Genomic DNA, 121,896 nt, shown 5'->3' on the forward strand with positions numbered 1-121,896 from the left:
GGCAACATGAATCAGCAAATGAAGAAAAAGGCAAAGACTTGTGGACAGAAAGGCATGGGTGGAAGAGCCCTAAAAGAAGTTGAACCAAAGGTAGCCAAGCCAAGCCAGACCCAGGAGGCAGAAATGGGAGTTCCCAGCAGGACATAGGTGGCTTATGATGAACACACAAGCTATGAGACCAGCCCTCTGGCTGTTGGAGAGGATGATTTCCCTGACTGTTACATAGAATGCATAGTCAGTTAGATTTTATTGAATCTATCCTGGGAGAAGATTCACTTTTTAAGTCCTTTGACTGCCTGGAGGAAGGATTTTATTTGATATGTCAACCTACTGGAGATCTTCACATGTTTTAGAGATCACAGTGGCTATATCATGAAGAATGGATTATAAAGAAGAGAGATGGTTACTCCATCCAGTTAAGAGATGGCAGTTCAGGGGGTAGAGCGGCAATCAGGAAGGTGGGGAGATGGGCAGGGATCCTGGATCTGTTGGAGGGCATGTGGTCAGGCAGGCTGGATGTTGGATATGGGGGTCATAGGTGGTGCAGAATTGAAGATGATTTTTGGATTTAGGGCTTGAGTAGTTTTGTGGACAGTGGTGCTATCCATAAAGATGGGAAAGGCTAGGGGAGGGCGATGTGCTTCATTTCTTAAATTTCTCCAGTGGAAGAGTACTTCCTAACACCCAGGACCTTCTAAGGTTTTGAGCAGTGAATCGAGGTGGTGAATCCTCACCAGGTCGAGCACAGATGACCGAGAAGGCTGCGGGAAGAACATTTAAAACTTGTATTTAAGCCACATGATGGCAGCCTAGGTGCCCATCAACAGATGAATGAAGTACAAATATGTGGCATATAAACACAGCCATAAAGAAGAACAGAATTATGTCAGGAAAGGAGCTGGGGTTGTAGCCTCAGTGTTAGAGTGTTTGCCTAGCACACGTGAGGCACTGGGTTCAATCCTCAGCACCACATAAAAATAAAATAAAGGTAGTGTGTCCACCTACAAAGCGCGTGCGCGTGCACACACACACACACACACACACACACACAGAATTATGTCAGGGAAATGAATAGAACTGGAGAACATCATGTTAAGTGAAATATGCCAGACTCAGAAATTCAAGGGCCCTATGCTTTCTCTCATATGTGGAAAGAAGAGAGAAAAAAGGAAAAAAGGTGGATTCTCATGAAATAGAAAGGGGAGCAGTAGAATAGAAGAAGGGGACCAGAGGAAGGGAGGAGGAGAGGGGAAGGGAGGTAATGAGGAATGAAATTGGCCAAATTTTGTTATGTGCACATGTAAACATGTCACAATGAATTCCATTATTATGTATAATTATAATGTACCAATAAAATTAGTTAAAAATACAAGTCTAATAAAATAAAACTTCTATTTAAACTTGTTTTATTCCTCATCCTTTTAAACGTACATTGTTTTGTACATGCCTTGCCACATGCATGTCAGTACAGTGGTTTTTTTCTTTATACATACACTTCCATATGCCATTTATAAATAAATGATGATTGAATAGAGAAACAAATGAACTGAGAGTTGGGGCAGACAGCTAGCTAGATATCAAAAGTGCTTTTCATTTCAGAATATATGGTGTCAGCTGGTAATCACTGCCCAACAGGAAGCAGCTTTGCCCAGTTTCCTTGCAGTGGGTATAACCAGTTTTCCTCATCTGTGGAAGTGACATCTGTCAGTCTGGACCAAGACTTTGGAGGAGCAGGCACGACTTCTTGTGGACTTGCACGCAGACAATGGCCAGGTCCTGTGTTGAAGGCCTGAGATGGAGGGAACCTTCAATCCTGGTACATTGCTGAGAGGGGGCTGCCCACCTCGAGCTACTTTATGAGTAAGAATGTTTCAACCCTTTATATGTTCGGGAGTCTTTGTTAGCACATCCTAGCTTACAGGAAACATGCTTAACATTTTTTCTGTTGGCTGGATGCCACGGGAAAATTATTTGGAGGTTACTGGTCTGAGCACTTGCCAGAAGTAAATGAAGGGTCAGGGTTGTTTTGTCTTATCAGACCCAGGGGAGAGCAGCTCATCATTTCTCCCTCCATGTAATTGAAAACGTCACTGTCATGGAATGGTGTTTAAGCTGGCTGAGTTCTGTTTTGGTAGAACTGAAATTAGTAAAATATTCAGGAAGATTCACAAATTTGGATTATCATTAATTATAAAAAGCAACTAGCCTTAATTCAAGGGTCGTCTTGGAAGACATGGGAATATTCGATAAACATTATTGGAAAACATTAGTGGAATTCAGCGAGAGGGAACATTTGTTTGGCACAGATTTTGCTTACATTTCCACATACTTTTACATCCTTGGGTTTCAGTTTAAATTGTTTACTTCCAAGGCCCATGGACTCTTAAGATTCAAGTGTTTTCAGTTACCTTTGCCAATGAAATGAGAGTTCATGGTCTTTCCCCTTCCCTGGCCCCTGGGTTTAGATGGGGAGGCTTCGAGAATTCCTTAGAGAATTCAGCTTAGGGGAGGCACAGAAGGCTGCATCAAGGCAACGTTCTCAAAAGCAGAGACCAACAGACCATGATTAAAGTCAGCTTGCAGGTATACTGGCTGGAACTGTCATGCCAGCTGCTTGTAAGCCTCACAAGATGATGGATGTCTTCCCGTTATTCCTACTGCTCTCCAGAATTTATTAGCAGAAAAGAAAAATGGGGAAAGGCTGTAACTCCCAGAGGTTCCAAAATTGTCTTTGCAACAGCGAGCAGTGAAGGCCTGGGTGTCAGTCATGAGTGAATCACTGGGCATTCGTGTGGTTCCGAGGGAAGTGTCAGAACCTTGGAGCTGTTGCCAAGAGCAGTGGGGGCATCTGGACAGAAGGGCTGAGTGCAGTTTAAGGGGACTGGAGCTGCAGATCCATTTGTCAATCTGACCTGAGAACTGTAGCCGGAGGCTGTTGAGGGAAAACACACTGTTATGGCTCTCAGTGGCCTTGGAGGAATGAATGGTTACAGCACAGGGAAGCCCGCTGGGGCTCAGAAGTGTAATGCAGAAACTCTGTCACCGAGGAACTGGTGAAGGGCGGTAGGGGTTGGTGGGGGCGGGGCCAGCGGCTAAGGGAGGCAGAAACACGGATTTGAATCTGTCATCTTGGGTCTGGAAGCTAATTCCCCTCCTTCCCCCTTCCTTCTCTTTTCTCCTGGTAAGTAAGCTAAGAATAAAAATCCTGGCACCTGCTGCTTTATTTTTCACTCAAGAAACTGATTAATGAGGGCTGCTGGGTTTAATCAATGGTTGTCTATTTCAGCTTAGAAAACACTATTTTGGGGAGTGGAAGAAATATTGGCAATCATTCACCTTGCGGAGGGCCTGTATTATTTTATAAGTGGTTGAAAGAACAGACTTCGGCATTCAAGAATCTAGTGCTGGGATATGTGCTTCTCCACCTAGAGCAGGCTATTAATAGCTGTGTGACTTGAGTGGTTCTGGCCCCCTCACCAGGGAAATGTGGTGATGATAATAATAATAATAATAATGATAATAATAATAAATATAGCCTCTTAAGTTTGTTGTGAAAGTTAAGCAAGAGCCCTGTAGGAAGTAAATGTTGGAAAAATGTTAACTCTCTCCATTATCCGAATTTCTTTTTCCCTTTCCTCTTTTCAGAAGTAAGATAGAGAAGATATATGCCTATGGGCACTTGGGATTCAAGCCTCTGCTTTTGGTTAAATTTCCTGCTGTTTTTGGAACTCCTACTCATCCTTATTGAATCCAGAGAGTTAACATCACATCCATTCATTCTGTCTGAAGCATTCCCCTCTCTGTTTTGCCTTAATAAGTTAAAATGAACTGATAATAAAGAGAAGTTTGCTTTCATTTCCTGAGGAGAAGCTGTGGAAAAATAATTTGAGTACTTTTTATTTGTCAGGCCTGGTCAGTGTTGGGGACTGTAGGTTGTGCAGAGGTGACATCTCTGTCTCAGAACTGTGGAATTAAAGAGGAAGATTATTCTAGATGCACAAAGTTAGCTTTGTGTTCGTGGGTGAGGTATGCCTGCCAACATCTCAGCTCTTGTGGGTTTTTTTGGGTTTGTTTTGGTACCGGGGATTGAACACCGGGGAGCTTTACCACTGAGCTACATTCTCAGTCCTTTCTTTTTTTTTTTTTTTTTTTTTTGGATTTGAGACAGGCTCTTGCTAAGTTGCTGAGACTGAACTAGAACTTGTGATCCTTCTTGGGTTCTTGGATTAAAGGTGTGTGCCACCGTGCCCAGCTCAGTTATCATGTGAGATCTTCACCTAAGTATAACAAATCTTCGACTTCTTGTAGCCTGACTGCTCTCCATATCTAGAAAACAGGGTTAAAGTCAGTGTTTGAGTAGTCCAGGAAGCAGAAACTATTCCTGGTATTTAAGAAAATAAATGTAGGAGATTAGATGCTGAGAAATTTTTTGGAAGGATTAAGGATGTGTAGGCTCAAGGCTGGGCCTCTAAGGATGACCCCTAGAATATTGAGAAATGATATGACTGCAAGAGCTGTGACTCCAGGTGCCTTGAATAGGAAGGCCAGTTGAGGGTTCTGCTGGCACCAGTGATTGTAGTGACACATGGCATAACAATGATGTACAGACAAGAAGACAGATAGCTCAGGAAGTGGCTGCTGCTGCTCTTCTTCAAATTGTTGGAATAGTGGAGTGTGAGCCTGGATGTCTCCATTGCCCACCTGCCCCTCGACACCTCTGAAGGCAGACTGGAGACTGACAGCACTAAGTCTTTCCTGCTCGGAGAACATAGAGAAAGCAGCAGGAAGACAGCTTCTGTCTCTTTTCCACTTTCCCAATCTCTGAGGAGTGCATCTAATTGTCAGGACCCAGGTCATTCATATCTAGTGCCCTAACTGGAGTCTGGAAGATGTGGTTTGCTGTTTCCAGGTTTTGTGGCACCTGGGAATAGGTGAGAGGGGACGCTGAGCCACAATCTATGGAGTCCTGCACACTGTCCCTACTCGAGTCCCATCATGAACATTTGACAGTCTCTAATTCAACTATGAGTATTCAGCAAAACCAAACCAATTCATTGAGCAAAGCGGGGCGGGGAGGGAGAAAGAGAGGGAGAGAGAGAGGCAGAGATTTGCACATGGGGCAGTTCTGTTGGTGTACCACTGAAGGAGCTGGGCATCAGGACCTAAGTGCATGTGGGAGGAGAGATACCAACCTGCTTCCTCCTCAGCTATCTCAGTCCCTGGGTCTGCCTCATAATATGAGGGTCCTGCCTCTCTTATTCTGTAATCTGATAACTGAATAGAGTGATTAAAAAGCTGTATCTATCTGGCCAGTGTGGTGACGCACGCCTGTAATTCCAGTGGCTTGGGAGGCTGAGACAGGAGGATTGCAAGTTCAAAGCCAGCCTCAGCAAAAAAAGCGAAGCTCTAAGCAACTCAGTGAGACCCTGTCTTTAAATAAAATACAAAAAAGGGCTGAGGATGTGGCTCAGTGGTTGAGTGCCCCTGAGTTCAATCCCTAGTACCCCACCAAAAAAAAGCTGTATCTGACCAACACAATACCATACCCCTTCATGTTTATAAGATGACACAGTAGGCCAAAAGATACTTAGAAGGCAAATTGAAAAAAAAAAGCTGTTTATGAATTTTTAGCTTGCTGGCTGAAATTCTAGACCCTTCCTCCACACCCTCCCATTATATCTAACTTCACTGTAATTCACTGAGAATCATTAAGAATCAAAGCAAAGGAGCAGTCATGTGAAAGGATGTTATAAAGACCTACATAACTCAGGTAATATTATTATACACAGTGCCTTACATGGAATGGATGCTTTTAACCTTTGCTAAATTTGCTTTATCATTCTCTCTCTCTCTCTCTACACACACACACACACACACACACACACACACACACACACAGAGTTAGCTTCTGTGTCTGGAGTTCTGCATTCTTGTCTTCAACCAACGTCTGATTGAAAATATTTTTTTAAAAATTTGCACCTGTGCTGAACATGTACTTATCATTTTCTAAATAATACATATAACAACCATTTATATCTCATTTTTATTGTAGTAAGTATTATAAGTAATCTAGAAAGGACTAAAGGTATGTGAGAATATGTGTACCTTATATGTGAATGCTATGCCACTTTCTAAAAGGGACTTGAGCACCCTCAGAATTTGGAATTCATGGGAGCGGGTGGGGGATGCCCTGGAACCAACCCCACATGAATACTTAGGGATGACGGTATATTTTTTTTCCTGAACCATTTGACAACAAATTTTATAAATCATGCCCCTTTGTCTCTGGATACTTGAGTGTATATTTTCTAAGAAGAGTATTCACCCAGGATATTTAATATTAATAAACTATTATCTAATTTACAGACACTACCCATATTTTGCTAATTGTCCCCATACTTTTTTTCCAGCGATGATTTTTTTCCATGCAGAATCCAATTCAGAATCATATACCTGGAATGGTTTTGTGGCCTTTCTTTGATTTTCATGACCTTGACATTTTAAAAGAATTTAGGCCAGTTATTTTTTATAATGTCAGTCAAATTGGGTTTTGTCCAATGTTCCCTCATGATTAGAGTCAGATTATGTAATTTTGGTAGAAATATTAAATCTGCAGTTAATATTTCTTGAACTAAATAAAAAAACATAACCCCAGGTAGGTTCACGAAGTCGTAGTTTGAAGATCACTTGGATGGGGAGTCAGCCCCTTGTGGAAGCCAACCAAGTTCTGTCATCAGCTATTTGGTATTAAGATGCAATAATAAAACGATGGTGATGATAATAATAACTTTAGCAATATGCAAAGTGCTTTTATATGCATTCTTTCATAAAATCCTTCAATTATCTCAAGAGATAAAATGAGACTTTATGGATCAGGAGGGAGCTCAAGGCCTGTGCCCAAGGTCACACAGGTGGGAAGTGGCAGAGCCAGAGTTCAAACCTAGGTTTTAAACCAGACTCTGAATCTTTGGCTGCTAAACCAACATGCTGGAGTGGAAGTCATGTGCCTTGAGATATTCATCTCTCAAAAAGGGAGGAGTGTCTAAGTTAGAACTTCCGGCATTTGGGATTTCACAGAGCAATGAAAATAATTTAAAAAAACTGGATTCCAGAGATGAAACTATAAGCCTTTATATGACCAAGTAAGGATATTAAAATATAAAAACAAATGTTATCTAACATCAATACTGTTTCATAAAAGAAATGACATTTTAATAGACAAGGGGAAAGTCATAATCTCAGAAAAAGAACATTCTTTGGAATTGAATGTGCTAGGTTTGTAGTGTACTCTGTTCCTTGCCATTAATTCCCTCAGTTCACAGGGTCCTGTTAAAGATCTGCCCATAACAGTCCCCATCTGTGGCTTGTTACAGTGCCATGTGCTCTATCGTCCAGTGGCTTTGCTTTAAGTGACAAAACCGTGTGAGCAGGGAAAGCATTGGTACAAATGGAGCAGGGTTGGGGTAGGAAGGGGTGGGGGCCCATTTATTTTGTTTCCTTTTGCAATTTTTTAGGCACCTTTGATTCCTCTTCTTCTGGACTCCATATTTCCGTATGCAATACTTCTGCCTCCTCCTCCTCCTCCTCCTTCCTCTCCTTCTTCCATCTTTCCAGTGTCTCATCTCTTGTTCCTCTGCTCCTAGTTTTCATTTTAAGGAATAGGAGGCAAGAGATCAAATCCAACATTCTCATTTGGGCATGATAGAAACGAGACATCACTTGTTTTATGATTGTGGGCTCAGGGTAGAAGTTTCCGGAAGCTTCTGTCAGTGAAGTTGGGCATTCATCCTGGCACAGTTTTTTTTTTTTTAACAATTGTATCTTTTTTTTTAAAATCTTATTAATACAGGGCTTATTTGTCTTCCCTCTGTCAAACTCTCAGCCAACCACTTTCCCCAGACTGCCTGGGGAGGTATAGGAAAAGGGACGTACAAGGCAGACAAGATCTGGGAGAAAGAATGCCAGGGGGAGACTGCTCCTTCACATGGCTGGTGAAGAGGAGGAGAAATGCCAAGGCCAACGTCAGGCAAAAGAGCCCCACAACTTCTGAGAGGGCAAAGCCTAGAATGGCGTAGGAGAAGAGCTGTTGCTTCCGAGAAGGGTCCCTGGCATAACCAATGATAAGGCTTCCAAATACAATCCCAATCCCAGTCCCAAAGACAGCCACCCCTATTGTGGCAGCCCCAGCCCCAATGAACTTGGCTGCTGTGTTATCACCCTTGAGATGGTGCTGGTTTGGAAGCTGCAGCTAGAGATAAGTGAGCTCAGGGGGCGTGGGACTGTCAAGCTGCTGAAACTCTCATATGTCAGTGTCTCTGGTCAGTTCAGCATCGCTGCAGCTGAGAGGTGCTCCTGACCAAGGAGTGGGTGGAGAGGAACTTGGAGCAGGCAGACATTTTCAGTGGGTGAGGGGCTGTGGCAAGAGAGCTGCTCCCAGTGCAGAGAAGACAGAGGAAATTGTATCTTTTTTAAAAAAAAAATTTAAATATTTTTTTAGTTGTAGTTGGACACAATACCTTTATTTTATTGATTTATTTTTTTTTATGTGGTGCTGAGGATTGAACCCAGCGCTAATGAGCCCTTTACTGCTGAGCCACAACCCCAGCCCCACAGTTGTATCTTTTATTAATGTATTAAATAACTAGATCTCCAAGTGGGCCTAATAACTCCTCTAATTTCAGAATAGGGATGATTGTAAATAGTATTTTGCAACATTACATCAACATACTGGGATTTTAAAACAGCTGTGATTATTCCAGGCATCACAGGTTACTACTGCTGAAGTGGAAGGCTACAGCCATATTGAAGGAAAGGCACAATTTTGGTTAGAGGTGGGTGGAAATCGAGACGTAATCCACCCCTCTTCTAGTGCGTAGATTCTCTGACTTTTATCTATAGATCCCTCGGTGGTTTGTGTGGGGGCAGAAATCTGAGGATCTTAGATTAAAGCCCTTGTTTTAAAATCTCTATTCCCAGCCCACTTCCTTATTTTTCATCTGTGTCTCAATTTTATGAGCCCTCAAGCATTGGTGTTTAAGGGAAAGAAATCTTTGTAATATGGTTTCATAATTCTCGTTGAAATCACCAATGTTCTCCCAACACTGAAGGATCTTGTCCCACCTCCGTATTTCTCCATCTCTGTTGAAGCCCCCAAAGCCAAACATTCTCTCCTCGGAACTTTCTTCTTCCCAGGCTTCTTCAATATCTGTCTCCATACAGTGATTTCAAGCCTTCATAATGTTCGACTCACACTTGGAGCTTTTTGAGAACACAGGAGCTTTTTAAAAACACTCATTATTATGATATCTATTTTATTTATTTTAAGAGAAATCAAAATCAGAACATTTCTGTGGGCCCTTAAAAGATTCCTGGGTCTGTGCCTAATGGAGAAGGCAGTCCAGCAGAGGGGACCCATGAGCATCTGGAGCAGCCGAACATTTCCATTGAAAGTGACTTCTAATTGATGGAAAGTCCTTTCTTATCTTAAGCTGGTTTGCTTTACTATTTTTTTAAATTTCTATTCTTTTTCCCCTAGTTCTTTTCCCTAGAGTTGGTCTGTTCCTTCTTTCTCATGTCAAAGTGTGGGCCAAGGACCAGAGACATGGGCATCGCACGGAGGCTACAGAGACAGGAAGAAACTCAGGTCTCACCCTGTTCCCAAATGAATCGAAGTCTGCATTTTAGCAGATTCCGCAGGAATTCCTATTCACAGCAAAGTTGGAAAGCACTGTACCCGAGAAAATAACAGTAGCAAACATTTATTGAGTGCCTCTCTGTCCTGATATCATTTTAAGTTTTTTGTTTGTTTGTTTGTATCATCATTCAAGAAGTCTTCATCATTGTTTTTTATTTTTAAATGTTTTTGTTAGTGCATTATAATGACACATAATAGTTGGATTCATTTTGACATAATCAAACATGCATGGACTATAATTTGCTCTGTTTCAGTTCTGAATATTTCTTCTTTATCATTTTAAGTTTTTTTTAGTTGTAGACAGACACAATATCTTTATTTATTTATTTATTTTTATGTGATGCTGAGGATAGAACCCAGTGCCTCATGCATTCGAGACAAGTGCTCTACCACTGAGCTACAGCCCCAGTCCCTTATTTTAAGTTTTATGTGGATTATCTAATTAATCCTTTTGGTGCCTTATAGATGAGTAAATTGAAGCAAGAGACATGCTCAAAGTTTATGCCAAGAGAGGTGCTGTGCAGGAATTCAAGCCAGGCAGTGTAGACCCAGGATAGAGGCTGGATATTTATGGGTCAGTTTGCACATCCTCCTGTGCTCATCTCCTTTGAGGAGAAGTTGCTGCTGCCTTGTCCAGCCTTGATTGCTACGGTGGGTGCAGTTTTTTTTACACCTCTTAGCCCCAGGACTGGAGGATCCCTAATGGACAGCACTCTGTAAAGTTATTTTGCAGCTTATCACTCAGGCGGTCTGCTAAAAAAAAAAAAAAAAAAAAAAAAAAAAAAAAAAAAAAAAAAAGAAAAGAAAAGAAAGAGAGAGAGAGAGAGAAATAGTAAGCCTAGCCACCTGGACTCTCACTGGATGGTATTTAAATGAAGCAACTTGGAAAGAATTTGCTCTTTGTTAAGGGATCAGGAAGAAGTGGAGGGGTGGCCTGCAGGTGAGTCATGTTCAAGTGACTTATCTACACAAAAGATTAAGCTTCTGCTACTTCAGTGTCTAGAGTTCTTTTCATCCAAATCTTCTCTCCCACTCATTTCTCCAGGATTCCCAAGCCTATTATGGCTCTGTCTTTTGAATTTCCCCAGGAGTCCTTATTGAACCATGAGCAGCCCTACAACAACCTCACTTTACTAGAGTGAGCTCAAGTGGGTTTCTGTTTGTTACCATAAAAGCCAGACTATAGGAACACAAATCCACGTATTTCAAAGCACCTGTGCATCTCCCGAACTCCTCCTTTTCTTAAGGGAGCAGCCCTGTTCTTTCAGCTACTCACACCAGTGAGTTTACTCCCTCTCTTGGTTCTTACTCTCAGGACTATGCAGTCATAGCCTTCAGAAATGGACTAGTATGGGACTGGCTGGTATTGGAAGCTACTTTTATGGAACAATTTGATGGGTACAGAGTAGGCCTGCCAGCTTCAAAATTTCTTCCTTTGCACCTGGCAAGACTCTTCCCAGAAGTCTTAAAACTGGTTCTGTTTACAAGAGGGTTATGACTAACGGCTGAGAGCAAGACTGTGCAAATAGGCAGGAGAAGGCCCCTTGATGCAAAGCAGTAGAAATCAGGATTGGAGAGGAGGGATTTCTCCCAAGCCTGACCTGGCTTGATGGCATTTCAAAGGAGACACCCTGGAGCAAGACTGTGTCTCCCGAAGTCTCGGGAAGTAACAGTATGCAAACATATAGGTGACTAGTTTGCAGCCACCAACAGGAACTCTGGCACATCCCCCTGTGTGGTTGTTGTGGTCAGGTCAGTACTAACTTTAGCCCTGCCGTCCTCGAATGGGGACAGTCCACTAGTGGATTAAATCCTCCTTAAATGACTAAGAATCTTTTAGCCACAGATCAAAGAAAGGAAAGGAAATTATTTCATCTATTCTCTGCCTGGTGCGTGATGACTTCTGGGGGAGCCATTCTCCAGTGTTTTGCAGGGTAATGACACTTTCTATTCATATAGCACTGATGTCCCAGGAGCTCAAAGTTCTCTAGAAGCTGGGAGGGAGGAAGTCAGGACAATATTTGCATTATTTCCTTTTTGGTGCTTGCTCTTTTAGCCGAGACCTCTGCCCCTTTGAAGGAGACAGTGGGTGGAAGCAAAACCAAGGACTTTCTTTTGGTCAAAGTGACTCACAGAATTGTCTCTCTACCGGCTTCATGCTGGGTGTCCAACTACCCGCCACTAGGCAATTATCCTCTTTCCATCATTCATTTGCCTCATTCCAAGCTGGAGTAAATTCCCTCATTTTGAGTGGGGAAACTGAGGCCCAGAGAAGATGTGCATGTGGGATAAAGTTATCATGCGAAGCTACTGGTCAGCCTGAAGCAAGTGTTCCCAAACATCCAGAAAGATGTTTGTCTCTTCCTTTCTTCCCATTTGCCATGAGCAGGGATGGTTCTAGAGCTGACGATGGCTGTGCGGAAATCTGAGGAAATTTGTCCCGAGCCCCAGTTTGAGGATAAAAGGGCTGAACGCTGAGCTGGAAGGCATGACCCCAAGTTGACTGGCCATCTTTCAGGCACGGCTTTCCTCAGACCCACCATTCTGTGCAGTTCCTATCAGTTTGGGCTGCCTCTTTGGGACTTGAATATTTCATACAGGATCTCCAGGGCCTTTCAAAGGGTGCTGGGACATAAATAGCTTTCACAGAAGAATGTCGCCTCAGTGATGTGATGACTGAATCAACCACACCGAATTAGCAGCAATCTGGTGCTCAGGATAATGGAGTGATGGCCAACGAATATTACTGCCTTTTTACCCAGTGAATGAGTCCTCAGTAAAAAGGACAAGTGCCTTCCAGGTGTCTTGCCACAAGATTTCAACCACTGAGTCACCCAGCTGGATGGAAGAACATGAGAGGCAGCTCAGCATCTCCTCATGATTCAGCGGCCGCCAACTTGGATTGTCCCCAGTTCCAACTTTAGCATCTTTCTTTAGTCACTCGACTGCACAGTCAGTTCCCTTCTGTAGATACACAATGGGAGGAAATTCTACTGAAGGGACAAAGCTGCCACTGTCCCATCTGACCAGACATCCCCAGAGAGAACAGGCTGCCCGCTCCAGGAAAAGCTGTTCCTGAGAGGAACCACCTGGGAACAGTCTGCATCAGGGTTGCAAGGTAATCCTTCTGGAATGTTCCATCAGGTGGCTCAGCCCAGCCTCTGCTGTCATGGCAGCCGGTGGGATGGAGTGGAGGGGTTTGGGCTTGGAAGTCTTGTCCCTGTCCTTAACAGCTGTGGCATTAGATGGGTTAGAAGCTCTGTGGATCTGAGCTTTCTGTAGGTTAATGACCCAGTGAGGAGAGGGGCAAGAATTGGAGAGGTGAAATAACTAAATGGGTGGCCTGGATGTAAGACAATAGGCGGGGCGGGGCCTATGGGAAACTGGAGAATCAATGCCTTCCCTAAAGGTGTTCAAACAAACAAACAAAAACACCCAGGAACCCACAAGGTGGGTGAATACCATGCCAAGGGGGAATTTTCTAATCTGTTCTCAAAGATTGTGAAACTGAGGGAAACCTGAGTAAATTCTCTAGCTTCACTTGGTTTTAGTTACTTGCTTTCAGCTGACCTTAAAAATCACTAATATTGGAGGTCCCGCAGTTAAGACATAATATTAGTTTTTTAGTAGCTCCCCTGTCCACAGCACTTCTGACGTGTGGGTTGTGATGTTGATGGTTGCATATGTCATTTTTCAGTGATTTGAAAGGCGCTTATGTTGAAACCACAGACCCTTGGGCCTGCACAAGTGTCTAATGGGTAATTTTGTGAACATCAGAAGACTGAAAGTGTAACCCTCAGATCATTCCAACACCACCATTTTTTGGACATGAATCTCATGAAAATTGAGATAATGCACAGACCACTGATGATGTCACCTCCCTCACCTTTCACCCTTCTTCTTCTTCTTCTTTTGTTAGAGAGAGAGAGAGAGAGAGAGAGAGAGAGAGAGAGAGAGAGAATGAATTTTAATATTTATTTATTTTTTAGTTTTTGGCAGACACAACATCTTTGTTTGTATGGTGCTGAGGATCAAACCCGGGCCGCACGCATGCCAGGTGAGTGCGCTACCGCTTGAGCCACATCCCCAGCCCCTCACCCTTCTTCTTGATCCCATAAGTGTCCCCAAACCCTATCATGGAAGAGGTGGGCTTGGGTCTTCCACCTCCATGCTAGTTACCTTGAGAATAAACTCTTTTTCTTTGGCAAAACTTACTGTTTCAGTGGTTGACATACTGGGTGGCACAGAAAATGGGTGTAGTTTGGTGACAGGTGCTCCTAGTTTTAATAATCTAGCCTGTTTCTGGAAGCATGTATTCTTACAGGATTATTATATTCTTATATATATATAATTCCTAATTCAATTATATATTTTTTTGTATGTGAGAAAGTATAGGTATCTAATGCTGGGAACAAAATTCATAGGAAATGTAGACCAATATAGTCTTTCAAGGCCAAATCATAGGGAAAATGGTTGATTCAAAGTTATGTTAGAAAAATATTTTACCTGTAGTATCTATGTGGTGGTAGGATGTTACTCTGAAGTCATTTGAGTTCCTTTGGGCCACAACTCTAGGAAGACAGGGAAGACCAGCATTTAATCACAACTTCTCTGATGATCCTGATTGTCCCCCACCCAATGGCACAGAGGCACAAGTGCAGGGTCTGTGTCTGTCTTGTTAAACACTGGATTTGATCCTGGTGCCTGACACATAATAGGAACTCAATAAATATATGATGAATGAGTGAATAAAAATGGTAGTAGGCCTTAAGGGTTCAATCTCTTCTTTTTTTAAAAAAAAAAATCATCCAATAAGTTGGTAGTTGTGTAATTTATTTTAAAAGTATAAATGTAATCATGCCAACTCTTTGCTCAAGATCTTTCACAGACTCCACATTGCCTACTCAAATTTCAAGCTTCTTGGCATGATCTTCATTTCTCTCCATGTTCTGAATTCTCCTTTCTGTTTAGTTATTCCCTCAAATGACACTGCTCTCTACCCCACCCCCACCCCCACCCCCATCCCCAATATTCTAGCTCAGCTTGACCATTGGTTGTTCTCCAAACAGCTCTATCAGTTTCATGGCATTTCCCTCTGAAATGCCCCCCCTTCTTTCCCTCCATCAAAATTTCATTCATCTTTCAAGATGTGAACGTCCTCTTTCCAGGAAACTTCTCTGTCTATTGGAACCAAATCAGGAAAAAATTTCTTCTTTCCTGTGCTCTTTCTGCATATCTCAGTTACAGTATTACATCCTGCCTTGAGTTGTAGCTATTTATGCATGTGCCCGTTTCCTCTAGCTGGTAAACTTCTTAAAAGCACGGACTATTCATCATTCTTCGCCTCTTTCATAAACATAAGGCATTCAATGCATTTATTTTGAATGATAACACTGAAAAGTGGCACTTGTTAGTTAATTGCTTACCGATGGAGGAACTTGGGGAGCTATAGATCCACAGTCAAAGGAGCCACCAAGCAGATAAGTTTAGTGTGACAGCAAGATACTCCAAGGAAAAAGTGTCACCTTTTATGACTGAATTTTGAAAAAAGAAGAAGAAAAAGAAAAAAAAAAAAACCACAGCAAATCGTCAGAAGCAATTCAGCCTAAGATATGCGGAACAGTTTGCCAGTGGGCTTATCCTCCCCTTCAGGAATAAAACTCATCTATAAAGTCAAGGATCAGAACTTTCCTTGGTGTTAAGATGGATAGGGTTACAATGACAAGTGACAGGGAAGGATATTGGTCCCCGTGGAGCCTGGAATTAGGAAAATGGAACTGTCACCATATCTTTACTGTTGTCCAGGAAAGGGGACAGGCCACTCTCACTGGTCCCCATTCTGTAGATAGAGAGTAGAAAGAGGCAAAATATAGCTAGAGAGAGAGAGAGACAGAGAGACAGAGAGAGAGAGAGAGACAGAGAGAGAGAGAGAGAGACAGAGAGAGACAGAGAGCACACGCACACAAGCGAGCCCTTGAACACATCCCTCACTCTGCTCTAATCCTGTGTATTCACCAGTTTTCTGAGCTATCATTTGTTTGTTAATTGCTATTAACAAACACCTATTTGTCCGGTCCTGTTTAGAACATTTTATGTGTATTTTCTTTCCTAACTCCTCACAGCAACCTTCTGAGGTAGGTATTAAAAGCCCCGTTTTTAGATGAAAAAGCAGACAAGGGGGCTGGGGATGTGGCTCAAGCGGTAGCGCACTCGCCTGGCATGCGTGCGGCCCGGGTTCGATCCTCAGCACCACATACCAACAAAGATGTTGTGTCCACCGAGAACTAAAAAATAAATATTAAAAATTCTCTCTCTCTCTCTCTGTCTTAAAAAAAAAAAGAAAAAGAAAAAGAGAAAGCAGGCAAGGGTGGTTACATAATTCTCCCAAAGTCACTGAGTGTGGATCTGGAATGCGTTGAAAGCTTGTGTGTTAAAGTTTTGGTCCTTAGATGGTGACACTATCCTGAGATGATGGAAACTTCAGGAGGCCTAGTTAGAAGAGGAGCATTGCTGAGAGTATGTGTTTGAAGGGTATATTTTGTCCCTGGACACTCTCTCTTTCTCTCTGCTTTCTGGTTGCCATGAGGTGAGCAGCTTTGCTATTCCAAACCTTCCGCCATGATGTACCATTTCACTATAGGCTCAGAAACAGTGGAGCCAGATAAACATGGACTAAAACCTCTGAAATGGTAATACAAATAAATGTTTCCTCCTTAAGTTGATTTTCTCAGGTATTTTGTCATAGTGGCAGAAAGCTGACTAACATCAGAAAATAGTAGGACTATAAATGTAGACCCTCTGTGGACTACCTTTTAATGCTTGCTTGCTTTTCTGCTTGAGGTTGCTTGTTGGAAAGGAATGATTTCTGCTCTTGTCTTACTCTTGGATCAGAGATGTCTCTTAGGCTAGACATCAAGTAGTTGCCACAGTTGGTGAGACCCAAGCCCCCAAAGCCACAGAGGCTTTGACAAAAACACACTGTCAATCCTACCCCTTATAGTATAGAGCTGATTAACCACCAGAAGGACTTGAGAAGACACAAAACATTCTCTGTGTGGAATCTTTAAATGGAAAGCATACTGAAATTTACTTTTTCTTTTGGAGAAAGCTCCAAATTGAATGACAGTAGCTTGGTATTGTTGCTTTTGTTTTCACAGCTGTTGAAATTGTTCTGGCTCTCCTGGTTCAATTTATGATAACCTCAGTTAAAATTACATGTATCTAAAGATAGGAGATGCAGGTCAGAGCTCCTGAATGGATATTGCCCTTCATTTCAATGGGATCTGTTCATTTAAGCTCAAAGCAGCCTTTCACCACAAATGAATGTGAAAAGCCCACAGACAATGCTAGCCAGGGAAGTTTTCATTTATATCCTCTCAACAACATCATATTTTGGTAATTAACAAAAAGCATGGACCGTCCTGTTTTCATTAAAACACACTGGGTGAAGGTTCACAGTTAAATGACCACTTTGCAGGTTTGTACTGAGGAACAGCAGATTATCTCAAAGGTGGAAGTGGAATGGCAATAGTGTGAAAGTACAGAAAAGAGAGGCTATAAGATGACTTTGTGTTGTTTAGCCCCAAATAGGGGCACTTTGTGTAGAGACAGGGAAACTGACCCTGTTTAGAACATTTTAGGTGTATTGGAGGGGCTTGCTTGCCCTGAATAGGAAGAAATAATCTTCCTCCCTTTCACCCTATAGGTTAGAACTTGGACTATAAGAAGGTCAGTGCGGGAGACAGACATATGTATGTGGGAAAAATCTTTAGGATCCGTGGGGAGTTTATTATCAGGACCATATTTGGACGTGGATGCTGTTTGGAATGATGCAGGGGCTGCTTGATGTTCTCCACTGGGGTGTGTCCCAGCCAGGGAAGCTGTGGCAGGGATTCCAGCCCAGGCTGAGAAGTTAGACCAATGGCCTCAAGTTCCATTCCAATTCTAAGAACTTAGCTCATGGTTTAACTTATACACTGCTATCAGTTGCTCTTATGTGAATTAAATATGACAAGTAGCTTAGTGGTGTTTATTGGGAAACAGCATATCCCTGCACTTAAAACCTCATTAGTTTAAAATAACCGAAGGTGAAGCCAGTTTGGTTGGTGGAGTTGATTATGAAATGCTTGAAAATAATATCATTTTATTACTTTCAAGACCATAGGTTCATGGACTTATGTCTACCCAAGTTGCCTGCTCAAAGTTTATCTTTAATGAATAGAGAGTGATTTGTAATCAGCACACCAGAGCACCAGGCTTGTTGGTCCTCTGCTTAGATTAGAATTAAATCATTTCTAATTCAGAGTGTCTGAAAACAGTTGATTCTCTTAAGTAAATAAATAGGCCCTTCAGAATTTCATTTTAAGTATTTATTTGTTCTATCAACTCTTCCTTTTTTCTGATGATAGGGCAAAAGGAAGCTTCTATTCATCTCCTGTCAAAATGTCACAATTAACAAATAACAAAATGCATCATGAATAAATGTGATTTTTGCTGTTTTTGTGAGACTGATTTTTCTGTCTCCTAGATTAAATATTAGGATGCTCAAGACCCATGACATGAAACTCTCTGAATTTCATTTACATTCAGAGGATGTGGCAAGGGATTGGATCTATTTTAATTATTTATTTATTTTTTAAACGTTTTTATGCACCTTTATTTATTTATTTATATGTGGTGCTGAGAATCAAACCCAGTGCCTAACACATGCCAGGCAAGTGCTCTACCGCTGAGCCCCAGCCCCAGTCCAAGGTACTGGATTTTAATTTATTTTTTACTTATAGATGGACATAATACCTTTATTTTATTTTTATGTAATGCTGAGAATCTAACCCAGTGCTGCAAGCATGCTAAATGAGCACTCTACCACTGAGCCACAACCCCAGCCCCAAGGGATTTGATTTAACCATTTGTTCATTCGTTAACTTTGATATTCAAGAGATCACACATTGAACAATTAATTCTATTTATAGGAAATGTCCAGAATGGGAACATCTACATGGATAGAAAGTAGATAAGTGGTTGCCTAAATCTCGGGCAGGGAGAGGGAGGGCGATTTAAGGGGGAGCAAGCAGGGACGGCTAGAGTGGCTTTGTTCTTGGGATGATGAAAACATTCTAAAGTTGATCATGGGGATGATTGCCCAACCCTGTGAATATGCAAGAAATCATTGAATTGTGCACTTTAAATAGCTGAATTATATGGTATGTGAATTTTATCTCATCAATTATCAAGAATGTGTCAAGAGTCAGGAACTGAGCTGGGTGCTGTGGTACATGCCTGTAATCCTGGTGGCTTGAGAGCCTGAGGCAGGAGGATTACGAGTTCAAAGCCAGCCTCAGCAAAAGCAAGGCACTAAGCAACTCAGTGAGACCCTGTCTCTAAATAAAATACAAAATAGGGCTGGGGATGTGGCTCAGTGGTCGAGTGCCCTTGAGTTCAATCCCCAGTACCACCACCAACAACAATAACAAAAAGTCAGGAACTGTTGTGGGCATTGGGAGAATAATGTTGAATGGAATAAAGATCTCTATCTCTCTTGGATCATCATGTGAGCTGCTTCTCTCCACTACATAATGGGTCCTTCTGTCTATGGATTGAGACCTCTGAAACTGTGAGCCCCCAATTATACTTCTCCCCTAAAATTGTTCTGATCACATCTTTAGTTACAGCAGCAAAAGAATCTGACTAAAACACCCTCACAGAGCCTACAGGCCAGTGGGGAAGTCATGTGACAGGCATCTGAGCCAGCAGATAAAACAGTTTCAGGAAGAGGTAGTGTTCTGAAAAATGCAAAGCAGGATAAGGAAATTGAGAATGATGTGTGTTTATATATGTGAGTGTGTGTTTGTGCATATGGCTATGTGTGTATAGCATGTTTATATGTACACATGTATATTATGCACATATATGTGCACATTGTGTACGTGTGTGCATATATGTGTTTTCTCTGTTAGTGTGAGAAGAGAGATCTTCTGTGGGGAGTATAACTTTTTTCATTTTTAAATGTATTTTGATTATAATCTACACACAATAATTGTACATACTTATGGGTATTTTGTGATTTTTTGGGGGGGAGGTACTGGGGATTGAACTCAGGTGTACTTGACCACTGAGCTACATCTCCAGCCTATCTTTTATTTTATTTAGAGACAGGGTCCCACTGAGTTGCTTAGTGCCTCACTGTTGTTGAGGCTGGCTTTGAACTTTCGATCCTCCTGTCTCAGCCTCTGGAGCTGTTGGGATTACAGGCATGTGCGACCATGCCTGTCACATTGTGAGATATATATATATATATTATATATATATATTTAATATCTATTTTTTAGTTGTAGTTGGATACAATACCTTTGTTTTATTTATTTATTTTTATGTGGTGCTGAGCATTGAACCCAGGGCCTCACATGTGCAAGGTGAGTGCTCTACCGCTGAGCCACAACCTCAGCCCACATCTGATATTTTAATACATGTATACAATGTGGAATAATCAGGAAACTGGCATATCTATATCTCAAACATTTATTTTTTAACTTTTTACAACTTTTTGAAATTTAAGGGAAACAAAAAAATTAGCCATGCAGATACTGGGTGAGTTCACAGGAAGCAGTGCCAAGACTGAGGCAAGAATACATATGGCCTTGTTCAACCAAGAGGAGGGGCAGGAAGGCAGTGGGAACAAAGCTGGCTAATAATTCCTACTACTTGGCATTATTTTTTATGCTGCCCATGAGTCACTTCACAATTGCCATCTTGTTGATGCTCACAGCAACCCTAAGGAGTTGCCATTAGTTTTCTAGATAAGGAAAACATAGGAAATGGTCTACAATTTTCCTTGCTCCAGGAGCCTATGACCCATTTCAGGCCTTCCCCCCCCCCCCCCCCCCCCCAGTCTGGCTGGGCACAATTCAGGAGCCACTTGTCAAAAGAAACTAACTTTATTTTTAGAACCACACACGCCAAACAAAACAGCTCCTCAGGAAAAACCCTCAGAGCCCAACTGCCACCACCGGCTTCCCACAAGCCTCTCCCCCTCCCCCCTCCTCCTGCTCTTGAGGCCTATTGGCTGGGTCACCTGGGCGGAGCCAAAAATAGTCCCCCAATGAGCACCTCCGCAGAGGAGCCAATCAGCTAGAAGTTGCTGGGGCAGCTGTGAGCCAATCATCAGCTGGCAGCTGGAAGTTTGCTGGGGCCCCTTCGGCTGTGGCTCTCAACAAGGCCTAAATTCAGGCCTAATCTTATTTCTCCAAATTCTAAGCTTTTTTTTTTTTTTTTTTTTTTTGTGTGTGTGTGTGTGCAAGACACAGGATCATGTGTCATCCCATTAACCTCTTTGAGGCCACAGAGTGAGCAGATGGCTAAGCCTGGACTTGTTTCTGGTCATCTTACTCCACATCTCATGCTGATGGCCATGTGACTTTCCCCTTCCACTTAGGATGTCAAGTCCTCAGGAGTCACCTTCCCTTTAGGTTATACTAACATCCTCCAGGGCTTGTGGTGTTTTCAAGGACCCTACTGAAGGGGATCAATCAGCATTTATCATACAATCCCATTTACCCGAGGAGTAAGTGTTTTTTTCTTTCTTTCTTTTTTCTTTTCCTTTTTTTAGCACATTCCATTTGGTGATGTGATGTGAATGTAATTAATTTGTATCTTCTGATCCTTACATTTAGGTGATTTTCATCTCTTCCTTACCATCCACATTCTCTCTTAGCTAATCCTAACATCTCTCATTTTTAACTACATAAAAAAGGGGTTAAGAGCATGAGTTCAAATCTTGCTTTGATCTTAATAGATAAATGACCTTTGATAATTAGTCACCTTGAGCCTTAGGTTTCCTCATCTGAACAATGGATATAATAATCTTATTAAGTTTATAGGAAGTTTTGAAAATTGGATATGTCTGAACAGAGCCCTGTGCAGAGCCCAGAAGAGAGCAAGCATCCGTATGCCCTGTTACTGAAGCTGGTATGATTAGATACTGTGAATAGAGAAGTCCTCTGTGGGGAGTCACCAGCTGGTGTGATTATGCTCCCCTGTTGGTAGCACTTGCTGTAGAAATTGTGGCTTGGAGAGGCAAGAAGCAAGGTAACTGCTTGTCAGTGCTTTTCTGTACCCAGCATCTAGGACTCTATCATGGCAGGACAGTTGGGTAGTCACCCGTGGAGTGGACCACCACATGTGCACAGGTGGAGACTAGGGTTGATTAGGTTCTACACTAGGCTGAGGGAAGGGTGATTGCTGAGGCTATCCAAGTGTATGATTCCATATGCATCTCTGGGATGGTTATTAAACTCTGCAGTTGGAAGCTATTTTTACCCCATGATGATAGATATTGGAGATTGGGTTGGAGCAGGGAACGTGTGATTCAGGAGAATACAATGGGTGGGAACGAAAAGCCATTTATAAAGAGCCATCTGTCCCCCTTTCCTTCCTGTCTTAGCTTTGAAAGAGGCAGCTCTCTGGTCTCCACTGCTGTCTTGTCCCTGTTAGAATGATTGTTACTGTTGCCAGGTAACTGCTGGTGCAAGGGCTTCTGGGTCAGCTGTCCACTGGCTCAGTGAGCGGGAAGGAGGTATGGGGAAGCAGAGGTCAAGGTCAAAAGACATGGAAACAGCAATGATTATACACATAACTTAGGGCCATTGAGATCTCCTCTAGGCTGTGGAAGAGAGGAAGTTAAGAAAACATGCAGCTAACAAGGAAATCCTCAAGCAAAAAGCCAGCAAGTGTATAATACCTTGGAAAGGAATGAGGAATTAATTTTTTAATATATTCTAATTAGTTATATTTGACAGCAGAATGCAACTCAATTCATATTACACAAATAGAGCACAATTTTTTATGTCTCTGGTGTATACAAAGTAGAGTCACACCATTCGTGTCTTCATGCACATACTTAGGGTAATGATGGACATCTCATTCCACCGTCTTTGCCCCCTCCCTTTCCCTTTCTCCCTTTTGCCTTATCTAGTGTTTATCTAATCCTCCCCATGAGCCACGCCCCCAACCCAATATGAATCAGTATCCTTATATCAGAGAAAACATTTGGCATTTGATTTTTTGGGATTGGCTTACTTCACTTAGCATTATATTCTCCACCTCCATCCATTTACCAGCAAATGCCATGATTTTATTCAGGAATGAGGAATTTGATTTTTCTCTTATTCCTTTAAAAAGAAACCTTAGGGGCTGGGGTTGTGGCTCAGAGGAAGCCTTAGGGGCTTGCCTGGCATGAGTGAGGCACTGGGTTCAATCCTCAGCACCACATAAAAATAAAATAAAAAATAAAATAAAGCATACAACTAAAAAATAAATATTAAAAAAGGAAGCCTTAATTCCTTATACATCTCAGAAAATGCTTGTGTATGTATGTGATTGCTGCTGCTGTGCCTTTAAATCCCCCATCCAAAGAACCTCAGTTCCTCCATCTAGTGCTCAAGGTCAGGTGTCCCAATGACACCTACTGTCAGCATTAGAGAGAAATTAAGTTGTCTTAGCAGACTGTGCAGAGCCCCCAGAAAAAGCATCTTTTATGTTCTTTTCCTCTCATACACGAAGCACTGATTCTCTTCCTCAGTGAGGAGTAGCTTGCTGATGAAAGAGCAGAATGTGAAGCCCAACAGCAGCTGACTGGAACCAGTATGTTTCATTGTCCACCTGAAAGTTGAGCATCAGAACACTTGGGAGTGAATAATCTATTTTTCAATGGACAGAAGCCATGAATGTCAGCTGGAAGAGACCTGAGAGATGACTCAGTAGGATTCCCCTCACAGTACTGGGGATTGAACCCAGGGCCTCGCACGCACTAGGCAAGTGCTCCACCACCGAGCTACATCTGAGCTATGTTCACAGCCCTTTTTAATTTTTTGAAGCACAGTCTTGCTAAGTTGTCCAGGCTGGCCTTGAACTTGTGATCCTCCTGCTTCAGCTTCCCAAGTAGCTGGGGTACAGAAGCGCACCACCTCACCTGGCAACTTTCTTTACTTCAGGGATGAGGAGAGAGCACAAGTGCTTTTCAAATGCAGGGATGAGACTCAGTTCAAATGTTCCACAAGAGAGAGAATGACCCTGTACCTCTCTAGCTTCTACGTCTTTCAATATCCTCAATATTGCCCTTCAGCATCAGGCCCCACAAAGTGTTTCTGAGATGGTCTCCACAGCCCACCACATGATGGGGCCTTTGCCCTCTGCCCAGAGATAAATGGACCCGCCATTAATCTCTGAATTGTTTCTCAGACTCACACAGGTCTTAAGGTCCTTTTCTGGATTTCTCTTGTTAAGTGATTACATCATTTTTTCTTCATCAATAACTGTTTCACGGATTCTAGCTAAAATAATTTGGTTTTGATTTCTTTATTTTCTGACTTCATACCTTACAGTTTCAGCCATAAAAAGGGTACCCACCATGCAGCTGGCATAGCCCACGGAGATAATGTCTATTGTAAGAAGTTAGATTCTCTTAATTTTTTGAAATAACACCACATAATGGGCCTTAGGGATATTAAAATTTCACTGAAAATGTTAACCTGATAAGTCTATATTTAATGCTATTTTATTTTAATGTATTTTCTCAAGCTACATAATAATAGAGCTTACTCTTTGTAGAACACACACTATATAGCAGATTTTGAACTAGGCACTTTATGTATGTCATTTTATTAAATATTATAAACAATACAATTGGGCAAGTATTGTCTCCATCTAGCACAATAAGAAACCATGATCTCAGGGAAGTTGAATAACTTGCTCAAGTTCACCCAACAAGTGAGCTTTTTCAAACTCTACAGGTTTATACTCTTGTCAAAGTATCTGACTGCTTTTATCAATAAAATAATTTTGGCTGGATTGTTATCTTAAATCATGAGGAATACAGTATAATAAATTATCATTTTATGAGCCTTGAGTAAAGCATCTGATAGTTACCTGTTGCCATGTAACAAATTTCCCCACAACTTAGTTGCTTAAAATATCATTTATTTTTTCACAGTTTCTGTGGGTCAAGAATCTGGTTATTGCTTAGCTGAGTCTCTTGGAAACCTGCAATCAAGCCTTCAGCTGGGCTGTGGTCATCTCAAGGCTGGGCTTGGGAGGGATCTGCTTCCAAGCTCACTCACGTGGTTGTTGGTGGGCCTCAGTTCCTCAAGTGCTATTGAATGGACAGTTTTAGTTCCTCTCTGGTTGTTGGTCAAGAGCCACAGGAGGCTGAATGATGACACCCAAAGACATTAGGTCTGAATCTCTGGAATATGAGGGTGTTATCTTAAATGGTACATTTTAAGAAGAGATTGTTTAAAAATCATGGTAAAGTACACAAAACATAAATTTTACCATATTTTAAGACTTGCATTTTCACAAGGAGATTAAGGTAAAGTTTTTGAAGTGAGGAGATTATACTGGACTATCTGGGAGGGTCCCCTAATGCCATCAGAAATGTCTTCATAAAAGAGAGGCAGAGGAGGATTAGACACAGAAGAGGAGGCAGCAACTTGACCGTAGAGGCAGATTCTGGAGGGACACAGCCATGAGTCAAGGGAGGCCAACGACCCTGGAAACGGGAAGAAGCAAGATATCCAAAGGAAACATGGCCTTGCCAGCACCTTGATTTTGACCCAGGGAAATGAATTTCTGACTTTTGGCCTCCAGAACTGAAAGTATACATTTCCATTTTTTGAAATGGATTCAATTGTTCTACCAAGTTTGCAGTAATGTTTATAGCAGATTCAGAAAATAACATGCCACCCTAATCCCTCGCCACATGGGCCTCTTCAGAGGGCATCTCATAACATGGTGGCTGGCTTTATCCAGTGAGCAAGCAGAGCCAGAGAGAGCGTGAGCAAGGTAGAAGTTAGTTTCAGAACTTGAGCTCAGATGCAACGCCCCATCACCTTTGCTGTGTTCTGTAAGCTGGAAGCATATCTCTAGGCTCAGCCCATGCAAGAGGACACTGCTATAGGTGTTATCTTCAGTGTCCTCCAAAGCTTCATATGTTGAACCCCAGTGGGACATTATTGGGAAGAGGTGGAGTCTTTAGGAGGTGGAGTCTACCGGGAGGTCTTCAGGTCATTGAGGATGTGCCCTGAAGAGCACTGTGGGCCTTTTCATTATTTTCTGTTTTGCTTTCCAGACACGAGATGAGCAGTTTTGCTCCACTATGTGTTCTTGCCATGATGCACCATCATAGATCCAAAGCAATGGGGTCAGTCAGTTGTGGACTGGAACTTCCAAAACTGTGAGTCAAAATAAATCTTTTCTCTTTGTAACTTGATCATCTCAGGTTTTTGTTATAGTAACAGAAAGCTGACTCACACACATAGGCAAGGATCATTGAAGGCCATCTTAGAAGCTGTCTACACAGCAATCTACAATACCTGGTATGAGGTAAGGGAAACCAGAAAGCATCCTAAATTGTGAACAGGCGTCTAATAAGGGTTTTCTGCCCCTGGCTTTTTCCATGGACAGAGGAGTATTTACCTGGAGGACTTTGGTTAGGAATGAACTTATTTTCCTGTAGGATCCATTCTGTTTGACTCCATCCTGCCGAAAGGAGTCCAATTGCATACTGCTCCCTCTCTTTTTTATACTAATATGAAATTAGTATATTTTACATAGACTGTCAGGATTAAGTGGATTTTAGATAAATTTCCAGTACCGTAAACATAAAAAAACACACATGATCTTTGTCTTCTCTGAAAGAGGAGGAAATAAAAAATGATTCCCATGGAAATATTATATCTAGGTCTGACATATGTGGTTCATTTATGATTATCCACAGAGAAGTGGTTTTGTTTCTGGGTTTATGTGAAGTAAGTTGATTACTGCATCAAGCCTTGTTCTGCACAGGAACAGTCCACAGAACAGGGTGGAGTTGATGGGGTTGCTCTTCAGATCCTTGCTCTCTTCTCCTCCCTCTTCTTCCAGTCCTGTTGCTATCCCAGGACTATAATCCAGGACATAACTTCCCAGGGTTTCTCAAAGTGGGCTTTACTGACCCTCTAATCCTAATCACTGGAAGAGTTTGATGACCCTGCAGATATTCAACCCCAATCCCATTCTACAAATCTGGTGTGGAACCCAGAAACCTATATTTTAGATAAGCTTCCCAGGTAATTTTTATGAACAATAAAGGTCAGAACTCTGACCCAAACTCTATTCCCTGCTTGAACAATTTTTATAGCTACATATTTCTGAATGCTACAAAACTGCTCTCTGACATTCACATTTTAGCTGTTACTTTTTTGAAGGGAGATAGTATCCCAATTCAGCATTTGTTGCAAGATTAATCAGTATTGATTAATTAACTGTCATACTGAATATTGATTAAATTAATTATTAAAGATTAATAAGTGTTTATTAATAAACCACTGGAGGTAGGTAAAATGAATTCATGTGTTACATGAGTTTAAAATTCTAACGATGTTGTCTTTAGGGTACCTTTCTATTTGTGGTAAATTGCACGGTTTTATTCTTTACTAGTGATATAAAGTTTCCTTTATAGGTGTTTTTGTAAAAAAGGGGGAGTTCAATTAAAGAAAATATATGATCAGTAGTATTAATGGTATACAGTACAGACATGGCAAAAGCAATGACAGATATGATCAGATGGTTGAAGTTGGAAAATTACTGTCCTAACCCAAAGGAAGGCATCACTGCAGACCCTAAAGAAGGCGTTTGGGGCAGGAAGGCCTGCCATGGATTAGGGAGGTTATTGCCTGTGCCTCTGTGTGGGGAGGACCCGGGGGCTAGTGTCAGTCATGATGATGGTCAGATAAGTAGTTGAGCTATGCCTTTCTGTATTTCTCTTGTCATAAATAGCTAATGGATATCTCTAACCTCTCCCCTCATTTTTTTCGAGTCTAAAATCAAATTTCTTTAGAAAGAAATGTAGGAGTGACTTTTCTGTAGTTATATATGATTGCAATACTCTCTAAATAATTCAATGAGACATACGTTAAAACATTTTGATGTTTTTCAAAATTTGATTTGTCATAAAATATATTCAGTGAAGACTTTTATCTATTTGAGGTTCACTGCCCATTTGAGATTTTAGGACTGAGCTGTCCAGTGTGGTAGCCACTAGTCTCCTGGGACTGTTGAGCACAGGAGATGGAGCTAGTCTGAAATGAGATGTGTTGGAAGTGAACGTACACACTAAATCTCAGTGTAAAATAAAGAGAATGTAAATGTATTATTGATAATTTTATATGTCGATTGTATGTTGAAGTGATACAGTTTTGGCTGCATTGTGTTAAAATATACCATAAAATGAATTTCACTGGTTTCTTTTCACCTGTCTCGATGATGTGGCCACTAGAAAAGTTAGAATTACATGTGCGGCTCACATACTTTTCTAAGGACAGTGTCGCCTTAGAAAATACTCAAGTTCAGCTTGGAGTAAATGATGAGCTTTTATTGACTAGACACTAAGAGATCACAGGCTTGGAACCTCCCAATGTCTTCCCAGTGCTGACAACACAAAGTTACAACGCCTTGGTTCCTAACTTGGGTATTTAGGTCAATTCCCTCAACTCCTTGGTTAATATTAGTAGCTTCTATTACAGGAAGGTTGTCTTGGTCAAGTCTTATTCTTACACAACCATGCAACACAATAACACACAGCTGCAAAGTCAAAGAAGGACATGGGAGAATCAGACTTGAAAATATATTTGTAGCAATTCCAAAACATTTCCAATTATTTTTCCTAGAGTTTATTGATGAGAATCTTTTATTTATTTATTTTTTTGGTACCAGGGTTTGAACCCAGGGGCACTTAACCACTAAGCCACATCCCTAGCCCTTTTTATTTAGAGACAGGGCCTCACTGAATTGTTTAGGGCTTTGCTAAGTTGCTGAGGCTGGCTTTGAACTCACGATCCTCCTGCCTCAGCTTCCCAATCACTGGGATTACAGGTGTGCACCACTGCGCCTGGCTCTTTTAATCTTTTTACCTGGACAAATATTACCATCTCTTCAGGTGGTATGTCTTCTCATAACACTGTTTCTGCTGCTACTACCATACACTATGCACTCAAAATAATAACCATCATCACAGGGTTGAGTTTTTTAGCTTCTGATTAATCAATAATCCAACTGAGAACATAGAGGGTCAGATCATATCATGACTGATTTGCTCTTTGTTTACCTAAATCTTCAGTCAAAATAAATAATTTGACATTGAGGGCTGCCTCTTTTCTTTTGGCTATTAAACAGGACACTGATGACTTCAAGGGTCTTGGTTAGCTGGTCAGTGTGGTGCCTGCCTGTCTTCCTAATTCTACTGGACAGTGTAGATACTGTGGGTGGATCTGTCTGTGTCTCTCTTCATTACTGTCCTCCTTTCCCTGACTCTGGCTGGTCCTCCAGTGTAGCATCAGATTTGAGATGTGTGAGAGACACTTCAAGGCATTGTTCCAGTCCGGTCCTGACCCAAGCTTGTGCCTGGGCCAGATTTCCAGTCCTGGCATAATTCCTACCTGCAGGCTGTGTTTGTCCTACCCTGTCTGATTCCTTAGTCATTTGATATCTGATGCCTCTTGATGGCTAACAAGTCCTAGCAGTCGACAAAACCTTTGAACAAATAGCAAATGGATATTGAAATGCAGAATCACAGTCTCTGCAATCCTTCAGGAACTCTCCTGTATTAATTTCCTGGAATATTGAGCATGGCATATGATTTCTCATTCAACACTCCTGGGAAAAGCTGAAACACAAGACCAAGAATCTTTCCTCAAAATTGTGTTGAGATTTAATTAACAGAAAAAAATGTACAGTTGTTCCTCAATATCTGCATGGGATTTATTCCAAGACCTCCCACAGATACCCAAATCCTCAGATGCTCAGTTTCCTTAGTATTTGCATATAATCTATGCAAATTTTCCCATGTACTTTCAATCATCCCCAAATCACATACCCTGAACACAATGTAATGCTATATAAACAGCTATTATACTGTAATGTTTAGGGAATAATGACAAGAAAAAATGTCTGTACCTGCTCAGGACAGATAATTAAAATGTTTTCAGTCTTTGGTTGATTAGTTTCATAGATACACAAGCCACAGATATGGAAGGCTGACTATAGAACACGGTGTAAGACACCATGTGGAGTCACTGCCTTAAGCACAGTGTTTGGATACCTGAGACCTCTGTTGTGAAGTCCAGTCACCTCACTCATGGTCTTTGACATCTAAATCCCTTTTCACAGCAGACCATGAAACCATAAGGTGCACTTGCTCTGTGTTCAGTGTCCCTATGTGTCCCATGCATTGCATGTGAAGTTCCTGGAGTGATTGTTCAACTGTGATGGCTTTACTTTGAGATCTTTGGAAGCCATAATGGAATCTGGCTGTCTAGCCAGGAGATCTACCTGAGGCATGTGCCATAGGAAATCATCTTCAAAGTTGCCCGGATTCTTGATCCTTTTCCATGTGGCTGCCATCTTGCTTTTGATTCAAAGAATCCTCAAGGAGCTTCTACTCAATTGCTTTCTTACCATAGTACATCCTTATTTATCAGTCATTACCAACATCACACATAGCATTCAGTTTCTAATCTAAAATTATGTCTAGTCCAGATGCTTCACAATGACCAGCATCACTCTTAAGTTCTCTTGCCACCTTGTCAGTCGCCAAAGGATTTAAATTCTACTGAAGTTTTAACATTAGCCAGCAGGAGAAAGAATTTGGAGTGAATGGTATGAGTCTATCCTAGGTTTTAAAAATCCTACCATATAGTTGTTTCCTTCTTTGCTCACTGCTCATTTATTCATTTAACAAATATTTATTTAGTGCTTACTGCTGGACAGATGTGTGTGTGAGAGAGACACGGAAATGCACAGAGAGTTTGCTCTGCTCAAATTATAGCAAAATTCCCCGAATTTATTTGAAGATGGGAACCATCATTTCTGCAGAACACTGGTTAACACCCTGGGGGTATAGTCTGGGAAAGTACCCAGTCAATCACCAATGCTGTATGAATGACCTCTCATTGGCAAGGATCCCGACACAATCCCAGGATGTGTGCTGTGCTCACTGTTAAGTTGATGCCAAGTAAGATACATTAGTTGTGATGGGCTTTTGAGAAAAAAGTAGATTGAGGGACTAGGGGTGTAGCTTAGTGGTAGAGTGCTTGCCTAACACGAGTGAGGTTATGGTATCCATCCCCAGAAACACACACACACACACACACACACACACACACACACAGAGAGAGAGAGAGAGAGAGAGAGAGAGAGAGAGAGAGAGAGAGAAGCAGGTTGAGGATTTATTTCAATAATCCAGATCTAGAAGAAGTCTTCCCCATCTTTTCTGGCTCCAAGGAAATGTTTTGACTGTAATTGAGTTCACTCTATTTCCTTGGCAGGAGGATGGGCACAGATGAGTGGTACAAAGTTTGGAAAACAGGTGAAGGGGAATTATTCTACTATATCAGGTCAATAAAAAAATAGATGGAATCCAGCTGCCAACTGCAGTCAACCAACAAACAACAAACTGGAAAATCAGAAATTGAAGACCAGAGCCCAGGCACTTGGCACAGCTCAGTTTGCTGGGGCGGGAGCAATTAGGGTTTTGGGCTAATTTCCATCTAAGTTCTCCAGAAACTGTAGGTGCTTTTCTGAGTGAGTGTTAGGAGGAGTTACTGGGGAAGGGTTGACTAGTGCCCATACTTGGGAATGAAAAGACCAAGGCCTTTGAGGTACAAGTCATGGGTAAGAACAGGAGGGCAGAATGCAGGTTAGATGAACTCTTTTCTTCATAAAGCTGTGGGTTTCCCTATAGCACATAGAAGGGAAGTCTACTAATTCTTTTGCCTCCTAAGGCAATGCAGTGATTTCTTTTCCCCCAAAGTTCAACAACATTTTATTGATAAGAAGCAGAGATTAAAAGTTAAAAAGAAATATTCACTATATAACAGACATAAAAAGATTGTTTTATGTTGAATTTTGCTATATTATCATCAAAGTAGGTTTGAAGAAACAGTATTATCAGTTAGAAATAAGGCTCAATAAAATTTTAAAAATTTAAGAATTACATTAGTAATCAATAACAGTAAGATATGTAGAAAATCCCTCCAAACACTTGGAAATTAAACAATGTGTATCTAAACAACTCAGTAGGTAAAATATAAGAAAATGTATCAACCAAAGGCATAGATTTGAATCCGTTCTTCACCACTTACTATCATTGGTTTTCACAAGTGATTTTTCTTTGCCTCCATTTTCTTATATTTAAATCCAAGTTAATTGCTTTAAATCATTCCTGAATCTCAAAGGATATCAGGTTTATATTTTATTTCAATTCCTTCACTAGTAACTGATACAGATTGATTTAGCAAAAAGCTAACCAAACACTCAATAAAGTAGACATCTATAAAATATAGATTCTGGTATATCATTTTCCACAATTTTGAGGATGATCAAAATGTTCAGAAATGACATTAACTCATAGCAATAAGATACTCATGAGTTTTGAATGAATTGGTTAATAGTAGTACTATTAGAACTTTCACAAATTTCTTGCAGATCTCAAGAAATGAGACACTTTAAGTACAATGTCCTTTTCTTTTTTAAAAAAAATAATTAATTTTTTTAGGTGTAGATGGACACAACACAATGCCTTTATTTTTATGTGGTGCTGAGGATTGAACCCGGGTCCTGCCTATGTGAGGCGAGTGCTCTACCGCTGAGCCACAATCCCAGCCCTAATGTTCTTTTTTTTTATCCTGAGAGTTTTAAAATTGATGGTGAAATTCAGCAGGTCAATTGAATTAGATAAAACAATTTTCACAATTTCAGGTAAACCTAAATAAAATCCTGGATAAGAATTAAAGGAGGCGGGTGGGAAATGGAAGAAAAGAAATCCTATTTCTTCTTAGTTGTTTCCTTCTTTGATGCTTAGATTACCAATTATTCCTTTCAATCAAATGAAATACAAATAGTCTAGGCATGTTTGTGTGCCTGTGTATACACGTATTTATGTTTGTATGGACTTGCAAATATAGAGAAAATGAAAGCAAATTGTAGCGTTGTCATTTTTAAAATACCTGTTTAGAATTTTTGCTAGTTAGATGCTTTTCTTCTTCAAAGAGTCAGACACATTAAAATGTTGTATAGATCACTAATACCTCTATGTCTCTTGTTATTATAGACCAATGAAAATAAATCCACCTATAAAAATGATGCTTCTACTAAAGATCATATTAAACACACCAAGTTCTCCTTTATCTATCTATCTATCTATCTATCTATTTATTTATTATTTTAAAGTTTAAATAAAACCCTTTAGGGAAGGAGTTTAGCACAATGCTGGATTATTGAGGTCAATAAATGTTATCTACTAGGACTTTTGGTTGCATGTGAATCTGTGATAGTAAAGCCAAAAGTAACCAAGTTCTCCTTTAAAAGGAATATAAAATATGACAATTCTGTGGAAGGGCAAAGATTATGCTGACTGCACCATACTGCTTGGAACAATCGCAATGTCTTTTTTTTTTTTAAAGGGAAATTGCATGGAAATGGAGAGAGAGAATTTTAATATTTATTTTTTCTTAGTTCTCGGCGGACACAACATCTTCGTTTGTATGTGGTGCTGAGGATCGAACCCGGGCCGCACGCATGCCAGGCGAGCGCGCTACCGCTTGAGCCACATCCCCAGCCCCGCAATGTCTTTTTTTTTTTTAATTATTTATTCTAATTTGTTATATAGGACCACAGGATGCAATTCATTTCATGCTACACATCTAGAGCACAATTTTTCAAGTCACTGGTTGTACACAAAGTATCTTCACACCATTCTTGTCTTCATACATGTACTTAGGGTAATGATGCCCGTCTCATTCCACCATCTTTCCTACCCCCAGCCCCCTCCCTTTTACTCCCTCCCCTTTGCCCTATCTAGAGTTCCTCCATTCCTCCCATGCTCCCTCCCCATCACCATTATGAGTCAGCATCCTCATATCAAAGACAATATTCGGCCTTTGGTTTTTTAGGATTGGCTAACTTCACTTAGCATTATCTTCTCTGACTCTATCCATTTACGTGCAAATGCCATGATTTTATTCTCTTTTAAAGCTGAGTAATTATTCCACTGTGTATCTATACCAAAGTTTCCTTATCCATTCATCTACTGAAGGGCATCTGGGTTGGTTCCACAATTCAGCTATTATGAATTGTGCTAATGCAGTGATTTTTAAATGTGGGTCAAGGGATGGGTCATGTCAGAGTTACTTATAGTGCTGGTTAAAAATGCAGCTTTCTGGAGCTGAATCAAAATTTTAGAATTTCTGGGAATGGAACTGGTCAGGTGCAGTATTGCAGGAAATTCTTGGCCATGTTAAAATTTGAGATCTAATGGCCTTGAAACTTCCTCTGCAAGGTGGGGTGGGGAGAGGGGCAAGTTGCTAGAAAGATGTTAGTATTATCCTTTTAAAATCTGGCCAAATCATCTGTCAGAAAAGGTGATTACCCCTTGGTGTGAAGGGTGTGCGTATTTTAAAATTTACTGTTGCATTGCATGGGTTAAGCATTACTTTCTTCAACTCTTCTTTTGTAATATAACTCCCCATCCCCACCTTGCTGAGGGATAATAACCCATTAATTCCCTACAATTGGATGAATTCCTTCTGGAAAGTGGAAGGAACCTGGGTTCCTTGTGAGTCAGGTTGAAGGTCCTGAAAGACAGCTCAAATAATAAGAAGACATTAAAAGAAAGGGTAAGGGCACAAATCCAAACTTTTTGGACTTGACCAGTTGCTCCTGCTTCTGATACCCTTTGCCCATCATCCCTTATCATCTTTTCTAAACCTGCCCATAGATTGCCGTTTGCCCTTTGCTTTCTAATTAGGGCAACTTTTTTTTTTTTTTCTTCCCCAGCCCTTTTAGGATGTGTTTGGCATTTTGCTGAAGCAAGGTCTGCCAAACCTGGCCTGTGTTATTTTTAGGATCTCCTTTGCATATGTGCCCTGAGGAAGTGGGATCCTCCTGGCGTTCTTTCTTCTGATGAATATTTGATTGGCAACCTTAAAATTTTCTTTGTGTTTAAATTATAAACTCACTGCAAGCACAAGGCACCTTTCATAGTCTTTTAAACTACATGTCAATATGTGTTCTGGTAGAGCTATAATTACCTATTATTTCGTAGCTTTCTGAATTAAATATTCATTAAACAAAAGCTGAAAATCGTATTAAATCTATAGAAAAAAATTTAATGTGCAAAAATTACTAGTCAGTATGTTAATATACCTTCATCAGGGTTTACTTAGGTGGCAAGGAAGGACAGTATACTTTTGAAATTAAGCTTTGTTTTTAAAGCCATTCACATTTACAGAACAATGCACAATTTCATAAAATAATGACTTAAGTGACTGAGGGAATTACTAAATGTAAATGAGAAGCAATTTTGCTGTACTGTCTTTGGGGGAAGGATATAATTTTTAAATAAAAATAGAAGTTTCCCACTTTTGCCAATACAGAGTTAACACCACTGTGGAAGGGAGTGTGTTGGGTAGATGCAGGCAGAAGAGATGCCCTTGGATACCAGAAGCATGGTCGAGACCTGCCAGGATTCACCAGTCCAGACCGACATGAACACCCTAAGAAAGAAGGTCCGTAATACAATCAGCTATTTCATTTTGAAAATTTTGTTAGTTACTTTCTATTTCTAAATAATATACTTGTCTTGCTAATTTTTGATTAGTTTTAGGATGTTACCTATTGATGCCCCTTATCAAATATGAGTATTATGCTATTCCTCTTCCCCTTCTAAATTTTATTTTTTTTGTGGTGCTGGGGATTGAACCCAGGGCTTTGTGTATGTGAGGCAAACACTCTACCAACTGAGCTATATCCCCAGCCCCCAGCCCCTTCTAAATTTTAATGCAGTTATTGAAAGGAAAGTGACCACAACACTCGGAGTGACCAAAAGATCTTTATTGCAGCAGTGCAACAAAGAGAAAAGAAGGAAGGAAAGAGAGAGAGAGAGAGAAAGAAGAGAAGAGATGAACAGGGAGAGAGCAAGAGCAAGAGAGACAGAGAGCGCGTGCAAAAAAGATAAAGAGCAAGAGAGAGAGAGCAAGAGAGAAAGAGCAAGAGAGAGAGGGGCCTGGCAGGAGGGAGTTTTTATAGCCCAAATCTAATGGGGCCTCTGGGTCTGCATGCTGCCTTGTTGGCCCAAGTGGGGTTGAGTGCTCAGCCTTGAGCGGGACTTGACACAAACAGGTGATAAAGGACCAGATAGAGGGGGGTTTGAGTGTGTGGGCTATCTTGCAGCCAACATCTGTTCAGCCTGCCCTGCAGACAACACAGTTCAGCCTGCTCTGCACCCAACAGTTACCATTAGTTCTGCTGATTTACTTGGTCAAATTTTTAAGGAATACGACCTTTTGGGTCCTATTGACTTAAGGCCTTGCATTTCCCTCCTTATCTGGATACTTAGCTCTTCTTCTAGCCTTCTTTCCTCCCTTTTAAGTTTCTGCTCTTGGATTTTATTGACATTATTGTCCAGTGTTTGCCCTTAAGCTTAACTTCCTTAACCTGAGTTAGTTATGGTGGGTTGCATTCTTCAGAATCCAAGAGTTCGAAGAGTTCGTAGGGAAACGGTTTGGATGACATTGTTCATGTAATTATCTTGTTTTCAGAGGGATTCTGATGCTATCATGGCCATTTCCCTATATCATTCATTTCTAGACTGCCATTTTTCATGTCTGCTTACTGTCCTGTAATATCAGAGATGCACTGAAACTTGGCTTTGACTTCGGCATTTTGCCCAATTATTCGATTCAGTCTTGGTTCAGCCTGAGTCTTTGGAAGCCCAGAGAGATGAGTGTCTACTTGGAAATCAATTCTGACATTCTCAACTTGAGTGTGAGCAGTGGTTAGGTAATCATGTAGTTTACCACCATAGACCATCATAACAAACACATTAGGCTATCTGGACTCGTCATTAATGTGCTACCAGAATATTAGAATATTCAAGTACAGGGAAGTTTTATTCTATATGTAATTTGGAAAAAAATAAAACTCCTTATAGGCTTTGTTTTGTTAAATCTCCCAGTCAAATAAACATATATTTCTTAAAGAACAAAATTCTGCAAGTTAACATAATAGTGAAACAATGAATTATATATAAAAATTACTAAGAACTTTCAAATAAATAAATAAGGAAAGGATGCAGATTAATATGCACAAGAGAATACATTATTAGCTAGATTACTTCAGAGAAAAGCATATATATATATATATATATATATATATATATATATATATATAAAAGTAAATATTTTTGAACCCAAAATATTTATAACATTAAATTAGTTATAATACCAAATAGAGAAATATAGATGATGTCATAATTCTCATCTGTATAGGATTATTTGGTGTTCTAAAATTCATAACCAACAAAATAACCTGTAAGAACTATATTTAGCTTTTAGTTATCTAATTCCATTTAGGTCATGAGTCTTCCACGAAAAGGTTCTATTTGGAAATTCTTCACATTTTATGAGAATGAATAAAGAGCAGAATGTCAGTTTTACTTCCTTGAAATGTCACGAAGAGAAAAAATCTCCGAATCATAATAAAAAAGACAAATTCACCATAAACTACCTTCAATCCAGATAGGCAATTAGCCAATGCTTAAATTGTTCTTATGTGCCAGGCACATGTTGTCTCTTATATTTAACTTATTTAATTGCTCCCAATGTCCCATAAATCTTATTATTAGTTGAAGATTAAGGCACAGAGAGATCAAGTTATTTATCCAAGGTCACGTAGCTAGGAAGTGGTGGAACAGGATTTGATGCCAGCCATTTTGACTCATGTCACGCCATGCCTCAACCATGGTGTAATCTCTTAAGTGAGATAGACCTAAAAATGCTTAAAAGGAGTTTTTGACATGTGTTAAACATTCATTAAACGCGCTTATCATTTGTTGCTGGGTTGGTGAGGAAGGTTGGAATGAGAGAGGGAGGAGCTGATGACTTATTCCACCTTCTGGAAGGTCTACAAGGTCCCGGGAGGCCAACAAGCCAGCTGTGGCCAGAGGGTCCAAGATAACAAAAATCCTTATCAAAGTTTCTCCCTGTCATGGCTCAGGGCTCCTGGAGGACAAGGACCTGCTGCAGGGGCCATGTTCCGTCAGGGCTTCTCCTTCTCATATGAAGACAGCTGCCACATTCAGTTTCATTGATGTTGGGTGCATTGTCCTCTAATGCTGCTTGGGAGGACAGTGGTGGAATGCAAATGACAGTGGAGTGGCATCTCCCCAGAACGTGGAGACTGGGGACGGCATGCTGCATTGCACTAAGAACTGCGAACTGCAAGCTGCAGAACTGTGAGGTGCTCAGAGGCCACTGATCAGCGGAGCAGATGCTGAAGGTGCAGGGGCTAGTGCAGCTGAGCCGAGCAGCTACGGAAACCGGGCAGCTGCTGCACTTGAGCCTGACTGTTCAGAATTTATTAACCTGCCTCCCTCCTCTGCACCCTTTAAAATGTGCACCAATGGTGTCACTCATGAATTAAAGTTTTATTACTTTAATAGGACTTTATTATTTATTTATTCATTTTTTTGGGTACTGGGGATTGAACTCAGGGGCACCCAACCACTGAGCCACATCCCAGCCCAATTTTGTATTTTATTTAGAGACAGGGTCTCACTGAGTTGCCTAGAGCTCTGCTACATTGCCGAGGCTGGCTTTGGACTGATGATCCTTCTGCCTCCTCCTCCCAAGCAGCTGGGATTATTAAGCATGTACCACTGTGCCCGGCTATTTATTCTTTTCAAAAATTTTTTTTTAGTTATCCATGGACCTTTAGTTTCCTTATTTATAGGAGGTGCTTAGAATGGAACCCAGTGTCTCACACATGCTAGGGGAGCACTCTTACACTGAACTACAACCCCAGTCCATACTTCATTTATTTCTAGAGTTCATTTAGTGCATCTTTCCTTTGCCTCTGCTGGAGAACCCTGGCTGATTGAGTCACATCGCATCATTGTGTGGCTGAGCCTACCAGAGTTCCAGACAAAGAGTTTAATAGAAAACATGCCATCTCTATAATACCAAGAATACCAAATGCACAAACTCAAACCAGTGCAGTAGTGGCTGACTAAGAGCACCAACTTCTGTTTTAAGGTCCTTCTCCCCATTTCTAGGGCTCAGGGAGTCTCAGTGTATCACACATCCTCATATGAAACGACTCTAGGGTTTCTGTCCCATCACTTGCCCTAATTCTTGTCCCCATGTCCCCCTCTTGTATGCTCTTTCTCTGGGTATGGCTGGATGACAAGCTGGCTTTGCTACTTTAGAAGCCGTGGGAACAGTTCAGATTCCCTTCTTGGTCTAAGTGCATGAAGAAGCCCGAGGACACATCCAGTCTTGGCCGCAGGAAGTTAGCATTCTTGCTGGGAATACTCTGAGCAAATGCTGTGTTTTTCATTCTGTTTCAGTAGTTAATTTTATGTCACGCTTTTATAATGCTTAAAAAATTTAGAATCGTCAATGATTCTGAGTAAAATGCAATTTAACCTGCAATTGAGGCATACAAAGGAACAATGTGGGTATCTTTAAAAATTGCTGTCTTGAAGTGTTGAGCTGCATTATTACTGCAGCAGGCAGCCTCCAGGAGGGCCCCAAGCACCTCCATTGTTTTAAGGTGTTAACTCTGGGGGTTATATAATTGATTGAATGGTGTCCCCTCCAAATTTATACACATCCAGAACCTTAGAATGGGACCTTATTTAGAAATAGGAACTTTGAAGGTATAATCAGTTGGAATGAGGTGCTGCTAGAGTAGGATGAGTCCTTCATCCGTAACTGGTTCCCTTCTAAGAAGAGGAGAGGACATATAGAGACACATAGATGCAGGTGAACATTGGCCAAATTTAATATTGTGTGCATGTCTGAATAGGTAACAACAAATCCCACCATGGTGTACTACTGTAATGCACCAACTGAAAAATATGGGGAAAGAAAAAGAGACACAGGGGGTCATGAGACAACTGAGGCAGCCATTGGGACAATGCTGCAGCAAGCCCAGACACCAGGGGCTGTCCTGAGCTTACAGAAACTAGGAAGAGGGAACCAGAGAATCTTCCCTGGAGCCCTCAAGAGTGTTCCAGTTGACACCTCGATGTTAGACTTCTGGTGTCCAGAACTGCAAGAGAACTAAGTTTCTGTTGCTCTAAGCCCCGCTCTTTGCTATCACTTGTTATGCCAGCTGTGGGAAACTAATGCAGGGTCATCTGAGAGGTGGCATTGGGTAACCAAATCACTCTTTAAAATATTCATCAACTTTTCAATTATTGAGAGTATGTGAAAAAATGTTGTTTCTCTAGGACATTTTCTTTCCTTTTTATTTTTTTTTGGTAATTTTGCAACTATTTTTTTTACTATCTTTTTCATCAAGATGAGAGGAATCCAATATGCTAAGGTGTGATACATTGGGATGCATAAAACATGCAACTTCATCCACAGATCTCTAGGATGCTCCAGATAGGCGCTCTGAAACATGACAATTCTCATCCATTTGATGGATCTGTCGTTATTGAGGGAAAAAAAGTGTAGTGATGCTTTTATAATTGTATGCATGTTAAAACTAATAAACATGCACACAGTTATGTGCATTGTTATATGAATATGTGTTAGATGCATGATTGGCATTGGCGAAGCCAAATTCTGTGCTTGGAATTTTATATATATATGACTTCAAGAATTCCCTGTAGAGTGGCTTCTGATTCTGTGTCAAACCTCATCTCTGTGCTACCTGCACACTTCCTGTACTTCCCATACTGCTCATTTTCATGTAATGAAGTGAACTCTGGCCCTACACATCTTTGCATGAGCTGATTGACTCAGCAGAGTGGGTGACAGGAATTTTTCTGGAAGCCATTCTTGCACAAGGATGACTGGAAATGACTTAATATACATGAAAGTGACTGAGAGACACTCAGAAAAGCTCAAATTAAACATCTCTGGCTCCATATACCCTCAGCAGATTCCTAAAACAGCCTTGCCCTGGGAAAGAAGCACCCTTATCTTTTTTTTTAAATTTATTTTTTTATTGGTTGTTCACAACATTACAAAGCTCTTGACATATCATATTTCATACATTAGATTGAAGTGGGTTATGAACCCCCAATTTTACCCCATATACAGATTGCAGAATCACGTTGGTTACACATCCACATTTTTACATAATGCCCTATTAGTAACTGTTGTATTCTGCTACCTTTCCTATCCCCTACTATCCCCCCTCCCCTCCCCTCCCATCTTCTCTCTCTGCCCCATCTACTGTAATTCATTTCTCTCCTTGTTTATTTTCCCATTCCCCTCACAACCTCTTATATGTAATTTTGTATAGCAATGAGGGTCTCCCTTCATTTCCATGCAATTTCCCTTTTCTCTCCCTTTCCCTCCCATCTCATGTCTCTGTTTAATGTTACTCTTTTCTTCCTACTCTTCCTCCCTGCTCTGTTCATAGTTGCTCTCATTATATCAAAGAAGACATTTGGTATTTGGTTTTTAGGGATTGGCTAGCTTCACTAAGCATAATCTGCTCTAGTGCCATCCATTTCCCTGCAAATTCCATGATTTTGTCATTTTTATTGCTGCATAGTACTCCATTGTGTATAGATGCCACATTTTTTTTATCCATTCATCTATTGAAGGGCATCTGGGTTGGTTCCACAGTCTAGCTATTGTGAATTGTGCTGCTATGAACATCGATGTGGCAGTATCCCTGTAGCATGCTCTTTTAAGGTCTTCAGGGAATAGTCCGAGAAGGGCAATAGCAGGGTCAAATGGTGGTTCCATTCCCATCTTTCCCAGGAATCTCCAAACTGCTTTCCAAATTGGCCGCACCAATTTGCAGTCCCACCAGCAATGTACAAGTGTACCCTTTTCTCCACATCCTCGCCAGCACTTGTTGTTGTTTGACTTCATAGTGGCTGCCAATCTTACTGGAGTGAGATGGTATCTTAGGGTGGTTTTGATTTGCATTTCTCTGACTGCTAGAGATGGTGAGCATTTTTTCATGTACTTGTTGATTGATTGTATGTCCTCCTCTGAGAAGTGTCTGTTCAGGTCCTTGGCCCATTTGTTGATTGGGTTATTTGTTATCTTATTGTCTAATTTTTTGAGTTCTTTGTATACTCTGGATATTAGGGCTCTATCTGAAGTGTGAGGAGTAAACATTTGTTCCCAGGATGTAGGCTCCCTATTTACCTCTCTTATTGTTTCTCTTGCTGAGAAAAAACTTTTTAGTTTAAGTAAGTCCTATTTGTTGATTCTTGTTATTAACTCTTGTGCTATGGGGCACCCTTCTCTTTGACATTATTGGCTGCAGGATGATTGAAGCAAAATGTTGACAGTGGCCAGTCCTTTATCACTCTGTGAAGGAATCCTGTCAGAGACTAAAGCATACCCGACAAAAGCAGAATTAAGATACGTTTTCCGGGGGAGAAGTGGGAGAGAAAGAGTAATTAATTTCTGATGACATCCTTAGATCCAGTTGTAGCTGAAACCAAATTTAGCTTCTCAGTTACATGAGCCAATACATTCTCTCTCCCCTGCTTTTTCTGAATTGAGGTTGAATTGTCTTTTTTTCCTCTGTGGAAACCCAACTCTTCAAACCTGAAACACGATAGGCGTGAAATAAATATTTGCGGGATGAATGAATAACTAAATTAGGGCTCTGTTACTCCAAAGTAGAGATCTTACTAAATCAGGGAGATTAAAATTTTAAATATAAGGGCTGGGGATATAGCTCAGGTGGTAGAGTGCTTGCCTCACATGCACAAGGCCCTAAATTCAATCCCTAGCACCACCAAAAACAAAAACAAAAAAATTTTAAATATGTGTGTGTGTGTGGGTGGTGGTGGTGGTGGTGGGTGTGTATGTGTAGATGTGTATACACACATAAACACATCCATAAAATAAAAACTAATTATGAAATCAAGGTAGAATTGAAGTGCTACAGGCCAAGTGCTAGAGTATGCCAGGATACATGGTTGAGCAGATTGGAGGGCATCTAGGGGAAGGAATGTACTGGGCATGCTCAGAACATGGAAGTGCAGTGGTCCCCTCAATGGTGGCAGTGAGTTTCTGAAGGAAACTCAGAGGGTGATGCTTAGTAGGCAGAGGTGGCACATCTCAGAGAGCTTTCACTGGCCAGTTGAAGAAGTTAGAATTTATTTCATAGCCAGTGGGGAACCAATGGATCATTTTGAGCAAAGACATGAAATATTATCCTTTCCAGGGTTTGTTTTCTTTCAACAAAAACTTCTCTTTCAAAAGGACGCAGAGTAGTAATTTGAGGCTGTAAAGCAGGTCAGAGGAGATGTTTGTGAAAGAACTTTCCAATCACACCAGGTAGGCTGCTGTTCTGACAAGTCATTTTCCTATGATAATCTGCAGTTAGACCCAGTCATCTTCAAAAAGTATATTTGTAATTTTTGATACTCTAAAGTAGAAATATGAAGGCCTGAGGGGAGACAAAGGAGAACAAAACCAAAAAAAAAAAAAAAGAAAAAGAAAAACCCAAGAAAAGTACTTTTTTTTTTTTTGTCTTTGAGTCCATTTTATCTTTTAGAAAAATTTAAAATGATGAATAAAAATTTTAAGATGAGTTTTCAGCAAGGACAAAATAATCCCCTGATTTAAAAGAGAGACAGCTCATAAACATCTTTCTGAAGAAGTAAACATTGTGCAAATAGCTCGGAAACTGATTGTAAACTGGTTGGAGCCTAAGGTAAGTCAACTGGGTTAGATGCAAAAAAATAGAGTGTGGTCAATTATATAAAGAACTTGGAGAAAAAAATTGACAATTTCCTAAGGAATCCAAGTTACAATGTGGGATCTTTTTTTTAAAAAAAATATTTTTTAGTTGTCAATGGACCTTATTTTATTTATTTATATGTTTTGCTGAGAATTGAACCCAGTGCCTCACACATGCTAGGCAAGTGCTCTACCACTGAGCCACAACCCCAGCCCAGCCTATATATATATATATATATATATATATATATATATATATATATATATATATATATAATGTATTATTTTAGTTGTAGGTGGAAACAATACCTTTATTTATTTATTTTTTTTTATGTGGTGCTGAGGATCAAGCCCAGTGCCTTACGTGTGCCAGGTGAGCACTGTACCACTGAGCCCCAACCCCATGGAACTTATTTTATACCATTGACCCTGAGTGGTATAACCACATCACATTTATTTTTATTCTCCTCAACATATTATTTTTTCCTCTTTTCCCAATGCATATAAGTGAAAAACCAGGTTTTCCTTTGATGTGAAAAATTTCCAGACATTTTACTTCTAGTCTTAAGGGGCCCTGATATCTATTCTGCATTGACCTCAATTTTCTTTTCTTTTGGGTGATACTTTTTGTAAGAATGCATTTTTAAAATCTGTTCTTTTTAGATGTACATGAGAGTACAGTGTATTTTGACATGTCATACATACCTGGAGTACACCTTCCATTCTTGTGTTGTACATGATGTGGACTTACACTGGTTGGTGGTGTATTCATACACGAGCATAGGAAAGTTGTACCTGATTCATTTCCATCTCCCCCTCCCTTCCCTTCATTCCCCTTTGTCTAATCCAAAGAATTTCTATTCTGTAAGAATGCATTTATTGCTTAGATTTTTAGAGTCTAATTATTTATTCTCTTTCCACTTAAAATCGTTTTTTTTTTTCTTTCTAGTTTTGATTTGGTGTTGGAGTAATTTTCTAATTTTAAACAAATTATACCTAGGGAGGGAGAGACGGGTCACAGCACTCTGGTCCACCGTCCACCTCTGGCAGTAGAGCTGCCCGTGTTTGACAGGGTCTCAGGCATTTCCCACTTTCAGATGCAGATATTGGTTGTCCACGGGTCCAGCTCTTGAATCCGCTGTGTCTTTTTGGGGTTTGCCTTGGTGCCTTCTTTCTAGGACTCAGATGTTGAGTCCATGGTTGTAGGACATCCTGGGGGGCTGTGGCAGGGGAAAGCCTGGCGAGGTCAGAAGTACTCCTTACTGCTGGTTTGTCCTGGGGCCTTTCTTACATCTCAGCTCTTCCTTACCTTAGTACTTCTATCCCAGGAGGGGCTTTGGCTCCTTTCGTGAGGCTTGTCACGTCCTTGGACATGTTTAGACATGTCTAATTCTCAGCATGCAGTTTAGGTCAAGGTGAGGCCCCCCAGTTTCATGGTAACACATTTCAGTGGAAACTTGCATTTTTATTCTTTCCTTTCATGAAATATGAATGAGTATATCATTAGGGTAATTGGGTTACTGTCTCACCCAATAAAAATTCCAGTTTAGAAAAGAGATGAGCTTGTCTCTGTTATTTAAATTGACTCATTCGTTGATTTCTTCATCCAACAAGTATTTAATTAGTAACTACTACACACTAGGGACGGTGTAGGGATTGAGGACATACCAGTAATAAAGACAGACAAGATTTCTCCCTTCTTGGATTACCTTTTAATAGAAGAGACAAACAATTGACAAGTAAACCAACATTGTAATTTTAGACGGTGGTAGGTCCTCTGCAGAAAATACACCAGGGGAAGAAATCAAGAGTGACCATGGATACAGGTTGGGAGGCCCTCTTGGGGACAGGGAAATCCGATGGGACAGGCCTCTGTGAGACCCTGAAGCACCCGACTTTTAGTTCTTTTAATTGTAGGAGAGTCCTTTCCGGGTGTCATTGATGAGATGGGCTGCAGAGCTTCTTCATCTGTATGCTGAGATCAGACGAGTCATCTCACTTCAACAGTTTCAGTTCACGGTCATCGGCATGTAAAGGGAAGGAGACACTCTGTTGGTTAGAGGAAGAAAAATGAGCTGTACTCTTTTCCATAGGAAAATGATGGATGTTTCCAGTAACCTCTCCTACCCGCCCCATCATTCTCCCAACCTCAGCCTGTTTTCCCCTGTTGAGGCTGGAGATGAGAATGAGTTTTACTTCCTTCTAATAGGACAGGGTGCAGCTTTCATTTAACCATTTACAGCTGTAGTGCAGAAGGTTATTCAAATAAAAGGAGATGTACCAGGCATTTTCTCAGAGCTCATTTAGTCCTTCTAGGTATTCTGTAAGGTCCTCATATTGTAGATGAGTGTCCTAGGTCACAGAACTAGGAAACGGTAATGAGATCCACTCATTTGTCCCCTGCCAGGGTAAAGTGCTCACCACATGTTCGCTCCAAATTTCCTGGGAGAGAGTAGTATAGTACAATATGCTGCTCATTACGCTTCCGAAGAAGTTGAGGTTGGACAGATTAAAAGACTATCCAAGTCACACAAGCACTAAGCATTTTTAATTTTTTTTCTGCTTGGCTCCAAAGTGCGTCACTTTCCACTACACTGTGATCATTGCCGAGGTGAAACCAGGCAGTGGCATTTATATGTGGCCCTGGATGATGATCTGAGGCACAAGAGAGCCGTTGGGTCATAGTACAAACTCACGTCCCCAAACAGCACTGCAGCCAACAGTATGGGTTGTGAGAGTTGCGTAGATACAGGTTTAAACACAGGCAACTGAGCTTGCTGGCTGTATGAATGTTAGCGATTTCTAGAGATTTTCTCATTTCCAAATTTTTGATCTGTACAAGGGGATAATATAAATACCCACTTCAAAGGATTATTTGGGGGAGTTAAAATAATTCTGTTTTTACAGCATTTTTGCTTCCTCTGAAGCTCTCAGTACATCCTAGCTAATATGGTACTTCACTGTGGCAGGCCTCAATTTTAACAGCCTATAGCCCAGTACCCTGCTGTTCCCTGCTGAGGGATCATGGTCCTGTATAGTTCTTAGGCCACCAAGATACCCGACAGGCTTGGCCCTCTCCCTATCCCTGGTAGGCAGATCACAATTTGTCTAAATCAGAGGTTCTCAAAATGTGGTTCCAGGATGAGCAGGACCAATATCCCCTTCCACTTAGAAATGCAAATTTTCCCTTTCCATCTCAAATCTACTGAATCAAATTTCTGGGGGTAGAACCCGCTCAGCAAGTTGTGAGACTCTGGGTGAATCTGATATGGGCTAAAGCTTGAAAATCACAATCTAAATCAGTCACGCTAATCTTATTCCCCTTCCCAGTACCTGGAGTCAGTAAGGACATGTGGCCCAACTTTGGGGTACAGGGCCCAAGAAGACAGTTGAGGAGAAGGGCGGAGTTGAGGCTTTCCTTGCTGATTGAAAGAGGTACATGAGAGTAACTGCCTTCTTTCAGGATGCTATTTGTTGTATAGGTGTCATTTGGAACAATTTGTGTCACTTTGAAACTATGAGGAAGATGTGTTCCAAGAAAGGCCCAGCAGAAAGTTAGAAAACACCAGGGCCTTTATAGATGCTGCTGACCTACTGATAAGTCAATCTCCAAACTTCCCCTGCTGTGCTAGCGTAAATACCGGTGATGGTTAAGTCACTTGCAGTGGGTTATTTGCAGCGGGTTATTTGCAGCTTATTTTTACTTGCAGCTAAAAACCAAACCTGCTAATAAAACAGTTATCTCTTATGTAAACCAGTGCTTTTTGGAATGTCCAAGGATCATGGTGCACTGGAAATGGGACTTTAATCTCATGATTTTCCTTTTCTCTCCATTGGTAGTAGAGGGGCAAAGCATCCATTTCTTTCAGACTTCTTAGAGTCTGAATGAGCCACGAAGATGCCAAAAACTTGGGTGCACAGACACTTGGTTGTTCATATGTGTCCAATTATAAATTCAGAAAATGTTAGGAAAGAAAAAAATGGTATGCCATCAGAGGGAGTAGCTGGGTGATGTAATTTACTATGAGGGGTCAGGAAAGGACCTTCTGAAGATGTGACATTTAAGCTGCAAACCTGCAGGGAGAGTGGGAGTAGTGAGATTAAGTATGGGGGAGTGAGGAGGAGGAAAGGTAAGAAGAGTCTTCTTCCAGGAAGTGGCATTTGAGCTGACGCTCAGAAGTCAAATTGGTGTAGAAAATGTCTATATCTGCCCATGGAAAGAAGATTGTTAAGAAAACATGAAAATGCGAACAGGATTTTATCTCTGAGTAATGGGATTATATGCACTTGTTTATCTCTATTCTTTTTTTTCTGTGTATTTCTTTGATTATAAAAAAGTTACTTTAAAAAGTAATCATAGGGGCTGGGGCTGTAGCTCAGTGGCAGAGTGCTCGCCTAGCACATGTGGGGCACTGGGTTTGATCCTCAGCACCACATAAAAAAAATAAAATAAAGGTATTGTGTACACCGACAACAAAATATATTTAAAAAAGTAATCATAAAAGGAGAGATGAGTGGTTTTTTGTTGTTGTTGTTGTTACTGGGGATTGAATTTCGGGGCACTCAACCACTGAGCCACATCCCCAGCCCTATTTTTTATTTTATTTAGAGATAGGGTCTCACTGAGTTGGTCAGCACCTCACTTTTGCTGAGGCCGGCTTTGAACTGGAGATTCTCCTGCCTCAGCCTCCTGAGCCTCTGGGATTATAGGCGTGGGCCACCATGCCCAGCAGATGAGTGTTTTTAAACAAGACATGTGGAGTCAGGTGTGTGTGTGTGTGTGTGTGTGTGTGTGTGTGTGTGTGTAGGGGAGAGGTGGTATTTTCAGGAGGAGGAAATGGCTTAGGCAACAGCTTGAGAGTTTAAATAGCTGCTAGTTGCTTGTTATAACTGCAGCATGGCAGTCAGGGTCCGGGGAGAGATGAGAAAGGGAAATTGGCAGGTCCTGGAGGCCTGGTGTTACCGGGAAGCTTCAAGCTCATCCTGCAGTGAGTGTTGAGTACATTGGTCAGGTGTGTATTGTAGAGACATCCTCATGGTGACAGTGAAGGGGACAGTGGTAGTCATCAAAGAGGGCAACATTAGGCAGATAGGGAAATGTTTTTGATTTTTAGAGTGGTATATTCAAAGCAGTGATGGAAATTTATTCTTAGATGCTCTTTGGCTGATTTAAATATTAAATTCAAATAATTCATATGACCAGTCTTATGAATGGGAGAAATCTTTTATGTTTCAGTGGACCGCTGCCCCAGGTTCCCTTCTTGATCTTTTCCAGGGGTCCTGTGTGCATCCTAAGAGGAAGAGAGCACCTGTCTGCTTCCTACCTCAGTGAGAGATGGGCATGAGGTAATGTCTGTAGAGAGAGTGATTTCCTCAGACACAAACAGCACTGAATTTGACACTGTCATTATTTGCTCCGATACCAACTTTTTGTGAGGGTTTTAATTTTGTCTGCTCATTTCAACCAAATCTGAGGTCTCCATGACTACAATAGAAGAACAGAAGGAAAAGAATACTTCTGTGCTGGAACATCCTAAATGGTATTGTTTATTATAAAATGTGGATATTTTAAAGGATGCCCACATTCCTAAAAGGTGTAAATGCTGTTCAGATGGCGTTCTAAGTCAGAGACATTTTTATGTTCTAGTCGTGGGTGATATGTGAACACGTTGAGAAGATACATCAATAAAAACTCTAGAAAGAGACCAAAGAGATAGCTGGATCTTGGGGTCAAATTCAGATGGAACAGGCTGTGTCGATGTTTTTACCCTCTAGGGCAGAGTCTGGGCTCTCTGATATGAGTCGTGAAGCAAGTGTGGTCATAGATTGAGTGCAAGTAGTTTTATGTATTTACATTCTGAACACCTGAGTAAAACTTCAGACAAAACATCACATTTTCATGGTTCTTCGTGGGAATATGGCTGGCCTGCCCACATGACCAGACATGAGATGTCTGGCGCCCTTTTCCAAAAGGATGTATTTAAAGTTTAGAAGTCAGGTCTGAATTCCAGCTCTGCCACTTACTATCTGTGTGATTTAGATTCCTCACCTGTTAAACAGGAGCAATAGAGTCCACTTTGCAGGGTTATTGTAGGGTAATAAATAAGGAAATATTTATCAAGGTCCTGATGCTTAATACACTTTCAAAAACTATTACTTTTATAGTTTTTCTTTTTGTACTAAGGATCGAACTCAGGGGTATTCTACCACTGAGCCACATCCCCAGCCCTTTTATGTTTTTTAAAAATTTTTAATTTTTATAATTGTAGACAAACAGAATGCCTTTATTTTATTTGTATATGGTGTCAAGGATTGAACCCAGTGCCTTTCACATGCTAGGCAAATGCTCTGCCACTGAGCTACAGTCCCAGCCCCCTTTTCATGTTTTATTTTGAGACAGGGACTTACTAAATTGTTTAGGGTCTTGCTAAGTTGCTGAGGCTGGCTTTGAAGGTGTGATCCTCCTGCCTCAGCCTCCTGAGCCACTGGGATTATAGGCATGTGCCACTGTACCTGGCTTACAGTTGTTTTTGTTCAGACTCTGAAACTACAGAAAGCTATGCATGCAACTCCCCAAGAATTTTGATTTCTAAGCAACACTAATTAGAATCGCTGGGGCGGTGGATAGCAAAGGCAAAAAATAGGGATTAACATGGTGGGAAGAGCAGATCAGGGTTTTTTGGTGTTTGCAGAGCTGAGATCCCAGGCCTGTGCAGCAATGGAGGCTTCCTGGAACTCAGCCAGAATCGGGGGCCAACATATTCCTGGCTGTCAATGCAGATGCCAAGTTCTCAGGCTCTCGGCTGACAGAGGATAGGGTGATGCCAGGCTGCAGCCACCTGGCTTAGCTGGATGGTTCCATGGCACACAGTGGGGACAATGCTGGCTGATCCTGGTCCATTGACTAGTTGTCTCAGTATTTGTCACTGGTGTGTGTCCCCAGCCACTTCTCAGTCCTCCTTTCCTGCCTCCTGGGTCTTGTCCTAGTCAGGTGCTCCGCTTCTAGTCAGGTACGAGCCTGTGTCCTATTTTGGTTCTTAGCTTAAGGAGAGCACCCGTCGGCAAAGGTTCACTGACAACGGGGGACCTGTGTCATTTTGACAAGGACTCTTGGAAATGAAGGGATGACATTTGAATAGAAGAATGATAGACAACAGGTTGACAGTTGGGGCCAGAGGGCTCTGTCTGGCCCTTGTGGTTGGGATACATCATGGTGCAGTGGCTGCTCTGCCTGTGAAGAAGGCCATCCTGGTCAGACACAGGGGCTCAGCCTCCTTGGAGGAGGAAATGACAGGGAGTGGGTCAGTACAGGGGGTACCAACTCATCACCTGTGCACTGCCAGCCTAGTGCTTTTGGGGGCTGAAAGTGACTTTATTGGCAGAGTGAGGTGCTCAGTGTGATGTGCTCAGGAATCCCGGCAAGCTGTCCCTGCCAGTGGCCCTACCCTCCCTGCATTGCACTCCACACCTGCAGTTGCTTTAAAGATGCCCCTGGCTCCTGGCACCGGGTGCTCTGCACTGCCAGAGAGATGCCGGGCAGAGGCTGCAGGGGAGGAGACGAAACATACTCCATACACGTGGAAATCGCTACAATGGGAGGAATCTTCTGAGAGACAGTTGATTTCCATGATGATGTGGAAAGAACTTGAACAGTTTTGGACAGAGCACTTTCTATTTCTCGGTGCTGTGTTAAACACTTTGCACGAGGTTATTTCTCCTCATCTTCTGACAACTACACCTTGATCTTTCCTCTTGGTGCCCACCCAATCACCTGAAGCAAGTAATCCTTGAGGGCCTTTTGTTTTATTTCCTTCCTCTTCACACTGTTGGTGAGGGGAGGGATTCCTGCTCTAGGGTTATGGGGTTAACTGGACTCTAGACCCCTGACATGGGATAGATGAGATTGCCAGTATCTTATTAGTCACACACATATATATTCACAGACAGGGGGAGGAGGACACTGCTGGCCACAGTGGATCACGTCAGAGTTGCCCTGGGGGGAAAGAGTGTGAACAAACAGGCGGTGGGAGGCAGACTTTGTAGTATCCAAAGGAAGAGATGCTTCTGTGATATATGAAGATGCTATTGGGCTAGCTGAATAGTTGCACCGGCCAGCAAGGAGCTGAAACTATTACTGAGGGGTAAGTAGAGTTTGTACTCTGCTCATTTGATGAGAAGTATAGTTTGGCAGGTGGGCCTTATTTGCAGGAGCACAGAATAAGAGGAATTTGAGGTTAAGCCATAATCTTGGGCCTCGCTGGACATGGTGGCACATGCCTGTAATCCCAGTGGCTCAGGAGGCTGAGGCAGGAGGATCTAGAATTCAAAGCCAGCCTCAACAATTTAGAGAGGGCCTGAGCAACTTAGTAAAATCCTGTCTTAAAATAAAAAAAAATAAAATAAAAAGGTCTGGGGATGTGGCTCAGTGGTACAGCACCTCTGGGTTCAATCCCTGGTTAGAAAATAAAATGAAAAAATAAAGTAAATTGGGCTTTATTTTAGTCCTTATACCAAACCTGTGAGTCAAAGCTCTGTGCTCTCCCCTGGTAAAGAGGATGGTTCATAACCTGTATTGGACCAACCAACTTGAAATAAGAAACTTGAGTGAATCAAGGATGGAAAATGATTAGGTCCGTTAACCCTGACAGGGCTGCCGGAAGGTACTGTGCCTGTGACTCAGAATCATGCTGCTTCTCAGGTTTTAGCCTTCCTGGGGTCTGGGCATTCACTTTTTTTTCTTGGGTTGGGGAACTGTGTCACTAGTTTAGCTGCCCAGCATTTGATTCTATGCTTTGCAGTTGAAAACTATAGCTGTTGAACATTTATTTGATGAAATGACTCTCAGGGATTGCAATTTTTATTATTCCCCTTTTACAGATGAGAAAATTGAGATGGAGAAATGCCATCTCAGTTTCCCAGGGCAACGGGAAAAGTTGACAATTAGAATTAGCTTCACAAGAGTTCACAGTGCTGCCTCTTTTTCATTTCTCTCTCTCTCTCTCTCTCTTTGGTACAATGTGTCGAACTCGGAGGTGCTCTATCACTGAGCTGCATCCTCAGTCCTTGTTATTTTTTATTTTGAGACAGGGCCTTGCTAAGTTGTTGAGGCTGGCCTTGAACTTGTGATTCTCCTGCCTCAGCCTCTCGTGTGGCTGGGATATAGGCATGGGTCATCACACCTGGCACCTTTTTCTTCAAGAACTCTAGATGCCAGCTAGATAGTGTCAGTGAAGATAAACTGACATCCAGTGACAATGCCTGGCATCCCCCTGGGTCATCTTTGGTCCTCTGTGTTCATTTTCAGTTCACCAAGAGCCATGGAACTGAGTTCTGAAGGCTATTAGATGTGAGGTAGAGGTTGTAATTAGGTAGAGAAAGCTCAGTGCTCTAGCTAGAAGTGTTCTGGCCTCAGTGGGAAGGGCATGTGCACGAGTGTACGTTATAGCTCATATTCTTGAGTATTTTCCATCAATAGTCACTTATGTCTGGACTTTGGCGAGCAGTCAGCAGGGTTGGGGAGAACAAAACTGGTTAGATCCTGGATTTCCCCACTGATGACTGGAACCATGAAATTGGGACTCTTGAGAGAAAAGTGAACAATGTCTTAGAAAGGATTAAAAAAAAAAAACAACCAAAATGCTACATATACATAATAGCACATCTACAGAAGGAGGAAGAAGGGGTGGGAAGAGCCACTAAGACCAAAGAGAGAAACAGCTCTTTGCTGAGGCCGTGCTTTCCAGGTCAGAGGTTGTCACTATCTTGACACCCTGCACAGGTCTTCCACCTGCTCAGCCATGCATCAGGGAGCAGATGCTGGGAGCAGCAGTGTCTCGTTGGGTGTTCAGAGGTCACCACCTCATGCCTGTGGTCAAAGAGGAATGGCTTCCTGCTGACACAATGGCTCTGGAACAAGGGGCAGGAGCTGGTGGTATCCCTGAGCCCTGTTCCCCGTGAGGACCAAACTTACTGTCCAGACTTTGAAGGCTGGTTCTTGGCGAGGTCTGAGGGCCTTGGTGCAGAAGGACATCCTCAGCCTCTGTCTGGGAGGCAGCCTTGTGGCAGGAGAGATGGAGCTAAAATTATCCTGGCCTGATTTCCGCGGCTGAAAGACATACTGTGAAAGTCATGGGTATTATGCTGTCAGTCCACTGACGGCCTCCAACCCTCCAGCTCCTTGTCTGAACCAGCATGTCATCTCAGGAGTGCAGGGAAGCCCAGTCATGCCTCTGTGGAGAGGGCTGCTTTCTGGTACAGGGGCTGATGGCAGCTCTGGGTCAGATCTGCCCCTCCTCCTGCATTTCCTTCAGTGACACCATAGGGACCAGGCCAGGATTTCCTTTTAATTGATACCTGTGAAGGAATATGGAAGAAAGTCCTTTTGTTGGGTCGTATTGTGAAGAGGTGAGACCTGAATGGAAGACCCAAGGAGGGAAGCAGATGTTTTCCTGTTGATTCTTGGACTTACCAGCATTTCTTCCCAAGGGCTGCTGCTACTTAACCATTTAGAATCAGATTGTCTGGGTTGAATTTCAGCTGCTCTACTTGCAAGTCCTGTGACCATGGCCTAGTACTTCTCTAAACCTTAATTTTATCATCTGTATGTGGACCAACTTAGTTCATGGCTTTTTGTGATAACTGAAGAAAATAATTAACATAAAAGACAAAGCACCATATTATTATACAGAAAGTACCTCATAAATGTTATTTATTGATTCTGATGTCCTTGGTGGCTCTGCCCTTGAACTTTTCTTGGTCACACCAAGGAGATCATCTGGCTCCAAGTTAGGGGGTTCCTGGAATAGATCTCCTAATGCTGGGGATAGGGAGCAAAAAGGAGTAAGGATGGTTTGACAAATGTTGGCATAAAATCTTGACTCCTTGGGTACATCCTACCCTGTTTTGTACTTGGATTAGGACTTCTAGATTCAAAGCCAAGTTCAAAAGGCCAATGTTCTTAGAAAGCTGGCTCAAACCACAGTTGGCTCCAGCTTTCTTGGTGGGCAAGAGGCCATATTCCTCTGCTGGACCAGCTCTGAGCAAAGCCGAGCAGGCAAGATTGCCTTAGCCTCTTCAGCACCCTTCCTTGAGGCCCCTTGTATAAGGGTGGTATCCTCTCAGGCACCATCTTTCTTATTCCAGTCCATACTTCATTTTAGAAAAGGGTCTGAAATAAGTTCATACCGAGGTGTAAACCACTGAGAGTATAAAGTGTTACTCTTCAGAATTTGGGTTTTGATGTAAATTAGTATACTCCCACATTAACTGTAAGAGTTAGATCATGGCATTCTGGGAACATCCTACCTAGTTGGCTAATTACCTACCATATCCTGATCTTTAGATCTCTCCGTTGTAGCTCACCCCTACAGTTGCATGGTTAGCAAGTGGCACCAGTTGAATAGGAGAGCCAAATCATTGCCCTGATTTACAAAGTGTATCTCCAAAGAGTTTCTTAGGGATGCTGGGGACTGAATCTGGTCCCAAGGAGAGGGCCTATTGCTTCAATGTCCATTCACTTGGAGGAACAGTTGTGGAAGTGGGTAGCAGCTGAATCCCTTATTGAGCTGGAAGTATTAAAAGCATTCTGGCCTTGTGAAACCCACCAAAAGATATCGAAGGGACTGAGACACCTCTCCTGTCCACAACCTTCATTCCAAAGGAACTCCACTCCTTGTAGTTTTGTTTACTTTGTCATTTGCTTGTACCTACTGCAAATATTTACTTCTATCTTAGTATTGATTCAGTGAGTATTATAGGATTGTTCCTGAGACCTTCTGCTTCACGCTTGACCACATCAATGCTGGGGTTTTTTTTTGGTACTGGGGATTGAACCCAGAGGTGCTCTACCATGGAGCTAAATTCCTAGTCTTTTTTTTTTTTTGAGACAGGGTCTTGTTAAATTGCGTAGATTGACCTTGGTCTTGTGAGTCTCCTGCCTTCGCCTCCTGAGTTACTGGGATTATAGGAGTGGGTCACTACATTCAGCCTTTGCTGTATTTTAGATAAAATAGCTTTTTATTTTTTCTTTTTGAAACACTGTTATGATGGTTAATTTTTTTGTGTCAACTTCACTGAGGTAAGGAGTGCCCAGAGAATTTGTAAAACACTATTTCTGGATGTGAGTGTGAGGATGCTCTGGGTGAGAGAGGCATTTGGCTTGGTAGACTGAGTGAAGGAGAGAGTCTCCACCAGTGCAGGTGGACATCAGCCAATCTGTTGAGGGCCTGAGTCAAAATGTGGAGTAAGGGAGAGTTTGCTCTCCGAGCTTGAGCTGAGGCATCCATCTTCTGCCTTCTGCTCTTGTTGGACTTTGGACTTAGATCAGGATTTAAAATATCATCCCTGGTTCTCAGACTTTCAGGTTAGGACTGGAACTACACCATTGGCTTTCCTGGGCCTCCAGCTTATAGACAGTAGATTCTGGGCTTCTCATCCTCCATAAGATGGTTCAGTCCTTCACAATAAATTTCTTTTTATATATTACGAATCCTGTTGGTCCTGTTTCTCTGGTTGAGCCCTAATGCCACCATGATTAAGATTAAGAATATATATAATGTTGGGCTGGGGTTGTGGCTCAGAGGTAAAGCGCTTGCCTCACATGTGTGAGGCACTGGGTTTGATCCTCAGCACCACATTAAAAAAAAAAAAAACATATTGTGTCCATCTACAACTAAAAAAAATATACATAATGTATATGTTGCTTTATATAACAATGCTCACTCTTTTTATATGGTAAAAAACATTGTTTGGCCTCTGAACCTGATTTCATAGGTCTCCATCTGCAGTTAAGTGGCTGGGACTCAAGTTTTGCACCTGTCCAGATCTGGAGGTGTGGTATGAGTCCCACCTGATGGTGCTGATGTGGATGATGCTGGTCCTGGGTAAGCCTGGCTGGAGGTGTCTTTTGTGAATTCTTGGCTCATCCCTAGTATTCCACACTCACTGCTATCAATATATCAAGTATGTCTTGGTTCTGATGGAGTGGAGGCCATGAGGGTGGGTCTTGGGACTCACATCCAGCAAGTAATACACACACACAATGCAAAAGGCCAATTCCACAATGGAAGTGGCAAAGAGAAGTTGGAAGAGGGGAGAGTCTGGGCAAAGGGTCAGCACTGAAGAGTCACACTTTTGTCCCACTCTGCATAATGGCCCAAGATGGCCCCACTCCCTTACTTGCTTTTTTCAACTCAGCACATTTTTCTTCTGTGGAAGACTGCATTGGGAGGGTCCTGCCCCCTGTGGGGTAGTACAGTGCGAACCAAAAGGAAGGCCTATGGTGGGTCTTGTCTGGGAGTGGTTTAATCAAGGACATTATGAGAAAAGGGTATTTGCTTTCTTAGTGATCACCTCCTCAGCACATTCAGACGTGCAGTTTCAAGGTGGAAAATTTCCAACCCATTATCATGAACTCTCCTGTACCCTGGGAAGTGATTCCTCTGCCATTTTCTACAAGCTGAGAAACTCATATTTTACACAAGCAGAGAAACACAGAAAATTGTAGTTATGGTTATTGGAGGAATCACCATTTATATGAGTCCCATGAGATCAAAAGCCACTTTGGACCTGTGAATATTTGAGCTAAAAACTACTATTTGTTTTTATAGTTGAAGTTACAGTGGAATCTCAAATGTATAAAGGTAAAGTCTTTATGCACTATCTTCCTAAGAAGATGGCAAGCCTCCTAAGGGCAGAGACAATCTAAATCCTACTTACATCTCTCATGAAACCAAGTACCATTTGTTGATGTTCAATAAATATTTGTTAAAGAATGATACAGTTTGTGGCTTAACTCCTACCAATTTTTATTTCAAACAAGGTTTTCTTAACACTCAGCCCACTCCAAATTACCCCTCCCTGACTTCCCAGTCAATGTGTGCTGAGGGAGTGTAAACAAAATGTTAATTAGGAAGGTGAATCTACTTTGAAATACACTCCTATAAACAAATGTAGGCCAAAGGCAAATTTAAATGATTTTCAGAATTGTCTGCGGTTATTATCCATGACCCTGTGCTGGCCCAATTTTTACAGATAATCAGGTTATAGTTGATATTGGTTCTGTATTTCCACTTCAGAACAGAGAAGAAAGTGGGAGGATATTGTGAGCATGGATTGGGAGAAAATAAATCACAAAAGCCTACGGTTGTGGTGAGTTGGAGACACAGAAACAAAGAAATTTTTTTTTCTTAGCTCAAATCTTTGCAAAGTTACCTTTAGATCATTCTCTTTCCCTTTGCAAACTCCATTTCTCTTTGCTATCTTATCAGGTGAGTTCAGGTTTGGGGCGGGATATGGGTGGCAGGAGAAATTTATTATTAAGATTAGTGGAATCTCTTGAGATGACCAGATTTCCTAGTGTTCCCCCTTCCCCCACCAAGATTCTAGTTTACAGCCTTTGCTGCCCTTGCAGGCATCTCTTCCTTGCCCTTGCAAGCACCTTCTTCTTTGGATTGCAGGAGAAAATGCTTCTTTCCTTTCCGAGAAAATTTGTAGGAGATAAGGGATCTGCACACTATAGGTCAGGACACAGACTTGGAATTGTATACTAAGACAGGGTCATTAAAAATGTCCCTGTGTTGTGGGTACTCAAAAAGGGAGACTTGCTGGAGGAATGATGAGTAGGCAAGGGTACAAATGAACTTATTGGAGACCAAGTGCCTCTGCCTTTTTGCCATCTGCCTACACAATACAATGACTCATTGCACTCCAATTTAGGGGAGGTGAATCACTGGGCCATATATGTGCAGTAAGGTGGACTATGACTTAAGTACAGTAGGTGGACGGTTATTGGATCTAAATCAAATGGCTAAAATTATTATCTCCCTCAACATGTTGACTCATCTCCCAGTGACCTATGCCATTGGCCTGGCCTGAAATTCCCATCATTGTTATCATTTAGGACTTAAATAACAAAGTGGAAGATAGAATTTTTTTTACGAAGTCATTGGACAAATGCATTTTTTAAGGAACTCATAAATAATGTAATTTTTTTTTTTAGGATCGAATCCTCAACCATCTCCCATTAGTTTGTCAGGTGAGCTGGTTGGTCCCTTTACCAACAGGTGTATGAAATATGAGACAAGCATTTTTAAAGAAGAGTCCTCCACAGTGGAAGAGGGAAGATCTGAGGATGATGACAGCTCAATGAGTGACTGGGCTCCTAGGATTGAGACCTACTCCTTCATTTGTCCAGCAAGTTGTCTTTCTAGAGTGCCTATTGCGCATTCTGCAATGTTGGAGAAGACAAGAGTGTTCTGAATGGCTCTGAGTTCCAAGCTTGTGCCCTGACCTGAATTTTGCAAAGACCTCTTTGCTTCCCTCTATTTAGACAGAGATCCTGCTTTCCAATTTCACCCAGACTTGGCTCCATCCCCAGCTGCAAGTCAACTTCCTTTGTGAGTGGCATTCAGTTTTCCAGGCCGCTGGACATGAAGCTGCATGTAAAGAATAACCTTGACTTTAACCCTGTAATTTTAGCTCCTCCTAGTAGCAGCTACCTTGTAGGAATCTCCTTTATGATATACTTTGAGGGACAAAAAATTGCATTTGTTCCCAAAGGAAAACTGGACATAGATATGGCCCAAGAGGCTGATAACTAGGATCTGCCTTCTCCTCTGAGTCTTGCTGCCTAATGAAGATTCTTAAAATGCTGCTGTTACAATATCACTTCTGCTCCAAGCCATGCAGTGCTTGCCTATTGTCCATCAGTTCCCAGCCCTATTATTCCACCCCTGGGCCACCCATTTCACTTATTTGCCTTATTTGGGACAGAGCTGCAGATAGGTCAAGAAGAAGGCCTAAATATCACGTTTGAAAGATTAAACATATTCCCAAGAAAACATGACAGACACATTGGGTAACTGTATACCACGGATTTGTTACAATGATTTGTAATACATGTAATTCATTCACTAAAATTGAGAAGCTTGGAAAAAATATTAGTCTGGGATTTGGAAAACTCGAATCCCTTGTCTCCATTACTCATTATGAATCTTTAGATAATTAGTTTTTTTTTTTCTGGTGTCTCAATTTTCTCTAAAGTAAGTAGTCTACTGGGTTGTTGTGATGACTGACTTAGATGAGTATGAAAGAGTCCTTTTGAGTACACACTTTAAAACCCAAGTCACTTTCAAATCCAACACTTCATTGGTGAATAAAAATTAGAGATGGCATTAATTTTTAAATAAAGGGTTGTCTCAGTTTTGTGTGTTAAATCAAGGAAATAGAACAGAAAATGTTGGGTCTTCCTGAGACACCCATGAATTCCAGAAACTCTGGTATTCCATGAGGTTCTAGAGATAAGGTGGAAGATTCATCCTGCACCTTCTGTGGCCAGGATCAGCTGGACCTGGGGTCTTATCTAGAATTCTACCCTGGACGGGCATTTCCTCTTCCCCAAAGAAAAGTCAAGAAGAGAGATACTTGCTGCTCTTGGTGCCTTTAGAGGGAATGCTGAGCTCTGGGATGGGCATGCACACTCAACTACCCAGGGACAAAGTGACCCACTTGATTGAGGAATGTGCAAGGGGGTGTTGGGGGTGAGGTTGGGGTGAATGCTCACACCTGCTTCCTACCAGTTTCCAGGGCAAATGGCTCCATTTGCTGCTCAGCAACAGCAGTTTCATAAAAGCCTTTGAGAGGAGCTTTGAAAATGTATCAGCCAATAGCTGAGCAGGACCCGGCCAGGCAACTGAGGGGGTCCCCTCCCCCTCACGGGAGCAGAGAATTGGGAAGGAGCAGATGGAGGCCTTTCTCCCTGTGGCCAGCTCTCCTGCACATTGTGTGCCCTCTGGACCCAGGAGAGGAGATCAAGGCAGACCCTTCCCGGTTTTGTCCTTGTCCCAAAGCTCCTGGTGGAATCTTCCAAGCCTCTCTGCAGCCTCCTCTGTGGGGTGTGAGGTGGCTGAGCTAATCCAGGGCAGGCCGTCTGCGAGGGGGTGCTCTCCTGTTAAATTCGCCTAGAGTCCTCTCACGTGTCATTAATCAAGCCACTGAACCGAGCTGGCTCTGCTGGAGCGTGGCATTCGTTATAGTCCCCAAGGGATCCCTTTCTTTAGCTCTCACAAGTTTTGACTCCAGGAATAGAGACATCCGTCCTGCCAGGAAGGCCCCAGGCCTGCAGTGTGATGCAGGCCACTCAAGGGCTTTCCCTGCACCCCTCCCGGGACTCACATGCCCCGTTGCAATCCCCAGGGCTCTGTGAATCCCCTTGGATTCCTGAGGACCCTGCAGCAATCACACTGACTTCAGGGAGCCACAGCACAGAGAGAAGAGGCCTCGACAGGAATCCGCAAGGAAGTTTCTGGGGACACAGACATACGGTATGTGTCTAGCCTGTTTCGTTAAATGTTTCCACTTTCCCTGTGGCAAGTACCAATCCCTGGGGCTAAGACTTGGGAAAATCCTCAGGCCTGCTTCTCTTGGCTCCCTGCCACTGAAGCCTGGCTTCCCAAGCTTGTCTTTGCTTCCAGGAAGTAGGGAGGAGCTATGTGTCTGCAGAAGCCCATCCTTTGCCTCCCTCCACTCCAGCCCCTTCCATACATACCACGAATGGGCCTTCTCGATTTGTAAATACAGGGCCTTGCCGAGAAAAATCCATGCAGCCATGGCTCTGCTTTTGGGGTTATTAATCCCACATGGAATAAATAAAGTGAAAGAAGGTCTGTCCTGTGTGAGGTGAACACCTCCCTTTCCCAGGGATGGAGGTGGACAGGGTGACACAAGCAGGGCAGGAGAGGTGGCATTTAACCAGAAAAGATGATTGAAACGCACAAGTCATAACTTCCTCTCTGCAGTAACCTATCTTCTGCCTTAACCTTTTCAGAATCATGAAAAACAGTTTGATTTATGTCTTTTCTGGTCTCTCTCTCTCTCTCTGCACACATACAGTAAGTCTCTAAGCAATTCCTAGACATTTTGAATGTATGTTAACTACACATCATTATGGAGACAGTACAAGTTACACGCACACTGTTCTAATTCATGCAGCAAACACTACACTAATGAAGTACGAAAATTATTTCAAGGTTAAACAAAATAATCATTAGCACCTCACTTGAGCCAGGGTGACTCTACTCTGTTCTTATTCATGATAGGTGAAATTTTGAACACTAAAATAAGAGAATGCTCAGGAGCAAACTCATCCTCACCCCAAAATATTGCTGATTTTTAATTTTATCCTACACCAAAAATACATCTTAGCGAAAGAGACATGTGCCTTTAATCTCAAGGGGAAAATAATCTTTAGTCTTAAGGGTCTCTAGGTTACTTCTGAGACATGATGGACTTATTTTTTTTTCTTCTTTAGAGAAAGGAATTATTCTTTTTCAAGGGACTTTCAAGTGGAAAGCAATATTAATAAATTACTTTCAAGTGGAAAGCAATATTAATAAATTATTAATATTAATAAAGTATTTCCATGTGGCAAACATTCTAAGTTACAATGATCAATTCATTTATAGCCCTGTTTCATGGATACAAAACTGAGACACAGCAGGGTTAAATCACTTGCCTAAAATCACACAGCTTTTAGTTGGTGGAGGTGGGATTTGAACCACGGCAACCTGTCTCTGGAGTCTGCCATCTTGACTCCTATGAAGAACATGGCAAAACAAACCAACCAGCCAAAGAAATCAACCAAAAATGCCAGATGATATCAGCTCCTTATTCAAAGGCTGTCAACCAGTTTGTAGATTTCACATGGCTCTGCCTTCTCTCTTTCCCTGGATTTTCCATTTTTCTCCCTTTTATTCACTAGTAGCCTTCATCCTAGAGGATAGCCGGGGAAGGGAGAGACAGGAGATCTCTTATCTATTCATTTTCGTGATCACCAGCATTCTAGTACATGTTGAGTGAGCAAAACGCTTGGTCCTCTGTGTCATCCTTCCTGGGATTGCCAGTTACCTCTCATTCCCTGAACTGGAAAGGTCATCCCACAGAAGCTCTCGGAGCACTACCAGTTCTTGTGGCCTTGCTTTCCCCTACTTCAGTCTGAATCATTCTAATAAGCACTCATTTGGAATATGGCAGAGGGGGACGGCAGCCTACTGCAGTTATATGGCCCCATCAAGGAAAAATGAAATATGTTTTCAATCCAGCTTTAGTTTCTGAGGATGACTGGTGGGGGTGAGGCTCGGTCACCAACCTTATCACAGTATAGGCACACACTGGTAGTAAGACATCGAAATGTTAAATGTGGGAACAAAAAGTGTTTTGGAATTGGGAGGATATAGTATTTTACTTCTGTCTTTCCACAGGATTGAGCCTTTTATAAGGGTTCTTCTTATGTGGTCTGCCCTCTCTGGGTATCAGATGTTTGATTACAGTTGTCAGCTGGAGTTCAGCCTGGTTCAGATATCTATTTTTAATAATAGCTGAAGGGGTTCTTTTTTCAAGACAGGAGAAAAATTACTTAATAATAAGGGAACTGGCTCATGAATGGGGTCTAAATTTCCTTCTTGAAAGGAAGGCTGATTTCAGGATTTACCCCCTAATGGGCTGGAAATTGAGTAGAGATTCTGATGGAAAGTCAGAGAATGGAGCCAGGTTGGACATCACCAGGGAAAGCTGGGAGACTTGGACTCTGGAAATAAGTTTAAGCTCCAAGATTATGGTAAAGTCAACTTAAAAACTGTCCCAATTTTCTTCCTCTCTTTATCTCTGGGCCTTCAGAATATGACTCTCCTTATATTCATGTCTTCAGAATGTCGCTTTGCAGATTTTATCATCAAGATCTGGAGTTTGTTTCCCTGTCTCTCGAATTTGGCTGATTTTATAGCTTGATTTGCCCGGTAAAATGTAGCAGAGCGAGGCTGTGCGAGTTTCAGACCTGGGTTTCAAGAGGTATTTGCACTTCTGCTCTTTCTCTTGGGACTCCTATCTCTTGTCATCAAGACAAAACAAAATAAAACTTACCTAGCCAGATGGATGATTGGGAGATGAGAAACATGTGGTTCAACCACCTCATCACACCGACCAACAGTCAGTCAAATGCTGGGCATGCAAGTGAGATCCTTTTAGACCAGTTGGCCCCAGCTGATCCGCCAACTGACCAAGTTCATGAGCTGGCCCAGGCAATATTAGCCAAGCCTGGCCCTGGTCAGCAGAATCAGCTAAAATAACTCAGAAGTACACCATCGATAACAGTGATTATTTCACTAAGTTGCTAAGTTTTGGAGTGTTGTTACATAACAACAGCTAACTAGCACAAAGACAGGATTGAGATTAGGGCGTTAGACCCAAGGGTTTAGAATCAGAGACTAGGTTTGGAGCAATAGCGGTTCAGAAACAAAAGAGCAGCTTGTGGGGTCATTGTTGAGAATGGGCTGGAGATGCCTATGAGTTGAGTGGATTTTTAAATTGGGTGGGTTCTGACAGAGGCAGGGCAGGGAGAATGAAATCTAGAGAGACCAAGGTTGTATCATTCGCGGGAGAAGCCCTGGAAAAGGTACCTTCAGCACAATCTCTAGCCCACAGGAGGCCCAAAGTAAATATAAGTTGATTGAATTAATAAATCCTCTCCCTGGCAGAAGGTTCATTCGTTCATTCATTCATTCGTTCATTCATTATTTTAACAAATTTTATATTAAGCACTATAATAGGTACAGATGCTCATAAATGGATGATGTCGGTGCAGAACTCTGGGGAAGTTTTGAAATCCCAAATCTACCAGACACAGATTATATATAACTACACATTTATCTTAAGCATATACATGTCTATATCAAACAGTTATGTGTTCAGATATTTACCTCTGGTCTTTCCTATCTAGACTGGCTGAACAACCCAGTTGGTGTGGACTAGGAATGTCTCTTCTGTTCCTGAAGCAATTCTTTTACTCCTCCCCTTGCTTTTGCATTTTCTAGCGATCTCTTCTACACCCCAACCCATGCAATATCAGAAATTAGTCTGGGTTGGTGGGAATAATGCTTTAAATGCTATTTGAGAGTGATCATAGGTAGTTTTGCCATTGCTCAAGTTAGACTGGCCTGTGGAGTCCCTCTCAATACATTTTTGCACTCTAATAGCTGCACAGTTCTGAGCATGCTAAAGTGGAGGATGGTTTGCTTTTCTTCAGAGTGCTCTGCAAAATGTAAGTTGTAGCTATTTATTACATGTTCATTTTTGTGGTGCTGAAAACTCGTCTCACTTAGATCTGCTACAGTGGAGGGAGACATCAAAACCTGCTCCAATGTAGGTTTTCAGAATCAATATGAAAAAAAATATTAACCTAGGAGATTCAAGCTGGTGGATTAGAGGAAGACTATGTTTCTAGTTGCTCCAGTGGGAGTACTGCTCATTCATCAAGGTGTACAAGAATTCACTGAATTCTTAGTCTCTTAGAGAGTCAAAAATTTGGGGGTATCAAGCGAAGAACAAGAAAGAGCACATTGGAGCCAAGCTGGTTGCAGCATTGGTAGCCATGCTGGTTCACTGCAGAGGGGAGGGATAACACAGCAGAGAGAAACACAATGAACACATTTGGCAGAGAAGAACATGTAGATCAGAAAAACAGCCAGAATGTAGTGATCCACAGGCTGCACAGTGAACTGGTGTTGAACAGTGCTCTGTTTCTCAACTGGCTGCAGAGAACTGAGGCAGGCGCCATCTTGAGGAGGCCATGCTGTTATATGCTGCTGTAGAGCATATAACAAAGATTGCCATACTGACCTGGAAAACACCTACTGTGTGGCCTAGGGTGTACCCAGCAGAATGTGAATGAAATAGGCACAGAGAAGATTGTACCCAGTGGGATTCAAGTTAGAAATATGTAGGGGAGTGCAACTTATTTTGCCTTTGAGTCTGACAGCTCATATGACTAGATGAACAGGGTTAGGAAACTGAACAGGTAGGTGTAAATACACTCATGGACTAGGCCTGGGAAATGCAGTATTCTTGGGCAGCAGAATTTGTGAGGCCTCTGGAGGTAGGTTCCCCTGTCCTGAAAGTAGAATTCATGGCAGGCTCCTGATATCTAGACTCCCAGCAGAGATTAGCATCTGCTTGACCCTGAGGAGTGTGTTGATCTAATCTCTCCAGAGCAGAAACCACCCAACAGAGTCCTTAAGGCCTGATTAGTCCTAAGCCCCAGCTTTTAGAACTTCACTCAGAACTCTGCAGTAGCACCACCTTGGGAGTGCATTGATCTGGTCTATCTTGACAAAAATTCAGATTGACAATGCCTCCCATTCTGTCCTACCTTGTACTGGTGAGAAGGGAAATAGAGAGCTATTTTGACCAGCTTCAGTTTTAGGCCAGTCCAGCTGGCAGCTTGGTAAGTAAAACAAAATGAGGAAGGACTTAACACGCCACAGCCCTTGCGTTCTCTCCCCGACCCTTCTCCTAGTACGTAAGGACACTCAGGGAGAGCAGTGACCCTATACCCTTGTTGACAGTTTTGACCACCTCACTGCAGATAATTATTTCATTTTTCATTAAGAATTTTTTTTTTGCCTTTTGTGTGTATATATGTTCTTGCTGTGCTAATTGGTTGGTGGATATATATATACACAATACACATTTGTTTTCCTTTTTCTCATTATTAGCATTTTAAATGATATTTTTCCTTATCTTTTGAGACTTAGAGGTTTTTTGTTTATCTTGTTTTTGTTTTGTTTCTGTTTGCTCTTTTCTCTTTCTCTCCTTTCTTCTCCTGTCACAAACGAATTCTCTTGATTTCTCTTTAAATCTCCCTTTAGTTTTTCTTCCCAATTTTTTCCTCCTTCTTTATAGTTAGCACTTGCTACATTTCTTCTGCATTTTCAGAGAATGCAAAATGTTTACATTTTGAACATTATAAACTTTCTGATTACATTTTTTTGTCTTAATGAACTGTATTTTTAACCATCTTTTAGAACTATTTGGTTTATATAATTACTACCCCCCACCATGCATATTGTTGCAGTTACTAGTACTGTGGGTGGCATAGTTGTCACCTTCTGTTTACTTTAATGACAGATCTATTTCACAGCTATTTATTATTTTGGCTATTGGCAATTGCTGACCCCATCATTCCTGTTTTTGTGGCAATTAATGTTGCAGATGTCATAGTAGGTACTGAATAGTTATTTTAATGCTTTATATTGTTTGCTTAAGTTTTTGTTTTGTTTGTTTCTCTATCTCTCTCTCTTTCTTTTTTTAAGGTGCTGAGAACCTACAGGAACACTACAGGTTTGCAGGGTAGATACTCTGCTGCTACACTAAACCCACCTAAGAGATAGCTCACCTTTCTCCAGACACAAATTAACCACATGCAAACTCAGCAATGCTTTGATACAAAGCATATAAGTGAAAAAAACAAACAAGAAACCAAAAACCAAAACCAAAACCAAACCAAACCAAAACAAAACTAGTGACCAAGCCCCAACTAGGAACAGCTGTTAAGTGGGGTTTTTCAGGCCCCATGCATAGGCATTTACTTCTACAGCAAAAACAAAATTAACAGAAAGCTGTGGATAATATACCTACAAGGGGCTTTAATCTAGATCACTCTAGGACACTTTGGCAAGAGAAGGTTGGCCCTAAAATGCTCAAATATAGGAGTGGAGGAGAAATCTATCCTATAAATGCATAAAACCCAACAGAGGAATATAAGAAATATGAAAAACAAAAACAAACAAACAAAAACAAAACAAAACAAAAACAAGGTAACATGAGATCTCCTAACATAATTCACCAGCAACTGACTCCAAAGATATTGAAGTGGGTGAAATATCAGATTAAGAATTCAAACGAATGATTATAAAAATGATCAATGAATTCCAAGAGAATACAGAGAAACAAAAAGAAAGGCAGTATAGGATATAGATAATAGATTCAATAAAGAGATAGAGATACTGAAAAAGAACCAAACAGAAATCTTGAAAATAAGACAATAAATAAAATAAAATGTTCATCTGAAGTATGTCTAATAGAGTAGATCATGCAGAACTCAAAGACAAAGTGACTGGCCTTAAACATTCAGACAATATTAAATAAAATAAATAATCATGATCAGAATATACAATAACTCTGGTCAACAATAAGAGACCAAATTTATGAATCATTGGAATTGAAGAGGGTTTTGAATTGCAGGCTAATGGAATGGATAGCTTCTTTAGGGAAATAATAACAGCAAAATATTCAAACTTTGAGAATGAAATTGACATTAAAATACAGGATTTATTTGGAATCTCAAATAGACAAGATTTAAAAAAAAAAAAGAAAAAAGAAACTCTCCACTACACATTGCAACTAAATGCCTTAACATACAGAACAAGGATAGAATTTTAAAAGCCTCAAGAGAAAAATGTCAGGTCACATTTAGAGGCAAGCCAATCAGAATCACTCACAATTTCTCAGCACAAACTCTAAAAGCCAGGGGGGCTTGGAATGATGTGTTCCAAGCCCTGAAAAAAAACCCAACTGTCAACCAAGATTGCTATATATAGAAAAGCTATCATTCTGAATTGAAGAAGAAATAAAAACTTTCCAAGATAAGCAAAAACTAAAAGAATTCATGACTACTAAACTGGCACTACAGAGAAGACTTAAAGAAGTATCTCATACAGAAGAAATAAAACAAACAAACAAAAACAAAACAAAACAAAACAAAAAAACCCAAAAAAACCCCAGAGCTCACAAATGGACAAATGTTATCTGAAGAGTAACTGAGCAAAGGAGGAACAGGACTAAATTAAACATTAGAAGTAAATCAAAATGGCAGGAATTAATAAACATCTCTCTATAATATCATTGAATGTAAATGACTTCAACTCTTCAATTAAACAATATAAGCTGGCAGAATGGATTTAAAAAAAAGACCAATCATCTGTTGTTTATAAGAGTCTCAGTTTATAGGCAAAGACAGTCATAGAAAAGTGAAAGGATGAAAATTGATATACCATGTGAATAGAGCATGAAATCAAGTAGAGATAGTTACTTTTGTATTTGACAAAGCATAGTTTAAGCCATAATTAATCATCAGAGACAAAGAAGGACACTTCATAGTAATAAAGGGAACAATCTGACGAGAAGGTGTAACAATAGTAAGTATTTATGCTCCAAATGTTGGTGCACTAATTACATAAAACAGGCACTACTAAAATGAAAGCCTCAGATAGATCCTAGTATCATAATACAAATAGGTCCTCCAGACATAAACTCAGTAAAGACTCTTCAGACCTAAAAAATATTACAAATCAAATGGGCTTATCAGACGTCTATAGAATATTTTATCCAATAATATCTGCATACACTTTCTTCTTAGCTGCCCATGGACCCTTATCCAAATTGACTATATTTTAGGCCATAAAGCAACTCTTAGCCCAAAAAATTAATATAATTTCTTGCATCTTATTTGATCATATGAAATGAAATTAGAAACCACCACCACCACCAACAACAACAACAAAAACCCCTACAGAAATTATATAAACACATAGAGACTGAATAATACACTTTTGAAAGATAAATGGGCAATAGAAGAAATTGGGGGAGAAATTTAAAAATTCTTATAATCAAAAAAGCTTTGTGATACGACATACCAGAACCTCTGTGACCCTATGAAAGCAGTCCTAGGAGGAAAGCTTATAGCTCTGAGTACCTATATAAACAGATCAGAAAGACCCCAAATAAATAAACTAATGAGACATTTTAAGGCCTTTGAGAAACAAGAACCAACCAATTCCAAAACCAGTAGAAGAAAGAAAATTCCTAAGATCAGGGCTGAAATTAATGAAATTGAGTATAAAAAATACAAAGGATTAATGAAACAAAGAGCTGATTTTTGGCAAAGATAAACAAGATTCATAAACTCTTATTCAAACTAACCAAAAGAAAAAGAAAACAGAAAAATTAATAAAATAAGAAATCAAAAAGGAGAAATAACTGCAGACATCACAGAAATCCAGAGGATCATTAGGGAATATTTTGAAAACTTAAACTCCAAAAATTGAAAAACCTTTAAGAAATGGATACCTTTATAGACACATATGACCTGCCAAATCAAATCAAGAGGACATGGGAACATAAATAGATATAACTAGCAATGAGATAGAAGCAGTAATAAAAAGTCTTCCAACAAAGAAAAGGCTATGAACAGACAAATCTCAGCTGAATTCTATCAGATCTTTAAAAAGAACTAATGTCAGTGCTCTTCAAATTATTTCATGAAAAAGAAAGGAATGGAACACTTCCAAATTTATTCCGTGAAGCCAGTCTCACACTCATACTAAAATCAGATGAGGATACATCAAGGAAAGAAATTATAGATCAATATCTCTGATGAACTTAGATAAAAAGATTGTTAATAAAATATTAACAAAATATTTTCAACAGTGTATGGGAGGATTATACATTATGGCCAAGTTGCTTTTATCCCAGGGATGCAAGGATGGTTTAATATAGGCAAATAAATAAATGTAATTCAACACATAAGTAGAATTAAAGACAAAAATCATGTTTATTTCAATAGATGCAAAGAAAGCCTTTGATTAAATTCAGCACCCATTTATGATAAAAATTCTGAAAAAAATACAGATAGAAGGAACCTACTTCAACACCATAAAGGCTGTATATGACAGACTCAAGTCCAACATCATAGTGAATGGGGAAAAACTGAAAGCAGCTCCTTTAAATTTAGAACAAGACAAGGATGTCCAGTGTCATCACTCCTATTCAATGTAGTACTAGAAATCCTAGCCAGAGCCATTAGGCAAGGGAAGGAAATAAAAGGGATAACAATAGGAAAGGAAGAAGTCAGGTTATCACTATTAGCAGATGACATAATCCTATACTTACAAGATCCAAAAAGCTCCACCAAAAGACTCCTAGAGATAATAAACAAATTCACAGAGTAGCAGGTTATAAAATCAACAAAAATTAATGTTTTCTATACACCATACATAAATAAAGAAATAAAAAACCTAATCATATTCACAATAGCCTCAAAGAAACAAATGAATAAATCTAACCAAGAAAGTGAAAGACTTCTAAAATTAAAAATTTTAGAACATTGAAGAAAGAAATTGAAGAAGACACAGACAATGGAAAGACCTTCCATGTTCATGGATAAGCAGAATTAATATTGTTAAAAATGAACATAGTACCAAAAGCAGTATACATACATATTCAATGCAATCCCCTTAAAATACCAATGACATTCTTCACATAACTAGGAAAAAATAATCCTAAAATTCATCTGAAAGAATGAAAGAACCAGAATAGCTAAAGCAATTTTAAGCCAAAAAAAAAAAACAATGCTGAAGCCATCATAATCCATCATAATACCTGACTTGAAATTATAGTACATAACTATAGAAACAAAAACTGCATGGTACTGTCATGAAAGCATATATGTAGACCAATGGTGCAGAGTAGAAGACCAGAGACAAACACACACAGATGCAGTCATCTGAAACTTGAAAAAGGTTCCCAAAACATACCCTGGAGAAAAAAATATCCTTTTAAATATATTGTGTTAGGAAAATTGGTTATCCATATGTAGAAGAAGAAGATTAAACCCTTATCTCTAACCCTGCACAAAAGTCAATTCAAAATGGATCAAAGACCTAGGAATTAGACCCAAAACCATGGAACTCTTAGAAGAAATGTATGATCAATATTCTAACATATAGACATAGGCAATTACTTTCTCATTAGGACCATTAAGGTTTAGGAAATAATGCCAAGAGTTAATAAGTGGGATCGCATCATATTAAATAGCTTCTTCACAGCAAAGGGAAAAATTAGGAATGTGAAAACAGAAACTATAGAACGGGAGAAAATTTTTACTAGTTAATCCTTTTTTTTTAAATTTTAATATTTATTTTTTAGTTCTCGGCGGACACAACATCTTTGTTTGTATGTGGTGCTCAGGATCGAACCCGGGCCACATGCATGCCAGGCGGGCGCGCTACCGCTTGAGCCACATCCCCAGCCCCAGCTAGTTAATCCTTATCTGACAGAGGATTAATATCCAGAATATACAAAGAACTCAAAAAACTTAACACCAAAAAAAAAAAACCCACAATAAATAAAAGAAAAAATGAACTAGACAGACACTAGAAATGCAAATGATCAACAAATACATGAAAAAATGTTCAACACTGTTAACAATTAGGAAAATGCAAATCAATACTACACTGAGATTTTATCTCATTTCAGTTAGAATAGCAGCCATCAAGAATACAAACAATAATAAGTGTTGGTGAGGACATAGAGAAAAAGGCACACTTATACATTGCTGGTGGGACTGGAAACTGGTGTAGCCAATACGGAAAGCAGTATTGATATAGTACCAAAAGCAGTATACATATTCATGCAATACCCACAAAATATCAATGACATTGGTATTTCCCTTAGAAAACTGGGAATGGAACCACCATTTGACCCAGCTATCCCACTCCTTGGTTTGTACCCAAAGGACTTAAAATCAGCATACTATAGTGATGCATCCACATCAATGTTTATAGCAGCTCAATTCACAATAGCTAGACTATGGAACCAACATAGGTACCCTTCAATAGATGACTGGATAGATAAAATGTGGTATATATACTCAATGAAACATTACTCCGCTTTAAAGAAGAGTGAAATTACGGCATTTGCCAGTGAATGGTTGGAGTTGTAGAATATAATGCTAAATGAAATAAGCCAATGCCCAAACACCAAATTCCGAATGTTTTCTCTGATTTAAGGATGTTGATTCATAATGTGGTTGGGGGGGGCATGGGAGGATTTGATGAACTCTAGATAGGGCAAAGGAGAGGAAGGGGAAGGGAGGGGGAAATGAGGATAGGAAAGACAGTGGAAAGAGATGGACATCATTACCCTAAGTACATGTAAGAAGACACAAATGGTGTGACTCTACTTTGTGTACAACCAGAGACATGAAAAATTGTGCTCTATATGTGTACTATGAATTGAAATGCATTCTGCTGTCATATATAACAAATTAAAATAAAAAAAGAATACAAACAATAATAAATGCTGGAGAGGATGTGGAAGAAAAGGAACACTCTTACACTGTTGATGAGATTGTAAATTAGCACAACCACATATAAAAATCATTATGGAGGTGGCTCAAAAGACTAGGAATGCAGCCACCCTATGACCCAGCTCTACCACTCTTTGGTATTTATTCTAAAGGATTAAAATCAGCATACTACAGTGATATGTGTGCACCCATGTTGATAGCAGCACAATTACAATAGCCAAACTATGGAACCAGCCTAGGTGTCCATCAATAGATGAATGGATAAAGAAAATGTGGAATATGTACACAATGGGGTTTTATTCAGCCATAGAGAAGAATGAAGTTAAGAACATTAGATGAGTGAAATAAACCAAACTAAGAAAGTCAAGAGTTTTATATTTTCTCTAATATGTGGGAGACAAAGAGGAAAAAGGAAAAGAAAGGTGTGTGTGTGTGTGTGTGTGTGTGTGTGTGTGTGTCTCATTAAAATCGAAGGGAGAACAGTAGAATAGAGGAAAGGGACCAGAAGAAGGGAGGGGGGCAGAAAAAGGGAAATCCTGGAGAATGATATTGGCCAAATTATGTTTTATGGTACAAATATGTAACAAGGAATCCACCATTAGGCACAACTATAATGCACCAATCATACACAAAAGAGAAAGGATTAACCTTTGTAGTGAAATGTGGGAATGCTAAGATATTCCTCAGGTGTTCTCATCAAGCAGCACTTCTGACTGTGGTCTTTTGGTATTCCAGGTGTCCTAGCAGTGGTTCCCAGGTCAAGTCCATCTATAGGTGCCAAAGATAAAGTAATCATTGGCCACAGAAAAATGAGAGAAAAAATGTTAGCATGATAGTGTGTGTGTGTGCACCTCCCTGGGCATGTTCATGTATATGTGGGTGTCTATGTCTCCACAGCAACTGCTATGTGCCTATGGGTGAACACAAGGTTAACTATGTGTTTGGGTGAAGAATTATGCTTTATTCTGAAATCGTGTCTTGGAATTTTTGGAATTAAGATTATCTTTTACAAAATGATGATGATAGCAGATAGCCATTTTTAAATGATCTTATTTGGAAGAATAAAAGGTTGATTATTCTGTGATTGCTGAGTAGGAACTAAAAAGAAATGTCACTAGGCGGTGATTCACACAAATCTGGATGTCACCGAAAGGCTACTTACTGTAGCATTGGAAGGATAAGAAAAAATGACTCCTCTCTAACAGTAGGCACTGCCTTTGGGGAAGACTAGATATTTGGGAAAAATTTATGGCACAGAATTATCTCCCAAAGCTACTTTTATATCTATGTCTATATCTATATCTATATCTGTATCTATATCCACACACATGTACACATATATATTTATTTATATTATGTATATTTATTTGTTTTAGTTGTAGATGGACATAATACCTTCATTTTATTTATTCATTTATTTTATATGGTGCTGAGGAGCGAACCCAGTGCCTCATACTTGCCAGGCGAGCACTCTGCCACTGAGCCACAATCTAAGTGGAATATGTCATGATAGGTGAGTAAGTTAATACACACTATATTTAAGATAAAAAATAATCATTCTGAGGAAGAAAAGCATTGACCAAAGTTTCAGAGGGCATGAACACAAATGAATTTTCTAATATAGCCCAGATTCCATTTACTTTCCTCTGTCAGTTTTGCTTTAATGTCAGAAATGAGGTTGGGATGGGTACATTTAAAATAGCTGGTATTCAGGGACTAGAGCTCAACTTTGGGCTGCTCCATGACATATTGGTGAGCTTTTGCTGTGTAACAAAGCATGCTAAAACTTCATACTAAAAAATTATGTGACTCATTTGGTCCCGCCTTCTGGTTTGGGCAGGTTTAGCTAATCTTGGTTAGCTTCACTCATGTGTCAACAACCAGCTAGTGGATCGGCTGGTGTCTCTGCTATCTAGTGTGACCTCACTCACACCTGGCAGGTGACTGGCTGTTGGCTGGTGCAATAGTGTGTGTGTGTGTGTGTGTGTGTGTGTGTGTATAAAAGTAGCTTTGGGAGATAATTCTGTGCCATCTGGATCACTTTTCTAACCGTTCAGTGAGCCACTGTAGGCTTCTTCAAGTGGAAGCTTGAGGATTCCAGGAGAAGCAAGAGGCAGCAAGCCTCAGTTTATATATAAACTTTTCAAGCCTCCATTGTTATTGCCCATTGACCGAAGAGTGTTACGTGAGAGTACCCAAGGGCATGAGTACAGAGAATCACGAACAAATTAAGGATAATGACATCAACAATTTACCATACCTGTTCATAATCGCATAACATCTTATCAATCACTCTGCTTCTTTTGTCCTGTTTTAACAATTTACTTCAGAAAGGTCATGAGGAGAAATGGAGCGCAGAATTACAGAAACTGAAAACAAATATACAGATAACTTAGTTTAGCCCTGTCATTTTACAGAAGAAGGATGGAGGCCCAAGGGAAGTAAAACAATTTGCTCACAGAGACAAAGCTAGGAACTGATACATATTTTAAACATCTGAGATGGTTAACATCTGATATATGATATCATACCATAACAACCCATAATGTATGATAACATACTATGGTATACATAGCATACAGTGACATGCCACGACAGGACATAACTTAAGATAAACAAATACACAATAACATACCATAAAAGATAAAATAACACAACATGACATAATATAAGATAGCATGTCATAGCAAGCCATAACATTTAAATCACAATGACTGTAACATGCCATGACATAAAACATGACACATCATTACATGCCATAGTGTAATGTGACTCACCATGAGATGCCATAACACATGACAACATGTTAACACACTGCAAAGTAGCATAATATACTGTAACAATGAAAACACTGTGGCATGCAACAACACACAAAAACATACCATGCCACATTATAGCTTAGACACTATGCACATAACAGCATACCATTACATATAATACACCACATGATAGCATGCTATATTATACGATAACACACCATAGCATGCCATAACAGAGACTAACACCCTTGTCATATATAAGATAGCATTCTATAACATGTGATAACAAACCATAATATGTTGCAACATACCATTACACACACAACAGCCTGAACATATCATAACAAATAACACTACAAGATGCCATGATGTACTGTCACCTACAATAATATTTACTATATATGAGAACATGTCAGACCATGCCATGTCATACTACACCATGCCGTACCTCAACATATCATACACATGATAGCATACTATAACACAAGATAACACACCACAACACATGGTAGGTAATATGCTATCATGTACCACAGCATGTGATAATATACATAATATATCCTAAGATGGCACAGTATAACACCCCATAACATATTATCACATACCTAACATGTCTTGGCTTCAGGTAGCACAATATAACATGGCATTAAATGTGACAATATTTAGTACCACAATATGCCTTAACCTATGATAACATATGTTTACATGACCTACTATAGCTTGCCAAAACATGCTGTAACATAGCATCCTCAAAATTGGCTAAATAATCTAGAGATAAATATGTAAGTTAAGATATGCTTGGACTGAACTCAGAAACTCACTTGTAGGACATGCGTGTGCATGTGTGTGTGGAGAGAGAGAGAGAGAGAGAGAGAGAGAGAGAGAGCGAGCGCACACAAGGGGGAGAGAGACTACTTTTGGGGAGATATTCAGCCCTTACATTTCACTGAAAGACAGAGGCCATCTAATTTCTAATTTTGGTTCTCAGGAGTCCTGTATATCTCCATGTTGTTATTAACATCCACCATCTTTTGCTTTCTGCTTCTGTCTAAATGCAGACATGCCCTTACTAAAGCCAAGAATGGCCTCTTAGTTTTCTGTTGCTGCCGCAGCAGTAGTACTGCCTAGGCAGTGACTTCTCAATGGATGACACAGACTTAGCTTTCAGCCTGGAGGCTGGGGTGTTCCTTCCCAAAGCTCAGGAAGGATCTACTTCTCTTTCTTTGGGTTGTTGAGCTGCATCCAGTGCCTATGATTGCAGGACGGTCTTCCTGGGTCCTTGGTGGATGTCACCTGAGCTGGTTTCCAGCGTCTGGTGGCCACTGTGTCCCTTGGCTCTCTTTCCTCCTCCGCTTCTCAGCCAGCCACCACAGGCGGAATGCCTCTCCTGCTGTGAATCTCGCTGGCTTTTCTTTTGGGTCTTATCTCCAACTTTCTTTTCCATTTTTAAGGATGTGTGTTGTTAGAGTGGGCCAGACTATCCAGGGTAACGTTCCCATCTTAGTCACATCTGCAAAGTCTCTTTTGCCATGTAAGGAACATGTCACAGATTCCAGGAATTGGGATGTGGACACTTTTGAGGGCCATTAATCTGCTGACCACACCCTCTAACTGTGCCCCTGCTCCCCAAATCCTTTATACTCTGCCTCCTTCTTTGCTTTTCCCTCCCTTCCTTTACACTTCTCCCCTCATCCTCTCTCCCTTAAAAATAAAGGATTTTTTTGGGGGATGAGGGGGACGGGAGTGATTATCTCCTGTGTGGATACTGGCAATAAAAAGACGAGCTAGTTACAGTTTTTGCCCTCAAATAGCTTACAATTGATTGGGAGATTCATTTCAATTAAAAAAAAAACCCACACAAATATCTAATCTCTTTAATGTCTCCCTCTTAATACTTAAGTCTTCCCATCCTAGAAAAGGATCATTATTATAACAGAAAATTGGCAGTGTATTAATAAAGGGATTTACACAATAGCAGAAGGTCTCCAAACCTCACATCTACAGAAGACAGTATATAACAACTAGAAAACGCTTGTTGTGAGTCTGTGTAAATGTACCACAGACTATAGTTTGGTTTGCAATTTCTTCCTGTCTCTCTTTGCGGATGAAATGGTGGAATTTCTTGGCCAGGGATAGGTTTAAAAAAAAAAAAGTGCTTTTTCAAACATGGATTTCTTTCTTCCTTATTTCTGCAAATTTTGGGGGGTATTGGTCCAGTTGGTAGTTTCTGCAGGCAACAATTTCTCCTGCTTCACTCTCCAAAAACAACTTGACCTTGATAGTGTTCTCCCTTCAAGCTAAGCCCTTTTCTGATCTAACTTCTCAATTCAGTTTATTCTAACAACCATCATGTCCTTGTACATGCTGGATACTTATTTGGTGCTGGAGATAGAAAGATGAAAGAGTTCCTCTTCTTGAAAGCAAAATCCATTTTTATTGCTCTGACAGCTGATTCATCCTCTTAAATTTTGCTATTTGACCCCCTTTTTTTCCCCATTCCTGTGAGCCAAACCTTCCCAATGCATTTGCTTAACATATACTTCTGTATGCTGAGATATTTCTTCCCTCAGCCTTTGGGCAGCCTGGCAGCACCCTGGGCTTCCTTGATTCTAGCATTCCAGATAAAAATTATTTTTGGCACGTGTCATGTTGTGAAAATCCAAGATGCAATACTCTAAGCCTGTAGTGCAAATCTGAGCCCAGCAACGTTAGCATCACGGTGAGTCTTTTCGAAACACAAATTCTCAGACCCTACCTTAGGCTGACGGGATTGGAATCTCTGAGGGGGTGGCCACCATTTGTGTTTTTAACAGGCGAGGATTCTCATGCTGCATGAGTTTGAGAATCTAAGTCAGTCACAATGCCTGGAGTTGAGGATGATTATCTTCCTCTCCATTCTGGGTCATCTGACCTGGCGAGGACGCCTTGGTTGCCTCTGCATTCCCCTCAGCACAGAGTAGGCTCCCCACAGTTCTTTGCTATATTGACCTGACTTGGTTGAACTGGTGCAGAGTTTTAGGCAGTGACACGAGAGTCCAGGGAGGCAGCATCCTGCTGTAGCCAACCCTGAGAGGTCATCTCCTGGGTCAGTGCCGGGCAGATCTCTGGAGATGAGCCTGACTGAAGAGAACCAGCTTGTAGTGGGTTCCCTAGAAATCTGCAGCAGCCTCGTTCTGTTCTTTGCTCCCTCTGCATCCTGTCCCCTCCCTCCAGAGAAGGCCCTTCATGAGCTGTGTTAGATGAGAGTCCCCAGCTGCAGCTCCCTCTGGTCTTCTCGGGCTTCCAGTGTTTGTTTATTTATTTCCTTGTCAGAATCTATCTCTGACTGTGGCTGTAAATAGAGCTGGTGACTCTCAGCCCTGGGCCTGGGCAAAAAACTTGCTGCACGCTGCTTCTAGAATGGATGGCAAGAGTCATCCCTTGCACTGGAAATTGACACCTGGCATGGGTCCAAACTGTCTAGAAGGTTCTGTTGCATCCAAATAGAATTTTACAGACAGGAGTGTCACCTGGCACACTCTCTCCATCCCCTCCTGATCCTCTCTCTTGCTACCTGTTCTTGCCACCACACTGACTCCCCAGTCACCGGCTGGGCAGGTGGCAGAGCAGGTGCTCAGGCTTGCTCCAACAGAGGGTGAAAAATGACAGGGAATGTTTCCTGCAGAACACTCATCTGTATCTCATTTTTCCTCCTCTTTGAGAAAGTTGGAGCTGTGCTAGATGTAAATTTCTTGGCCACCCAAGTCTTAAGCCAAAGTGGCTTTGGTGGGTCCAGAAGGCGAGAGAAAACCACGAAGCCAGGCAAGGGATGTGGGGCTTTGTCTTTTTCTCATTTCCATCTTGTAAAGCAGACGCTCTGCCCTGGTCTGATTTTGAGCAAAAGCAGGTCACCCTTTCTCCCCCATGCTGGTTACCCTGCCTCGCCTCCTTGTGCCCCAGGTGATCTCTGGCCCCCACCTCGGTGGTCGTCTGCCACCCCCTTTCGCTCTGCCTCTCACTGAATGCCAGAGAGCCCCTGGCCCCTTGGAGGAAGCTGCCCGTGAGCGAGCTGTCAGCAGGAGAGCCACACAGGCAGTGCCATCCTGCTGGAGCCTGCGGTCCTCCCCCCCCCCACTGCGTAGCAGTGCGCATCATCTGTCAGAGTGCCCCCTCCCCTCCCTCCCCTCCCCACCCCTTCCCTGCCGCTCGCTCACTCTTCCCTTTTCATGAGATGCAAAGCCTGGCGAGAAGAGCCAGTCGGAGCAGCATGTTGGAGCAGCTCTTTTAGGGGGCTGTGGGGGAAGCGGGCCATCCTCTGCCACCCTCTCCCATGTCCCAGGAGGTGGCCGACTCTGTCACTCAGGGCCTCATCAAGCCATGCCCAGCTGGGGCCCACACCAGCCACATCTTCCCAGCTGTGCTGCCCACCACCAGACAGGTAAGAGAGCAGCTGCTCCCAGCAGGGCCTGGTGGGTCCCTGAGCAGTCGGTGAGCCAGGAGTCTCCCTGGGAGGTTCAGGATACCTGGGAGCACCAGAGGCACTGTTCCCCTGACACAGTCCCAATTTATCCCTCAATAGGGTCTTCCAGGCTGGTAAGCCTGGCACTCGTGTCCAGAGCAAGGGAGCAGGAATATGTTTTCTTCCTAGTAGTTGGTGCTAAGGTGCAAGCTCTTTAAAACAATTTATTTATTTATTTATTTATTTCCTATTCTCCTCAACTCCAACTCCTCGGTCCTCTGAAACTTGCTTTCTGGTTGAAAGGAATCCCATTTCTACTCTTAGATCTCTTAGGGGGCTCTGAAAAGTATTGTAGGCTGATATCTGGACTGTGACTGGGTCTCCTTATTTTCTGTTTCATTCATGTTCTTTTCTGTTGTTTTGAACGGGTCCCCTGCACAGCAGCCTGCTGCACACAGCATCTGTCTCCCGTCAGTGTGCAGGTCTCCAGTGCTCCCGGTGACTAACACTAATGACACATTCCAGTGCAGAGGGACTCACAATCACAATGAGCTGGAGGGAGTTTAAAATATATCAGAGGTCACCAATTTCTAAGGAGCAGGCTGGGGCCACAGTTACTACTTCCAGGAGGCGACGAGTCCCTGGCATGTCTAGATAGTGATTTCTTTTCGAGTGTGGAGGAGAGGGGGTGGCTCTTGCTTTTGTTAGGACTACTCTGCAGAAAACCACTATTTGACCATGTACTGAAAACCTGGTTTTAAGGTGCTCATAGGTTCTAGCCTTGGGGTGCTTCCCTTCTGCTGAAATAATGAAGGAAAGCTTAACCCATTCCTCAATTTGGGTTAATTTTGGATCACTCGATCCTATAGATTTAGAGAATTTCAGGGGTTTCCTGGAGGATGGAGGAGGTGATTGGAAGTGAGAGTGAGATAACCATATTTGAGAGGTCATATCAGTGCAGGGGAAAGTTAGACACTCTGAACACGCACAGCGGTGTTATGCTGGGAATGATAGCAACCCTTCCAGTAATGTGGCTGTTATTAATTGTTTGCTCTGTGCTCATCCTTACAGTAGGTTTCCTGGAAGAAGCATGTGTTAGGGCTGGATGGGCCGGTGGGAGCAGAGTGTAATATGGTCTGCATCTCACCACGGTCAAGTTGATCAAGATGCGCTGCCCCTGGGTATAAGATCCCTTTAGCTTTTTCTTTCTTCTTCTTTTTTTTTTTTAATTTCCTTTAGCTCCTAACATAAAAGGGGCCTGGAAACTTGCTCATATTCTCTGTCTGGTTGAATTAAACCTGCTAATGAGGCTGTGGTCTTTCTCACAGAGGTCAGTGAACTCTGACCTGGAGAACTAGTTCTTTAGGCACAATAGCATGTCACAAATGCCAGGTACTCCCAGGGGACTAAGTGAGAGTGTGGATGAATGGCTGAACCAAATCCATTATCCTTGCATTAAGAAAACCCCTCCAAGTGTGGATCTCGGTGATGGGTCAGCATAGCAGCAGCAGCAGCAACAGCAATAAACATGCAGAGATGCTGGTGGGGTAGAAAAAGCACTGGAGGTCTTGGGTTCGAGACTTCCTAGGACCTTTCATTGAATTACCTGGGAACCTTCACTTAGGATCACTGAGCAGCTTCACTTTGGTCATCTGGAAAATGAGAGCAATAACAATGTCCCACTTCCTTGCAAAGTTTTTTTGTGAGGTTCAACAAAAGGAGCAATAACAGCCGCCCATGGTCAGGATGTGCTTTCTGGGCACTTTCCCTACATTATGTTGTTGAATCCTCCCAACTTCCTGGGATAAACTGAGGCTCAAGGAGGCTAAAATTCTTGATCACATTCAGCAGAAGTGAAAGCAGTTTATAAGTGGTGGCTGAGCCATGCAAACATAACTCTGATTTTACATGGTGACTTTTTGGCGTGGAACATTTATCCTGTCAATTCCATCCCAGGTTCTGTGTTTCGTGCTCTCTCATTTCCTCTTGGTCTGAACACTACATCTCTAGAGGTGCTGGCGATGCTCCTTTGCTTCCCCTCTGTGACTTGTAGATCAGGATATCCCACCGTCCAGGAATATCAGCAATCTCCCCAGGACCTTGGTCAGTGTTCCAAAAGGCTTTTGAATTCTTCAATTATAGGTCCTCTGCAGAAGAGGGTCTCAGAAAAGCTGAGTGGCTTGTTAGATTCCTACCAGGGCCTTGTCTGTTAAGGAAAAGTGTCAGGGAGAATTTGCTCAGCATCTCTGTGCATCAGGGAGCACCCACACAGCCCTCGTCCCTCCTCCCGCCCCCAGTGCAGACGTTCAAGTGCAACCGGCACATGCCCGAAAGCAAGGCGTCTCACTGAGAGCTCTCATTTCCCAGAGGGCTCTGTGAATTTAGGAGCAGATTCCAGCGGGAGACTGTCCCCAGGGTCCCCGTCTGTGCAGCACTGTTTCCTGCTGCCATTGCCGCAGTTAAACCCCATTCTTGGGTCGGATGGCTGTGGATTTTCCCTGAGTTAGGCGGCTGGCTAGAATGAGCTGGAAGGACATGAAAGCCGTCGCCTGAAGTCATTAAAAATGGAGGATTAGAAAGAGCTTATTTTATATTCAGAGGAGGGGGAGAGTGCTGAAGCCGCTTTCTGCCCACAGCTGTGGACCCTGATGGCTAATGGTAAAGCTTTTGTTACTGCCTGAGACGGGAAGAGATTGATAACCAGCACCCTGGCACTGAGAGATAGGGAGAGGGAGCCACATTTCAGTTGTGCTAGTGCGTCCCCCTTATATCTCAGCCCCAAGGCTTTGAAGCCAGGTTCTCCTGCTTCCCCATGCCCAGCCTCACTGCCCTCCCCCACTGCGGCCTCCACCTCCACTCCCATTTGGGGGTTGGGCTTCTGCCCTCTCTGACTCTGAGGCTCTCCATGTGACTTCATGTTTTCATAAGGCTGAACGATTTGCAACCCATATTTGCTTCTCTGTCTCTGTGAATTTTAACACAGTGACACTGGAAGTTGGTATGGCCTTAGTAATTCTTATTTCAGAGTTGAGAAAGCAAGGTCCTAAGTTAAAGTGAGCCTACCAGGAAGGGGCAATGTTGGAGCTTGAGCCTGAGCTGTCCACCCTGGAGCCGGTGCCATTTCTATGACACCCAAGCTGCCCTGCTGGGCCAGCCTTCTGCTTCAAACCCAAACTTAGTCTCACTTGTTTACAGTGACCGATTCTGGTCAGTTCAGCAAGCACTTACTGATTATCTCCAAGTGTCCGACACTCTGCTAAGATTTGGAGATACAGAGATGAAGAATACAGACTTTACCTGTGTATGGAATGTATGTAACGCACCCCTGCCTGGAATATTACTTGACATATAGAGATGCTTCAATGTGAGTTGAATAAATGAGTTGACTTCCTGTGCCCTTGATGAACTTATGGTTGGGTTAGGAAAAGACAGTTGTGGGTACTTACCTGTGCCAGGTGTTGAGGTAGAGTGGTATTCCAGGAGCCACAGGTACACAGAGGGCCCATTCCACACTGGGGTATTCTGGGGAGGTTCCTTGGAGGAGAGGTCTCTAAGCACAGTGTGAGGGGCCTGGAGGCTCTCATCACATCAAGGCCATTCTAGGCAGAGGGAATGGAGTAAAGGAGCCCTGTGAGATGTGCCTAAGACTGTATACAATGTGGAGTTTTGGAGTCTGGAGCCCAAGCCAGCGGAAGGGTGGGTGACTCTCAAGGGAGGCAGGACCTAGATCTCAGGCAGTTTATATATCAGGATCTTTATTAAGCTTGAACTTCATGCTTAGGCTAGGGGCCTTACAGGGTGTCAGAACACAGTCATATTTGATATTTAAACTGGTGATTATGGCTGCAGAATGGAACTAAATTTAAGGACATAGGCTGGATCACAGAGACCAGATACTGTGAGGACATGAGCCAGACACCCTGAATCAGCACCATGAGGACATGAACCAGGACAGTGGTAGTGAGGAGGCAGGGGAAGAGACAGATTTGAACGTTGTGAAAGAGAGGCAATTAGCATGGTTTGGTTGTTGGTGAAGGATAGGAGATTGGAGAAAAGAAGTCGCCTCTAATTACTTCTCTATTTCTGGCATGAATTACTCAGCGGATGGTGGTATCAGGAACTGATAACGGCAATTTCAGTGGAAGCCACTGTCTGTGTTTGTGTTTGGGTGGGAGAGAAGATGGGTGGGGAGGAGATAGATAAAATGGGTAAGGGAAAGAAGGGATATGAATGATCTGCTTACTTTTTAGAAACATATTTGCATCCGCGGTGCCTGTGGGATACCTGAGGAGTACGTTCAGTGACCCAGTCTGTAGGAGTCTGTATGATTGGGAGAGAGAACAGAGTTGGAGATGGGGTCAGTAAACTCAATGTGGTTGGTCTATGAGCCGGGGTGAGCTTGCCCAGGCAGCTTGACAGGGGAGAAGAGCAGGAAACCAAGGTTAGAGACAGGGAAATGCCTGCATTCATGGGGTGGCAGAGCCAGCTAAAGAGCCAAGGGGAAAGGCAGTCATTAGGTCAGAAAGTAGCCAATTAGTGTTTGAATTTTCCCGATTGTTTCATCAATTTTTTTTTATAGTTTTTGATTTGAATCAGGATCCAACATAAAATCCATGCATGTGGTTGATTTCTTTTTTTAAACAGCAATGAACATTGTCCGAGAGACAGCATGGTGTAATCCTGGGTCTGTCCATTCTGTGTCATCTTCCTCAATGTGGCTCTACCCTTTATTTTTAGGAGCTCTAAGGAACAATTGTCAGCTTAGGTATCAAAGTCCCCAAAGTTTAACTTTAAAATTCCTTTCCAGACACACTTAGAAGGGAAAGTTACAAAGATAGTGAATAAAGAAAAAAGGATAGAAAGAAGAAAAACCTACAGTGAGTGGTCAGGAGACAGATGAAGGCCCAGGAGGAACAAAAGGAAATGAGAAAGGTAACAAAAACTTATGTGACCCCATCCACTGGGATGCTTGGAAATTCTCATAAACGTCTTACTCATTTCTGTATCACCCCAGTGAGCAAGTGGGAAAAAAAATGAATCTTTAAATAATAATATTCTACTTCTATAGCACTTTTTTTTCCCTCAAACAGCTTATAAAGTAGCTGAACGGGCATCAAATAAGAAATTGCTCTATGTAAAGTAGGGAAGTAGTAGGAATTCTGATGCCCTTTTGCAGATGGTAAAATTTAATTGATAGGGCTGGGATTGTTGCTTAGTGGTAAAGTACTTGCCTCATTTGTGTGAGGCACTGGGTTCAATCTCCAGCACCACATAAAAAAATAAACAAACAAATAAATAAAATAAAGGCATTGTGTCCATCTACAACTAAAAAATGTTTAAAAATATATAACTGATAAGGCTAATAATATTTTTAGGTGCCCCAAGGAACAATTGTAAGTTTAGGTATCAAAATCAGTGAAGATGGTTCACATTTTAGAGTCACCTGCCACTTGCCAAACATGCTGGTAAATGCCCTATTACATCATCTAGTGCAATCCTGATAACAAGCCTATGACATTAGTACAGTTATTGTCACTTTACCTATGATAAAAATGATACAGAGAACAAGTAACCTGCCTGCTGTTACAGATCTGGAAAATTTTGGATCTGAGAATAAAACTTGGGACTATCAAAGCCACTGGACTGTTTTCCTTAGATCTGTCCCCCGTCACCTACATCAACAATCTTTCTTGTGCATATATTTGCTCATTGGCAAAATTCCACTTAAAAGGCCATCTCCAAATATAATAATAAAGAACTTTGTTCTGGAATTTACAAAGCATTTCCCACATAATTTCCCATTTTTTTTCTTATATTCACCCTGAAAAATAGACAGGGCAGGTGTATTAATTTGTATTTTGCAGATAAGAAAAGTGAAGTTCAAAGCTTTTGTCTTGTTAGCTGGTGATCATAAAGCTAATCAGGATAGCTCGTGTCACAGAGCTAGTTAATGACAGAACCAAAGACATCTTCTTGTGATTTCAAATCCTGTGCTTCTCTGGTTTTCTTTGCAAACCTCCTGGGCTCCCAGCTTTAGTTGCTGACCTCTCTCTCCGTCCCTTCTGATGTTCCTTATGAGGAGTTGAGGAGGGTTATTACAAATTAAATATCTGGATGCTCGAACTGATGAACAGGAAATGAGGCTGCGAATGCTCAGAGGAATGAAACTGAGATGTATTTTTTTTAAAGTAGAATTTTGGGCCAAGTGGCCTCTTTCTGTCCTGCCCTTCCCTGTGTCCTTCCAGTCTCCATGGAAACCCCAAATCAATGCAGCATATGTTGATCCATGTTGCTACTGTTACCAGGAAGCTACAAAGTGGAAATTGCTTTTAAAAGATTTGCAGAAGAGCTTGAGCATCTGACCAGAATTCAAATCTAATATCTAAATGACTGTTTTATTAAAAGCTTTTAATGTGGTCCTATTCTAGGTGGTATGTTGATTAAATAAACACACAGGAGGCATTTGGCAATAAACCTCCTCTTCTACAAGCCCAGCTTTTTAAAATATTATATTGCAGGCCTTAATTCTCTTTATCTTCAATTTAATTACATTTTCATGGCCTGTGTGGCAATGCCAGGTGCTCCTTTTGCTCTTGATTAATTCCACCCTGCCCTGACTAGGCTGTTGGGATAGTTTACAAAAGCCTTCTGTACCTGTACTGCTGCCCCTGAATTCCATTAGCATTCTGTTGACTTTAATACTGACCAGGATGTGCAGAAGTCTAACTCGTTTCTGCTATAAGGAATGCCTGGTGATCTTTCAGATTTTTTTCTTTTTTCATGAACACAAAATCAAATTCGGCGGACTTATTAAACACCTGCTCCATCTTAGGCAATGAGGATTGATAGCATGGAGTCTGTCTTTTTGGAGTGAATAGTCAGTTGGGAGGATCAGAAACCATCCATCAAAAGGGTCAACGAAGACTGATGGGGGCTGTTGGAATCATTCAGCAAGTCGGTGGCACCGGTATGAAGGGGCTCCTCCTGATTGAAAGAGTTCTGAGAAAGCTTGGGAAGGGAAGTTTTAGCTTACAGATGATGGGTTTAGAAAAGGACTGGGAGTCCCCGGGCAGATGGAGGGTGGGGACATTCTGAGCAGAGGGAGCTGCAGAGAAAATCAGGTGCCTGGGTGCCTATGTGTGTGTGAGAACAATGAGCTATAAAGCTGGATGGGTAAACCGGACCAACTATTGTCAGGCACAGCGTGGAACTGCAATGGAACCTACACAGATTATTATAGAGATGATCTGCTTTATGGTGCCTGTTCAGTGGGTAACTGACGGTTGTGCGGTGTGTGAGGCTTGTGGCTGGCTGGGGAAGGAATGGGCAGGGAGATCCAACTTGTAAAGGGGAGGATGCACACTTTATTATGAGCTGAATAACCTCTGACGGCAGGGCCCATGGATGGGAGGGACTGAAGTTAGGAAGTATTTCAAAAATAAAAAGAGATTTAAAAAACAATTCAACAAGAGGAATGGAGAAAAAGAAGTCAGAAATATTTGTACGTCTTACCCCAAGGGACTTGGGTAAAGTGACGTCGGGAACAAGCAGAGAGTCCTGCAGGAATGGGGGATTGGGAGAAGATGGGTGGTTCTTCCCCATACAGTGGCGCCTGCGGGTCTGGGGCATGAGGAGCTGTCCAGCACATCTCTGGATGAACAGCCTGGAGCTCCCTAGAAGCAGGACTGAAGACCTGAGGAGCAGAGGTGTGCACCTGGAGCGGGCAGGTTTCCCCAGAGGAGTGCTGTAGAAATAGCAAGAGCAGAGGGGTGCAGGGCAGCCGGAGGAATCAGAGTGGGGCTTGTCTTCAGGTTTCTGGGAAAAACCAGGAATCACAGCCAATTGGGATGTCCTGTGCCATCTTCAGCCAGTAAGCCAGAAGCAGCATCCAGAAAAGAATGGAGAACTTGACCTTTCTGGCCAGGGCTGTAAGCCTGGGGGCTGCAGAGGACAAATGGATGTGCTCCAACCTCCTGGCACTCAAACTCACCAGTCTTTTCCTGTCTCCTTCCTTCAGGGAAGAAGACCATGTTAGAGGACTTAACCTTAGGTTCAGCCTGATATCCCCCTGGAATTCCTTATGCACCCATCTCTTTGGAATATTACATTAGAGTTCTGTAAGAAGGTACCTGGACTAGGTCTGTATTTCTCAAACTGGGGTGTTTTGGAGTTCCCTAGTGTTTAAATGTTTGGGCTGGTTTTCATTTTTCTCTCCTTCTTCCTGTTCTACATATCCACACACTCTTGTCTCTCTGCTCTAAGCTCATTCTTTTCTTTAATGTGGCTTATTGACTTCCTGTGACTATATTATTTCTCTAAAGGCTAATTGAGGATTCTGATGGCTGGTTAATATTGATCAGCTTCCACTTGAGACTTGAGCCCATCTGCAGCCCTGCCCTCTCTCCCCAATCCCTTTCCATCCTGGATATCAGACTTGGCAGCAGGAGACTAGGAGGGGGTTTTCATGATACCACCTTTGTGTTAAAGTGGCAGGCACAGCAGCACTGAGTTTGACATCAGACCTCCGCTCTGCCACTTATAAATGACTTGTCTCTGTTTTCCTACCTGTAAAAGGGGCTGATAAAGATGCTGACCTTTAAAATTGTTGTGAGAATTAAATAACTCAAGGACCAACTATTGTCAGGCACAGTGTGGAACTGCAATGGAACCTGCACAGATTATTGTACAGGTGATCTGCTTTATGGTGTCTGTTCAGTGGGTAACTGACGGTTGTGCAGTGTATGAGGTTTGGGAATCACATTGTCTGGCCCATACTAAATGCTTATTAAACTTGACCTATGTGCATTAAATATTAGCTCTGTGAATTTACCTTATGTTTTAAATATACCTTAGTCTAGGGATATGCTTATCAATGGGCTTTTATTTATCAGTGTATTTTTGTATCGGTTTCCTTACATACACTGTGCCAAAAAAATGCCCAGAAGTGAAGGATTCTCTTTCTGCTTAAGTTCTAAATTCCAGCTAGCATCAGGGTTCAAGACAGGAGTTACAAGGTATGGAAAACTTTTGCATCTTGTTTTGTAGCACAGAGTTTCCTTGGCCTTATCGAGAAGCACTGTGGACATTTTCAGAGAGAGACAATGAGTCACTATGGAGCTAGCATCAGAATTTTTATTTCATCCTATCATCAGGCAATGAATAGTTGCGGCAGAATCATTCACTGTCAGAATTTAGGTTCAGCACCAATAGATCTGCCCAGAAAGACTGGGTTGTGGCATGACGTAGGAGAAAAAGCTCTGCTGTTAGAGTCACAAGACACAAATTCCTTGTGCTGCCTCTTATGCATTGCGTTGCTTTGAAAAGAGGCACTTTACAATTATTAGCCTCAGTTTTTTCATCTGTAACTTGGGAATAATAACACCCTCTCTGACCATGGCATGTGATTGACGAGTGTCAGTATGTGTCCTTTATGCATTGTAAGAGATTAAGCAAATGGAATCTATTACCTTTATTATAAAACCATTACTTTCTGTAGAGATTTCTGTTACCTGCTGGGTTTCAGAAATGACTTGCAGCTAGTCTAGGTGTACTTGGAACTGGTCGGTTCCTGGGGGAAAATGAAGACTCAGCCTTAGAAACCCAGAATGTAATGAACAGAAAGCAAGCTTTATCCCAGAACAGTGGTTTGCAAACTTCAGCCTGCATCGGAATCACCTGGAAGGCTGAGCACGGTCCCCAGAGTTTCTGATGCTGTGGGTCTGGGTGGGGCCTGAGAATTGGCATGTCCCACACATTCCCAGATGCTGCTGAGACTGCCGGTCTGGGCACCAGTCTTTGAGAACCACTGTACGAGGGCAAGCAGGAAGGCTTCCTTGTGGAACAGAAGCAGGCAGGGTGAAAATCCAGGTGGGTAAGGAGGCTTGGGAGAAAAACTGGAAAAGAGACAGAAAATGGGGAAGATGTGTGCAGATAGGGCAGAACAAAGAGAAAAGTCGCACTCCATCACAAATGCAAGTAGGGGAAGTTGCTAGGTGATGGATGAGGGAGAGAGGTGAGTTTCTTCTGTAGGAAAAACCAGGTGAGAGGCAGGAGCACAGGGTTGAAATATGCACGTTTGGGGAGGCGGAGGAGGTGGAAATTTCTCATTAAGAAGTGGGGAGCCGTGTGGTTGGCACTGGTGGGGGGTGGGAATGGAAATGGGCTGGGGGAGAGGTGCCTCTGTAGAGTAAGGGGACAGATGAGATGTGGCAGAGAGGGGTAATTTCAGGGCTGTGTGGTTTGGCTTGGTAGTGCAGCACAATAGAAATTGGGAGAAAGGGGGTGGAATTTAGATGTGTGACCTGCCCCATAGCTTTCTTGCTCTCTGCATTTATCACATCACATCACACCCAGCAAGACAGCCCCCCTCCTCCTGGCTCATTAGGAGATTTGATTCGTCTTGGCTCCTGCTGTCAGCAGCTGTCTGGGGCAAGATCTTTATGCTCCCTGCTCCCTGTGCAGCAACGAGCCTTCAACCAGCAGCAGAGCTCATTAGAAGAGGGTCCTCTGGACACTTGATTTTCAGCTCTTTGGTGGCCCGAAAGAGTTAATACCTACTCTTCGCTGGGTGCAAAGAGGCAGCTGTGGGCTATGGGGACTTCTCCCTGAGCTGCAGCCAGAGGAGCTGCAGGTTAGTGAGGCTGAGGAGGAAGGTGCGGGAAACGTGCCAGGTCAGCTCTGCTCAGGGGCACCTCCTGCATCCTGCCAATGAGGATGGGCGTGCAGACCGTGCCCGGGAGCCGAGCCGCTGCCTGCTGGGTGTAGGCTGCTTCAGTATTTACTGGATGTGACAAGCAGAGAGAAGAGCTTTCAGCGGGGCCGCTTGCTGCCTGGCTCAAGTGGTGGGAGGTGTGTTGTGCACGCATGCCTGTGTATGTATGTGTGCGCGAGCCTGTGTCCATGCAAACATGCCCTTCTCCTGCCAAGGACTTCACTGCTAAAAGCAAGCTCTACTCTTTCCTCAGAGCTCCTTAACCCACAGCCTCTCTCACCATCCAGTTGGTAAAGACCTGCAGGCCATGAGGACTGGTCAACGACAGTGAGTATTGCTTTTGCTTTTCTCTTTCCTCCCTGGGGTGTCTGTGTGCACCGATTGCATTATCCATATTTAATTAACCTGCCTCTTCATGCATATTGATTGCTTTCTCCCAATTGAGTCTCTTAGTTTCTCTCCCCTTCTTTATAAATCTTTGCTTTTAACCTGTTTTTTCCTTGAGTATCCTTTTTTCCATTATGTCCCATCCTGTCTGCCCCAGAGTCACCTGTGAGGTGGTGTCCACTTACCAGAGCATACTCCCTATGGGTGCAATCACATCTTTGAACTTCCTGGGCTCTGAGCAACCCCTTGATTCCACCCTCCACCCCCCAAAAGTCTAGGACCAATTGGGATAAGAGTCCCAAGCTGTCGAAATGGTCAGGGTGGCTGGGTTGGAGTATATTCCTAGTTCTCATTTAATGGAATTCAAGGTTGAGCTCATCAAAGGATCAGTGGAGGTGGGGGGCGGGGCTGAGGGGCAATTTGGGCAGAGCTGGATTTGGAAGACAGAGAGACAGGTGTCTGAACAGCATGGGCAAACCAGTGTGGGCTGGCAGTGAGGATGGGAAGGACAACCAGGCAGGAACAGAGGTTGAGTGGTCTCCTGCCCTAAATGACCTTGCCTGTCATATGTGGGTAGTAGTCTCTGGTTGTGCTCAGCTCCAGGATAATGGAGGCCACCGGCAGGGGCTTCCCCCACTCCTGGGGGAGAATCCCATAAGCAAGATGCCCCAGGAATAATTTGTAGGGGCCCTTACCATTGTAAAGGGCTTTGATTTCCTGACTTCTGGGCAAGCAGGTGTAAGCCCAGTTTGGACAATGATTGGGGGAAGTATTCCTAGTGTCGGGGAACACAATCTATGGGGATGAGTCTTTGCATAAAACCTAATTTTTTCCTCTTTTAGTTCTAGCAAAGCATTCTTTTTAAATTTGTTAATTATAGTATTATTAGGGGAGCAATTAAAAAAAAGTATTTGTAAAATGTTCAGGGTAATACCAAAATAATTTAAATGGCGTAGCTCACATAGGAGCCTTATCTATCTAAATTAGGTTTCTTTGAAAATGGATTCTATGTTTGGTGTCAGAGTTCCCCAGGGGAACCCTTTATGGATAGGCTGCTCTCTTCACGTGTTCCTTCCTATCAGTTCTCCTCTGTGGGAACAAAGGGCCTGAAGTGTTGAGAATGGGACCCTCAGGAGAGAGACTATAAGTCAATCAGCCTTCCACCTCAATATCCTCTTCTCCCCGCCCCCTGTCCTCCCTCCTCGGGTCAAGAGTAGGCCAGTCCTCAGGCCGAGGAAGGTCATGCAACCTCCATCTGGGCCTGAAGAGTGACTTGCATATTCATTTCTTCAGGCTGTGCCTGTCATCCCTGTAAAGGAGCAAGCAGGGTCCCTGAGAGGGCTCCCTTGGAGTTGCTCCAACCTCCCCCCTGCTCCCATCTTCCAAGCCTTAACACACTCCCACCTGGGACAGGTGCCCTTGGAGGGGAGCAAGAACCAGAGCAGCAGCCAACCATGTTATTCTGGAGCAAGGGCTGCCCCCCTCCCCCTCCCTTCCTGGCTGGTCACTTGGGCCCCACTCTAGTAAGAGAAAGAGAACAGTAATTTTTGGCTTGTCAGGCCTGGGTCTCCCTGGAGGCCCGTGTCCCACTTTCTGTTGATGGCCAGTGGTTGGGGAAATAGGAACTTCCTACCAGTGGTCAACAGAGTAAAGCCACCCAACCATTTGTTCTTGTCCATCCTTGGTGGGTCACCCCTGCTCAGGACAAGTAGGCATTTGTGGGAGCTGGGGTGTGGGGAGGTGCTCCATTAGTGGATAGTCCTCGGAAGGAAATGTGTAGTCAGATGAGAGAGGGTGGCCCCTCTTACAGCAGATTCTTTGATTTTAGGTGAGAGGACGTGAAAGGGTAAATCCCTGAGCCCCGCAGTCTTATTTGCTGCCCCGGCGTCCCAGCAAACCAGCCCAAGGGTTAACCGTAAGCGGATGCCTGTATGGCTGCCTTACTGATGCCACGCAGGTAATGGATCCATGACCTTTCTTGTCCCTGTTCCTCTCCTCTTTTCTCCACCTTCCCACCTCCCCTGCTGTGCAAGCCTGGCCCAAGCCTTAAGCCCCTGGGTGGTCCACTTGCCTCTGTCCCCCAGGCCTCTGTGTGGACTGAGCTGCTCTTGCCTGTGTGCTTCTTGCAAAGGTGGGGTTTTGCAAGCAGAACTTGCCTTAGCTCCACTCTCCCGCTGACTGGTAGGACCTCTTGGCTGTGACTGGTGGGGTGGAACAAGGGACTGTGCATGAGCTTGTATGGAACCTCTGTAATTTCCTGGGGTGGAAGACAGGGAAAAGTCTAACTTTTTATTTTTTAATATTATTTATTTATTTATTAGTACTGGGGATTGAACCCAGGGATGATCTACCACTGAGCTACATCCCTTTTTATTTTTTTCTTTTGAGACAGGGTTTGTCTAAATTGCTTGCTCAGGGCCTTGCTAAGTTATTAAGACTGGCCTTGAACTTGGGATCCTCCTGCCTCAGTCTCTTGAGTCTCTGGAATTACAGGCCTGTGCCACCATGACCCGTTTTTCTTCTTCTTCTTTTTTAAGTAACTTAAAATTTTACCTTTGTTTCTCCCATTATTTGAGCTCTAACTAACTTATTAGAAGATTATAACTTGGGTCTCAGCTAGGAAAGTAGAAAATAAAAATCATTTTGCCCCAAAGAATATTTTTAAATTTTTTTTAGTTATAGATGGACCCAATACCTTTATTTTATTTATTCATTTTTATATTATTTGTTTATTTTTATGCGGTGCTGAGGATTGAACCCAGTGCCTCACACATGCTAGGCAAGCACTCTGCCACTGAGTTACAACCCCAGCCCTATTTTATGTATTTTTATGTAGTGCTGAGGATCGAACCCAGTGCCTCACGAGTGTTAGGTGAGCGCTCTACCACTGAACCACAACCCCAGCCCCGAAAGAATATTTTGTTGAAGACTTTTTCCAGTGATTTGGGAGAGTCATGGTTGTCTTGGTAACAAGTAGCCCCCCTCACACTGGTCCCTGCTAAGCCTTCTTAAATGGCTTGTGTGGATTTGCCACTTTTTGAGAGTCCGTTAATTGCCCTTTGGGGGCAGTACCTGACTGTTTTATGACTAATGATCCCCAGGCCATTGGGACAAACTGCCTGGCTGGAAGTCGAGTTTGGTCTTGGTACAGCATGAGTGGGATCTTTAACTTCTATTCACAGAACTGGATGACTCCAGGGCCACTTCAGTCAGCTGCTTGCATGGCTGTTGTTGGGCACCCTGGGGTTTGTAAGAGAGAGTGGACACATGAGATGTTTGCTGTCTCAGGAGAGGCCATGGCTCTCTGAAATGTTTTGAAATGCCAGTAGATGACTCTGGTGTGGTCTGGCGGAGATCAGAGATGGGAACAGGGATGTGCAGGCCAATTTTCTGTAGGAGAGAGAATATTTCTGGAAACTTGGATGTTCCAGCCCTAAGAGGCTCTTTGGAGATGTGCTGTAGCATACAAATGTTGTCCATCCCTGCCAAATATAATGCCAACTCAGTGGAAGACATTTGTAGGATGAGATTTCTGTGAACAAAGAGAATTACAGGGTCAGGGATGGAAACCCATTTGAGCCAAAGGAAGTGATTGAATTGGATGATCTTTAAGGCCTCTGCCTAGTCCCAGGATTGGGAAAAGGAGGGAAAGAAAGTCTGGCCAAAGGACTTGCTTACAACGGGGAAAACGGCCATTTCTGTAGGTATTTGGACCATTTCCATGGTAATTGGCTACCCATGTGCACGTGGCAGTTCCTTTTATAAGTCAGTCTGAAGCCCTGATCTGATCATACCAAACCCCATCTACTTACCTTTGCCCTCAACAGGAGGAGTTACCATGGATAAAGGTCAGGGGTTAGCAAACTTATTTTGTCAAGGGCTAGAGAGCAAATATTTTTCAGTTGTTTGGGTTAACTACCCTTGTCGTTGAAAGCAGCTTTATATAATATGTAAACAAGCAGCGTTGTTGTGCTCCAATAAAACTTTATGTACGTAAACAAGCACCTTGGAGGGCTTTGGTTTGCCAACCCCTGGTTAAAGGTAAATAAGGGTTAATGTTGACAGTCAGAGATGGTGGAAAAATTTCTTATTGGATCCTGTCACCTTGTGGGTCCTTTGGAAAATAAAAAGTATGAGAAATTAAACAAAAGTGTTAAAAATTTAAATATGCCCATTGACATAAGCCAAAGTATGAATAGGAATACAGGAGTTTAGTTAAGCAAGTGTAAGAACTGATGAAGGAGATCTTGGTTCTTAATTGTGGATTGTGTCAACTGCCCTGCCGCTCCCCTGTAGACATCAATCCCTGAGGTCCGTAGCCATTCATTCCTATATAACCTATGGGTGGGATGAGTGGAGAGAACCCGAGAGGGAACCGACCAGCTTTCAAGCCCTAGGCTTTGCGTCCTGACTCTCTGATGTGCACTCTGCCTTCTGCAAGCCATCCTTCCCTGGTGGTGTGGAACTACTTCTGGGGTTTTGCAATTAGAAGCTACTACTGTTGCTGCTACTTTGCCCTCCTGGCAGGAAAGCAAAATGTGGATTGTTATTTTGTCACTACTGTATTTCCTTTCCCTACAGAGAATCCTAATTTAGAAATTCTTCCAAGCTAATGACCTTCATTGACTTACTATCAACTTGCCGTCTCAGCTTTAAAAAGCATTAAGCCTCTAGAGTAGGGTAGGGTACCTATTAGCAGTCACATTAAGGAAGGAGGAGAGCCCTAGACTCTAGGTACTCTCTTCTGGTTCTTCAGGGGTCCCCTGGGGGTAGGGGGACAGTGCTGGCTCCTGCAACCGAAGTTCCAGGGGCCCTTTGGAGCTGACAACGATGATCGTGACAGTCCCGTCCTTCTGCCCCCGTGCTTGTTGCAGGAACAAAGGCATGAGGACTCGACTGGGCTGCCTGTCTCACAAGTCAGACTCATGTAGTGATTTCACAGCTATTCTTCCCGACAAACCCAACCGTGCTCTCAAGTGAGTAGTATGGCGGCCTAGCGCTCCTGGGGGGCCCACTGCGGGGTGCCCACCATGGGGTTATATAATCCATTCTTTTCTGGTTGCTGACCAGATAAGCCACAGGACAATAAATTCCTGCCTCTTGGCAGCTGCTTTAATATCCCTGAGCATGAGTGAAAGGAATGTATGGCTTAGCAATGTTGGAATAGGAACCCTCATTTTCCTCCAAAGAAAACCATACCCCCCATCACTCACAAAGCTGTGGGTGGCAAAGGATACTTCTTGGTTCTACTTAGTTGTCAATCTGAGCTCTCGATTTGGAAATAAACACTCAAACCTACTCTAAAAATATGCTTAGATTCAGATGATCTGGATTCCCCGCCTATTCTGTGCAGGCACTGTGTTAAGTGATGTCACAGGTGTCGCCTCATTTAACCCTCACACAGCTCAGAAATGGGCATGATTTATCTCCGTTTCAGCGGGGAAGATATCAAGGTGACAGTCAGAGATGGAGTCACGAGCTGAGCCTAACTTTTCTGACTCTAAGACCAGTTTCTTTCCACCATTACTTTGATGTCTTTAAACCAGTTACTTCACTTCATTGTTTAGACTGAAAGTCGATATACAGAATTTCCCAAATTCCTACCTTGAAGTTTTTCCAACCATCACTTAGGAGTGCACAAATTTATAGCCACTGAATTGCAGGATTCAGGTCTGGTCTTCATTTGTCCCCTCTTGTGCCTACTTATCCCGTTGGGCAAATTTCAGTGGTGTTTGAGGGAGAGGAGGTCATTTCAGAAATATTCAAGAGTGGTGTCTCTTCTTTCCTAGGAGGTTATCCACAGAAGAAGCTACAAGGTGGGCAGATTCCTTTGACGTGCTTCTTTCTCATAAATGTAAGTAGAATTCAGGTGGCCTCACGTTTCAGCGAGTCATTCATTTAATAAAAGATTGCACCGGATGCCTCTGGGGCTCCAGGTACTGGGTGAGGTGTTCCAGACCTGTGTGGGTCCCCTGCTCACAGAGCCTCCTAAAAGAACATAAAGATAAGAAAATGGATAATTTACGTGTAGAGAGATGAAGGTCTTCTGTTTTCTGGGTTCAAATAATGGTCCTGCCATATTCCATGTTACAGCAGTTGAGTTGCAGGAATCCACGTATGTGGGCTGGGGGTATAGCTCAGTTGGTAGAGTGCCTGCCTCACATGCACAAGGCCATGGGTTCAATCCCCAGCACCACACACACACACACACACACACACACACACACACACACACAAATCCAGATATGGTCTTCATTTGTCCCCTCTTGTGCCTAGGTGTTCCCCTGAGCAAATCTTAGTGGTGTTTGAGGGAGAGGAGGACATTTCAGAAATATTCAATCAGCAATTTTAACAAAAGAGAGTTTAGTTTAGGGGATTGGAGTGATGGGCTCCATGTTCCATCTGGATCTTGTTTATAAAATTAAATGACCTCTCTGCAGGTCATCGAAGAATCTTGGGCTCGGTATTTACTCAAGACAGAATTTGGACTTCTCTTGTTCTATTTTGAGGGATGACTGCCTCAGCTGCATTGATCTCCCAGTTTCTGACTAGAACACAGCCTCTGCTATCCCTCTTCCTCTCCCATTTCTTCTTTCCTTGTCTGTGGTATCTTTTATTTGCTGCAAAGACAGAGAGAGTTGTCCTGTTGTGGTGTGGGGATGGAGTTTGCTATCAGTCCAACTTTCCAGCTCTTTCTCTATTTTCTCTCTGAGCAAGTCCAAAGTTGTTGGGCTTTGAAGTCCCAGTGTCATTAAATAACAGGACGTTGTACAGCAGGGGTGGGGAAGAAAAAAAGGGGTGCTGTAAGATTTGAAAGGTCTCAGGCAGGCATTTGGTGTTCCCCTTAAGTGTGTCATGTCAGTGACTGGTTTGGGAGCAGAGGTCTTTGGCTGTTGACTCCACCTAACTGGGGAACATGGTTTGTACAATTAAGTTAAAGGTGCTGGGTGGGAGTCAGACCTGTCCCCAATTCCAAGTCAGCTTGATATAGGTGGGTGGTCTTGATGGAGTCCCTTGGTCTTCAGAAGATATCTCTAGGAGTGATTTTTTTCTTTCCACTTGAAGAGTTTCCTCTGACTCTGCCCTTGATTCTTAATAAACTACTTTTGAATTGATTTTAAAATAAAATGCATAATCTAAGAATAAGCACATATTGTAACAAGTAATTTCGTGAGACAAATAGTCATTTTAGTATTCCATGGGTTGTACTTAGACAGGAAAATAAAGCAGCATAGATACAGCATACATACCATATGGCTAAACCCCACACAGCAAGCTTACGCCATGAATTTAGCGAGGTAACGGCATATGTATGGTAACATTTAGGATTCGACAGTAATGCCTTTCTTTCTTTTTTTTTAAATGAGGCTATTCTGAAGATTTTTCTGGAGTTGAATTTGCCAAAACAAGTGTCACTACCAATTTATGCCGCCTTTTCTGGCTGGTTTGGATTCAAGGTCATCCTGAAGTTGGATTTCTATTTCCGCCTCACAATGAATTCACTTAGATCAGGTCCCTGAGGCTGTTTCCTCATTCTAAAATGGGGTTAGAAATACCTGCTTGCTACCTGTCACCTGCATATGAGAAACTTCATAAGTGAACAGACGCCTTTAGAGGATTCTGGGCTCTCTGTTCAAAGATGTGTATAAAGGATAAGGTGGTATTTTAAAAAATGATTTTTAAAAATTTATCAAATGTAAAATAAATTATGCCTTGAGCATAAGGTTGCAAATTTTTGTAGTCAATGATTAATATTAAGCCCTTATAGACAAGTTTACGGAGGTGAAATTAAGTGTTGGAAGCTTGGGGTGCATTTGTATTGTGGCAGTGGCAATACCTGGAGATTTAAGAGGTTTAATTTTATTTGCTCAATTCAATATCTCTTAATCTGAAGATACTTGTTTCTGCGTCTGTCAGAGATGCTTTTGTTTTCCAGGAATGCAAGGACACTTTTCTGAGATGGGGTTTGGCTAAGGAGTCTCAAGCTGACACCAATTTGCTTCTTTGTCAAATAACGACAGAAATGGGCTTTTTGAGCTTTGAAGTTCTATGATCTTTCTTGGAATCTGATTTTCTGTTTTTATCTCTGTTAGTTTGGAATAAAAAGCCAGTGGAATGAATGTCCTTGAGAAGAAAGGAGTCCTTGTTAAGAATTACTGGTAGAATCTCAAGCTTTTAGAACTTGAACTTGAATGTTTACCCCTCTGTGGGGCTACAGAGGAGTTCGAGGCCAGCTTACTTTGAAGGGTGTTGACAACTTTCTAAAAGTCTAATGAATTTGGGTTGAAGTTGTGACTCAATCAGGACTGATTAGCTTTTCCAAAGGGATTGTACATGTGCTAGTCCCTTAGGAGGGACAGCTTTGATGAGATGTGTGCAGAGCTTTCAATTAAGACAGAAAACATCCTAAGAAGTAGAAAGTAGAGTCCCCGAATGACTGAGCTCTAGAAAACATACATTAGTCTGGAACCCACTCCCTGGCAATTCTCCACATGTGGGCGGCTGTCCTCCCTAAGATTTTTATTCCATGAAAATCTGGATAATTATAGAATACCTTTGTTATCCCTCCTCTGCCTAGATGTTTTGGCCACTCATTTATTTTCTAAAGGAGGTGCTTAGTATTCATTATGTACAAAATCTATACTATGCAGCTGGGATAGGGCACAAAAATGAACAGGACACGGTTCATGCCTGGTGGAGAATGTAGCTGTCAGAGGAGACAGGCATGCATACGAATAATACAAGAAAAAAATAGAGTGTGTGACCACATTGTAGGTGGCCTCGAGATTTCAAATGGAATCCTGACATTCATCGACCCTCTTAAATTCTGTCCTGTCCATATTAGAAGTGTTGGAGCACAAGGACTGCTTTTAGTTTAGAGCATGGTTTCCAGTTCACTGGAGAACAGGTATTTGAACAATTAAATGAATAGCACTGACTGAGAGTCAAATCTATGTTCCTGATTTTGACCCAGCTCTGCTACTGGATAATTGGGTGCCCTTGATGGAGTACTATTTAGCCTCTTGAAAAATCTGTTACCTCGTGTTTACAGCTGGATCTAGTTCTACCCCTTCGTCCTGGGGTGTTCTGTAGCAAATGTGGGGGCTGGACAGTAACCAATCACCTACAGCAGGTGGTTTGACTCAGCGCTGCCTGCAGGCTTATGTAAAACTGCCTCAAAGCTGAAATGGCTCCAGCTACCAGAAGGGGGACCGAGGTGCCCCTGTTCCAGGCTTCTGCCCTCCTTGGCACAGTCCCTCCTTGGCAGAGCAGTTCATGGGCTCAAATCTCAGGCAAAAGGAAAGCAACTTTGCTATTTCTTAAGGTTTAGAATTGAAAAAAAAAATCTGGAAGGCAAATATTTGGAGTAGTTTTATTTCCAATCATATTTGTTTACAAATGCAATACAAAGAGGAAAGGCACCCAAGGAGGCCTGGGAGGTAACCACTAGCTAAGTGCTCATTTTTTTCTTTGTAACTGAACTTGAAATTGCTGATGGCTTCATTAACTAGGAAGGGTTTCTAATGTGTGTTAATTTGGCATCTTTTCCCACTAACAATCAGACTTGGTGTCTGTGAGTTGTGCACGTATTTGCCCTAAGGGGTATGTGTGTGTGTGTGTACAAGTGTGTATCTGTGCACACATATGAGCCCCCAGAGGTCTTTCTGCTTTGCAGCTCATACCCAGGAGAATGAAGCTTCCTCATTTGGGTGAGATCTTTACTGACAGGTTGCTAGAGGACAGGAACAAAATAATTTGTCTTCTGTTTTCATTCTTGATGCAGTTCAGGCATATGCTGTGATTTGTCCAGCTTCTCAAGGGACACGCTGTGTTGGAATAAATTCTCCCCTTCTCTCTCCATTCTTTTTTGTCTCCCTCTTCCATTTCTCATTCCTTTTTTTTTTGTACAAATAATTGGACTCATTCTAGTTTTAAGGTACAGTGGTAGGCTGCATTTCTTACCCTTTTCTTTCACCTGACCCCACACCCGGATGACCTACTGCCTCACTCTGGGCATTTGTTTGGAAGTTGGGCCTTGCTTCATCATTTGCACAGAGCATGGAGGGTCCATGCTGACCTGTCCCCATCTGGCCCAGGGCACACTAAGTGCAATAGGACAATGTTTTGCATTTGCAGAGTGATCATTTATCTTTGAGAAAATGAGACCAATAAAGAAGCTTTGAGTTTCTAAAAATTAGCTCCCTTTGAGATAATGATTGAGATAAAAAAATATATAATGACTTGAAGTGGCCACACAGTCACCAAGCAGAGAACCCCAATCAATCAAATAAACAAAGACCAAGTTATTGGCTCATTAAATTTCTTAAATTATTCATTTAAATGCCCTTTAAGTCTAGAACACACAGTTTCCATTCACTGCCCCGCCATATCCCTCTCTAAGCCAGAAGATTCTGGAACCATGTTATTCAAAGTGAGATCCAAGGAAGGTAGCACCAGCCCCTGTCCAGAGCTTATGAGAAATGAGCATTTTGGATCCTGTTTCAGGATCCCCAGAATCAGAACCCCTGGGGTGTTTTTTCTACCAGCCCCTTAGGAACGTCTGTGCACACTGGGGTACAGCAAGGGCTGTTCTCCAACACACTCAGGAAAACATGAGTCTGGAGCTTGCTGTTGGAGCAGGTGGCCCTGGCTTTCCAAGAAACACACAAAATACTGTATCTTGTATTGCTGCTTTCTGCAGCTCTCAGACTATGTGGGCCTCTAACCATCCAGCATGTGGCACGGATTCCATGTAGGCAGGGAGGAGGGTCAACAGGACATCAACAAAGATGGCCTGTGTGTTTTCTGGAGAAACTGAGGCGGAGGGCGTGGAACAGATAATGTCTTTGCTTCCTTGCCACCATCTCCACGTTGTTGGGTATTTACTGTCACCCAGGAACGTTGCCCATCTAGCCTTTGTGGAAGGAGTGCCTGGGCTGTCCCAGGCCACTTACCAGGCTTGGTGGAAAGGTCTGGATGGAAGCCACTGGACAAACTCCCTTACCCATTCTGTCTGACCAGCTGTGTGGCAAATGAGTTCACATCTGCAAACCTCACTCTTCTCGTCTGTAAGAGGGGGACGGGAGGACTTGCCTAGTGTCGTCAAGAGCGTTCGTTGTGACAGCTGTTGTGAAATGCTAAATGTGACAACTTGCACATAGAGGAGCTCAATGAAAAGTAGCTGTTTTTATTATTTTTGTTAGAACATGACATTAAAAACATGCATTTTATGGATCCTCTATGCCCAAGATTGTACCAGCCTCCTAATCCCCTGGGCAGCTAGAGGCAGAGGATTGGGGATACTATCACTAGCGGGACTTATTCAGTTTCTGTATCACCCACCCCATGGGCCCCTGAGCCTTTGGAATCCCCTCCTCATTCCTCCCTCTTTCTCCCATGAAAGCAAGGAAATTCTCCTAGGGATGTAGTTTTTAAAAGCCCAGCAAGTGAATTTGATATGTTCCCTCTTTGAGAGTCTCTGCAGTATTCCCCCATCAAACCAATTTGAGAAAAATCCTGGATACTTAATTTTTGAAATCCTTTAGGCTATGGACTGGTGCACATGAGGTTTTATGTTACTTCTTTATTAAACGAGTCATTTGTGAATGCTATGCTTTCACCCAATTAGGGGTATGTCTATTTTTTCCTCCATTGATAGAAAATTCCTTGTCAATTTCTTGCTGTAGTTGTAGATACCGTCTCTACCTTGTTTTTCTTGATGGCTTAGCTCAACTTCTGCTTGTGGATTAAGATAGAACATTGGAAGTGGGGTTGGAAGGCCCAGGATCTCCTTCCTCCTCTGCTCTCACATCCTAGGAGTAAGGTACATGCAGCCTTAGAGCATCCCTGTTTCTCTGTGTCCAACATAGAACATGATCAAGTCTTTCCTAGCACAAAGATTCTCACAGTTTTCTAGTCCTACTATGGTTAAAATATGTCATCTTGCTATATAAATATACACTAACAAAGTACAGATCATTGAAGAAAATTACATTACTCATAAGACTGAAGTATAATTAGCATACCTATTACTTGCCAATAAATAACTGGCTGTAGTTGTTATCTCTCTACCTAAATCTTGCTTAGCTCCAGTTATTTGTTAAAAACCTTCATTTCATAAATAGCACAAAATAAACATTCTGCTCCCGATTGTATTTTCATCACAAATTTCAAATCAGTGGCATGGTTCCCAAACAAGGACAATTTGATTTCACCACTGGTGTATATGTCTTATATTTTATAAATGTATTTTATTTCAAAGTTTTATCCTCTGTCTGACGTTGGAACCTATTCACTGGGCTATTTTCTCTGATTGATCAGGAATACAAGAGGACTTTGATCTTTGGGGGAGAACTTTAATAAGCCTAGAGCTTAATTTTTTTTTTTTCCGCCCTGAGATCTTGTATTTTTCCAAGTCTGGGAAGGGAGCTAGGCTCCAGCCCACCCCTGAAGCCAGCTAACCAGGGCTGCTGGACCTTGAACTGTTACCTAAGCCACCCTGCCTGCTGCACCAGCTGCACTGCTCATTCATAGTGACCCAGTTTCTTTCCTTATGTAAGCACCCTGCATCAAAGAACTAGAGGGAGAGAGCCAGCCGTCGCAGCATGTGTAGCTCCGGTATGTTCTTGGAGTTTCTGTGGATGCTCAAGAGAATGGCGATATTCTGTCCACTCTTCCAGGACTCCTGGGCAAGCCTCTCTCTTCCTGCTACTGGACAGGCACCAATATAAAAATTTTGTGATCTTCCTAAAGTCTTGATTCCTTAGAGGGTCACCCAAAGAAAACCCAAATGAAATGAAATGCAGTGACTGAAAGACAGATTTCCCCCCACCCCCCATTTCTTTCCCATTGTTTGAAGTGGCTCATCACCCACTGACCCCTTTAAATCACCAGACTGTATTTGGTATTGGGTGTGTTATGTTCTGCACTAGGCAAAACCAAAACACCACTGAAGCAACCGTCGCTAGCACGGATGGAGCTCTCTGTTCCACATTCTGCGTATTGTTGACATGTGTGAGCTCCTCGTACGACATAGCGCTCCCAAGAAGGTGCTGTTCGCAACTGCGTTTCACAGAAGAGGGAACCCAGGCACAGAGAGGTCGAGCTTCTTGCTCAAGCTCACATTTAGCTGGTGTGCGTCAGAGCCAGGACTCCATTCCAGGCAGAATGGCTTCTGGGGTCTGAGAAAAGTTGCTCTTTTCCGGTTCCCTGGGTCCAGTGTGCAGGGGGCATGGGCCCTGGCAGAGGAAGCGCAGTGAATGGTATTCACTGTGGCTACCAGTGTGGCCACCTTGAGTGATGCAGGAGGACACTGATGAGCTCAGAGATAAGCCAGCAGTTTATGGATAAGTTGAAGTCAAGGAGAGGGTCCTGGTGGGGAGGAGGGGAAAGATGAAAGGCAGTGGGGGGGGGCACAGGACAGAAGCCAAGGGAAAGGAGCTGAGGAGTTAGCAGGAGGAGAGAGCACAATGCTTTCAGGGAGGAGCGGGGCAGTGGATGGAGGGGAGAAGTGACAAGGACGAGAGGAGCAAATTCCACCCACTCTGGTCCTGTGCAATTTGTTTGCTAGGTTGCCTAAGCAGGAGGGGTGTGCATGTGGGGGGCAAGTGGTCTGTCCTGGAAGCCTGCTGCCGCCATCTGCTCTAGGCAGGAGGAGGGCTCTGAAGCAGTGGACGCCTCCTGTCCCTTCTCACTTCCACTGTTCCAGGCTACAGCTTATCTTTGCACAGTGACCTTCCACGGTGTGCCTTCCTCAGTGCTGGTCCTGGGAATGTGAAAAGGTAGGAGGAGGCCAGGGTGGAGAGGGGGTAGGAGGAAAAAGTGTGGAGCAGAGGGCTGAGGGCAGGTGCAATCTGCTGGGCCTTTGTGACTTCTGTCTATGGTGGCGTCTTGGCGGCAATCTGTTCTCTGCTGTTTCTCAAGATCCAGCCCTCCCCCTGCCCCCGGAAGGGCCTTCTAGAGCTGGGCCATTCTCTTCTCCTTCCTCATCCCTCAGCTCTGCCCTTGAAATTCCTGGCAACTTCCAAGTGCCATATTATGCTTGGGTTCCCCTCCTGTTCCCTCTGACCCATCCTGGCAATGCTGGCCTCCAGTTGGGTTGAGATGGTCTGAAAGAGCATCCCACAGTCCCTCGTCATAGGTGGAAAGACGCCTGTCTGCTCTGGGCAGCGCCACAGCCCCTCAGGAAGATTCTTTGGTCTTTCTAAGTGTAAGAGTGGAGCTAGGGCTGGTGGTCAGCATTGTGGGGGAGAAGAGAGGGCAGGCAGGTTCCAGGTTCTCGGTGGCACCTAATGGCCTCAGTTCTCACCACAGTGAAGGTGATGGCAGGTGTCGTCCTGCTGGAGAATCTCCAGGACTGTAGGCCAAATGCACATTGGTAGGGCTGCAGCATACATGTGTCCAGTGTGGTTGCCTAACCAGGGTTACTGTCCTTCCTTCCTTTGGGACAGCCATATACTAACTATCAGAGGAGGGGCAGGTAGTGTGGCCTCTGAAGTCACACAGATGTGCACAATCCACTTTCCTCCTTTTTCTGGCCAGGTGACCATACACAATTCAACATTCCACATTCCACTTTTCTTTTTGTAAAACAAACTTCTCGAAGAGCTCACATTCACTGACAGCCTATAATGAATACTAGGCACTTTTGCATGGATGGCCTCGTTTGATCCTGGCAGCAAGTCCTGAGATTGTTCCCATTTTACAGATGAGAAGACCTGGGCCTTAAAATGTTAAGGTACTTTTCCAAGGTCATACAGGCTCTGTACACTGGTAGAGGCAGCTCTTGGGCCCCACCATCGTGCAGATCTGGACCCTGGACCACGGACACACATGCAAATGCTGGCTTTGTAGTTTGGTATCCTTGCCACTTGCTGTGGGACCTCAGGCAACTCACTTCACTTCTCTAAGCTTTATTTTTCTCTCCTTTCAAATGGTGAAACATTAGGACCTCTGCTATGGATTTGCCACGAGGAGCAAGTGCCGTAGGGAGCATAAAACATTTGGTGTGGTACCCAAAGGAATTACTCATAAAGTGCTCACTGTGATTGTTTTAAGCCTCTCTGATTTTTTAAACTCCTGATATCTATCTTTCCTTTTTTCCCCTCAACTTCCAGTTCCTAAATCTTGGCTGTTTTCAAGGTTCAAGTTTCATTTAGAGAGGGTGGTCCTTTCTCTGAGAGGTAGATAACACTCTCAAATTAAAAGTTCTTCCTCCCTCTTGGTGCATGGTAACCCTCCCTTTTAGCATCGGGATTATTCAATTAATTATTTTATTATTTTATTGTACTTTTTCAATTAATCATTTTAAATTATTACTAAATATCTCTTACATTAGACTAGCCTGAAAGTTCTGTGAGGGGTGGCATTATATGATTTGTTCATGTCAGACACACAGCTCCAAAACCTAGCATGTGGATGTAGTCCAAATGGCAACCTCACCCCAAATTTATAAAGAGCAGGATTGTCCAGCTCCATGAATCTCAGATACATTCCTTTGTATTTTATATTCTGTCTTCATCTACCATTCTCTTTTTCTTCACTTGTCGTTAAGAAGGACAAGTTCCTCTGCTTCTTGGTCCCTTTTCTGTAAAACTTGCCTTCTTTCCAAATAACCATTCTTCTCCTCTCCGATCTCTCCCTCCTTGCTCCCCCCCGCTCTGCTGGCAAACACATCTGGAAAGAGTTTGCTTTGGAGTGACGTGGAACCGGCTGGAAATCTTGGTTCTCCTCTTACCAATGGAGTAGTTGAGCAATTGAATCAACTTCTCTAAACTTTTGTTTCTTCCTGTGGAAAATGGGGGTGATGGTATCTATGGAACAGCGTTGTGAAAATAAACAGAGCTGGGGTTTTGTAAAATCCCAAGCTACCAATGATATATAGTAAATAAATAAAGCCCCTACCCCAAACCCTAAATAAATAAGAAGAAAGACTCTGCCTCCCCTAACTCCTCCCTCCTTCCCCAGCTAACAGCAGACAACTCCTTCAATTCCCCACCTAATGCTAGAAACTTCTCTGCATTCACACATGGCCTTTCCTCTTTCTCACCCTCATAATTCTGCTTTCAGACCTATTTCTTCCACCTTCTTAGAGGCAGCATTTTTTTTTTTAATTAACCTTTCTTTCCTTTAACCTCAATTCATCTTGCTCAAGAAAGCCTTTTCTGATCCTATCAACCTTTAAACAGACCTAAAGCTAACTTAATAAACAAACCAATAAGCAGCACAAGTCTTTTCCTGATGGCTCCCTCTCAGCTGTGCTGGTTCATCTCTCTTCTTCCTTCTCAGCTCTTGCAAGAGACATCTGAATGGACGGTTTCCACTTCCTCCCTCTCAGTCACACTATCCTTACCACAGTATGACCAGGTCCCCGGCCCGCTGTGACTCGCATGGCTCTAACAACCCCTGGCTTAGCGCTCTGGGTAGCCCTAGACCCAGGGGCCACTCCTCGTCCTGGTAGTGATCTTTCCCTGGCCATCTGCAGGGCTGTGCAGGCCTCCCATCCCTCTGGCTCGTTCATGGGCCTCTTGGCGTAAGCCCATCCTAAAAATAAGCCCAATCATTTTTAGCCATTTGATTATTATCAAACACTGGTATTTCTAAACTCTAATTACTCAAATGAACTTTCCTAATGCTAGCCTTTATGCATGTGGTTCCCTCTTCCTGAGATTCTCTTCTCTATCTTCCCTTCCTTCTTTCTCTTAGCTTCCTTCTTAACTTCCTGTCTGAGATTAAAAGCTTGCTCCTTCTGTTGATCTTCCTTCCTGCTTCAGCGCTGGCCCAGGTGCCCTTCCTAGGCCCTTTCTTAGCCCTAGGTACTTTCCCTATTGTATAACTTCTCACACTTTGTCATGTTGCCATAATTATGTTTTGTTGGCTCAAACTGCCCTTTGATGGCAAGCGTATATAGGACACCCTGCTGCTGTGTCTGCTTTTAGCACTTAGCAGAAGGCCAGTTCATCTGAGGGTGAATGAATAAATAAATCCACGAGAATGGCATCATTACCACATGGAATCCGGGTTAGTATACCTTAAGTTTTTTTTGTTTTGTTACCAGAGATTGAACTCAGGGGAGCTTAACCACTGAGCCACATCCCCAGCCACTTTATTTTTTATTTTAACAGAGTCTTGCTAAGTTGCTTAGGGCCTTGATAAGTTGCTGAGCCTGGCTTTGAACTTGGAGTCCTCCAGCCTCAGACTCCCAAGCCGCTGAGGTTACAGGCATGGTGTTTACCTTAAATTTAATGCTGCATGTTATTGGTTGTGTGAAATCAGGCCAGCTGCTTCTCTCAGTATCAACTTCCTCCTCTGTAAAATGGGAAGAAGGACGGTAACTCTCTTGGGGGGCGCACTTTGCAGGCGTTATTTCTTTTAATCCACACAAGGCCCACCAAAGCTGAGACCTGGTTTAGAAGAGAGTCTGTTTGAACCTTGTCTCGCCTAGGGCCGGACAGAGCTTCCTTAGCAGGGATGTCCTTACCAATACCATGGAGGAAGGCAGCAAGGGAATTTCCCTTCCTTATCTTTAACTACAGTCAACTTGCTCAAAAACACCTGTTTTTGTTTGGTGAAAAAACAAAATAAAAACCAACACAAATTCTCCCATTCAGGGATCAAAAACAATAGACTCGTGAGTCCCTTTCCAGTTCCTCTTCTAGGTGAACACATAGGCTCAGAGGCCCTTCTGACTCCCCTTTCCTTCCTACTCTCTGACCTCAGTGGGAACTGTGTAGAGACAGATACAAGGCCCACGAGCTCCCTCAGAGGTGGATTCTGAGCAAGTTGGCCTCACAGAGTCGGGTGCTGGTAACCAGAGGTGGAGGGAGGGATCAGGAAAGACTGGTCAGTGGGTACTCTGCTACAGCTGGATAGGAGCAAGAATTTCTGGGGTGTTATTGCATGCATGATAGCATGACTACACTAGACAGTAAAGTATATTGTACATTTTAAAAAGTTAGAAGAAAGAATTTTGAGTTTTTACTGTCAAGAAATGATAAATGTTTCAGGAGTTTAACCTGATTTAAACATTACTCAATCTATCCATGCTTGAAACATTACATTACCCTACTAATATGTACGATTTTTATATTTTTATGTACCAATTAAAAATAAGTTTACTTAACAAAAAACAAGCCTGGAAAGAAAAGATGGAGGCAGGTGGACAGACCTCTGGCCTAGGGGCCCCAGGTCTTCTCAGGTCCTCTGTGGTCACTGCTCAGAGTCCTTCCTTGCTGAACCGGAGGGCACTGGATGTCCTTGGAAGGCTGGTCCAGGCAGCAGAGACCTTCTGGAAGGCATGCTTGCTCTCAGGCCCAAGTTTACTCTGCCGCCTCTGGAAACTTCTGAATCTCCACCATGGGAAATTTGGAGAGGCCCCAGTGTAGGAGGGGTATCAAAGAAAGCATCCATGAGAGATTTAATGGGAAGTAATTTTATGATTTGTTCTCTGATATATCCAGAGACCTTGGTCAGTACTTTTCACATTAATAACTTAAAACCACACTTGAATTGAATGCATGATTCTCAGGCCATCTCTGCCTAAATGTTGCCATGTTACTGTTCTGTGGTTGCTGGGATTCCCAATGTATCATGGATTCCTACTCCCTTCTAGAGTTTTGACCCCAGTGGGGGAATGGGGTGGGAGGTGCCCTGAGTAGACTTCTCATTTTAGCCTAAACCATGATTTTACTTCCATCCTGCTGCTGGGCTGTAACCCTACACTATACCCTGCTGTCCCCTCTCCCCATGGCTCAGAGTCTGGCGACCATGTGCTCTGGGTGTCATCTGTGATGGTCTTGGTTTATGCAGATTGTCCCCACGTCATTAACACGACATCCTTCACTTGCAGAGATGTCCAGGTGTGGATGGTAAATTAACCAGCCACCCTACTTTTCTTAAACACGTTAAATTCAGATCTCCAAACTCAAATCTCTTTGTGATTTAAAGCTTGGCTTTTGGGAGCCCCATGAAAACCCTCGTCTTTCTCAAGTCCCTAGTTCTTGCGATGCCAAGTCTTGGCTTTTATGACTGTTCCAATGTGGACATTAGAACGTCTGTTTTGAAAGACAAAAACATACAATGATTTTTTTTATTAGGAGAAATAAAAATGTATCAAAAAAAACAAAACAAAACAAAACATTTAAATATATCAACTGCCTGATGCCGACAACCTATTCGATGATCCTAGCCAACACCCTGACCTGGTGCCTATCCGTGGACATCAGATGTCCAAGTCGTCATCATCATCATCATCTAGAATTAAGAATTGTGAACAGTTGGTCCTCGTAGTGAACTTCAGAAAAGAAATAAAAGTTAACACCAGAGTCACTGTTAACCACCGTGGCACTTCTTTATTTTGGGTTGTATCTGCTCCTCTTCTGAGGACAGTATATGGAAAGCTGTAGCTGTTCCTGGATTAGAGGGGAGCCTTAAGGGTTAAAATAATTCATGATAAAAATATTTAAAACAAAAACATTTAACTGAAAGCACAGGGTGTAAATGAATGTCATTTTCCTTCTGCACTTGGTGTGGTGACCTTGATCACCTTGTGCCAATGGAAAGCTCTGCTTGGCAATGTGGATGACACTGATTAATAAGAATGAAAGGGGATGATAATTGCTAAATTATTTGGTAGGAAAATTATAATCTACCTCAATTAAAACATGATTTGATAGGCAAATCTTAAGTAAAGAATATATGGAATAAAACATCAAAAAAACAGGACCTCAAAGGTTTTCTAAAAGAGGCTGGGAATGGGGTCCATGCAGCAGGATGGCATTATCAACTGAATTTTGGTAGGGGTTTACTCAGATATTTTTCTGGTCACTGACTGGCTCTGAGACACACATGTTCGCCTCTAGTTGGTCTTGCAGCAGATCGTGTGTTTTCTCAGGGTATCGACTTGGATTAGAGTAGAGTATGGAATGCCTACATTACCTTGGCCTAATTAGCAACCAGCAGCCCCAGGGACCACGGACCCTGCATTAGGGAATGGGTCATAAACACTGAGGGCTGATTAGATGCAGCCAGGCCTCCCCATGTTTATGATTATGGCTTTTTGAACATTCCTCCCTGGTATCGCTATGATCCTTGGACGAGAAGCACAGTTTGCTCTCAGGGTTCCTATGTGTCTAAGAGAAAGCAGTCGTCAAGGGGGTGTGGCATCAGTGAGCTTGGACCCTTAGGGGCACCCCCACATACTTATTACCTCTCTATCTTCTCTAGTTCTTGGACTTAGGTTTGTCCTATCTCTTTTCTCTCCATCTCCCTCCCTTCCTTAGATGGGGTGGCCGCCTTCCGCGCCTTCCTGAAGACTGAGTTCAGTGAGGAGAACCTGGAGTTCTGGCTGGCCTGCGAGGAGTTCAAGAAGACCAGGTCAACCGCCAAGCTGGTCTCCAAGGCCCACAGGATCTTTGAGGAGTTTGTGGATGTGCAGGCTCCACGGGAGGTGTGTTGGCCAGGGCACCCATCTTGTCAGACCTCTGTCCATGGCTCCTGGCCCACATCTCTGTCCTTGGAGAAGGTTTGATGAAGGTTTGATGAGGACTTTCTTCTACTGAACTGAGCCTCATTACTCTGGTGACTCTCAATGAAAAGGGATTATTTTTTAGGAGCAGAAGCTGTCTCTGATACATATGCTATCAGGAACTGTGTTGCTGTAGGGATTTTGCAAGAGTAGATGCCACTGAGTCCATGTTTGTTTGTTATCCTACTACAAGACAGTAGAGTTTAATGGAATAAGATCTGCTTTGGGATTTGGTTCCAATCTCAGCTTCACTACTAACTAGCTGTATGATCTTGGTCAATTTACTCAAATCTCTCTGAGTCTCATTTTCCTCAGTGTAAAAGGGAAGAATATCACCTGTCTTTCAAGATTACTCTGTTAGAGATAAAGTACCTATTCAATATTTGCCACTGCTCATTAATGAACATTTAGAGTTATTTATATATATTTTTTAAATATTTATTTTTTAGTTGTAGCTGGACATAGTACCTTCATTTTATTCATATATTTTTATGTGGTGCTGAGGATCGAACCTAGGGTCTCGCACGTGTGAGATGAGCACTCTACTGCTGAGCCACAATCCCAGCCCTTATATATATATATATATATATTTTTTTTTTATAATTATGTATAATGAGGCGAATTTCTGTGAAATGCCATTCTGAGTTATCCTGCAGAATTTCACTTGGGAGAGTTTTAACTGAATAAAATACTTGTTATGAGTGCAGGAGTGCTGCATATCTGGAGCTCTTCAATTATGTATTGGCTGGGGAGTGCATGAGGTCTTCACCAGGTGAATGGGATGCTAGAGGATCCTTATAATGCTGATTGGAATAGAGCCGTACCTTCTGACCAGGGTCTTTCTCTACAGAGCACTAGTTACGGAAGTACAGTGGGGAAAGCTTACTTCAGCGACCCTGCATTAACACTTGGCTGGAATCTAATCCTTTCCTGAAATCAAGATGTTTGAATTAGGAGTAAATTGATTTGGGGTTTTAAAATTTGACTCTGTTCCTAACTTTTCCTTCTACTTGAGGCAAGCTTTGTAGTCTCTCTTTTCTTCAGTGTCCTTATTTACAAATTGAAACTAAGAATATCTGGTCTTCAGATGGCACAGGATTCCTGCTGTGATCCTCAGAAATGAGATCCATGATGGCAGCTTAAAAAGCCTATATCACCTTAAAGATATAAGATGCTGTCATTAGTGATAATCACATGGCTCGGCCCTTGGGGGTTTGTGAACTTGCTCTCTGTTTGTGTCTCTAGGTAAACATCGACTTCCAGACTCGAGAAGCCACAAGGAAGAACATGCAAGAGCCGTCCCTGACTTGCTTTGACCAGGCCCAGGGAAAAGTACACAGCCTCATGGAGAAAGACTCTTACCCTAGGTTCCTGAGGTCCAAAATGTACTTAGATCTGCTGTCCCAAAGCCAGAGGAGGCTCAGTTAGACCTCAGACGGGGACTCTTGGAAATCACTGGCCTTCCCCTCCCCTCGCTGCCAAGACCATAATCTAATGTGAATTGTCATGGATGTTCAAAGGCAGTGGCATTTGGGGTGGGAGGCTGGGGGTGAGGAGGGAACGAAGGGCCATTCCAAAGTGTGACCCAGCTGCCAGAGCTTGGACTCTTCCATTTACCCACGTTTGTGTTTGGTTAGTGGTAGCACCCTGCCGCTGTCACCCTTCTCTGGGTCAGCAACTTGCCCTTTATAATGCCTTGGGTCATCTCCACTGAGAAGGCAGATCCGCTGTGCTAGGCTAATCTGTAAATAGAGCAAATGCAGTTTCCACCACCTCCACACCCTCTCCAGTTAGGATTCCTGACTCTCCACTTGTCCCGGACCCTGGGAGGAGTAGCTGGAAGATTTGGCCTCTCGCTTGGGATTTGCTGTCACACCATAGTGGCCAGCCTAGGGTGCTGGGACCTCACAGCTTAGGAGAGAGATCTCTGCAGAATCCAGTTTTTTTTTTTTTTTGGATTGTCATATGGAGTTCCAGGTTTCTAGCACATCGACAGGTGTCCTTTGGGAGAGGGTAAACTCTGCGGAGTTGGCTCTTCCTTCCATTTCCATCGGACCAGTGTGAGAATCTGTGATCACTGCCCATCTTGGCCTAGGAAATTTGTAAGACTTCCTTACTCTTGAATTTCCAGAAAGGGTCTTGGGAGATTTCCTTTGGAATTGCTGAGTGAAGCTGTCATTAAGAAAGACACAGCTTGAGAATCTTCCTCAGTTCTACCAAGAACTTTTCCAGAAGCAGAATGACCAGGGAATGTAGCACCCGTAGAATTTTGTGTCTGTTGCTTAATGCATTCTCTGTCCTCGCCTCCCTGTGGCATCACATATCACCGATCTTTTAGGATGACAGAGAGCTTGGCAAAAGGAGGTGAATCCCATAGCATGACAGCTCTCCCAGTGCCTAATATTTTCCCTGTCTCTCCACGTCCCCCTTCCATGCAGGCTATGTCATTATGATGGGGGAGAATGGGAAATTGGACCGGAACTCCTTGCAGCTTGCTTCCTGGGAACATGCTTTCTTAGAAAGATCCTTCTCTTGGCTACTAGGAAACAACTTTCTTCTTGGTCTCTGGTCTTTGGGATTAAATATTAAATAGGTGTGGCTAAGAAGATCACTGTGAACACCTGGCTGTGGAGACCTTCCAACAATGCTGTCATGGTACCCTGGGGCTACTGTTGGAAATGTGTCAGGAAACGCTTCCTTGGAGGATGAATGAGCAACACAGAACCTTCTCTAGCTGCCCAGGAAAAAGCTGACTTTGCTGCAAGAGCAGTGTCAAGGGAATGAATCCCCAGCAGAACGATCAGAAGGTGGAAGAAGATCCTGGAAGACGCTCGTATCCAGGGGGAACTGACTTACCAAGAATGTGGTGGAGGTGCTACTGGGATAATTTATGACCAGTGGATTTGGATTCATTTCAGATCTACAAACATTTTGGCGTGGCTGACAGTGGATTTTTCACATGATCACACACACACTCTGGAGTACAGGGATGGAGAACTGTTTGATGGAGCACTCTTCTTTTGTGGGGTGCTAGGTCATTTTAGATTATACTGGGGCTGAATCACTCCTTTCCTTAATACCAACCACAAAAGGCCAAGAAGGCCCTTGAATCCCACTAGTGGTAGTGCCTGCTGCTGTGCCATGGCACCTTGTCATCTGTAAGTGGGGGTCGGCAAGTCTATGTGAACTTCAGGAGAGAGAGGACAATTGCTTCCTAGGCTTCACACTGAAGAGACCTGTGGAAGTTCACGTTCAAAAAACTCCAAAGCCTCACATTGTATTCCCAAATAGATCAGATCGTATCTCCCCACCATGATCAAAAACAATCCTTAGCTAAAGCTGCCAGAATTAACTTAATGATCAATTCTCTAACAGGGTATTCTGAACATTGTTTACATATGAAAAGTGCATCTGCTGCCAACTCTACTGTCGAAGATGAGGTGCATATAAATTGGGACTGCACAGAGATATGGAGATGTGACATGTCCTAGGAGAGCCTTTGCACCACTTCCACCATCCCAAGGAGAAAGTTCTAAACAAGAATGTTGTGTGGCCACTTCAACTGGGGCCTGGAGTCCTTGCCAAGTTCTGGTGGCACGAAGGCTGCAGATGGTGGTATCATGGCGCCCTGGTGACTCCCTCCCAACCGTGGGAGGTGTGAAGGACCATGCTTGGGTGTCTTGAATTTTGCAGCTAGACAAGGGCACGTGGGTGTGTGTCCATGCATATAGTAACATGATAGATCTATTCCTGGTTCTCCCGTGGAGTGTCTCTGTGTGCGTATGTGTGTGTAATAATGTGAACACTGGAGTAGTACATTGCAGTCATGATCTTTCTGTGAGGGTGGCTTCCCTCACACCCTGTAGCCCCTGATTCCCACAAAAGGCTCAGAGCTCTCTGCTCTGATGCCCACTTTTAGGCACTTTGGTCATGCCAACCTAGATTTTGGTCTGCGATGAAAGAGAAATGTTTACAACATCTAGAGCAATATTCAAGCATACCTCATCCCTGACCTTCCAGTCCTGTCACCAGTCCTGTCCCTCTTTCCTATTTCCTCCTCCATGAGCCTCATACACCTCATAGTCCGGCACCCCAGGTGCCAGTTCCATTGATCGTCTTCCTTTGCTCCTCATGCCAGGCTTGTGTGGATGGCCATCTTCTAGACTCAAGGGTTGGTCTGGTCCTGGAACCTGTGAAGGCTCAAGGCAAGCTTGAGAAGCAGGCTGGGTAGTACTGGGGCTTTGAGATCTGCTCTCCATCTCTGAGTGGCCTTTTGGTCTCATTGGAGTGCTAACCTGTTTTTCAGCTTGCCATGGTGGACTGTGTAGAATAGAGTCATCGACAACCATTCGCAACCCCGGGCACCACTGGGGTGAGGAGGGATCCTCTGATCAGTGCTCTTATTAAGCTTGAGCATGCACAGGAATCACCTCGAAGGCCTGTTATGAATGCTAATCCCCAGGCTCCACACCTAATGGTGTTGAGCTTATAGAATGGGGAGAGTGGGGCCAGAAATCCACACTTTTCATCAGCTCCCGTGTGTGTAGTGACCTGTGGACTCTGAATAAAGACGGTCGAACACAGTGGCTTTCAAACTTGGTTGCTCATTAGACTTACCTGGAGAGCATTAAAAACCTGGTAGACCAGGACCCACTCCAGAAGAGCTACATCGGAGCTCCACAGGTGGCTCAGGTGTGCGGAGGGGGTCAGGAAGCACTGGCCTGAGGAGTCAGGGGGACACAGCTGAGGGTGAAACAGCTGCCGGGCCTAGAGGACTGGAGGCCACCCAGATGCAAAAAGCACAATGACCAGGAAACCTGGCAGCTCTGCGTGGGACTCCTGGGGTAGCTGCCTTTACCCTCCCAGTCTGACTCACTCCTTTGAGGTCAAAGTGCTCTGGCCAAGCACATACATGGTTTGGCAGTCAGTGTGCCCGGCTGGGAGCTGAAGGGGACCTTGATCAAGACATGCCTCCCCACGCCTTCTGAGTCTCGTTGGCAGTGCTTCCTTCGGGCTGGCCTCCTGGGCCTTGTCCCCTGTTTGTTTCCCCATGCTCTGTGTTTCGCCATTTCATGTCAGGCTGTGCCTCTGTACCCGAGGCCATGCAATAGGGTAGTTGGAACTCAGGTAGTGCGTTCAGAGTGTCGTGGTAGTGACAGTAGTAGTAGTAACATAAACGACTTCCAAATTTTTCAGTGGAGGGTGTCACATCCTGGGGAGTATCAAGATCTGGGAAGCTTTTCCAAGATCTCAGGGGGTTTGGTCTTTGTTCCAAGCCCTCTGCTTTCCCTCTTGGTCCCAGGTTGGATGGGCAGCTGGGAAGCTGCTAGGTAGTTGACTCTCTGGTGCTCTCTCCAGAACTTGCTGCTCCGATAAACCAAAGCTGTGAAGGCATCCTGCCCAGATTGCAGGGCCAACCGCCGGGTGCAGGCCCTGGGCACTGATCTGCAGTGGGGCTGATGGGGCCTGTGACCCTAAGCCCAGGACAATAGAGAAACTTGGTGTGCTGTGAGGGGAAGGCATGAGCCTATTGTGCGGAGAGTTTGGGAAGGATGGAATGGGAAGACTGAAGAGGAAGGAGCAGGCAGGAGAGACAAGCTACGGATGTAGCGTCTGCTCCTCCATGTCCTAGAGGGAAAGGTGACAAGGGGCACATTCAGAGGCAGGATGGCCTCCTGCCAACAAGACTGCCCACTTCTGAGCCAGGCAGAGGAACCCTGGTTTCCCATCCTCAGCCTTGAATCTGCCAAGTGTCAGCCCTTTCAAAACCTGTATCCTCTGGGTTAAAACAAGAAAGGTGGCAAAGTCACTTCTGGCACTGAGAGCCTGTGCCACCATGCCACTTGGCATGAGACTGTGGAGGAAGAAGCCAAGAGCAAAGATGTCTTCCTGTCCCTGTGGCTGCTCAGGACTCCCACAATGCTCTGGGCCATGATGGGAGACTTCAGCATGGGGCCACTAGCCTTCCCAGGTTCGGGGTCTGGGTCTTTTCAAATAACTGTTCCTTTCTTGATTCTAACTCCCTTTGGACCCTTTTGCTCTCTCCCCTCTGCCAGGTGCGGAAAAGGTGGCTGGGCTCCGTGTGCACTCTAACTGCGGTAGCATTAGCTGGTCACTGGCCAGCACAACAGATTTGTAGACGCTCATCGCCATATAAACCGCTTGGCTGATGGAGTCCTCATTGAGTTGTTTCATTACCATGTAAAGTGGAATAATGTCATTCACCTTTACTAGCAACAAGGCTGTGAGAACATAATAAACAGAACCTGAACAAGCTGCCTGTTGCTCTCTGCTCACATTTCTGGTCGGCTGATTTTTTATGAGGAGACTCTTCCCAGAACACGTGGACTCCCCAGGGGAAGCACGTGGCCTTGCTCTGCAGAGGCTGGCACGGGGCTGGCCACCAGGAAGAGCAGAGGTGTGGGTGGAAAGGGGAGGTGAATGGTCTGGGATGAGTGTGGGGGTGGAGAGTAGCTTTGGGTTATAAGAGTGGCTTTGAAACAAATGCCAGGTGTTATTTTTATTTGTACCACCTACTGTTTGGATAGGCAGGGAGAGAAAAGGCTGGGGATGGTTTATGTATTTGTTTAGCTGGAGCAACCTGAAAATGGAGCGAGTTGGTCTATGGCTGCACCTCACTTTATACATTTGACAAGCCTCTGAAAGCTGCCATCAGCCTTCAAATCTTTGACTATTTGGTGATAAGGTCCCATGGTGTGGACCAAAGGAGAATATACCACAGCATCTACTGGCATAAAGCTCATTATTCAGGTGGGGTGATAAGGTAGAAATACAAAATTTTAATCATCCAAATAATTTAAAACAAAACCAGAGAAGGTCCATCTCTAGGGGAAACTTTCTTTCTTTCTTCTTTTTTTTTTTGGGGGGGGGGTACTGGGAATTAAACTTGAGGTTGCTTAACCACTGAGCCACATCCCCAGCCTTATTTTGTATTTTATTTAGAGACAGAGTCTCACTGAGTTGCTGAGTACTTCGCTTTTTCTGAGGCTGGCTTTGAACTCCTCATCTTCCTGCCTCAGCCTCCCGAGCTGCAGGGATTACAGGCATGCACCACCATGCCTGGCTGGAAACTTTTTTCCAAGGTGAATCTTTGGATTCAACGAAAAGCTTTTGTTACACAAATGATAACCCCCAAATTCCATTCCCCCCACATAGCTTTATTGAGGCAAAATCAAAGTACAGTAAAATGTACATATTTGAAGTATGCAATTTGATCAGTCCATATTCCGGTTTTGCAGACGGGTTCATGCATGGTGGCAGGGGGGGCTGCTGCAGGCAGGAGGCCACCATTGGGAAGGGGGAAGTGGCTGTTTTCTCTCTTTCCAACTTGGCTTTTCTACTCCTTCTATCCCTATTGCCACCTGGGGTTTCTCACCCCACTTTTGGGGCAGGAGGGGAGGGTGCAGGGGCTTGTGCCTGGTGTAGATGTCATCTGGGATAGGCTGTGGACTCCCTGGACCAGGAGTGCTCTGGTGGATCCTACTGCTGTCTCCTGGGAACCCCCCCTTTGCAGTTCCCCCCAGGAGGGCCAACATTCCCACTCTGGTGGTGGCTTGCTCTGTCCTGGACAATGCTCCAGCTCCTCTGGGAGACAGTCTGTTTGCTCCTGCAGTCTGTCCTCTTGGACAGGTCCTGAGATGAACCCATACCAGGCTTTCTCTTGGGACCCCCCCCCCCCCCCGCAACACACAAACTGCTGTCCCGTTAGGCACATTTAGGTTTTATGGGCCTCTGGGAGTTATAAGACAACAGCTCTCCCCGTTTGCTGTGCAGCCAGGGCCCCCAACAAGCCCACTACTCTCATAACTGAGTTTCCGGCTGGAATCAGATACCCCTTCGCCTGGTCCTCAGGCATCAGGGGCACAAGCCAGGCTCTCCAAGGACCCTGTGGAACTTGTTCCCATGGGAATGAGGCAGGAGGCGGGCAACCTCCCGTCCTCCTCCCAGGCAGGTGGGGCACACAGCATATGATCGGCTCTCTCCACAAACCTTCACAAATTCTCTCCAGCCCCTGGTCTTATCCCCTGTGGATCAGGTTTTCCGTGCCCTCTTCCTGGTTCTTCACTCCCTCCTTAGACTATTTGCTTGGTCTGGAACCCGCTCTGGTATTTTAGCTCTCTCTCCTAGGCCCTGACAGAGAGCTTATACACACATAGCACAATGCCTGGCCTCTCACTGACACACAGTATTCATGGAGAAAACGAGTCCTGACTCTTCATCAACCAAGAGAGAGCCATGGCCAGAGGCAAAAGAGGTAATTGAGATAACCCCCTTCTTCTTAGCTGGGTTCTGCTTAGTCTGTTTGAGCTGTTATAACAAAGTACCAGAGGCTGTGGCTTATAAACAACAGAAGTCTATTTACTACTATTCTGGGGCTGGAAACCCGAGACCAGGGTGCCCACATGATCAGACTCTGATGAGGGCCCTCTTCTGCTTGGTGGACTCCAGCTTCTCACTGCACCCTTACAGTGGAAGGAGAGCAAGCTGGCTCTTTGGGTTCTTCTTATAAAAGACACTGATGCCATTCCTGAGGGCTTTACCCTCAGGACCAGGTTGCCTCCCATAGGCCCCACTCCTAAATACCATCACATCAGAATTAGGCCTTCAACACGTGACTCTTTTGAAGGGAGCATAAACATTTGGTTCATTGCAGGCTCTGCCTTGGTCCTCTGTTCAGCAGATAGAAGACAAGCCCCTGAAGGCCTGAGGGATGTGTTGTAGGTGCCACCTTCAATGTCCATAGCTCTCTCCATAGCACAGAGGGGATTCTGAGCCCACCCTCAGGTCATAGTGCCCAGCTAGGCCAACAGAAAAGCCACACACCGTAGAAGACTGCTTTTGCCCCGGCTCCATAGGTGCTCTTCCTGATAATTTGAGCTCTAATACTAAACTGTCTGGGTTGGAATCTTACAAGTTGTGTGGACCTGGGGAAGTTCTCTGTGCCTCAGTTTCTTATCTATCTAAAACAATAATAATAAAGCCACTGCTTCGACCATTGTGAACCTTGAGTAGGCCGACCTGGGAAGCATGTGGCACGTGGTGGGCACATGACATGTGCAAAGTGGCATCTTTTATCACACTGGGATCCCCAGAAGTCAACCAGCACCTCTGTCTATAGCTTCCTTGCTTGCTTCTTGGTTGAGTGCAAAAGAAACCCGCTGAGAGCAAATGATATTTCAGGATCAAGGTCTCAGCACTGCCTGGCAGATGCTAAACTCCCTGAGGGCAGGGGCAGGGTCTGTCTTGCTTACTGCTCTGGACCCTAAAAATTAATTGAAAGAATATTGAATCCACAATGGAGTCAATGAACCCATTGAATCCACAGATCCAATGGGTGTTCCTTGGGGAAGCAGATGTGCTCAGGGTACCTCTTAGAGATCAGTTACTTGGATAGATTAGGAGCAAAGAAAGAAATCTCACCCGGGCCCTCAAAGAAATCATACAGCTCTGACAAGGACTTCCTGCTTGACCAGCACTAGCACTGAGCAAATAAGTGGTAGCAAAGGTAAGCAGTAAGCAGCTGCATGTGCACAAGCAGGAAAACTAGTAGGTGACACTCTGGAGCCAGGAACTTTGCTGAGCAAAGTGATCCGTCTATGAGGCTGTGCATTAGCCAGACTGGCTGCTAAAGCCAGAGAGTGCAGACAGGGCAGCCTGAACAGCTGAGCTCCCTGTCGCACAGTTCTGGAGGCTGAAAGTCCAAGAACAAGGTGCTGGTCAAGTTGGTTCCTTCTGAGACCTCTCTCCTTGGCTTGCAGATGGCCGCCTTCTTCTTGTGTCTTCACCTGTTCTTTCTGCTGTGTCCTCAGGCTTTTAGTGTCCCTTCCTCTTCTTCTAAAGACACTGGTCAGTCATGTTGGATTAAAGCCTTGCCCTGAACAGCTTTATCTTAACCTAATCTCATCTTCAGAGATCCTTTCCCTCAACTCTGAGGTACTAGGGATTAGGATTCAACACGTGGATTTCAGGAGGATGCAATTCAGCTCCATATAGGAGGCTGTTATCAACCCCGCTTACCAAAGAGGAGGCTGAAGCACAGAGAGGTTAAGGTACACCCACATTCAGACAAGGTGCAGGTGGCAGAATGGACATTAGAACCCTGGTGTTGTAAATCCAGAGCCGGCTTCCTGACAGCCGGCTGCTGTGGACCAGAAGGTTCTGGAAGGGACAGGGCGGGTGGAGGTGGCATGGGGATGTAGCTGGTGGTGGAGGAGTTTGGAGGTGCTGGAGCTAAAGTGCTCATAGGAGAGGAGGGGTGAGCACACACCATTGCCGGCTGCTAGGGGTGAGGGTTTGAGTAGAATGGGAATTAGTTTTCTGATTTGGGTTTACTCGGAAGACTGGCCTCCTGGAGAGGCTGGTGGAAGATGGGGGTGGCTGAAGACATGCTGGGAAGCCCACTTGAAGTTGGATTGGTGAATTATGTGCCAGGCTGTTCCCTGGCAGTTTGTTTTGTTTCGGTCCTGCCCTGTGTCCTCTCTCCATTAGAACGTATCTGCTGCTGTCTCCCACAACACAGGGAGACCAGCATCCTCACAGTTTGCTGTTCTTCCTGGGGAGGCTGAGTCACAACCTGGGACAAAGGTTGGCTCCATCTGTTGTATCTGCCACGGGTGAGCACATCTG

At 42.9% G+C, this 121,896-nt stretch overlaps 1 protein-coding gene and 1 pseudogene across 2 annotated transcripts; one reads left to right on the plus strand and one right to left on the minus strand.

Moving 5' to 3' along the window:
• Window positions 1-1,727: 1,727 nt before the first annotated feature.
• Window positions 1,728-113,052, plus strand: RGS8 (regulator of G protein signaling 8). The gene is made up of 8 exons (XM_081299814.1): window positions 1,728-1,860; window positions 25,818-25,922; window positions 90,592-90,665; window positions 92,554-92,682; window positions 95,600-95,701; window positions 96,515-96,579; window positions 111,005-111,171; window positions 112,495-113,052. The coding sequence occupies exons 4-8, from the start codon at window positions 92,657-92,659 to the stop codon at window positions 112,675-112,677; spliced, it is 543 nt and encodes a 180-aa protein (XP_081155940.1). The 5' UTR covers window positions 1,728-1,860; window positions 25,818-25,922; window positions 90,592-90,665; window positions 92,554-92,656; the 3' UTR covers window positions 112,678-113,052.
• On the minus strand, window positions 7,871-8,396 carry LOC308651323 (ATP synthase F(0) complex subunit C2, mitochondrial-like; annotated as a pseudogene). The gene has a single exon. The product of its transcript is annotated as an ATP synthase F(0) complex subunit C2, mitochondrial-like (transcript).
• Window positions 113,053-121,896: the final 8,844 nt, after the last annotated feature.

Source organism: Spermophilus citellus, assembly GCF_964194105.1.
Source record: "Spermophilus citellus genome assembly, chromosome: 6".
Taxonomy (NCBI): domain Eukaryota; kingdom Metazoa; phylum Chordata; class Mammalia; order Rodentia; family Sciuridae; genus Spermophilus; species Spermophilus citellus.

Coding starts and splice junctions, on each gene's coding strand:
- RGS8 (XM_081299814.1), top strand. CDS start 92,657: ATGGCTGCCTTACTGATGCCACGCAG. Junction 92,683..95,599: donor GCCTTACTGATGCCACGCAG/GTAATGGATCCA, acceptor TGCTTGTTGCAG/GAACAAAGGCATGAGGACTC. Junction 111,172..112,494: donor ATGTGCAGGCTCCACGGGAG/GTGTGTTGGCCA, acceptor TTGTGTCTCTAG/GTAAACATCGACTTCCAGAC.